This window comes from Bactrocera tryoni, chromosome 3 (genome assembly GCF_016617805.1).
Source record: "Bactrocera tryoni isolate S06 chromosome 3, CSIRO_BtryS06_freeze2, whole genome shotgun sequence".
Lineage (NCBI taxonomy): Eukaryota > Metazoa > Arthropoda > Insecta > Diptera > Tephritidae > Bactrocera > Bactrocera tryoni.
In genome coordinates, this window is record NC_052501.1 from 41,744,023 (window position 1) to 41,888,201 (window position 144,179).

General features: G+C 35.9%; 8 protein-coding genes and 1 long non-coding RNA gene across 19 annotated transcripts; 4 read left to right on the forward strand and 5 right to left on the reverse strand.

Moving 5' to 3' along the window:
• Positions 1-12,607: 12,607 nt before the first annotated feature.
• On the reverse strand, positions 12,608-38,360 carry LOC120771889 (proline-rich receptor-like protein kinase PERK1). Of its 8 annotated transcripts, none has more exons than XM_040100156.1 (5): positions 38,251-38,360; positions 37,834-38,084; positions 15,381-15,501; positions 15,202-15,261; positions 12,608-13,336 (listed from the first exon to the last, which is right to left on the reverse strand). In XM_040100156.1, the coding sequence occupies exons 2-5, from the start codon at positions 37,934-37,936 to the stop codon at positions 13,195-13,197; spliced, it is 426 nt and encodes a 141-aa protein (XP_039956090.1). In that variant the 5' UTR covers positions 37,937-38,084; positions 38,251-38,360; the 3' UTR covers positions 12,608-13,194. The 8 variants fall into 8 exon arrangements, with proteins under 8 accessions (XP_039956090.1, XP_039956091.1, XP_039956089.1 ...); XM_040100157.1 differs by lacking the exon at positions 38,251-38,360 and adding an exon at positions 38,138-38,225; XM_040100155.1 differs by lacking the exons at positions 37,834-38,084; positions 38,251-38,360 and adding an exon at positions 33,163-33,292.
• Positions 38,361-39,196: 836 nt separating this feature from the next.
• LOC120773050 (NEDD4-binding protein 1) lies at positions 39,197-45,658 on the forward strand. Its single transcript, XM_040101981.1, has 6 exons — positions 39,197-39,585; positions 42,487-42,561; positions 42,618-43,505; positions 43,589-43,788; positions 44,979-45,194; positions 45,254-45,658. The coding sequence occupies exons 1-6, from the start codon at positions 39,298-39,300 to the stop codon at positions 45,459-45,461; spliced, it is 1,875 nt and encodes a 624-aa protein (XP_039957915.1). The 5' UTR covers positions 39,197-39,297; the 3' UTR covers positions 45,462-45,658.
• Positions 39,605-41,149, forward strand: LOC120773054. Its single transcript, XM_040101988.1, has 4 exons — positions 39,605-40,495; positions 40,552-40,670; positions 40,745-40,838; positions 40,901-41,149. Exons 1-4 carry the CDS (start codon positions 40,208-40,210, stop codon positions 41,015-41,017), a joined length of 618 nt encoding a protein of 205 aa, XP_039957922.1. The 5' UTR covers positions 39,605-40,207; the 3' UTR covers positions 41,018-41,149.
• Positions 45,659-46,175: 517 nt separating the features above from the next.
• On the reverse strand, positions 46,176-64,266 carry LOC120773053. Of its 2 annotated transcripts, none has more exons than XM_040101987.1 (3): positions 63,905-64,266; positions 63,785-63,830; positions 46,176-46,695 (listed from the first exon to the last, which is right to left on the reverse strand). In XM_040101987.1, the coding sequence occupies exons 1-3, from the start codon at positions 64,067-64,069 to the stop codon at positions 46,364-46,366; spliced, it is 543 nt and encodes a 180-aa protein (XP_039957921.1). In that variant the 5' UTR covers positions 64,070-64,266; the 3' UTR covers positions 46,176-46,363. The 2 variants fall into 2 exon arrangements, with proteins under 2 accessions (XP_039957921.1, XP_039957919.1); XM_040101985.1 differs by lacking the exons at positions 63,785-63,830; positions 63,905-64,266 and adding exons at positions 59,051-59,096; positions 59,896-60,255.
• LOC120773052 (aarF domain-containing kinase 1) lies at positions 48,037-52,922 on the forward strand. Of its 3 annotated transcripts, none has more exons than XM_040101983.1 (3): positions 48,037-48,126; positions 50,901-52,193; positions 52,261-52,922. In XM_040101983.1, exons 2-3 carry the CDS (start codon positions 50,988-50,990, stop codon positions 52,600-52,602), a joined length of 1,548 nt encoding a protein of 515 aa, XP_039957917.1. In that variant the 5' UTR covers positions 48,037-48,126; positions 50,901-50,987; the 3' UTR covers positions 52,603-52,922. The 3 variants fall into 3 exon arrangements, with proteins under 3 accessions (XP_039957917.1, XP_039957916.1, XP_039957918.1); XM_040101982.1 differs by having other exon boundaries at positions 48,108-48,289; XM_040101984.1 differs by lacking the exon at positions 48,037-48,126 and adding an exon at positions 49,434-49,498.
• Positions 64,267-73,522: 9,256 nt separating the features above from the next.
• On the forward strand, positions 73,523-75,301 carry LOC120772298. Its single transcript, XM_040100807.1, has 9 exons — positions 73,523-73,655; positions 73,709-73,795; positions 73,859-73,968; positions 74,029-74,123; positions 74,182-74,310; positions 74,381-74,529; positions 74,587-74,731; positions 74,803-75,053; positions 75,118-75,301. Exons 1-9 carry the CDS (start codon positions 73,614-73,616, stop codon positions 75,271-75,273), a joined length of 1,164 nt encoding a protein of 387 aa, XP_039956741.1. The 5' UTR covers positions 73,523-73,613; the 3' UTR covers positions 75,274-75,301.
• Positions 75,302-75,303: 2 nt separating this feature from the next.
• LOC120772299 (copper chaperone for superoxide dismutase) lies at positions 75,304-76,412 on the reverse strand. The gene is made up of 3 exons (XM_040100808.1): positions 76,303-76,412; positions 75,610-76,244; positions 75,304-75,538 (listed from the first exon to the last, which is right to left on the reverse strand). The coding sequence occupies exons 1-3, from the start codon at positions 76,315-76,317 to the stop codon at positions 75,403-75,405; spliced, it is 786 nt and encodes a 261-aa protein (XP_039956742.1). The 5' UTR covers positions 76,318-76,412; the 3' UTR covers positions 75,304-75,402.
• A 1,137-nt stretch (positions 76,413-77,549) lies between these two features.
• LOC120772530 lies at positions 77,550-77,944 on the reverse strand. The gene is made up of 3 exons (XR_005705064.1): positions 77,830-77,944; positions 77,640-77,772; positions 77,550-77,565 (listed from the first exon to the last, which is right to left on the reverse strand). It is a non-coding gene; the product is annotated as an uncharacterized LOC120772530 (long non-coding RNA).
• Positions 77,945-80,192: 2,248 nt separating this feature from the next.
• Positions 80,193-118,097, reverse strand: LOC120772675. The gene is made up of 3 exons (XM_040101412.1): positions 118,053-118,097; positions 117,767-117,941; positions 80,193-81,234 (listed from the first exon to the last, which is right to left on the reverse strand). Exons 2-3 carry the CDS (start codon positions 117,927-117,929, stop codon positions 80,762-80,764), a joined length of 636 nt encoding a protein of 211 aa, XP_039957346.1. The 5' UTR covers positions 117,930-117,941; positions 118,053-118,097; the 3' UTR covers positions 80,193-80,761.
• Between the last annotated feature and the right edge of the window lie 26,082 nt (positions 118,098-144,179).

Consider the following 144,179-nt stretch of genomic DNA (forward strand, 5'->3'; position numbering starts at 1 on the left):
GTCGCCTGTTTTCAAAATAACTTATAACAATTTCCATCAGATATTGAGGAGCGTGCATGTCATACAAAGCCTTGATTATGTTTGCCCACTTTGCTGAGTTGAAGGCATTCTTCACATCCGCCTTTCCATCGCTTGCCACTTACTGCGCATTTGGTGCGTCAATTGTGGACCTCTTTTTCGTAAAGCCGTATTGTCTTTTTTTAATCCGCCGGCTTTCTGAACTTCTAACTCCAAGCGGTTTCTTCTTCACTAACTAGCAGTGGTGGCTCAACTACTTCAGTTCGAGGCTTAGCATAAGAAATAGTATGGGGTTTTGGAAACAAAGTTTCGAAGATATTTCTCATAAAGGATGTGTTTTTAGGTTGTTGGGCCTTATTTTGGAATTTAGACATATAGATTTTGTATGCTGTTCCCAGGGGTCTTCGTTTGCTTCTTCACAGAGTTTTTCAAAGCACTTCTTTTTACTGCGGCCGATGGCTGATTTTAGAAGCGCAGCTCTTTCTTCATTCCACCAATACGCTGGCTTCCGGTTGTTCTGGTGTACTGGTCTACGCATAGTTGCGTTGCAAGCTGTGAATAATCTTTTTCGCACTAGTATAATTGCTGAACTCCAGACCATGTCAAAAAGTTCCGCATCAAAATCTTTTTGTTTCCAGGTTCGTTTTTGGCATGTGCTCCTGCTGCGGGGTTCCGTCCCTCCGTGGAGAGTCGATCCGGCATTTTATGAGCCAAATTTTGATCAGCGACGAGGCCCATTTCTGTCTCAATGGGTATTTAAATAAGGGCAATTTCCGCATTTGTGACAAAGAACAACCTGAAGAGATTCAAAGGCTGCTATTTCATCCAGAAAAAAACAACGGTTTGGTGTGGTTTGTTAGTGGAATCATCGGTTCATATTTCTTTAAAAATGATGCCGGTAATAACGTAATCGTCAAATGGCGACCGTCGAGCCGTGATAACCAACTCGTGATCACGGCGACATTTGGTTTCAACAAGCCGAAGGCACTTACCATTCATCGCATCAATCAATAAATTTATTGAGAGAATACTTCGGTGAGCCGATAATTTCACTTTTCACGTCTATGTGGGCAATCCCGCTTCGATTCCGGCCTAGGAGCAAAGCATCACGCGTGTCATTCACCAGATACCAGTCGAAATGATCTAACGAGCCATCGAAAATTTGACTCAACGACTGGACCATCCGAGACGTAGCCGCGGCCAACATTTGTAAGAGATGATTTTCAAAAAATAAAGGCCAAAAAAAATTCGTCCGAATGATAATAATAGGCAACCTCGAAATAACCCTTTATAATTGCTTGGTTTCCGATCCTCTATTTGACGTTTTTCATCTTAAGGTATATCCTTGGCATTGATCCTTGCAAGTTGCAGCTGCCATGTTGTACACGCGGCTTTTGTTGGTGAGGACGAAATAAAAATTATAATTTTTATTCTAGTAATTCTAGTAAATCTATATGTGAGGCCGGGGTTTTTCGATACACCAGTTAAGCATATGCAACTCAGGATTTCTATTGAATTGGCGAATCCATTGCAAATACGTGGACTGGAAAACGATGTAAAAAGTATCACAAGTCAAGTTATTTATTATTTTAGAATTTGTATTTTCAGATTTTATTGCATCCATGTTATCAAATATTCATTGTTAAAGATCTATAGTCTTTGTACAACTTTAGGACATAGCAGAAAGTTTACTGTTATAACAGCAACAAAATAAACGAACAGACCATCAATTTTTCAGGCTAATAAAAGTTCAATAAATATAAATATGTGTATATACAAGATGTTTTCCAAAGTAAACAGGACTTAAAAAAAACAAAAAGAACAAATAGATTTTTCGGCAAAATCAATTTATTTTATTCAAAATAGTCTCCTTCTGCTTCAATATAGCTTTTTGCACGGTCCAAAACCATGTCGAACGAGTGTTTTAGCCAGTATGCCGCTGCAAGCCTTTTAAATAGCCTCTACGTCTACATAACGTTTTCCTTTCATGGGCAAATGCATTTTTCCGAAAAGAAAGAAGTCGCACGGTGCCACATCAGGTGAATGCGGGGAGTGGTTAATGGTTGAAATGTGATTTTTGGTCAAATAATCGGTCACAAGCGTCGGTCGATGAGACGGTGCATTATCGTGCAACAAACGCCAACTTTAATCTTCGCGATATTCGGGGCGAACACGTCGAATACGGCGCACCAAACGCTTCAAAACTCCAAGGTAGAATACCGCATTCACGTTTTGGCTGAGTGGAACAAATTCGTTGTGGACAATACCCCTGGAATCATCAAAACAAATCAGCATTTTCTGCACTTTTGACTTCTCCATGCGCGATTTTTGAGGTTTCGGCTCGTCCGGTGCCATACATTCAGCACTCTGGCGTTTCGTTTCGGGATCATATTGGAAATACCACGTTTCGTCACCATTCACAATATTGTAAAGGAAGTTTTTGCCCTGTTTGACCTCTTTAATGATGTCCTTCGAATGTTAGTCAGTCAATTTGTGCGGATCAAACCGTGCACACACCTTTCGTAAGCCCAAATGTTCGGTCAAAATGCGATAAATTCTGAAGACGTTCAATTCCATTTCCATGAATTTCAATGATGATTTCGGCTGATTTATGATGAATTCACGCACTGTTTCGACGAAATTTCCGGTGAACACGGATTTTGATCCACATGTTGATCGTCATTTATGTCCTCACGACCACTTTGAAAACGTTGAAACCACTCGTGCATTCTGCTACGTGATAGGCAATCATCGTCATAAACTTGTTTCATCAATTGAAATGTTTCCTTAAAATTTAATGTTGGCTCTTTGTTCGAAGTTCACCGATAACACAATCATACTGACGCTTAAAACGCAGTAACTTCACTTCTAACAGATGAAATGTCTTGAAATTCTCACTGTACAATCGATAAAGATAGCAGATTCCAACGCACCAGTCGACATATAGATGGCGTCACCAGGAAACTCTAGATTCAAAAAGTCCAGTTTACTTCGGAAAGCACCTTGTATATTTGAAATAAAATCTAGCGTAAGCTAAGCACGCATTCTCAATAAATGCAAAATCAGCAATAAAAAACTGCGGTGCACAACATTTACAAAGCAATCAAAGATGTGCTCGCAGAGTAAAAGAAAATGCGTGCGATGGAAGGTAAAAAGCTACATGTGTAAATGTGCAACAATGTTCGAATATATACGTGAGCACGAATGATGGGAACGTAGTACATACATTGTAAGAAACATGAATACGAGGAACTTCCAGTTGAGAGAACCGATACGGTTCTAAAGGTCCACCTGCGAACGGCTGATATTAAACTGTGATGAAAGAATCATAATGATTAAAAGTAGACGAAATAGGAGCACAGCCGGAGTTTCATTGGTACCATTTTAATATCCTTCTCACTCTACGATAGATACTCGTACAAATTTACAACATCAATACAACCAGCAGAATAAAAATAGTATATCTAATATGTGTCAACTCAGGTCTAAAACTGGTCGAAATTGAACAAAATATAAAGTTGAAGTTCCCAGATACCACATATGTATCTACCGTGTCTATGGTTCACTTTACAGCAAAAATATCAGTGGTTAGATGTTTCACAAAACGTAGGGGAGTTCTCTTGTTGGCAAAAATGGGTGAATATATCGGTCAAGTCTTGGTGAAATTGGGTGGACCCATTTCCTAAAGCATAGTAGAGTTTTATACTAAAGTGAAGGAAATCGCTCCAGACCTTCTAAAGCCTCAATAAAGTGTTTTTCGATCTTTATATCGTATATATCGGTAAATACAACATTGCGTCTGCCACAGACTTTGTAACGTCCAGTGAGAAATGTGGGCATATGTAGTATATAAACATATGCCTATATATACTCGTATGTGCGTACACCAATCCCGCAGTTTTTGAGATATCGCACCTTTTCTATAAAAAAATCGGCTCATTTGCCGGAATGACCGATGTTGAATGAATATAGCTTATAGCTACCAATAGTAACTGATCGATGAAAAACTATTCCTTGTATGAAAAGCCTTTATATTTGACATGATATCTTCACGAAATTTAAGACGGATCCAAAGCAATACTACAATATCGAAATAAATTATTAAAGTTTGACCTATAGAGCATATAGCTGTCATACAAATTGACCGATCAAAACTAATAAAAACATCTTTTTGTACCCTTTTATGCTAAGGGATAAGGATAAGGAGCATGCATCAACTTCTTTGTAGAATATGGTCGGACGAAGGCCGACTTTATGCCACGATGTCTGAATTTGATATCCCCGCAAAATTAATATGGCTGTGTAAACTGACGTTTAGCAATACCAATAGCTCCATTAGGATAGAAAGGTACCTCTCTGAGATGTTCAATAGCTATCAAGGTTTCAGACAAGGCGATTCCCTATCGTGCAACTTCTTCAAGGTACAATCTCGTATAAGAGTGTACAGCTGGTATTATACGCCAATGATATTGATTAGATTGGCCTCCACAACAGCGCCGTTAGTTCTGCTTTCTCTAGACTGGATAAGAAAGCGAAGCAAATGGGTATGATAGTGCACGAGGGCAACACGACATATCTCCTATTGCACTCGCGACTTGGCTTCCACATCACTGTTGACAGTCATAACTTCGAAGTCGTAGTTAATTTCGTCTATCTTGGAACCAGCATTAGTACTAACAGTACCAGCTTCGAAATCCAACACAGAATAACTTTTGATAACGGGTGCTACTTGAGAATAGGCGAGTGAGAAGTAAAGTCCTCTCACGACGAACAAACACCACATTCTACAAGACACTCCAAATACTTATATGGTGTAGAGGCATGGACGATGACAGCATCTGATGAGTCAATGTTACGAATTTTGGAGAAAAAGGTTCTGCCGTAGATGTATGGTCGTTTGGGCATTGCCAACGGTAAATACCGAAGTCGATGGAACAATGAGCTGCACGAGATATACAAAGTCATTGAAATAGTTCAGCGAATTAAAAGACAACGGTTGCGATGGATATGTTATGTCGTCCGGATGGATGAAAGCACTCCAGCTGGGAAACGTTGGAAAGTCCAGGTGGAGAAGGACCTGGCTTCGCTTTGAATCTCCAATTGGTCCCAAACAGCGAAAAGAAAGAACAACTGCAGCGCTGTTGTAAACTCGACTATAAGCGCATAAGCAACAACTACGTCAATAAAGAAGGATAACCTTTTATGCTTAGAGAATTGCAACTGTGAAGCGTATTATTAGTGTTGAATTTATAGTATAACGGCACAATGTGTTACAACACCGGAAATGTCACCAACAAGTTGTTACCCCCAACATTTGTTGCTGTCGAATTCATATTGCGTTGAAAGCAATGCATTTTCAAAGAAATCAATTTAATTATCCAATATGTGCATAACAAACTTCAGCAACAAAATATTTCAAAGACAAACAAATACAACAATTGAAGCTCATCATCTCCCGATTTATGGGCGCATTGCTCTCACGAAACTCGGGTTTAGCGGCCAATAAACACCGTGAATGAGGTGCGCGATTGTGCACACTAAAAACATGCCATTGGCTGCTGCAACAATACTGTGTTCCATGCCGCAGCATGCAACAGACTGTCCGTGCCACATACAACACAATTTGCATCGATTGCCCGCGTCAGCGTTAGTTCATTACGGTGGTTTAGCGTCGCGAACAGACATATGCCCAACAGCATATCGAAATGCAACGAAATTGTACATATGTGCAGGTTATGTGTATGTATGTGCGTGTCCTTGTACAATCACCAGAAATATTTGACGTAAGCGGCCACTGATAGACTTGCTCATGCAAAAGGCTCGCAATGCCACCGACTGTTGAACTCTGCCGCAGATTGTAAAGCTATCAAAATGATTCGCCTTCTCGCGCTCGCCAGCTATTTGCCATGGAATTCGCTTTAAAGTGCCCACTCAAAACAAAAGAGGCTATAATGCCATACTGCCTGGACCAAAACAAGCGATCTTGCACATTTGGCGGAGGGTAGGGGACGCACGAAATAGATGCGAGCCATGGCATTTACTGCCCAAGTCAATTTCGCTAAAAGCCAACGATGCAGCTATTGTTGTTGCCATACCCACGTACATACATACACACACATACATATACAATTTTTTTTGAATACTTTGTATGAATGTTGTTCCTGGCCATTACTTACACTGGACGAAGCCTGTTCTAATACTACATATGGCACAATACAGGCGAGTAAAATGCGGGCGAGGACTGCAGTGTCGCTGGTCATTTCGTGCGAAACCAGCACAGATTTGCTGCCGTTATATGACCATGCCCATATTTGCATTAGCCGCCACTCACCCTCTTGCCGCGTTATGCATTTGTAGTGCCGTGTATGTTTGTGTGTGCACGTAAATTACCAACGGTCATATCGACAGCAGCGACGAAGCATGTAACGAGCGGCAACTGTCGACCAGCTGCGTCTAGCACTGTGGACTTGTGGTGACGTTGAAGCCACAAATTCGACGTTATTTTGAACAGCTAAAAATAAAATTTGAAATTGAGTACGTCGCATCGATTTCGAAAAATCTTATAGATGCCTAAGACTATATCGTTTAATAGAACTAGCCATCAGCTAAAATTTAAAAGCTTGCTTGTACTTCATATCTGATGCTTACAAGATGAGGAAAGTCTCAAGATTTTCGAAAACGATTGTTAGCCAACGAGTTTGGAAATATATCCTTCTTCACTAAAGAACTGGCGATCATAACCGAGTTAACAACAGCGCGCCAGTCGTTTCTTCTTTTCGCTACGTGGCGTCAATTGGATATTCCAAGCGTAGCCAGATTCTTCTCCACCTGGTCCTTCCAACGGAGTGGAGGTCTTCTTCTTATTCTGCTTCCTCCGGCGGGTATTGCGCCGAATACTTTCAGAGCTGGAGTGTTTTCGTCCATTCGGACAACATGACCTAGCCAGCGTAGTCGCTCTCTTTTAATTCGCTGAACTATGTCAATGTCGTCATATATCTCGTACAGCTCATCGTTCCATCGAATGCGATATTCGCCGTGGCCAATGCGCAAAGGACCATAAATCTTTCGCAGAACCTTTCTCTCGAAAACTCGTAAAGTTGATTCTTCAGATGTTATCATCGTCTATGCCTCTGTACCATATAGCAGGGCGGAAATAATAAATGACTTGTAGAGTTAGGTTTTTGTTCGTCGTGAGAGGACTTTACTTCTGAATTGCCTACTCAAGTAGCACGAGTTGTGTTGGGTTTCAAAGCTGTCGCTGTTGGTGTTAATGCTGGTTCCAAGATAGACGAAATTAACTACGACTTCGAAGTTATGACTGATGATGATGATTATGGCAGCAGCTGTACATTCTTATAACAGATTGCACCTCCTCTATTCAGATCTGCAGCTCAAATTATTTTCTTTAGCAGCAGATTGAAGAAGACGCACGATAGGGAGTCGCCTTGTCTGAAACTTCGTTTGGTATTGAACAGCTCAGAGAGGTCCTTCCCGATCCTGACGGAGCTTTTTGTATTGCTCAACGTTAGTTTACACAGCCGTATTATTTTTGCAGTATTTAAATATTTATAATAAATTGACAGTTTGGTGTCGTTTTTGTTCTGCTGGCATCATCGGTCCATACTTCTTTCGAAATACAGCCGGTGACGCCGTTACTGTCGATGGAGAATGATGTAGATCGATGACAATCAACTTTTTATGGCCGCAATTGGAAGAAGTTGATCTTGACCACATTTGGTTCCTACAAGAGAAGGCTGTGGGCCACATAGCTCGTACAACAACCGAATTATGGCGAGAAAAGTTTCGAGATTCGATTATTTCAAGAAATTGTGACATCGAATGAACTCCAAGAAGTTGTGATTTAACATCATTAGAAAACTTCTTGTGGGGTTAATTGAAGTCAGTGGTCTTTAGCAATAAACCATACTCTGTTCGAGCTTTAGAAGTCAATATTGAACAAGCTCTTCAACACATACGACTTGATTTAGTGGAAAAAGTACTCGAAAATTGGATTCACCATAAATTTCCTTCAAATTAATTGATTATTTCGTTGATGTTCGTGGCGTCGTTTCGGAACTAAGAATATCCATATAAACATACTTCATTTCGGGTACGAAAACGTATTAATCATGGCTCTATAACGTTCCCCATTGATTGCAACATTATGACCGGTTTCCTTTCTCTGTCTGTAGAGGCTTTTTCAGGATGTCACAATGACTTGTGGATTACCATCACTACGATTGCAACAATTTTGTATGTATATTAAGTGAGCTTCTTCGCTAAACACAATTTCTTTAGAAAATCGTTGACCATCTTGTTTTGGACCCAATAATCAAACGTGGCAACCGTCCAAACGTTCCATAAAGTGTAAGCGAACAGTTCCAAATGCAGGGCGCGATGGCAGATGGGTTCATTAGGTCTTCTTCCATAGCAGCAATAGCCTCTTCAGTCGCATTGTACACCGTCTCTGAGGCTAAGCACTATTCTCTAGAGTAAACGTGGTTCAAAATGGATCCATCGTTGCTCGAATTATCGACTCGTCTATGACTCTATGTCTATATTGGACGCAAATCGAGCCAGTTTATTCGGAAGTAATCTCTCATTGCAGGCAATTTTTTAATTTTAATACTAACATTCAAGCAAATAAAAAAATGTTTCTTTAACAAAGTTTGTAAAATTTTCGCTTTTGTTCGTGCCAGACCTCACCACTGTGGCGACGAGCAATTCAACAGCTTTCAACCGGCAACGCAACACGATTAATGCCGGAAATGGAAAATGGAACGGCCGACTGTGTGGTGCGACTGTGTTGTTGTTTTGCGCAGCGCATGCGGCCATTTACCAGGCGGTTAGCGCAGCGCTTTCTTATTGCAATAGTTCGCTACCATTGTTTTGTTAGCAATTTTTGTTGTTGTCATTGTTGTAATTGCCGCACAAATTTTGTTGTTATTGCCGCCATTTTCAGCCATATGATTTGCTTGCGCTTTAAACGTTTGCGTTTTGTTCTCGACCAATGCCCTTGCTAAAATACAAAGCCAACTCAACGCATCAACAAAACACGCACTCAATCGGGGTCTACCGTGCGTATACGTAATAATTTTCATACGAGCAGCTATTTTACGCAATTGAATGCTTACTGTAGTTTAGAGTTATGTAACGAAGTGAATGCGCAATTTGTTGTTTATGGCGGATGTGCGGCATAACTGCATAAACATTGACAGATGGCAGCTCAGTGCTTGATTCCTTCCAGTGTGTGCACCGGTGCGTATGAGTAACACTATTTATCGCATTCTGAACAATAAGCAGAGCTCTGGCGTGGTAATAAATGCTTGTGTGGAACTGTTCGCTTCAAAAGATTTTGAATGAAATATGTGTTGCTGTTGTCATAAGGTCTTAATGAAAAGCCGCCCACCCCATTCAGGTTCATGAAATGGACATTTTTTTACTGCAAAGGTCTGATGTAATGACTTGAAGATCAATTTTGGAAGGCTGTCAGTCAAAATTTGTATAGCTAGAGGAAAAAAATTTGAATATATTTATATTTAGTTTAATGTTCGGAATATTAATTATGGCGTCTTTTTTATTTTTCCAGCTGCTACTACGAAATACAATGTAAATGTAATGAAAAAAGTCAGCTTTGAATCGTTTAGAGGGGTCTTTTTTGCATTTTCTGAGAAACTTGACCATAGTGATATATATACATTTATTTTTTACCACCTAAAAGTAAAGACTTCAACGAAAGTTAAGTCCTCCGACTTTTTTAAAAACGTAGTTTTTTTGTGGTAAGAATTTCCGGTTGAAATTTTCCATATATTAAGAAAATATGGAGTCTTTATGTTATGGGGCCTCTAGAAAAGACCACACTCGAAAAGAAACTCGAGAGCGTTCAACGGGCGACGCTCATCAGCATGTGTCGTGAACTACGGTCCACTCCAACCACGACACTTAACGCCATCTTGCACATAGTACCCGTAGACATCGTCGGAAGGTGTGTAGCTGCGAAAGTTGCGATCAGATTCAGAGAATCTGGGTTCCTAAAAGAACGCGTGTCTGAACACTCAGAAATCTTCACACACTTCGGCTTCATAACGGATCACTAGGACCATGGAGTCGCCAAACCGAACTCTGGCGGCTCTTTCCCATATAAAGGCGAGGGGGTTGTGGGAGGAAAAAAGCCATTGGAGAAGAGGGGCAGTGAGCTTCTTTACGGATGGATCAAAGCTTAGGGGGGGTGGAGTGGTTTACTGTCAGGAGCATTATATCAACTCCAGCTTCAGACTTCCTGAATATTGCAGTCTTCCAAGCCGAGGTTGCAGCCATTAAGGTAGCAGTAGATTTGCACCTCCGGAGTGCAGCGTCCTTCAGAGAAGTGACTATACACTCAGATAGTAGGGCGGCGATACTTGCCTTGAACTCATTTAGCGTTAGGAGTGCCTAACCTCGTTATCAATGTCATCGAGTATATTTGTGATAAGACTGGTATGGGTGCCAGGCAACAGCGGAATCACAGAAAATTGTAAAGCTGATGAGCTACCGCTATCGGTAGAATTGGAGCATGTCGGTGCTCCCGTATCATCTTATGTTCTACTACTAGATAACTGGGCTTTGCGGAAGCTTGGCCAGCGCTGGGCCACCATCGGAAAATCGTTTTAGACCAAGATCGGTCGCAAGAGATCTAGTGATTTCTTTGCCCTCAGTAACGCTAGCCTCTTCCTAGTTGTGGCGCCTTTAACAGGCCATTGCCCTATTGACATCCATGCTGTAAGGCTGGGAATCTTACCAGACGCTATCTGCAGAAGCTGTATGAAAGACGATAACACTTGGGAGCGCATACCTTCAGCCATCCCACCAAACTGGTAGGAATGAAAATTAAACTCCAGTGCAAATTTTGTATAAGATACTAAGCGTTTTGCTAATTTATAAGCTCGAACGCAGGAGTTCTTGTGTTCTATGTCTTCACAAAGGACTACATCTGCGATCTCTTTCGACCATCCATCTAACCTTACCTACCTAAAATAAAAGAGTGTTTAGGACATAAAAATGTAAATTTACACCAAATTTCTTCTTAAGGAGTTACACAGGTTTACGGATTTCAAAAAATCTAATTTTTATTGTCTTATCAAATTTTAAAAAATAAAAATTAAGAATTTCAGAACTCCTTTGTTAATAGTGTATGTTTGTAACAATAAAAAATTCTAAGAAAATATTTTATTTTTTATATGAGAAAAAATTTTGAAAAAAGTCTTTTTTACCCGAGGAACCCCCCTAAAGAAAATATTTATTTTAAAAGATAAAAACAAAAAAACACAAAAATTGGATATTTGAATTTTCACAAAAAAAAAATTTTTCGCTTTGAATTCTAATTTTGACAATTGTCATCCCTGATTATTTCTAAACCATTTGAAATCAATCGAGTCATTCAATACAAAACCAGTATTTTATTCAATAATACAAAGCAGCAATTTTATAGAACCGAACGATGATAAGTAGATAGTATAGTGGCAGATACATACTTAATTGTTTCCAACATTCAAAACTAACAAATAGTAACAGCAAGAATTTTTTTTTAGACAGTGCTGTCGTCGTAATAGAAATTCAAGCTATATATACATTAGTGTTTATCATTAATTTACGAATTAGGGTACTCACAATTTGTCATAACGCACCCGTAAAATCATAAAATTTTACGCATGTTTAATAAATTTTTTGTTGGATTCCATACAAAAATTAATTTACGCAATTACAATCTCTGTGCTATGTTATCGGATCGTTATAACTTGTGAGACTATATTAAGCCCCTAAATATGTCAAAAATGTCTAGTAAACTGCGCATAAGGCAAAGGTTCATTAAGAGCATATTTGTAGTATTTAAATTAACGGGTTACATGGGCTTACGGGTTTCAAAAAATCGAAATTTTTTATTGTCTTATTAAATTCTACAACACCTCCAGAATTATATCCTAAATTTTCAAGTTGATCTGAGTAATAGTTCCTTGAGAACTTGTGCGCTCGAGGCCAGCGCCGTGTTTAAACGCGTTTTATTTTTTTTGAACTGTGTTTTTGAATTCAGTTGGCAAGATTTCTCATTAACTACTCAAACTTATTTAAATTTTATACAGGTCTTTGAAATACAAGTCTTAAAGGCTTGGATAAAGAGATGTGGATTTGGAAAAAAAATCGCGAAATTTTCACCGAAATTTTAATCTTGTTGTAAAAATGGAACGGCGCCGCAATGACCGAGTTTCTTTCTTTGTTCATGGCGTAGTTTTTAACTTTAAAAAATACTTGTAAAATATTTAATTTTTTAAGAGAAAAAAATTTTTGAAAAAAGGCTGTTTTTTACCCGAGGAAACCCATGTAATTCCTTAAAAAAGCACACATGTATAATTTTTATCAATTGAAACTTTGAGGTTATGTTAACAAAAGCTGCGAAACTGTGACTATATAGCTGCAGTTCGCTGCCTTACCGTATATCACAACAATTACATTGTGGACTTAAAAAAATTATTGAAAAATGTTGCAAAGCGACTTTGTGCTTGCAGCGAAACAAATATTCGCATTATTCTTGTATTTTAGTTTAAACCAGAGAAGGTTATGGTTTTTTACAAAAAATAAACATTTCTTTATTGATTCGTTTGCTCGTATTTCTTTGTGTATTGCAATTTGAGTTTCACAATATTATGTTAAATGTAAATTAATATTATCATAATACTTTTCGCATTCGTTTCGGCGACATTTGGTTAAGTAAATTGTGTTCTTTTTTTAATATACAGAGAGGAAGTTTAAAAAAATACAAATTAGTTTGTACGTACAATGCTTAAACAATTCAATTATTTAAATTACTTTTTAATGCTATTATTTTCTTTTAGTTTAGTTCGCAGTTAACTTTTTAGTTTTGTTTCGGAGTACACAGTTGTGGCTACTTTCAAGTTTTCCATAACAAAAAATCGCCTCAAATTGCTTATTCTCCTCTTTCTCGTTCATTGCAAGTGCTGCAAACAAATCTTATCGCATTTTGGCAGAAACCCAGAGCTTCGTCATTATCAGCACCAGCACATGCGCGCATTATATGGCTTACTTAATAAATAAGTGTGTATATATGTATAATAGGTATTTATCAAAACTGCAACGATTTGCAGCGATTTTGAAAATGTAAAACTAACTATGGTCGGTCGCGGTCTAGTAAGCGTTATAGTTGGGATTGTAGGGCGCTTGTTTTTCGTAAGTATTGGGTTGGGCCACGCCCACACCCGCTACGGCGGCTTCATAGCTGGGCGGATTGTAATTCGCTGCAGGCACCGCTGGTGGATAAGGTTGCATGCTGCAAGTGGAAATGTTTTGCAAATTAGTTGATGACAATATTTAAAAAAAAAATAAATAAAAAAAACGATATAACATTAACTTCGTTTACAACGAAGCTGTAATACCTTCCACAAATAAAAAATTTTGCATACAAGAACTTTAAGACAATAATTTGTGCAAAATTTCTCTAATATACATATGTATCTTGGCAAATAAAAATGTTGCTGTGGGCAATAACCCATGCCAAATTTTCTGAAGATATCTCATCAAACAAAAAATTGTTCCATACAAGAACTTGATTATGATGGGTTTGATTAGGTGAGGTTAGATGGTTGATCAAAGGCCGCACGTGGACTGGTAAATGTAGCCCTTTATCAAGCCAAAGAAAAGAAGAACTCCTGTGTTCGAACTTATATCGGGTGATTTTTTAAGAGCTTGATAACTTTTTTAAAAAAAAAACGCATAAAATTTGCAAAATCTCATCGGTTCTTTATTTGAAACGTTAGATTGGTTCATGACATTTACTTTTTGAAGATAATTTCATTTAAATGTTGACCGCGGCTGCGTCTTTAGGTGGTCCATTCGGAAAGTCCAATTTGGGCAACTTTTTCGAGCATTTCGGCCGGAATAGCCCGAATTTCTTCGGAAATGTTGTCTTCCAAAGCTGGAATAGTTGCTGGCTTATTTCTGTAGACTTTAGACTTGGACGTAGCCCCAAAAAATAGTCCTAAAGGCGTTAAATCGCATGATCTTGGTGGCCAACTTACGGGTCCATTTCTTGAGATGGTGTTCTCCGAAGTTTTTCCCTCAAAATGGCCATAGAATCGCGAGCTGTGTGGCATGTAGCGCCATCTTGTTGAAACCACATGTCAACCAAGTTCAGTTCTTCCATTTTTGGCAACAAATGGAAGAACTGTTAATCTTGGTTGACATGTGGTTTCAACAAGATGGCGCTACATGCCACACAGCTCGCGATTCTATGGCCATTTTGAGGGAAAACTTCGGAGAACAATTCATCTCAAGAAATGGACCCGTAAGTTGGCCACCAAGATCATGCGATTTAACGCCTTTAGACTATTTTTTGTGGGGCTACGTCAAGTCTAAAGTCTACAGAAATAAGCCAGCAACTATTCCAGCTTTGGAAGACAACATTTCCGAAGAAATTCGGGCTATTCCGGCCGAAATGCTCGAAAAAGTTGCCCAAAATTGGACTTTCCGAATGGACCACCCAAGACGCAGCCGCGGTCAACATTTAAATGAAATTATCTTCAAAAAGTAAATGTCATGAACCAATCTAACGTTTCAAATAAAGAACCGATGAGATTTTGCAAATTTTATGCGTTTTTTTTTTTAAAAAGTTATCAAGCTCTTAAAAAATCACCCGATAAATTAGCAAAACGCTTAGTAGCCAATACAAAATTGCATAGGCGTTTAATTTCAACTCCCGCTAGTTCCAGTTAACTAGATCGCCTGCGATCAATCTTGGGCCAAAAGGCTTTTGAGACAGCGCATGAACCGATGGTGGCCCAGCGCTGGCCAAGTTTTCGCAAAGACAAGAGAATATAGTATTTATACTCTCGGTATCTGACATCGTCGTTTCAGACAAATTAGCAGCTTCTTTGTGAGAAAAGAACGTGTACAAAATTTCAGATCGATATCTCAAAGACTGAGCGGCCACTTCGGGTATATACAAACAAACAATCGGACAGACAGCCGATCATGGCTATATAAACTTTGCTCGACACACTAATCATTTATATACAAGTATCTATTTTTTAGGGCCTCCGATATTTCCTTCTAGGTGTTACAAACTTCGTGGCAAACTTATTAGTATACCCTGTTCAGTATAAAAACGACAACAATGTGTAGTGCGACCAAACTTACCCCGGCATTGGCGGTTGGGCGCTTGGCATTGGCATCGGCATAGGCATTTGGTTGGGCCCGCTGTGGAGCATGAAAAAGAATATGTTAAATTTGCTTTCAAAATGTAGCGCCATGCCTCGTGTAATTATTGTACACAGCGTATAATTAATATTATGCTGCGGGAAGCGTTAATGACTTACCTTGTTGCCGTTGGGTAGGGTGGATACATTGGCTGCTGTTGATAGGCGTTGGGGGGTGGCACTTGTGTTACCGGATAGCTGCCCGGTGCTGTGTGTGTAGTTGATGTCACCACAACGGGCGCTGCAATAAGAGTAGATAAAGACGAGTTAGGTATTGTTTGGTGCTTGCCAGGTGAAGGCATATAAATATACTTGAGGTTAGAATTTGTAACATTCGCACTTTTCAAAGAATGGCTATAAACAAAAACTACTACAGTATGACAAACAGGGCTTCAATTTCGTGGTAGCCGTCGGTCAGTGAACAGCTGAAATAAAGAAGCACTTCCTAAAAATGTATATGTTCACTCTTACCAGCTAATATGCGACCTCTATTGCGCGTTTCACGTATTTTCGGGCAAATACAAGTTACACATACTAAAATCATTATGAGAATAATGAAATTTATAATGAACACTATGATGAAATCCTCCATTTTTAATATTTAAGCTGCGTAATGCAATTCAAGAAAACAGTTTGAACAAAACCGAAATAAATAAAAGCGCTCACAGCAGCAAAGGTCACTTCGCACCAACTAATGACAATATGACGACCCGCACGGAGTTGAGATACACTTCTAAGCTTTTCGTACAAACAGGAAAACATATACCATGTACTAAATCGCACTTGATAAGAGTAGCGTTAATGCTCGTATTTTAAACGTGTTATCATATCATAACAATAACTTATCAATTGTGTAATAAATATGTCCTGATAGTTGAAATGTCTCTTCTGTTTACTGACGAACCAACCTTTATTGGGTTCTCTTTCATTTGTGCGCCGCTGGCGTCCACGCAAATAGAAAGCGCCTAAAACGGCTAAGCTGAATACAAAAAATGTTATAAACAAGGTGAAACCCAAGCCGTCAATCATTATGATTCCATAAAACAAACAAAAATAATAATTTTAAAACAACACGGTGAAGCAACTTAACGCTGAATAAGTTGAAGGTGAACTGAAGCAAATGCTGATTTTAACAAATGCTACCCAAGTTAGTTATTACGCAAAAGAAATTGATAAAGTCGTGGGCTGTCGATAAGATCTAAACATTTGGCATAATGAATAAAGTAAATACCAGTTGGTACAACCTAATTAGTATTATTAACATTAAACTTATTTGAAAATTGAGTGCGCGTCAGAAGTGGAGCTTTTTAAGTAGGAACTGAGTTGGAAAATTTTTTGAACCTACAGCACATGACACATGAGCAACAAATATGCCATTCATATAGTACCAATGTTTTAATACTGATTTTATTTTATAAATTCGTTCTAAGTGACTTTTCAAAGCGAATGGCTTCACAAAAACTGCTTCGGCAGAAATATTTCTTAAACCTGCTTGGTGTGTAATATTGTATTTGATTTATTTTACAAATTTAATCATATTAAAAAAAATAAATAAACAGTTGGCAACTTTTCAAAAAATATGTATATTCTACAAAAATATTTCTTAAAATTGGTTTTTAATATTTAATTTATTCTATAAAATTAACTGATTTAAAAAAATAAACAGGTGACGTCTCTTCACAAAAATTCAAAAACACTTAAAAAACCTGTTTAATTTAATTGAAAAAGAAATAGGTGGCAACTCTACTCAAAAATAAGTCGAGCAGAAAAATTCTTAAATTTATTTTAGTAGTAATATTTTATTTTTTATCAATTTAGAGAAAATGTATGCTGTAGAAATATTTCTTAAGATTGATTTGTAATATTTGATTAAATTTTAAATTTAATCTTCTCAAAGTTTGATCCCTCAAAAATGTTTCATAAACCAATTTGGTTTCAAGTATTCCTTTAACTGTAATTGATTTCCAAAGTAAACAGGTGGCAACTCTACGCAAATTTTGGTCAAAAAGAAAACGTTTTTAAACTTCTCTGGTTAGATGATCGTGTAGTAATATTTCATATTTTATACATTTAATTGTATTCAAAAAAATTAAAATTGTATTTCAAAAAAATTCTCAAAAACTGGTCAAACAGAAACAAATCTTAAACTTGTCTGGTTAGATATTAAAATATTTCATATTTTATCCTTATATTAAAAAAAAATAAACACTTGGCAACCTTTTACAAAAATTGCTATGACAGAAATATTTCCAAAATCTATTTAGTTTATTTTGCCAAATGGATTGTAGAACTTAAATTTTTATTCAAAATAGCCTCAAGTCTTTCTAACGAAATGCCACACCTAACACAGTGATGTCGATAATAAAACATTATCTATAATGTGAGAAAGTCAAGTGCAATGAGTAAAATTTTATGGCTATTTGTTGTTTGTGACAATTTTACTACTTTGGATAGAGATAATGAAAATGCATACATGAAATTGCAATTTCTGCTATTCTGTATCATAATATGTATATGTACTAAAGTTCGTAAATATATTTCGGAATATTTTTAAGATAAGAGCTTTATCTTCTCTGTTGAAACGTTCAGAATGTTGGAAAAGGGCTTTGGCGATAATTGTTTGCCGCGAGCAAGTGTTTTTGATTGCTACAAATTTTTCAAAGAGAGTCGAGAGCGCGTTGACGACGAACCACATCCAGGACGGCCATCAATATTAACTGATGATCAACACGTCAATAAAATAAAGCGGTTGGTGCTTGAGAATTGACGATTGGAATATCGTAAGGATCAGTGAAAACCATTTTTAAAGACCATTTGGACCTAAGAAAAGTTTCGAAAAAAAGCACTTTTTGAATTTATGTGATATTAAAAATATTTTCAAAACCACAATAGTTAAAACTATACATTTTTATACTCTGCAACGGCACAATAATAAACTGCTTCACTGTACTGTTTTAGTTCAAGTGTTTAAGATTTGGGTGTTTAAAAATAAATAATAATCGTAAAATATCAGATAATACCAAGACAAGTCATACCCTAATACAAATACCATACATATGTAAATAGTCACGAAAGATAACAGGCATATAATTAGAAACAATATAGATTCTAATTGACATAAATTGAGATATATCTGTCAATATTAACCAATTCTATATTTGTTACAGCTTGAATCAGATAAAGTTTTGTGCCGTCTGCTTGACTAACATAGCACAAAGTGTGTCAATTATCATATCGATATATCAAACTATTTTCTAGTGGGTTAGCAACGTAATATTTTTAGAATATTTGGGCTATTTATAAAATTCAATTGACAACGTCTACATGGGAATTTCGTTGTGTAACGCTCATATATTATTTAGTTGCAATACGGAAACTAAATTGATCTTGTAGATCACAGCCATGAAGTCTATTCCAACGACAACTCGAGGTTTACGGAAGAGGGAATATAATAGAATATTTTAGAAAGAGAAGAATCAGCATAAAATTGAGCTAATGAAAGTATTTGTAACTCTGGCTACCCGAAATATACAACATTTTCAAACGATCATATGAAATGACACCTCAGAAAATTACCGAATGAGATGGTAAGACTAATACAGAAATTATCGGCATGTGTAACTAAAGCTGTCTAGCCTAAATGCAGCCTAACCTGGAAATAAATTATGGAACATAGAAACAAAAGCATATGTTTTTTTATCAGGCCTGGTACTTCACTAATTTAGACTACTTGACGACAACAGAGATAAGACCAAACACCAAAAGCATATGTGTAAATAAAATGTACAAAATCCCCATTGCTTGTTTGAGACTATCGACAGACATGTTGACTATAATTAGAATTACTATTATTTTTTATATTATTAGTTAACTGATTATCGTTTGCAGAATTAATTACAGGTTTGCATAAGACTGCTATGTTGTACTTTAGAAAGTATAGTATATGGATAACTGAGGATATTATGCAGTATACAGAGATTTTCCCTAGCTGATTAGTTACTGGGATACTAATTTATTCAAAATTAATAAGACACTACAACCAATTCTTATTATCTGAACATTGATGTATTAAGACTTATTTTTTTTTTTTTAATATCAAGTTTGCAACATATTTTGTAACACTCAGAAAGATACGTCGGAGACCCTATAAAGGATATATGTACGTATAAAAGGTCAGCGTGTCGAGATGAGTCGATTTAGCCAGTACGTCTGTTTGTACAACTGTGTTCGAAATAATAGCAGTGGTCTGTGAATAATAGTAGTGGCTTGAAGAGCACCTGCACTGGTCAGTCGAAAAATGGCGCAACATATTGTGGTCCGATGAAACAAAAATTATTTTATTTGGTTCCCGGGGACGCCGACAGTATGTACGAAGGTCATTAAACGCTTTCTTTGATCCTAAATATGTTTCACGGACGGTAAAACATGGAGGTACCAAAATCAATGTATGGAGGTGCTTGTCTTGCTATGGTACAGGTCCGTTACTTTGGATTAAAGAAAACGTGGATGCCAAATTGTACGTTCAAATAATGGAGCCGACTATGCTGCCACACGCTGAATGGAAAATGCCCCCAAACATACCAGCTGGTTGGTAAAAAATTGGTTTGTTCTAAATGGAGTTGAGGTTATGGGTTGGCCGGCTCAGTCACCGAACCTTAATCCAATTGAAAATCTTTGGACAGAGGTCAAAGAAGCTGTAAGGAAAGAGAATTCGACAAATACGAAGCAATTATGGGAGCTATGAAGAAGACGTGGAAGGCCAATCCTCTCGACAAAAGCAAGCGGTTTGTGGACTTCATGCCTATGAGACGCGCAGCTGTGTTATCCAACAACGGTCATTCGACGAAATACTAATTGTTTAAACTTTATTTTATATTATTATAATGAACTAATTGATTTTTGATGTAAAATTTTCAATACTGCTATTATTAAACACAGCTGAAATTTTCATTTACAAACTTTTTTATTTATTTAAAAAAGAACTTTATCTTATTCTTTAAAGAAATCATATTTCTTTTAAGCTTGAATATGAGCAAATTAAATACAATAATAATAACCCATAATAAAAATCAATTACACGATTTTTTGCTGCATTTGAATTCTTGGTTAAGCTACTGCTGTTATTTCGAACACAGTTGTATATATGTATATACGTGAATTGGACACAGACTTTTTCAGATATCTATTTGAAAATTTTCACACTTTTCTCCGCAAGAAACTATGTACTTATTTGTTGGAACCGCCGATATCGGACCACTATAATATTGCATGTAGCTGCCATACAAACTGAACGGGACAAAATTAAGTTCTTGTATGGAAAACATTTTTATTTGACGAAATTTGGCACGAGTTTTTGTCAAAAATATCACTATTAATCGGGAATATATTTTCCAAAATCATAACACTATATCACGTATGTAGCTGCCACACAAACTGACCAACGAAAATAAAGTTCTCCTATGGCAGCTACTTTATTTATATTATTATAGCTTCGTTGCAGCCGAAGTTTACGTATTTTCTTTTTTTTATATTTTCAAACACAAAATTTACCATATTACTTTTTTTAATTGTTCACGATACTAACATTTTCGGTCACGATACATTCTTCGACATGCCAATATGGCATTAGACGCCAAGGTAACAAATAACAGTGTGCCAGTAATGAACATAATAGCAAAGAACACCATTTTTTAATTACGAGATGCGACTTTGATTGCTGAATTTAGAAAGTAAATTAACTCACTAATCGAACCGGAGGGTGTTTTTATAATTATTATACTGATTTGGGAGAAGAAACATAACATATCCGATAATTGTTATTAACATACATAGATAAGATAAATGTTGAACTACAATTACAAATTAACCGATGAGATTTTTTGGGGCTGTAGCGAACACGCATAAGAATCAGTTGACGTCTCAATAAATTCATCGAATGCAATATTTCTTAATTGAGTTGAGCTAATAAATTGTGGGGTAGAAAGAAAATTTCGTACAACTTTCATGGTATCTAAGGAAACATTTTTTTTATCCACCCTACTACTTATATTATATACATTGTGACAAAAAAGTACCCGAAAATTGTTAATAATTCGCAAAATATTTAATTATTCATCAATTTTTTTTTGTCGCCTTCAAAGTAATCCCCACGATGTAAATCACGTATGCTAACGATAACATCGAAGCACTTTTCATAAGCACTCTTTAGTATGGAGTTCAGCGAATTTTGTTTCATCTTTTCGATCGACTGAAAACGGGTTCCACGGAGCGTCAATTTCAGTTTGGGGAGCACGAAAAAATTACACGGAGCCAAATCTGGCGAATACGGTGGTCGATCGATTCAATTCATTGCGATTTTGGCTTTAAATTCGGTCACAATCGTGGCTCGATGCGATGAAGCATTACTATCGTGTAAAATCCATGAAATCTTCTACCAGAATTCCGGCCGATGTTCTCACTCAAACGCCGCCATACGGATAAATAAAACTCTTTATTGATCGTCTGTATCGCCGGAACAAATTTATGATGCACCAAACCACAAATATCGAAAAATACAATGAACACCACCTCGATTTTGGAACGGCTTTGGTGTGTTTTTTTGTTTTCGGCCCGTTTTCTCCCCTCTATTCCAATGATTGTGGACTTGTTTGCATGTCATAACGCTCTCCATGATTGTGGGATCGGAATTCGCACGATCAAGCATGTCCTGCAAGAACCTTATGTGTACCGTGCTTTTTTTTAAAAAAAAAAAGCTTTCTCGAGACGAGTCGAGCAACAACGTGTTTCATATCCAAAATATGCACCAAAATCACTCGAACGGACACGTGATAGATGTCGAGCTCTCTTTACTTTCTCTACAACTTGCTTGACGATTTCCAAGCACCATATTCGTCGTCATCGATCTCTCGACTTAATACAAATGTTTTGTTCGAAATTTTCATCCATTCTAAGAATCGCAAAATCACAGCGCACTACTGAGGTGTACCTACTTAATCAGTTGCCGTACACAAACTGGTTGGCAGATCGCGCTCATACTTGGCATAGTAATTAAGGACTGCCTTACCAACTTAGCAAAATACTCAGGGAGTTTTATTACAATTTCCGGGTGCTTTTTTGTCACAATTTATATACATATCTAGTTATATTTGTATCCTATTTGTTAAAAACTGCTGTCAAATTCAATACCAAGAACTCTTTTGTTCTCTTTATTTACGCTCATCACTCTATAACATTCAAGGCACTCTTGTAATAATTAACACTCAAAAGCTTAGCGCTAGTTTGAGGCTAGCTCCGCAGTTCTGACTTGTTATAATTTTAATAATTAATAGAATAAATGTAGAATTAATACTCACGAATTCAAAGTTTCTCTGCTCTATATATCTGCTTTTTGTTCTTTTAAAAAAATATTCATACAAATGTCAATTATTCTATTGTTTTGGCGTTGTAAAATTCCTTCCTACTCCATCTCTATTCTTTCAATATTCTCTCGAGCCATAACTTCATTATTTTTCAAAGTTAAAAAAACTATCAACCGTTTACCCTTAAAACTGAATCACACAATCTAATGACTTACGAAGTCGATATTCTAACTAAATAATCGACATTATCGATTCTAGCACAGACTGATTTGATTATTGCACTGTTTTTTAGTAATTTTCCAGCAAACTTGAACGCATGTTTTTCGACAATCGAATTACAATTCCAATTACAGATTAAGAGAAACCAATGAGTTTTAAGACGGATACTAACGTTTAGGATACCGCAGATGTTGCTGGTAGTTTCTTCTCCAATACGCTGAAATACCCAATGCAATTAAAGCGAACACAACGAGGAACAGCACAGCTAGACAAATAGCAAAGCCTACAGCGATCATCTTTACGGTGCACAATATGAAGACTGTGAACCAGACCGGAGAAATTATGCGTGTTAACTGTAGTTGTCGATATTCAAATTCACTTTTTGTACACGAATTATGTTTCGCAAAATGCTGAGATTAGATACGATACTAATCTGATAAGATAATAGTAAGTGTATGCTGCGGATACGAAACTGGGTACAAAAATAAAATTTAACTTTACAATAGGAAAGTACCCATGCGTGACTAAACAACTGACAACAATAGAAAACTATCATGTGTCAGAACGATGCCGTGATGATCCGATTTTTATCGAATATTTATGGAATAAAGACACGCTATGCTCCGAATATCTCACTTACTATCGACATTTGGAAATTGTTGGTAATTTTGATGTCTTCGTCTACGACACACCTCAAAGAAACAATACAACCATATCGCCACTATAATAAAACCGAAAATCAATTGCAATCTAGCAGCTGTCAGATCATCCATGATTGCAAGCACAATATTTATAGAAAACTAAAGAAGTGAATTTTCAAAATACACAAGAGTCATGGTTTGAACGATAAGAAAGCAGTGCATGGAATATTGGAAGTGCGTTGAGTTTAATCAGAAATAGATAGGTGTATTAGGGTGTGCACAATACGCTCTATACACAATTTCATAACGAATGACTCAGCGAGTGCAATGGCGGCAATTTTTTATTCACAACAAAACAAAAGTATAGTCAATTAAAGATATCTTTGGTTGCGCACGAAATGCATATTATTGTTTAAAATTAATTCAGTAATATCAAAAATTGTTTTTTACACAATAATTAACACTACTTATTTTGACAACTGAGTACCGTTACAGTTTTGCTAAGTCTAGGAAATCGATCAAGCTTCTTTTGATTAAGTTTACAGATAAACAACTAATTTGCTAACTAATTTTATTTGAGTGAATGTCGATTCAAAATAAGACAATAGAAACACCGGGTTTTCCCATAGGGATGATATGATTTTTAAGCGTTTTTAAGTCGTTTCGGTTATTTTTAATATGCCATGATTTGTATTTCTTTTTCTCTTTATTCAATTTTTTAACAATTAGTGTGTTTTTTGTTTTGAAGAGAAATCATTTAACTCTTATTGGAAAATCCTGTATTAGCTAGAAAATGTTAACCTAACATTATATGCATTCGAACACATAATTTTAAAAATTTTTGCGTTTTCACGGTTTATAAATAGTAAGTAAATTCGGAATCTCTTACGCCACTGCTTTATTTTGAAGAACAGCTGACAATTTGCAAACCAGTAATGCAAACCACGCAAAGGTGTTTTAGTGTTGCTTCTTTGCAAGGGTGTAGCAGGTGCATCCCTGTACATTTTGTGAGTGTAAAAACAAAAGTGTGTTCGCTAATTTGCAATTGCTAGTATGCAAGACCATTTGCACCAAATTCTGAATTGCCCTAGTATATTTTGCAAGTTTCCTACCGAAGTTTGCAAAAAGAAAACCCTAAAGCCATTCGAATGTTAATAAATTTCTTAAAATAGTACTTATTAACAATTATTATTATTTTACTTAAGACACTCAAAACATGTCATAATTCAGATTAAATAAATTATTTTACACGTTTCTTCAAGTGGAATCAATGATATATGATCATAAGAGTTTTTTTTAAGTATTTTCGGCGAGACTTTAAATAAAGAATTTCGAAAATCAATACACACAGCCTATAAAATGTTTTACGTTCTGTCAGCTTCGTTTCATGTCTTCAACTCAAGTTATCAGTTGTCAACCGTTGGACCTTATCATTTGACACTATCAGTACACGCTTCAACGCTGACTCAGTGTCAATTAATACCGTCACACACACACGCGCAAAAATATTTATGAACTAAATTTAGAAAAAACGGTTATACTAACGGCTTGGAAATGTCGTGTTGTTATGCATATTTCGACGTTTTCGCACATTATAGCAAATTCCGAGACATAAACAGGTAATTGATAATGCGACTACGAAGGAGCCCATTACAATACCAACAATCATACCGGTCCACATAATGATTTACTGTGTTTCTTTTTCACTCAGAAGAATATGTACACAATTTATCAACTATTTACCACGACGATTGAAAACAAAACCAAGTTTATTTGCACGACACGAGCTGTTGGCGGTTAATGGTTAGCCACTGAATATGCGTATGAGTTTTTAAACAATTCCTAAAGATAAGATATATTAGATAAAAATCTAAGATTAGCGTTGGACACTTGGGAGGCCAATGAAGAACGAATCTATGAGTTGGCATTGAAATCGCTCAACAGCTGGCGCTTATCAGTGCAAATAACTTACGTCATTAGCGGTAAATATTGAGTGAAATTCGATTGGAGTGAAGTTCAATTTAAGTTCCATTTGAATTATTACTTGTGAATAAATAATTTATTGCATACTTGTGGGCGGCATTAATTGATTCAGAGAAAGTACTATTTTTGACCAATTATAGACCTAGAAAGACCGTAAATAATTTCGATATAAATAATTTTTTTATGTTAAGTAGCATTTGAGCGCAAAAGAAATACTGCAGTGTAAACATGAGCAATACCAAAAGCTCCGTCACGATCGGGAAGGACCTCTCCGAGCCGTTAGATACCAAACGAGGTTTCAGACAAAGCAACTCCCTATCGAGCTGCAAATCTGAAAAGGGAAGATCTTCTTCAAGAGTGTAGAACTGCTGGCGTACACCGTTAAAATCGATATCATTGGACAACCGCGCCGTTAGTTCTGCTTTCTCCAGACTGGATAAAGAAGCGAAGCAAATGGCTCTGGCGGTGAACGAGGGCAACACGAAATATATCCTGTCATTACATCGAAGTCGGAGATAATTTCGTCTATCTTGGAACCAGCATTAACACCAACAAAAATGTTAGCCTCGAAATTCAACGCAGAATAACTCTTGCCAACAGACGCTACTTCGGATTATGTAAGCAGTTAAGAAGTTAAGTCCTCTCAACGAACAAAGACCAAATTCTATAAGTCTCTCATCATATTTGGGAATCATGGAATAATTTTTATCGACTAGCTTGAGAAAGGACGGACCATCAACAGAGATTATTACATATCATTGGACCGTTTGAAGGACGAAATTGCCAAAAAACGGACGAATTTGAAGAAAAAGAAAGTTCCGTTTAACCAAGAGAACGCACCGTGTCACAAGTCAGTGAAAACGACGACAACGGCATCCATTAATTGGGCTTTGAATTGCCTCCGCATTCACCGTTTCCTCCAGATCCACCAGCAACTATTTCCTGTTCTCAGATCTCAAAAGAATGTTCGCTGGAAAGAATTTTTCGTCGAGTGAAAAGGTGATCGGCGAAATTGAGGCCTATTTTAAAGCAAAGAACAAATCGTACAACAAAAATAGTTTCGAAAAGTTGGAGGGCCGGAAGGTGGAGGGTAATCAATGTATCACCCTTGAAGGGAATTATGTTAAATAAAAAAGCTAATTTTATCAAACGTGTTCCACTATGGTAGGCCAGGGACTTTTCAATTGACCGGTTATATATAATGTTCGATTTCGCCCGAATCTGTTTTTTTTCTTTCTTAATAAAATTTATAATAAAAAATGAGTCATAAATAAAGCCACCAACCTTTGGGAAATAGTGTTTGTAGGTCCATCTTCACGGAACGCTTCTTTAAAAATGCAAAAATCAGCACAAAAAGCAACAACGCGGCTACTACAAAAAATGAAATTGCCAAAATTATAACGACTATATTGTGGTTTTCTTCCGATGGATAGCCAAACATGTTTCACAGCACAAATTCGCATTTAATTAAATGAAGTAGTTAAATTTTTCACAACAATAACAGACAACTGGAGAAAACCGCGAACAAAGAGGAGAGATATTCAACTGAAACTCTGTGAAGAATAATAAAGCCACTAGCGCGCACAATGATATGTGTGCATCTGTTTACAGGGATGTAATACTCGTATCGCAATTTATCGATTCGAGAACTCAAGTACTTACAGATACATATTTATATTGACACTTGTTGATCTATGCGACATTAATGCGAACTAAAAAAAATTGATAAGATGGATTTATGAAAAGAACTCTTTATTTACAATAAATACTTCAGACAGTCTCGTAAGCAAATAAGTGAAAGCTTGACGATGAAACAATGTAACAACACAGTGTGCGTGATAAGAATCAGAATCGGTGGTTTCAAAACCTGCATGAAAGATTTGTGGCTGTGATTTTATCACACAGAACCGAAGTTAATTCGCCAATGAGATTGGTCACTTTCCTAAGGTACACAGACTTTTTTGCATAAGAAAACTGAGTGTTCCGTATAAGAAACGTTGTAATGCAGCTTTTTTAACGATCCTAAACGTTCCAAATGGACTATTAAAACAACTGCAAAATATTTAAAGTTATACGACGACGTTGACATAATTCAACGAATTAAGAGGCTGCGGCTACGCTGGCCAGATCATGTCGTCTGAATGGATGAAAAGGCTCTAGCTCTGAAAGTATTCGACGCAGTACCCACCGTAGGAAACAGAGGAAGACCTAAACTCCGTTGGAGAGATCAGGTGGAGAGGGAACTGGCTCCACTTGGAATCTCCAAGGAAGAAGGGGAAGGAAGAACGTTTCGAGCGCGTAAGAACGGAAGAGGAGGAATCACGTTACATCTAAAAGAGAACAAGGAATTGCAAAAGCAATTGTTCTCTTTTTGAAAAGACACAACTGCTCAGTCTAAGAGAAGCTAACAAAAGTTTGTTTAAATAAGAAAAAACGTTAACTTCGACTGCACCGAAGCTAATATACCCTTCACATGTGCATTTCTTTTAGCAACTATGTGTTTAGTTCGTATGGAAGCTATATGCGCAGGAAAATATCAACTGTGGTTGGAGTATTATGATATTTACAGATAAGCAACTTTTGTATTGTGCAACCACTTGAGGCACGTTTGGTTAACGTATAGACAAACATTTATTCAAAGGAGTGTTAAGCACACCCATGAGGTACATGCTTCTCTGCTTATGGATTTGGGGTTTTGAGGTGCTTCACAGATACCCTAAACGCCTTTGGAATGATAAAATTGTATCAAAAATATCCATGATTGCAAGAAACTCCAAGAAGACAATGCCTCGAAACATAGGAGCAGACTCTGTACTCAATGGAAACAAGACAACCATGTTGTTACTTTTGACTGACCATCACAAGCACATGACGCCAATCCAATAGAGAATGCTTACTGTGGCATATGCGCAAATTTATTAAAGCATTATTATTTCTAGAAAACGTATAGATAGGTTTTTAAAGTGGTAAGATAATTTGTTTCTTGGTAGAATTATCAAAAATGCATCATCGAAACTTTCAAGTTGAAGAAAACTTATTAGAAATCTTAGGGCTATCGACCATTTCCGAGGTTTTTTAGTTTGGAAATTTGAAGTAGTACATAAAAATACTTGTTTGAGCAATATACCATGGCAATTTTTTATATAAATGATAATTTTGTGAGTATTAAATCAATTAAAAATATGTTTCATTCTAAAATAGCTACCCACTCCCATAGGCGGACACAGACCGTCCGATAGTGAGTATCCGCGTAAGGGAAGCTTCACTGTACATATATGAATAGAAGAAATTATGTATATTTCCGCTGTAGTTATTAGAGAAGGACTCTAGCATCAATTACCAGTCATTAAAAGGCAAGGAAATATGAAAACCACAGATCTGGGATTGAAATGTCAAATAAATGAATAAATGTCGAAATTTAAGAATGAAAAAAAGTACAAAAAATTTTATTCACTGAAGCTCTTAAAGCATTTTAAGTACATACCGTGTTTTTCGACAGACAGTATAATTACCTAATTATGCAATTGGCAAGCATTAAAATTTATTGTATTATTATTATTATATATTGTATAATAATAATTTCAGTTAAGTCCTGCTTCGCTTAACAGTTGAGCGTCTTGTTCAGCTAAAGCACGTAGACGCCGACGTCTTAGGGCGCCCAACAAGGCCACCAAGAAGCTACAAAATATCACTGCACACACAATCAATACCAAACCGAGGTAGTAGGTCATTCTTACAACGGTGTTTTTTATTTATTTTAAATTAATTATTTTATCGAACATACTCTGCGCGCCAATGTCAGCGATCAACTAAACAAGAGTGGTAAATATTTTCACTACATTTACTCGTTGTCTTAAGGAAATATTTGTTATCTGCTGCACTAAACCTGAGAGGATTACATTTTGAGACAATTTGTTATGATAAAATTTGTGTTAAAATGTCAATTTTTAGTAATAGGTTCCTGGGTTAATTACTGTGTTTATATGAGGAAAATATTTATGTATTTAACCATATATGTACTGTGTATATATAGTATATATACTAGTATATAAACATGTTCATAAACCACAGTCGATGCAAAAAATTAATAACTATGCCACAACCAAATAAAATAACTGAAATATAGTAATGAAAAATGTTTTCACTGATGATATAAAATTGACAACATGCTTGGTAATCAAGCTACACTTTACTAATAATTAAGCTACTTTCTAAGAATGTAAAAATTTGCATAGCAACTTTCAAGTTTTTTGAGGTCATGCCATTTTCTAACAGATCAAATAACTTTTGTTGGATTTGGCTCGTTTTGGCTTTATCAATCCCATACAGTTGACTACTGTTTACTTTCGGGCTCATATGCGACAACAATGCATAAAATGTCACGTGTATCGAAGCACCGCTATCGTAATTTTTTGAACCTTTCTCTCGGCCAATCGACCCTAGACTTTTTTTGACTCCCGATTTAATTTAGCATACCATCGATAAACACTGGTCGTTGATGGAGTTTCATCGTTAAAAATTGATTGATTTTACTTTTTTTGCCCGAGATAGGGTTGTGAGTTGCCATATTGCAAAACTAGAGTTGCCAAGTCCCAAAATATAAATGTGTGCTAGTGAACGGTCGCGTTGTAAAAAATGAATCTTTCAGTAATTTATGGAGTGGTTATTCAACGATTTGCATCGACCAACAACTTTATCTTATCCCCATCGGATTTAAGAGGCCTTTGAGGGCGTAGTGCATCCTCAAGACTAACATTGCCGGAACGAAATTTTTCAAATCAATTTCGGCATTGGCGTTTGGTCAAACATCTGGCCGGTACACATAACAATAATTTTCGCCTTGCTTGAACTGCATATTTACCCTTTTGATAGTAAAACAGCAAAATGTGCCGAAAATGCTGTCTACGATCTACCAACTTCGATAGGTCACCAAACAAAAGCTATACCAAAAAATTTATGAAATTTTTTTACAAACCTTACTTTATTAGCTGTTCAAATATATAACAACAACACAATAAATGACTTACTATATTTCTATTAAATTGAATGCAATATTTTTACATTTTAAGCAACTTTCAATAAATCAATTTCAGCATTTATGTGAAATCAAACTTTGCGCCATTTATGTGTACATAGCTGTATAAATGTATAATTTATAACCTCAAAAAATCCCCCTAAACATGCCTATAAGTGTACAAGCTGATATGTTCTACATTTTTTAAGGTTCGTACGTACTGCCTCAGATATAATGCATTCACATACACACACACAAATGTATAATTATAAAATTTCGACTTGTTATCGTATCAATTTAAGCTGATTTTCTTATCATTTCACCTGTATTTTTGGTAAAAAATACATGAGACTCATATGACACATTTAGCGATGCAAGTCAGTGCAATGCCTCTGAGATTATTTTGATTTTTTAACAACTAAGGAAGAGTGTGAAATATTTCGAGATGGCTGCAAAAGTTGTTTTTATAAAAGAGTAAGGAATTTTTACTCGACATTGTCCAATAGGTATTATGCTGTAAGGCTAAGAATACAGTCAGACACAAATTGTCAAACGTTCGCAGGTTGTCAAAGTTGTATGAAAGAAGGTGAGGTGGAAATATTCCAACACTTTCTGCTCCAATGTCCAGTCTTTTCAAAACTGAGATTGTTATGGACATTTATCCAAGTGAGATCCCTACAAATTAACCTCAACAGGGGCTAAGTTCAGGGGATATCGAATACTTTATAGTTTCGCATTTTGAAAGATTTAAACGCGAGGATATATTGGGTTGTCAAAAAAGTCTTGCGGTATTTTTATTGATTTTTTTTTATTGAAATTGAAATGAATTTATGACTCATGCCCAGCTCTTAACCGATGCTATGGCTGCTACTATGCCGGTCTCTTTCGACCAATTCAGCGATTTTATCGCAATTTTCGACGACAGGCCTTCCGGAGCGTGGCGCATCTTCGACCACCTCTACACCAGAACGAAAACGTTGAAACCATCGTTGTGCGGTGGAAATAGAAACTGTATCGGGTCCATAAACTGCACAAATTTTATTGGCGGCTTGAGATGCATTTTTGCCTTTATCGTAGTAGTAGTACTGTAAAATATGCCGTATTTTCTCTTTATTTTGCTCCATGTTTGTGACGCTATAACTCACGAACAACTTAAAAGAAACGACAATCAATCAAACACGTCTTTTCAGCGAAAACTAGCGAAAATACCGCAAGACTTTTTTGACAACCTATTATTATCAAATTTTTTTATTCGACCAAACCGTGAATGGATGTGAAGAAGTTCAAGCAAGTGAGGAAATTCCCTGAGCGTCATTCACTTGGGAGTGCCCAGAAACCGATTCTTTTACATATGGCTCAAGCAGCTCACTTCCGGTCTTAGAGCAAGTAGCCACAAAACATCATATTTGAAGGCGAGTTAAAGTGAAAAGGCGAAACATTCCTCCCCAGAGTTGTATTTGGGACCGGCCACGTAAAATTCACCCACAATGAAAAGAACAAAACAGCCTCGGATGAGAGAACTTTTTTGAAGACGACCACAGCAAACATATTAAGGACTACGGTTTAAGGGCATGCATTTGGAATGTCCGGTCCCTTAATTGAAAAGATGCCGCTGCACAGTTGGTTGATGTCCACATGAGAATAAAGGCTGAGATCGCCGCCGTCCAAGAAGTGTGATGTACGGGACAAGGATTTAGACGGCGAGCTCCTAGTGTGGATAACCGTCTAGCCACAATCCCATCAAAACAAATTTCTTCAACATATTGCTGATTTGCGCCCACGTCCCGACGGAAGAGAAGAGCGATGTGGCCAAAGATGTCTTCTATAAGCGTTTGGAGCGCACTTATGAGAGCTACTCCACCACGATGTAAAATCGTAGTTGGCGACTTTAACGCCAGGTGGGCAGGTATCTTTGGCACTATGGTCGGTAAATTCAGCCTCCACGACGAAACATCCCCAAATGGGTTGAGTGTGATCAACTTCGCCGGGGCCAGAAATATGGTTATTTATTATTGTGCAACGAATTTGCTTCATTCAGTGAAGGTCGGAAAGTTAAAGAAACAGTGCTTGAAAGTCGTCGTGTTGCCATCTGAGCGATTGACGAGGATCTCAATATCTCTTTTGGATCGACTCAACACATTTTGATTAATGTTTTGAAGCGTTTTAATCTCAGACTTGTTCCGAAATACAATACAATTACTAATGCGTCGTCACTTCCTCGCAGAATTATAACTGACATTTTTAACAAACACGAAATGAGAGTCACTGTTCGCCAGATTTGGCTTTCGGTCACAGTAGTTGACATTTGAACATAAAAAAAAATGTTGTACCAATCTAGGGCAATTCTTTTCGATTTGTTTTTCTTGTGCAATGGTGCAAATTTGATCTTGAGTGTATACACTTTTTTCGATTATTTTATAAAGTAAACACTAAACTTTTAAATATACCACGGCATTCGATTATATATAACCTTATTTATTTCCGGCCAAGGACTGACCATTCGGACACTTTGACGACAAAAATGGCAACTAAATCCAATCGACAAGCTTTAGTTTATTTATAAGTTCTAAATTTTACTAATAAAGTATTAGTATTATAGTAATTACTAAATATTAGCAAATGTTATTATTATTTTCAATTTTTAACATTATTTTTTTGTATATCATACTTTTATGCAGGTAGCTTACCCACTGTTCGTTGTATCACGACTGTACGGCGACGTTTTATACAAATTGCAAAAAATATAAAGAAAAATACAAAAAATACGGAAATCGGAAGCCAAATAACACCGACCCAAACCATTTTGCACAATATTTATGCGAATTAAACAAAGTATAACTTCTTGGTTGCGCGCGTCTGATGTGGTGGAATCGCGAAAACAAGTGGGCCAACCATACTGCCGCTACTCAAAAGTTCAAAGTTATAAAAACACATACGAGTAATCGACGGATATTAGGGCTGCTCCCCAATAAACGCGATTTGTCTAAACGAAACATTTTCTCTTTTCTTCGTTCGAAAATTGCAGTTTTGATAAAGAATAATTCAAAACTTGATACGATTATTATCGCGGGAAAACATTCTAATTTTCACATAATATTGCTCAATTAAGGAAAAAATAATAATAAATTAAACCTTTTTCGAAAATAACATACATAAATGATCAAAGCCTTTTCTGGCAATTTTACATAAAATTCAATTTACTTCTTTTAAGAAACTAACGGTATAAATAAGCAATATATTTCAACGACAACCGGTTATTAAAATATCAACTATTTTTGGACACACTTTATATTTAACAATTCCACATTTTCGGGAATCCCATAGTGAGCGTTGAACTAGATATTGCATTTATATGTAGATTTGTATGTTCAAAAGGCACACTATTGCTATCAATTTGTTGTGAAGCAATTTATCTCTGCCTCACCATGAGGTTTACGTTTAGATAAGATATATGACAAGCTGTCTATCCACGCCTTTATTCAATTAAAAATTCAAAATTAAGCATTTTTGTTTCTTTCGAACTTCCAACATGATAAAGTTGGGCGTTTATTTGGAATTTATGGGAGCTAGCTTCATCTATAAAGCAGGTTCATGTCGTTTATTATGAAATAAATATAAATTTTACTTTTAAGGCAATATTTATTTCAAGTTCATATACACTGGTGGCAGAATTAATAGAAACGAGCCCATCGTTCCTACAACAGTCGAGTCTACGTAACCGGAACGGAACCGGATTTTTGTACGGCCAAGGACTGTCAACTCGGCAGTATTCTGCCGCTAAAACAACAACAACTTATTACAAAGCACAAAGAGATTTTATCAACATAAGTTTGAATCTCTAGTCACTATGCAACAATGCTTGATAACAGTCTGCAATGTTTATTGCGATCTCTGTCCAGTGAAACCACAAAGAATAAAGTATGATGGGAGATAGCTAACATCATGGACTGCCTTAAATAGAAGAGGGAAAATCAAAACATTAACCCGTTTCAACAAAATTTCGGTACCATACACCACACACACACAGGATAATCCACTTAAAACTTTCAACGACTTGAAGAGGGAATTGTTCAGTTCGGAACCGATGTTCTGAGAATGGTCAGATAGTTTACTGCACAATCTATTCCTTATTCAGCTGATTGACGTGACACGATATAATGAGAAGCAATCCCTTTCCATAATCGAACCACTGTCGTGCTCAACTGTGCTAATTATGTAATTATCGTTAAGCACGTGTTGTTAATGTTGATGTAACAGTTATCCAAGTCATTTCTGAATAGCAAGGTTTAAGCTAGTTGTCATTGAAATAATCTAACGGTAGGTCCGACGGTTCGACGGGGTCCAACATATGAAGAGGGCGTTAGATGAGTGGGATTCAATGGGCATGCAAAGAGGAGGTTCGAATCGTGGACGTAGGCCATATATTTGGTATATCAGGATAAATTCTGGAAAGGTAGGAGTTTAATCCCTTGCAATACTCGAGCTTTTCTCTACAATGGGTAGTGCTGAATGTGTTAATGGCTTCACTGTGAAAGGCACGCCAGTACGAATCTAAAATTAGTGGCGTTTTGCGTATTGTTCTTTGTTGTCGACGTAATCAAGGAATAAGATCTTGATGCTATTAGGAGATGGCTCCGTTTCAAGGTGACGACTGCTAGTTATGCCTTAACCGGAGGCATGTATGCCTCACTAGGCACTTAAAGGGGAGGCATCCTATTATGGTACGAAGTGTGAAGTTCTGACAAGTCGGAGGCTTTTTCCTTGCATATCACATATCCAGGCGACCATATCGGTGTTGCGTAACTAATGAACAACCGGCCGTTTTCTGTATGTTGCGAACAACGTTTCCTTGTCCTTTCCTTTCCGGCTATCGACTTGAAGACTTAATAACGGCTTTGTTCTTGGCAATAATCGCGGACGTTTGCGAATGAAGGAGCACATATCGTTGAGTTTGCTGCTAACTTTTGAACTATCAATTACATTGCCTGAGATGCAAATATTCGGAATCAGTTCATTGTCACAACCATAAACATATTTTATTAACCACCAAACTTTAGCAATTATGCTTTATGGGCGGCCTCAAAAAAAAAAGTGCAATAATTGTTTAACAAATTATAATGAATTTAACAATAGGGATAATACATCAGATTGGCATGACAAATTAAAGAATTAATAAATTCTACCTAAGGAGGAACGCTGAAATATGAAACATTTCGAACATAAACATTTGCATTTTCTTACTTGTTTACCTTATGGTGAAATTCAATACGTTAACAAAATTATGTTTATTTCAGCACTTAATGCAGTTAAAGTTCTAATACAGATGGTGAAATGTTCAATATGAGTCATAACAAAAAAAAAAATAATAATTCAAAAGATTAAAGCATCTAACTATGCAGATATGAGTAAACATACAGTGGATAAAAAAAGTTTGGGCACACCGTAAACTTAAATGCTTATCTAAAAATTACAGGTTTCCCTTTAAAGTTACGAAATTAATAATTCAGTTTCAATTCAAACTAAAAAATATGTATGTCATATTTTACATATTTTTAAGATAATGAAATTATAATAATAATATTTAAGATTCTACGTAAGAAAGTTTGGGCGCACATACGGAAATTTTTGTTTTAAATCCCATTTTTTTAATTATACATATTTTGTCAAACCCCTTTGGCCTGAATAACTGCTTCTAAATGTCGACACATACTTCCAACTAGGTTAGTTTTCGGCTCAGGAGTTACATTTACCCATTCTGTACGTATGGCCTCTTTAAGTGAATCCGTCGATGTTATATGTGAGTTTTTTTTCCAATAGAGGCAAATAAGCTCTATAGGGTTAGTGTCTGGGAAGGTGTTTTTAATTGCTTAGAATGGTAGATAAGCAATTCTTGCACAAATATGACGCATGTTTGGGGTCATTGTCTTGTTGAAGCAAGAATTATTGCCCACTTAAGCCTACTTTTTCAACGCTTGGAGCTAAAGTTTCCTTTAAGAATTTCAAATATGAATGCTTATCCATTTTATCTTCAATAAAAGAGATTTCCTACCCCACTTACCGTCGCCATGTTTCACAGTCTTAATTATATTATTTTTCTGGAGCTCTTTGTTTCGTTTTCGCCAAATTTTTTGCTCACCAGCGGAACCAAACATTAAATTTTGATTCGTCACTAAATACTTTATTCCAGGAAGGTTCCGGTTGATTAACATTAAATTTGGCGAACTCCAGGCTCTTTTATACCCTCGTATCCGAAATGAATGGCTTACGTTGTGGAACTTGCCCAATAAAATCAGCTTTGTGTAAAGTGTTACGTACAATTTTGGGGTCAAAGATTTTTTTCAAAGCTTTCTTCGGATCTAAGTCACTGCAGCTATTACAGCTCGTTCCTAACGTGGAGTACATTTTTTGGGCGTCCAGATCTGTTCTCACGCTTTAAATTTCAAGTGTTGATGTAGTGTTTTTTAATATTTCGCACACTTGAATAAGGTCTCTGCACTGTATTACCAATTTCGCGATAAGATTTGTGTTGCTGTTTTGCGGTTTTTTAAATGAATTTCGCGTTTCTTATGAAATAAAGGAATATTTATTTGCTTATTATGATATACAAGTATGTATGCAAGCTGATAATACGAATTGCGTCGAAAATTTAACAACTTTAAAATAATTATGAGTTATAAGCCGAATAGAGCAAAAAAAATTTAAAAAAACGTATGCTTCCCAAAAACTTAACTTACACACAATTTATGCACAACCTGCTTCATGAGCATATACATATTTCTTTACTTATAATGATATATGTACATATTTATATGCACATATATGTATATGTAAGCTTTTAATACGAGCTGCGTCGAAAATTTAACAATTTTAAAATTATTGAGTAATAAGCCGAAATTAATAATAAAAACTGCGGCGAAAAGTTAATTAAAAAAATTTCAATTTTGAATACTTTTCAGCAAAGACAACGCCTGTGCCAAAAATTTTTGAATTCACTTTACATACTTATGTATACGCCTTCATGTTACTACCGTAAGACGCTGATCATGGAAAAAAAAACAAACGTGATACACTATCTCCAAAAGATGTATATTCAAAGTATCTTTAATCTACAACTTACTCACATGGATATCTATGTATGAAGGTGTACATAAACAAATTATGTGCAAAGTATAATATGATAAGAAAACAATTTGCAACTACGCTTTGTTCAACTGTCAAATCAGCAAAAAAAACGAACTGTCGAAGGTGTAAATGTGTATTCAAATTGTATTAATTATACATATATTAACGCTCAAATTCCCCGAATTACTTTACATATGTATATTATGACTCAACTTGTCTGTGTTCCCGGTACTTACTTGCCAATACGGTTCCACGCTGCTTTGAGGAACAACAGTATCCACAACAGCTCATAATAAATATCGTCAATACGACAATTGTTAAAAGCGCCCAGAAGTCCATTTCTTCAATATCGAAATAATCTAAGAGATCAAACACGTCCGTGATGAAACTTTCTCCGGAAGCCCTTTACACTTACTTTTCAGTTGGAAGAGCTATTCTTATGAATGTCTACGTAGGTCGAGCACTTGTTGCAATTGTTCTGAAGAGTCTGCAATAGAGGAACCGTGCCTTAGTTGAATATAACTAATTACAATTGCATACTTCTAAAGGCTTTTACATAGCTTTTTACTACTTAAATTATTTATTTAAGTCCAAATAATATATGTATTTAAATTCTCCTAATTAAGAACTAATTCGCTAATATTAATCCGCACCTTGCCTTATGAACGTGATATTTTCGATAAAATTTTTGTTATCTTGTGCTGTTTATATACTTGTTGTTGGTTTTCGCAGTTTCCTAAAAGTAATTCTGATTGGGAGTAGTGCTGCCATACTAAACCAATTAGTACTAACCTATTGTGCTCTTGCAAGATTGGAGATTGCAAAAATCCTATTCCGAATATACAAAGGCACATTGCAGAATCTAGTGATATATGAATTTAAATAGAAATTATAAAATCTATTTAAGATTTACCTTCCCCAACAATTTAACGTCAAAATATTTATTTAAGTATTATAACAACTAGCACAGGGTTCCAATTATTTTTTACGTGTCATTGCACGAAAATAAACATGGGTTTTGGTCTGACATATTTTGCAGCCATTACAAATTTTGCGTGTGCTTCTTGTTGTGCCGTTGCACCAAGAAGAAAATTCTGCAATTCGTGCACAGTGCAAGGGTTTTGCAAAAGCAAGAGAATCCCCCTAATATATACATAAATTGTATGAAACACCAAATTTTCCTCAAACCAAAAATTTGTAAATTTATATTCAATTATAACTTATATAATATATGTACAATAAAAACTATTAAAATAAGCTTACATATTACAAAGGCTTACAAAGTTAAGGAACCTTGTTTTTCATTACATGTGGAACACAAACGCATCTAGCTGTGTTTGACAATTACATAGTCTTTTAGGGTGAAAAAGTTTTAAATGCACCGTTTTTGCTTCTATAGTAAGTTATCACTTATAAATATATATATTTCACAAAATTATAACAGTAACTCTGCTTACTGCTTCCAAATTATATTTATAAACTGATTTTTATTTATGTTTAATTTTGATGGAATCCTTAAGCCAACCGATTTTTGCGATGTTATTATTGTGAATGACACCGAAAATTAAGTTGCTTTCATCAGCTGTTGATTTTGTAAATTCAATCATATTTCGGTCATACCATAAACGTAATATTTTTTTGTATTTACACAATAAACTATTATTTCTTTTTCTAAGTTTTTTTCTACCCATAATGCTATAATGCGAATTGGTCGCAAGCAAAACCAAAAAAGGATTAGGCGAAGGGGCACCAAACGTAATAATAATAAAAGCATTGGTGCTACTGTTGTCACAGCTAACGATCCCAATGCACCTATTTTGACCAAACAGAAGCGTAAACGAAATAGAGGGAAAGCGCGCAAAAAGTTCCAGCGATTGTCAGCAAAAGAAAATCTAGCAACTCAAAAATTATTAACACAAAGATTGAACAACGGACAATCAGATTCAAAAGACAGTGGTCCCAGTAATTCACAAATAGTTAGTGCAATGGTAAGTGAGGTACAATATAATCATAACCATGGCTAGAGCTGTGCGTGTAATATTTCAAAACGTAACTTTATATCGTTTTGGTATTATGAACTATTTGCATTGACAATATCGGCGCGTGCGTAGTTAAAATAGTCACAAAAGTGTGGTTCCATGTCCTTCAGTGGTTACGGGGTTTACCCAGAATTGCCAACTTATATTTAATTTGGGCCTTTATCTGTTATGAGTTACTTTTAATGTTATGCCTATTTAATAATTCTTGTTAAAGTTATGTTTGTTAATCTTTATAGCTTTTGTAATAATCGTAGAACAACCCTACCTTTGGATTTTTTTAAATAATTTATTTTAAGACACCTGTTATTATAACATATTATAACGGTTAACAAGCCCATCCTGTTCGAAATCGCCACCCTTTTACCCAGCCTGCCCAAACCTACAAGTATGAATTGTCAAAAGTAAGACTGAAAAAAATCGTTTACTCAGGTTGAATCATCAATATTAGCGACAAGGAAAATTGTCTTCCGCGTAAATTAAAGATTAATTTCGCTTGTGATAGTGTATTCTTATAAATTAAACAAATCTTTATACGAAATTATTAAAACTGTGTGAACTTAAATAAGAGTAAATGGAAGAATTGTGGCATAAAGCGTGCAATCACTTCGCTGTCCCTGAGGATGTGGCCAAAAGCTGGTACACACGCATATATCAGCGACTTAATGAAAGTCATTCTAAACGTTACTATCATAATTGGAATGAAATGATGCAGCATAAACGCGAACACTTGCTGCATTGTAAGCCTGCCTTGGTTTTGGCCGCATTTTTCCAATATTACTCATATGATGGCATTCAGCCTTGTGCTAAAGAAAATTGTGCAGCATTTGAAGAATTTTGTTGCGATGCATCGTTGGATGATGTAAGTATTCAACTATTCCATTTGTAAACTTTAGCAGTTATTTTTCTTTCTTTTAGCAAGAGTCCAAAAACTCAATATTAAAACTTTTGGGCGACAAATCTGTGGAAAATGAACTAGAAACCACCTTTGAAGACGACGCTAACTTTCTGCAGGATTTGGATTTGGTCATATTAGCGTAAATATAATAATATTAACTATTTATAGATTAAAACATGTTTCAAATACTTATATTGTTTTTTAAATTTGTAGTGCCAGTAGTGAGAACTATAAACGTTACTGCCAATTACTTCGTAACGAATATGAGCATATGAGCGACGTGGATTATAAAAATATGCGTTTGAAGGTATTTTAAATATAATCCTAATAAATGTAATTGTAACGTCATTTTCAAATTTTGGCGTTTAGGTGCTGCAAACATTACTAAGCATACCAAATATTTTTTCAACAACGGAATTTCAAACACGCTATGAAGCTGCAGCTCGTGCTAATATGAAAGATGAAATAAGCACCCTTAAAGTATAATCGTTTATAAAATTGTCGGTTTTAGTGATTTAATTTCCGGAAAATTCGACTTTCAGATCTGTACGTAATATTTGATGAATTTCGAAATTAGAAATATGTAAACGCGTTGGCTTTATTATTTCATGATATATTAGACAGATACTATATGAAAAACATGTATAGCTAAAATCAAAAAATTTTAGAAGTTGCAACTCAATCAAATGACAGTTAACTGGAGAATTCCAAACAGTACTTACACGTACATATATATTTCAGATACATATAAGTATGTACATAGCTAGTAGTTAGGTTGCGTTCGCGGACATGATAATTTCGTATGTGTTGTTAAAATGTTGTATTATTAAACGCAGGTAAATCTCAACGGTGTCAAATCGAAAAAGTTAAGAGAAAATATTAAACCCACCTAGTATGTGTAATCCGGCTTAGTATTCAACAAACAACCGCTGCACCGCAAATGCACAAATGTTTACCAATTAAATATTTATGAAATTCTAATGTTGCCTATTTTCTCTGTATTCATTGTATGTAATATAAATGAAAATAAATTAGAAACAATGTGTTTTATTAAATTAACAGCTTGTTCTTTAGATAGATTAAAACAACAAACTTAAAATATATGAGTGAAGGTAAAAGAGATGTATAATGTTTTCTATGCATTTTATTTTTGCCTTCGCTCATAATTTTGGGACTGGCATTATTCTGTCAAAGAACACGCATATAATTATGTAACTACATGGATGGAGACCACGCAGGTAAGTATAAGAAACAACAAGCTAAGTAGTAAGCTATAAAACTGGTATAAAATATTCAAGGTCACGGGGTTGAGCTCTCTTCTATTATCAAAGTAATTGCATATGACAATAACAACGAGAAAATACGTTAATTTCGTTTGCCCGGTAGCTAGAATACCCTTCACAGGCATATTTCTTATAATATAAGAGGGTATATCTTGATTTTGATCGTCCAGTTTCTATGGCAGCTATGTGCTATATTAGTTCGTTATGAACATTTTCTTCGTATTTCGTGACAATATCCTCAAATGAAAAAGTTTCCATACATATAGTGGATTTTGATCGCTCAACTATTTCTTCGGACAAAATACCGTTGCCTCCTTCTGTGTGTTATGTGTTCTGTTATTTGTTCATGGCAAAAATAATATACATTGTGCAGGGTATAACAAAGTTATCAAGAATAATTCAATAGAAGAGAGTATACAACTACCGTCTTAAGGTGATTATACCAGTTGTTTATTCGATCCGCCACGCGCCAAATTTTGGCGAAGTGAAGAAATTTAGTATAAACTTGGAATTCATTTGGCATTGCAAATGTTAGCTTGTTGTTTTTGCAGGTAAGTCCAACTTATTAATAATTCCAGTGCACTTATTTACATTTTTCAAATTGCAAATTTGGCAACGGAACTTTTAATTTTTATTTTTTTGTTCATTTTCTATATTCATGCATTTCCAAAGACTCAAGCAGACGAGACGCCCACAACTAGCACTAAACGCAAAAGCGGTAGCTTCAACAAATTTCGCGATAATACGGTACATATAAAACAGGGAATATTTTTCTAATAAATTGTAAATTTTTTAATACACAGAAGCGCCGTTTACAGTTACGAAATAAGCGACTGAACCGAAGCACAACTAGCAGAGATTTAACGAGTGCCAGCCAGAGAGTTACCAAAAAGCTTCTGCGTACCATCAGACGACGTCAGTTACAAAATCAAAATAAATCAAAATTACAACGTAGTTTGAGAACTAAACTGAATATGGCTAATAAATGCGCGTCTCCAACATCCAACTTGCACAATTTAAGTCTGGAAGAAGGCGAAATAATCTCGGATGACGAGATTAACAATGTCAATTTAACTGCGAACACGTCCACGGATAATGATGATGACTGCATATGTGTTGAGCCACAAATCGAACAAATCATCATTGACGACGATCTGCCCAACACATCGCGTTCGAAAGCAAAAAATAACAATTCTTCCGGCTATGTTTCCATAATACAGCGTATAAATGGGCGCGGCACTCAAGACGCCGGCAAGTTACTCACTTCAACGCCTTGCGGCGGCGCAGCAGCACGAAATTCTTCACAAAAGAGTGTAGAAGATTTCACTGATTTAACTACCATGTTCTACGAAGATGTCTCTAGAATTAATACTCTAGACAGTATTAGATCGGAGGACACTTTCTCGAATTATACGCAGCAGTCGAGAGTAGTTGGGAATCCAAAGTCGAACTCGAGAAACCGTAGAAGAAATAAAAAGAAAAATCACACGGTTACATCGAAAGATGTCATAGTTCTGGATGACACCGTTAATGATTCCACGCTGAGACCTGCCTCAAATGCAGTAAATAGCAAAAATCAAGATGTGGAGATGGACGATTCTGTGATTTTCATCAGCGAAACCACCCGAAAATCAAAAAGCTCCTCGTCTGCATTAGACTTTGTGCCACTCAGTAGTGAAGATGTACCAAATGTAAGCGAAATCAATGCACAAATTTATACACCTGCACTTATTTTGAATTTTTGAAATGTTGAATTTTTATCATAATTTTGCAGCCTATTGTAGTTCCGGTGAGTCCGCCACGCACGCCGAGAAGAGCGGCTGTGAACAGTGGCCTCTTTACAACCAGCGAGAAAAAGGCATTGCTGGCCTACAATAACAACACATACAATCCAAATGCTGACGATCCAAAAGCGTCAGCGCAACAATCCCAGAAACGCTTAATACTCATCGATGGCTGTAATGTTGCATTTAAGTAAGTTTCTATCATTTATGAATTTTTATTACATACATATGTATATATACACGGATGTAATTATGAAATACTTTTAGTTTAATGATTCAGAATTAAAACTTCGGAAAATGACTTTAAAGGTAATAAGTTTCCGTCAGAAAAATCATTTACTGAAAGCTTTGTGGGTCTCTATGATAGCGTTGACCCTAACGGTATACTACAAATTTTGTAGGTTTTATTTTTTTATACCCTAAATAGGGTATATTAAATTTGCCTCAAAGTTTGTAGAAAAGGTGAAAAAACGGATACGTTTGAAATGTATATATGTATGTAACAATGTAGCCGTACCCTACTGTCTGTCTGTATATATATTTCTCTCCAAAAAACTGCTCATTGTCGGAACCGCCGATATCGAGCCACTGTAGCATGCTAAGCAAAATGATATGGGAATGCTCCAAGGAGCATCAAGAGGTCCTTCCTCAACTACGTCGACGACGTAAAACAATACGCCGACCTGACTTCGGACGCAACTAACTTCCGACATGCACTGTTCGCCATTCACAGTGGAGCCATTAACACTTTCATTGACTCCCTCTCAGTGAATAGCGTACTTGGAGTCAAACCACCTCCCATTGCAGACGAAAAGCTCGAGTTGCTGCGAGAAACGAGACTGACCCTTGCACAGCTTCGTTCTGGATAATGTAGCAGGTTAAATTCCTATTTATCCTGAATATACCCCGACATAACTAAATTATGTCCTGCATGCAATGAGTCTCCGCATGACACTGGCCACCTCTTTGCATGCTCCACTAACCCCACTCATCTGACACCCCTCTCCCTTTGGTCCGACCACGTCGAAACAGCACATTTCTTGGGCTCAACGTGGGATGACGTCGGTGACAACTTAGGTAATCCTTACTATCCTAACAGGGAATAGGTACCCTTTGCAACAACAACAACCGATCGATAGATTTCTTGTATGGAATTTTTTTAACTTGCTACTTACCGGTCCAAACGGATTTAGATCGCCAAAATGACAGCCCCTGGCCGAATAAAATCCGGGTTAATTCCGTTATCGCAAAACCAGGGAATTTATTTTACTTATCATTGTCACTTAAAACATTTTTAACACCAAATTTTTACTAACGACATATAATTATTTTTTTTTTAACTAACAAAAATAAAAAATTAATTTAAAACCTCCATTACAGCCACGCCCTTAACAGAGAATTTTCAGTAAAGGGTTTGAAAATTTGTATTGATTACTTTGAAAAAATGGGTCATGAAGTCAAGGCGGTTGTACCTCAATTTCGTATGCACAAATGTTCCGACTCCGCCGCCATGTTCGAATTGCACGGATTGGGTAAAATTGTGGTTACACCATGTAAAAATTTACCAGGGAAATTCACCATTAGTTATGACGATCGGTAAGTACAGAAAGTAGCGACGAAAAGCAAACGAAAGAGCTAATTTCTTCCGCTTGCAGTTTTGTCTTGCAGCTCGCTGCTGAAATGGATGCGGCGATTGTCTCCAATGACAACTACCGAGATCTTATAAACGAAAATGCCGCATTTAAAAAACTGATTGAGAATCGCGTTATCGGCTTTACCTGGTGCAATGACTTATTTATGGTTGCCAAAGACCCGTACGGCAAGTGGGGACCCTCATTGCAAACCATTTTGAATAGAACTTAAACCAACTACTTTAAGTGTGTAATTTTGTACTTTAGTCTTAGAAGGATTATTACTTACATATTTCTATATCTATATAATTTTTCAATTGCGGCCAAGTCGGCTTGTTGTATATATTAAACATCTCTTTTTTATATTTACTTGTATTAACTTGTAGTTTGTAAAGAGAAAACAAAAGAAGAAATGGATACAAGCATTGATTTGAATACTTCATTTATTTTTTTATATTTATTAATTAAGATTAATTTTGTTAATGAAAAATGAAATAAAAGAATTATTTATCTGCTTTCATAGACAATAAGCGTAAAGAACGTCGCCTTTTCACATCCCGTTTGCCACAACTTTTCAGTGACCCTGTAGACTTTTTGTTGACCTCTTTCGGTAATTTTGTGTTTTTGTCATCGCTTTGCTCCTTGGTAGCTTTTAGCAGTTCCTTCGAATGGTTCTCGATTAGTTCGACAACTTCGATGTATGGTTCAATAAGAACACAGTCTTCTTCGTTTTTACGATGTGGTTTTTTATTGTATTTTCGTTGTGTTGTTTCTTTGCTGTTGTCTTTTAATTGCTTAGTGCTCTTTGGTTTTGGCATATTATATGGCCCAATTATTGAATTACCGTAATTATTGATATGTATGTATGTCGTCGATTTTTCAAATTCTATTTTACATAAAGAGTACAGAAAAAAATTGATGATTTTTGACAAAGAAAAGAAAGCAGTTTCGCATCGCATATGTTTATATATGTATATATTTTGGTAAAGTGTACAGTATATAGCATTAGTTTTATATGTATATACGAATTGCTAGTGGTGGATCACTTGTGTAATAACTCCTTATTCAGTAGAATTGTACAACCATAACGTTAGTGATCCCATAGTATGTATGTATGTACATATATAATTTTTATTACTGCAGCGGCTGCTTTGGTGTTACGTTGGCTGTGTTGAGCACAACACTGCCTGTGGGTGCGGCATCGTTTGTATTGCGTCTCAAGTCGGTATGACTTTGGCCAATATCAGAGACACACGTTTCGATTGTTGTTGTGGAAGCAGTCATAGCATTAGCACCAGCTAAGGCACCTTCCTCCATCTGACGCAACTGTTGCTTTGCGTCGAGGTAATTTGCCATAGCGGACTCATATGTTGGCGGATTGTCGATACTGGGCGCTGTGTTTCCTGCGCAGTTTCCGTTGGCCGGTGGGTTGCATGGATTACCACTGCCTTGGGCACGTAGACGAGCTGCGTCGATAAATCAAAGGTAAAAAAATTAATTAATTAATTAATTAAAAATATATTTAACTGTTTTGCTGAGTTTCTTATAAGATTAAGCTTGTACAAAGTGGGACTACAATAAGAGCCGACAATTTTTTTTTTATATTTCTCAGCAATGAAATTTAAATCCACAAATATCGTGTTGAGTAATTGAAGTTTAAAAGTCTTAGCACCAGTGAAGTTTATCCATATATATTCCACATTTAAATGGAATGCTAGAGTACGTAGTTTGAAGTATCCGTACAAGCTAGTTCCACCGACCAAAGTAAGATTCGGAGGTGCTGTTCTAACGAATCTTACTCAATAAATACCAGTGGTGTGACTAACGTATACCGCTCCAGATACCAAAATGGCAAAATATTGTCTACATTTCGGCGCAAAGACAGAACGACTTGATTTATGAAAAACTACTCGTGCTTTTGGGTATGACTCACTAATGATCATTAGTTAAAAACAGCTATTTAATGGAAATGTGTTTGTTTTCGTTTAACCCAAATAACCCAGCGCATTAAAATTCATGCGGTTCAGTACCTGTTGAACTGCAGTACACAAAGCGACCTTAACAAAAAAAGAAAACAAAGCTAACTTCGGCTACATCGAAGTTATTATACCCTTTACAAATACAAAATATTGCTAACAAGAACTTTGATCGGTCGGTTTATATGGGAGTTATGTGCTATATAGACTCGACCACTACAATTCTTCGGAGATTGAATCGTTCTACTTCTTTATTAACGTAGACGCCGCCTACGCGCTTGTAACCGAGATTGTAAAGTTGCCTTGAGCAACACTTCATGACAAATTTTGGAAAGATATCTCATCAAAACGAAAAGTTCGTTCAGTTTGTATGGCAGCTATAAGCTATAGTAAACGGATATCGGCGTTTCCAACAAATAAGCAGTTTCCTGGTGAGAAAAGTACGTGTGCAAAATTTCAGTTCAATATATCAAACACTTGGGATCTAGTTCGGGTACATACAGACAGATATATATGGCTAAATCAACTCGGATCGCTGATCGTGATATGGTTTCCACCAAATTTTCCTTCTGGCTGCTACAAACTTCGTGGCAAACTTAACCCTATCCAGGGTATAAATATCTGACGAGCGTAAAGGTATTCAAATAATACATAGAAATATACGAGTAAAACAAAAATACAAAGAAAACAAATATGCAGACGGGAGTAAGAGCATAGAAAAACTCGCAATAGCGCAGCTAAAACACACACAGGGAGGTGCGGCGTCCAACCTCTCAACGAGAGCCAAACCGATAAGCATTATGAGCCAGTCAGTCGGGTGTTGTTGCTCACGGTAAACGCATGTGTTGAATGGCTGTGATAAGGTCAAAGTCGATGCTGTTGTCGTCATCGTTCTACTGCCATCGTCGTCATCAATAAACGGTATGAATTAAACCAATGTCAAAAGTCATGCAAACGACGGAGTTGTAGCATTACGCGGCGTGCTTATTCATTTATTTAACGGCGCTTCACTGCCACGGATTTTGTGTTGCAATTGATAGATTCTAACGATTTCACAAAAATTGGCAAGACTACATAATACTATGTAAGTGAAATTCGCACCGCTTCCACCAAACGTATGTGTGTATATTTGTATGTTTTTGTGCGCGAGTACTCGTCGGTTTGTGTGATTTAGAAAACGCAATCTAAATTATTTATTGTTTATGTAACCACGTCACACTGCCTCAGCAACGCATACTACTTCTACTGGCATTACCATGTCGCAGTTATTGAACGTTAAGCGATATTGCTGCTGGTTGTTATTGTTTTTACTGCCCTGGCATTGTGGCTTGGCATTGGTGGAGTGAAAGTCACGAAAAACAAACAATCAGCGGTGAGACAGCGTGCACCATTCTCTGCAGTTACTCTTTACGTTCCTCATGAGCGCTGCGTGAATATTTATTTTTTTATTTTCTATTTCTGTAATGCGCGATCAGCTGTTTGGCTCGGCGCCTAAATATATACAAACACATTCGCGCAAGCAAATACATATTTATTAACGCCAATGCTTGTGCGATTGTAATGTATTGCTACATTGTGTAAATGGGTATTTTTATGTTTCTCTAATTCTGCTTTTTTTGCCGTCCAGTTTCTTATCAGACCAGACTTGCCTGATAACACATGGCAAATGCTCAAAGTAGTAATGATGATTGATTAAAGTGACATTAAATCACAAGATTTTAACATTTGCGTCTTTCAATTGAACACATAGTTATTTATAAAGAAAGTTATTTGAGTTACGCGCACAAAGCAATCAAGAAATTATGTCAGATGCAAAATTTGTTCATACTATTTCGAAGATGAAAGAAAATAATGTAATTTACGATTATTTCAAAAAACTTGAGTGAAAAAGAGTGAGAGCGAGAGCGTAGTACAGACGAAATCAAATATTACTCAGAGCATTATAATTAGTTATTAAAGACATATAAATATTCGGTGTGTTTGCAGCAGTTTTAGATCCTTAAAAAGGCCGAGAAAGACCGAAAATCGTTTTTACCATTTTCCGCGCATAGTAATATACATAAATATGTACATATGTACAAGAAAGTATCGGAAATTTATAAATAAAACGAACATTTTTCAAAGAAACATCCATTTGAAGCGATGCACATGTGCCAACGCTTCTTCCAATCGTCAAAACATTTTTTATAGGCACTTTCCGGGATGGCCTTCAGCTCTAGCGTCGAATTAGTTTTGATGTCTTCAATTGAGTCGAAGCGGGTTCCCTGAAGTGAATATTTCAGTGTGGTGAAAGGTGAAAGTCACAGGCGGCCATATCAAGTGAATACGGTGCTTGCTCAATGATATTTATTAAATGTTTGGCCAAAATTTAACACAAATACGTTGATTTAAATTTTAAAATTCGACAAACACTACTGAGGTCGACTGACATAAACAGCTGTTGTAAACACACTGGTTACAGATCGCGCTAATTTTTGGCTCATAATTAAGGACAGTTGTACTAACTTAAGAAAATAAATTTACCTGTCTTCCATATAAGCGGGAAATGTGAGGGGAAATGAAGAATTCCCGATACTTTCTTGACAGTGTGTATATACATATGTATTTACATATTTTTATATCATCAGAAAATAGAGATTTCATTAAATATAAAAACTACGGACTATTTTTTAACTGAAATTTTTACTTAAGAATTTTTGATTCAAAATTAGGTTTTTTTTTTTTTGATTTTAAGTCGAAAGAGGGTTTCTTCCATAATATTTTAATTTAAAAATACGGTATGTTTGGGACATAAGAATGTAAGTTTCCTTCTAATTTCGTGAAAGAAAATGGTTTGTGCAAGATAAAGAAACCAAAGTCTTAGATATTTCAATGTTTCACATCATATTTGAGGTTATGTGAATATACATATCTCGGATAAAAAAGTTATACATCTTTCCATTACCCACAACATGGCCATATAACTATAGGAGTCGTAGTTTTGCTGGAAATCGAGATAAACAATGCCCTTGAAAATTGCACCACCACCCTCCTCTACCTCTTCACGACCAGAGATCGCACGTAAATTATTTTTCCTGTAATGTTTGTTATTTTAGTTTTCGTTTCCGAAGAGTTTCAATCTTCTATGAATATCTTTCTTTTTTGTCACTTTTATATCTGCACTAGTCTCTTTGTATTTTGTGAAGGATATAATAGCTTCGGTATCGAAGTTAACGTCTATTCTTGATTTTTTAGATTCTATAAAATTCCAATAAGCAAACAAAAATCCGCCAAGTTTTCAGAGTGACTTCAAATTTAATATTTATAAGTGAGCATTTTTTAGGTAAAAAATTGGTTGAACTTGTTTAATTGATTTATAAGGTTTAACTCAACCTCAAAGTCACTCTATCTACTTTTTATAGTCAGTTGATTGTCAGTGAAAGAAATATGAATTGTTATGCAGACTTTCGGCGTAATGTCTTGAAATTAGAGTAGTTAAACCGAAAATTTTTATTCGTACATTTAAACACTTGTGCATCAAAATATAAAATTCTACGAGTATCGGTGGAGAACGTATTTTTAGCATATTTAATGCCCTGTCACAACACCTTATTAAAATCACATCACAAATCTCTATGTGTGGCACTCACACCTCTTTTATCTCTGCGCAATATTTGCTGAACACATCACATTGATTATCTTCTATGTATTTGCAGCTTCCTCACTTATCTTCCCTGGTACGCTAAAAATCTGTTGCTTTTCGCCAGCTGAGTAAACAGAAACGAGTCAACAGTGTGCCATAAATGTTCCGACGTGTCCTTTCGTACAGCATAATTGGCGCCGGCGTCGTCAGCACCGGTCTCAGCCTACACACCAACGACTATGATGTCAATTCGTTGGGTATTGTGCGTCTCAGCCGTTCGGCAATCACCGTTTTCGATGTGGCGCTCACCTACAAACGTGAACTCTACTATAGGGAGTGGGACAAAAGTACGCCCGAATACAAAGCGGAAAAGAGTCGTGTACATAAGATAGCCGCAGAAAAGCTGCTCGACCTCATTTGCGTCAATAAGGGTGTTTACATAAAGACCGGTCAACATATTGGTGCACTAGAGTACTTATTACCCAAAGAATTCGTGCAAACCATGAAGGTACTACACTCGAATGCGCCACAAAATCCCGTCGAAGATCTGTATAAAGTCATACGGCAGGATTTGAAACGTAACCCTGAGGACATTTTTGCAACATTCGAGACGACACCGCTTGGTACCGCCTCACTAGCGCAGGTTCACAAAGCGACTTTAAAGACGGGCGAGGTGGTCGCTGTCAAAGTACAACATCCTTATGTGAAGGGTAACTCACGTGTGGACATGAAAACAATGGAGGTTTTAGTGAAACTTATGGCGCTGGTTTTTCCTGACTTCAAGGTGCAATGGTTGGTCGATGAGTCCAAAAAGAATCTGCCTATCGAATTGGATTTCCTAAATGAGGGCAAAAATGCCGAAAAAGTTGCCAAACAATTCCAGAAATATTCATGGTTGCGCGTACCGAAAATTTACTGGGAACTAAGCTCACCGCGTATACTAGTCATGGAGTATCTCGAAGGTGGACAAGTCAACGATCTCGATTATATTAAAAAGCATAAAATCGATCCATTCACTGTGTCCAATAAAATCGGCCAACTTTATTCGGAGATGATCTTCACAACAGGTTTCGTGCACAGTGATCCACATCCTGGCAATATACTGGTGCATAAAAGTCCAAAGGGACAAGTGGAAATCGTATTATTAGACCATGGGCTCTATGCAAATCTAACGGACAGATTTCGTTATGAGTACTCCAAACTTTGGCTTAGCATTCTGAATGTGGATCGCAAGGCGATGCGTGTTCATAGTCAGAACTTGGGCATCAAAGGTGACTTGTATGGATTGTTTGCGTGTATGGTAACGGGTCGTCCTTGGGAGACGCTTATTCAGGGCATCAACAAAGTCAAATACTCCAAAGAAGAGGTTGGTAGTTGCATTAGTTAGCTTTCTTTAAATATATAATAATTTCTATAACTTCGTTATCACACAGAAAGCTACGCTACAAAACAATACCTCACTCGTATTACCGCATATTTCCGATGTGCTGGAGCAAGTCGATCGTCAGATGTTGCTCATACTGAAAACCAACGACCTGATACGCGGCATTGAGGCTACGCTTCGCACACAAAACCGCATGACCGCCTTCTGGGTAATGTCCAAATGCTGTGTACATTCGACGTTCAACGAACAGAGGTCGCTTAACACAGCGCGCTGGACCGCTCTGCGGTTGGCGGTGCGTGAGAAATGGGAGATATTCAAATTAAACATCTACTATGTGTATTTGGGTGTCGTGAATTTCGGTTTCTTGGCGGCGTTAAAACAGATTTTATAGAGTTACGGGTAACTAAGTAACTATGGCTTAGCAAATGAAGATCAAATATTTCAAGTTTTTTCGTAATTGCTTTTGAAGTTTATATATGTATGTATAAGTAAATTATGATTGTATGCGTGTACATATGTATGAATTGTGTTGATTTATTTTTTAACTTAAAAATAGCCATTTTTCGATGTGAAACTTTTTGCAACTAAACGACAAGGTAACTGCAGCGTACAAAACAATTTAAGTTATTACATAAGCTAACATCCAGCGAGTAATCTAATAAATTATAACAACAATAAAATGTATGAATTTCTATATTGATAAATAAGCGAGTAACCGCACTTTATTTTTGGAAATTTTTTGATTATAAATAATTGCTTGATTTCCTTGTAAATACAGGTAATAATAGTTCGCCGTTATGTGGGTGGTAACGTTTTCCAGAATGTGTGAAAAGTGCTTAGTTATTGCAAAAATTACCACATATTTAATGTCTGAATATAAAATTGTTGGTGCGGATCATTTATGAATCGTCGTATAGAGGAAAATTTAATTTGTTTAAATTGCTAGATGCTCTTTTTGAGCTCGTATTTCCTATGGCTCAATAAACTGAAATTGCTAACTTACAGAAAATTTTATTGAGTTTAAGCTGGAACACTGTTTTACTATAATCTACCATTTTGTATTCTATTCCTTGGGAATATCAATCTAGCACAAATCCAAAAGGAAGCAATGCTTTGCAAACATTCAAGTATTCATTACAAAAATTGTATTTTGATCTGTTAACTTGTCCTATATATTAGCTATATACTATAGTGATCCGATCTCAACAATATGCTTAGAAGTTGAAGCGTCGCCTTAAATATTCTTGCCAATTTCGTGATAATATCTCTTTAAAAAAATTTTCCATATAAAAACTGGAATTTATTCGATTAGTTTGTATGGCAGTTATATGCTATATGCGTAGTGGAAAAATATTGGAACACGAAAGTGGAACATTGCGAAACTAAATACTTCGAAATTAATCTCCGCAATAGAGAACCAGAGAGTTGAAGAGGGATGCGAGATGCATTTGCAGGCAGAAAAAGAGAAAGGCCGAAATGTGTGAGTATGAAGAGCTTGACAAGCTGGCCGACAGGGATAACAAAAAGTTTCAAGACCGGTGCATACTCTTGTAGAACCCCCAGAGGTGATCTGGAACCGATGCTCAGAGCATACTAAAATTATTGAGGGAACATTTCTCCAGTCTGCTGAATGGCTGTGAAAGCATAACGCCAAGAGAAGGCGAACTTGATTCTCCAATCGATGACCGTGGAGCAGATGTTCCCTTGCCAGACCAAAAAGAAGTTCGAAGAGCAATCACCCGTCTGAAGAATAACAAAGGGACGGGGACCGATGGATTACCGGCCGAGCTATTCAAACACGGCGACGAAGAACTGATAAGGAGCATGCATCAACTTCTTTGTAAAATATGGTCGGACGAAAGCATGCTCCACGATTGGATTTTAAGTGTGCTCCGCCCAATCCACAAAAAAGGAGACCCCACAATCACCGCCAACTACCGTGGGATAAGTCTTTTAAATATCAGATATGTTCGATCGATCGGTATTGTGTGAAAGATTAAAGCCCACCGTCAACAAATTGATTGGACCTTATTAGTGTGGCTTTAGATTTGGGATATCAACAACTGACCAGATATTCACCATGCCCCAAATCTTGGAAAATACCCGTGAGAAGGGAATCGCCTTTATGCCGTGATGTTTGAATTTGGTATCCCCGCAAAACTAATACGTAACGTTGAGCAATACCAAGAGGTCCGTCAGGATCGGGAAAGACTTCTCCGAGCTGTTCGATACCAAATGAGGTTTCAGACAAGGCTACTCCTTTTCGTGCGACTTCTTCAATCTGCAGCTGGAGAAAATAATTCGAGCTGCAGATCTTAATCGAGCAGGTACAATCTTTTAAAAGAGTGTACAACTGCTGGCGTATGCCGATGATATTGATATCATCGGCCTCAACACCCGCGCCTTTAGTTCTGCTTTCTCCAGACTGGACAAGGAAGCAAAGCAAATGGGTCTGGCAGTGAACGAGGGCAAGACGAAATATCTCCTGTCATCAAACAAACAGTCGTCACACTCGCGACTTGGCCCTCACGTCACTGTTGACAGTCATAACTTTGAAGTTGTAGATAGTTTCGTATATTTGGGAACCTTGCCAACAGGTGCTACTTCGGACTGAGTAGGCAATTGAGAAGTAAAGCCCTCTCTCGACGAACAAAAACCAAACTCTACAAGTCACTCATAATTCCCGTCCTGCTATATTGTGCAGAGGCTTGGACGATGACAACAACTGATGAATTTACGTTGAGAGTTTTCGAGAGAAAAGTTCTACGAAAGATTTACAGTCCGCGGCGAATATCGCATTCGATGGAACGATGAGCTGTACGAGATCTACGACGACATTGACATAGTTCAGCGAATTAAAAGATAGCGGCTACACTGGCTAGGTCATGTTGTCCGAATGGACGAAAACATTCCAGCTCTGAAAGTATTCGACGCAGTACCCGCCGGGGGAAGGAAAGGAAGAGGAAGACCTCCACTCCGTTGGAAGGACCAATGGAAAAGGGCCTGGCTTCGCTTGGAATTTCCAATTGGCGACTCCTTGCGAAAAGATGAAACGACTGGCACGCTGTTGTCAGTGGCGTAGCTACAACTTCGGGCGCCCGGAGCCAAGGATGTTCTGCCGCCCCCCCTTATCTACCTACATACCTACAAGTTTCATGAGGTGGTTCGAACAAAAGTTAATTACATATTACAAAATATCTTCGATATTAAGTATATAAAATTTAGGAACTAGAAGCCACGCAAATTCTGAAGTTCCAAAATTCTCACAATATGGTTTTTGAGGAAATTGATAGTAAATTTACAATCTTATTATAAGCCATAGAAAAAACCCATTTTCGCCCTATATCTTGTACACTTTTGACACAATTTGCAAGAATTTTTGCCCGAATTGCAGTTTTAAAATACCATTTTTGTAAATTTGGAGAAATAAAAGTATTTGTTAGAAAATTATAGAACTAACCAGAGACTCATACAATGACAAACTCGTCGAAATTAAAGAAAAATGCCAGCAACTTGCCGAATCCTATCCAGATGACTTGGATAACGAAGATTTATCCAGTGACATCCAAGACGTCCTACTTTTATTAAAGAGAGCGAAGAAAAACAAAGAACAAATTGGATTTTCGCCAGAAAAAATTTTATTATACATTTCTTCAATGGGACTGGAGGCCTACAAGGCGTTAGCGACGGCTTTAAGAATACTACTTACTATACCTGTATCAGTTGCATCTTGTGAAAGATCTTTTAGCAAACTTAAATTGATCAAATCTTACTTGAGATCGACCATGAGTCAGAGTAGACTGTCCAATCTTGCGATTCTCTCAATAGAATGTGAAACTACTTCAACTTTAAATTACAATGATATGATATGTGATTTTGCAGCGATCAAAGCTAGAAAAGTGCATATTTAAGTTCTATCATTAATCTAAGCCAAAAGATATAAGACAAATTCAAAGACTGAAGAGTATTCGAGTAAAAATTAATTTGCTGATTCTACATGAGATCCAGACTCAGAGAGGTCGCATCCCGAGAAGCCAAGCAATATAAAACAGCAGAAAAGAAGCTGAAGCACGCCATCGATGATAGCAAAAAGAAAAAAATCGGGGGGACTACTCGAGAATATTAAAAAAAAGCCCCTGGGGACTTAAGTACGAAATAGTAATAAAGAAACTCGGTGCTCGAGCAAAGCCACTTGACTTAACCGTTGCCAAAATGAATCACATCATAAACGCAGTCTTCTCCACACACGAAAAAAGGGCTAGTGATCCGGAACACACTCTAAGATTTCCGCAAATCCCTCAGTTTACCCTCGTATAGCTGCAACCAGCCACTGAAAAGCTCAAGGCCAACAAATCACCCGACCCGGACGGGATCGCAACAGAAATCCTGAAAATAATAGCTGCAGAGCGACCGGCAGTACTAATGAATATTCGTATATACAACACCTGCCTGCGAAGCCCAGACCTGTGGAACATCTGCTTTGGCTATACTAATACTAAAACTCGAAATACCAGACGTAGCGTATTTAATTGACTACGCGGACAACATTGCAGAAGTAATTACAGTACGAAACACATAAGAAGCGTGAAGAAAGCTTAAAGTGATACCGACACAAGCATGTCTCGAACAACTACTAATATTCTTAGGACAAAAAAGCATAAACTACGTAGGCGTAAGACTCGAACCCAGACTATTCCTCTGGGTATATACATATATATGTATTCACACTTCCACTTCCACCATTAAGGCTGCTAACATAAGTTGCTATAATCACCAAAAGAAAGTGTGATAAACTACGAAGAAAAGTGTGGTAATGTGATCGCTTGAGAAAAAGTTATTATGATGATGATGAACCACACTAGAAGGTCTAGAAGTATTAGAAGTGCAATTCCTTATGATGGTTGATTCAATTTCTGCTGATACTTCATATTATCACCTTAAGATAGATGTAAGTAAACGCTGTTGTGGGGATTATTGAATTTTTCAGTCATGTAGACTACAGTCTAGCAATAGACGGCACCTTTTGTAGGTTTGACACATTTTCCGACACATCGTGCTGTTTCGACAAATTGGCTTCGATTTTAGTAAGGAGTGTGGAAAGAGTTAGGAGACAGTCGAACGAATGTGTTTTTAGACGTATGATTTTCGGAGTCAGTTTTTTTTGAAAACTGTTACTTATACCCAGTTTGGTTTGTCATTTCGTAACTAGCAGACTTACTCCGGAATAACGTTTGCAAATTGTTAAAATTTATTAACAAAATAATGGTTTGGTTCACATGCCGAGATGGAGCCGTGCCTACCCACTTTATGGAAGGTTTTTGGATTTTTTGTTTTGGTTTGCGGGCTTATAAATACACAACTCGTGTAAGGATTGAATTCGAAGAAAGCGCGTAAAACGTTTGGTGAATAGACCCAAAACTATATGCCCACCGATCTCGATTTTCTCAAGAAAAAAATCGAAAATTTTCAGTCTTGAAACTCACGTTTGGTTGAATGGGTTCGTTAATAAAATAATTCTTGCATTTGCAGAGATGATAATTAGCATGCCATTGTTGAGGCGTCATCACGTCCTCAAAAATTCACTGTTAGGTGTGCTCTCTGGGCAGAGGAAATCATTGACCTTCAAAAATATAGCCGGTCTTAACGTTAACGTCAATGGGGAACGCCATAGAGCCATGATTAATAAGGTTTTGGTGCTTGAATCGGAGAATGTTAATGGCGACGACCTTTGGTTCCAAAATACTAGCACTACATACCATACAACCATTGAAATAATCAATTTATTGAAAGAGACTTATACGGCCCCATTGCATGACTATTTTTTGTCGGTTTATCTGAATTTGTTTAGCTACGTAGGTAAGATCGAGTTGATTCAACGACTTATTACTTGGAAGAGAATATTCGAAAAGTTATTGCTAACATATGGCCGCAATTGCTCCAGCAAAAGCGGTGCTGGAATTTGAATTACTGGTCCCGAAACGTTCAGAATGCTGGAAAGAGCATTCGGTGATAATTATTTGTCGCGAGCAAGCGCTTTTGATTTGTACAAATGATTCAAAGAGAGAGAACGTCTGTGACACAATACTTTCCGACTAACAAGATGTCATGAAACGTATTTTTACTGGCGATAAGTTTTGGATTTATGCTTACGGCCCGGAAATAGACGATCAATTAAATATCGTGGCAAAGGTGAACCGAAGTCGAAAAAACACGTGAAAACAGGTCAAAATATTGACAGTTTTCTTCGTTAACGAGGTGTTGTGCATTCAGAACTCCTTCCGACCGGCCAAACTGTCAACAAGGCATACTATATGAGTATTATGCGTCGTTTACGCTAAGCTTTTTGTAAAAAGATCACGGAATTATGGGTCGACAACTCTTGGTTTTCGCACCACGATAATGCACCGTCGCATACTGAATTGATTCTTCGAGAGTTTTTCGCAAAATTTTCAATCAATATCGTGCTGCAATCACCGTATTCGCCAAATTTAGCTCCGTGTGACTTCTGCCTATTCTGCTCCGGGGAAACCGTTTTGAGTTAATTGAACACATTAAACGTGATTTGCTACGCGCATTAAAGGCTATTCCGGAAATTGACTTTAACAGCTATTTCGAAGATTAGAAAAACGATGGTACCATGGTACAAGTGTATTGGGACCAAGTGTATTGGGACCAAGGAAGATTATTTTGGAGAATAAATTAAAAATATAATACATAATATATTTGGCTATATCAACAGATATACGTATACTATTACAAAAGTAGGTACATAAGTAAAAAGTAATAAAAAAAAATTTAAATCTCTGCATAACATCCCTTAACGGGATATGTTCAGTTACCTCTTTGCTTTTGTGCCGCTAAACGTTTAGCACGTAGACGGGCAGCCTTCTTGGTATAACGGTATGCATATGCGTGATAAGAAAAGTAAAATAGAATTAGCACAGATCAAAGTTAATCCAAACAATACAGGGTTTGTCCGGAAAGTAATAGGACTGAGTCGATTTAAAAAAAAATTATAGAACTAATCGTTACAATTCTTTAAAAACTTTCAAAATAGACTCCTTCTGCGTCGATGCAGCACTGCCGTCGCGAATTCCAAGCATTGAAGGCGTCACAGAAGGCATTCTCTGGAAAAGCCTTGAGAGCCGAGAGGCATGCTGCTTGGATCACCTCTATCGCCTCAAAATGCTTGCATTTCATCGGCCTTTTCAGGAAAGGAAACAAAAAAAGTCCGGGGGGGACACATCTGGGATGTAGGGCGGCTGCGGAAGCGTTGGGATACCGGCCTTGGTTATGTAGCTGTTCACAACAACAGCGGTGTAAGCCGGAACGTTGTCATGGTGCAACTTCCAATCGGGTGCGAAGTCTTGGTAAGCCTGCTTGATCATACGAAACGTCTCTGTCGCGGATTTACAGAGTTTCACACAGAATTTAACCGCGTAACTCTGCTCTAACGGACGCTGTATTTTTGGCTTGCACCACTCACAGAAACATGTCGCGCGAAAATGTTTGTCCTGACTTTCCAGATGCTCGCAGACAACTGACCAGCCACTCATTCGTTAGCTAGGAGCGCCCTCTATAAAATCCAGTTGCGGCGGAAGAAAAGCAGTCCTATAACTTTCCGGACAAACCCTGTATTCCAAAAAACATACATTTTTATATATGTATGTGTGTATTTACGTACATAAACCGATCCAATGGCAAACAGAAGGAAAACCATTATATATAAATAAAATAATTCATCCCAGTACCAATAATCGCCATAGGTAATAATGGTCGGGTCGGTTGGAAATTGAATTTGGCAACACGGCATTGTAAATGAATAATTAAAGCCGGTAGTTGATGTTGAGTTGTAGAATGGTGTAGTTTGATTATTAGACGGATCGGAGCTTTTGTTCACGGTGACATTCTGTAAATGTGTGGCGATAGTCGTTGCGATGGTTGTACCGACCGTTGTACCGACCGTGGTAATGTTTGCCGACATTGCGGACTATTTTGAAGGATACAAACGTTGCGTTTCAAAGTTAATGTTCAACTAACGCTTGAATTCAATCGAAATTGTCACACAAGTAACGGTAACGGTAATTCATGTCGTTTTCGATAAATTTCGGGAAATATTTGCGAATTTTATCTAAGGTATAGGATTTTCTCCGTTGAAATAATGACAAATGACTTGATAAGATACCGTTATAAACTTGCTTACATGTATTTTTAGGTAGTTTGACACTTATTTCAATTTGTAGTAGCCAATATTTATTTTTAATAGCATTTTGTGCAGATTGAACAATAATGGCACGGAATTTTTGTTTTGCCGTATTTGTATAATTATAATTATACCCTGAACAGGATATATTAAGTTTGACACGAAGTTTATAACACTCAGAAGACCGTATAAAATATGTACATATATAAATGATAAGCATGACGAGCTGAGCCGATTTAGCCATGTCCGTCTGTATACTTATATAGCTGAGTTTTTGAGATATCAATCTGAAAATTTGCACACGTTTTTTTCTCTCCAAGAACCTGCTCACTTACCGGAACCGCCGATATCGGCTCTCTATAACATATAGTTGCCATGCAAACCGATCAAACTCAGGTCTTTGCTTTAGACAAGACAAGATCCCCGACGAAATTGCATATAGTACCTTTGTAGCTGATATACAAACTCATCGATCAAAATCAAGTACTTGTAAGGAAAGCTTGAAGCTGTAAGGGGTATCAAAGCTTCGAGGCAACCGAAGTTAACGTTTTTCTTGTTTTAAATACAAACAAGATAAATAACGGAATTCATATAATACCAAGGATCCAGACACGTGGCTAAGGTATACAATAAATATTACTGTAATAAACTATTGAATATAATTTATTAAGATGAAAAAGTTATTGTCGGTATAAGGATCCAAGGGATTAAGACTTGAACTTGAGGTCTAAATTTGAAAATGATTGATACAAATTGATGTTCATGGCAAAATAAAACTTTAAATTTAAATCGCAAATGGACATTATTTGACTTTGAAACATTTCTCCATTAAATTCCTTATTCAAGGTGTTTTTTTCGGTGAACTTTTTGTTGACCAAATGTAATTTCTAGAAAAGAGCAAAACAGCACCAGCTTTTCGTTGGCGTTTAAAGTTTACATTGTTCTGTGCAATCTTTCGTGAGAATATTGTTATATGTGAACTATCCTATAAGATATTATCCTATTTTAAGTCGGATCAAAATGTACGCTCTCTTTTACAAATTAAATACCAACATCGCCTTCCAACGACCAGAATACTTTAATGTCTCCCAAACGGAGATCACAACAACTAAATATATCCTTCTTTATCTGACAAAGAGGTGGTTTACAACAAAAAAACAAAAAAAAAAATAATATTTACACATAGTATGCACGGAGAGCCAAGCAGCATTGAATTCACTTAAGTTTCTAAAAGCTTCATCGAAGATAGTGAAGTAGTGCCCTGATTTATTAGTGGATCCAACATCCTATTTCACGATAAGCCTGCACTGGGTTCCTGACAACTGTGAAGCAGATGTTTTGGCCAGAACAAACAATCCTATATTTGGACTTCGATAAAGAGGGAATAATAATCGATTAAGATGTTATAAATATAGCTGAAACAGGTCCAGCACAAGGACACAATAAAATGAGGGGATTTTACCCCAGATGGTTCTGATAGGGGTCCGTAAAGTATGTATGCGTGTCGACAGAAATCCACCTTAGCTACCCCTACTTGATTTCAAACCGATAATGGAGTCTAAAATGTCATCAGATAATTTAAGAAGTTTCTCTTAACCTCTAAAAAAGCAAAAAACAATAGAGAATAGAATTTTTAGTCAAATATGAAAGTGTGCACAGTGTAGATCAACAACAAAAAATCAGTATGGCACTCTCGCTAGTTCCTTTTATATGCCGTAGCGGATTAAAATCCAGACTTGACCACGATATAGCCAACATATCTTATATTAGACCTATGTTTCACGTAAATCCTCTCATGACATTAACTGTCTTGCATGTTCCTACAAACCAACTCTATGTAACTTATTTTCCCAATGGTTTTTGGCTCCATCGAAACAGTTTTTAGCACATGGCTGGCAATACTTAGAACACTTTCCAAATAATAAAGATTTGATAACAGTTGCTTAGGAGTGCAGAATGAAATAACGTTCGAAATTTCAAACAATATTCCATGTTCCAGTTATACGAGTACCTAAGAACACGGAAGCAAATCTGTAAGTTATATAGTAGGTTCTGTTATGATTTATGTTTTATCGAAGTAATTTATAATTAGACCCATTGAAACTTAAAAAAAAGCATCACGAACTGCTTGAACTATCTAGATATAAAAAGAAGTTGCTCAAGTTTTATTGGAGCAATAGACAACTTGTTTGGAGGACTACGAATATATGTTGTGAACGGCTGAACAACTGCTTCCATTACCTATATTTTAGTCACCGGCGATACGACATGTCGAAATATAAAATAGCTACAGCCCCTTGATAACATGAAGAAAATATTGAAGTTTCCAAGAAACAAAAGGATCAAGCCCGAGTATATTAAAACAAGAAAAAACGTAACTTCGGTCTGTTTGTAAGGTATGTTGTAGAGATCCGATCTGAACAATTCGTTCTGATATTATGACATTGCTTTTGAGAATAATCCTATCTTTTCTAATAATCAAATAAGAAAGTTTTCCCTACAAGGTCTTGATTCTAATTGTTCAGATGGGATGGCAACTACAAGTACAGGGTGGTTCAAAACTAATCCTTCTATCAGTAGATGCTATAAATTTTGCAATTGACCTCTAATTATGTTTTGACATTTGTGTAGTAAACACATGCGAAATACACTTAAATAAACAATGGTACACTACCCTGCGTGCCAGAACCGATATGCGGAAGGATGCATTTCCCGGGCGCCTAATCTCCCTTTTTGGCGGTTTGCACTGGCCAGCAAGATCGCCTGATTTGACCGCGCCAGACTTCTTTTTGTGGGGCTTTTTGAAGTCGCGGGTTTATGTCAACAAGCCTCAGACTTTACAGCTCTTAAAGACAATATCCGTCAAGAATGTGAGGACCTATCGCCGGAAGTTCTGGCCAAAGTGATGGAATATGCCATAAAAAAAGGCTCTCAAATGGCAATCAACTGTGGCGGCGGCCATTTACAAGATATCAAATTTTCGACTTGATCTAAAAAAATTTAAAAGACCAAATAAAAAAAATCCACAAGCAGAATCAAAGTTTTTTCATTTTTTAAAAAAGTTTTTCATTTTCCAAAAAACATCGGAATGTTATTTTTGCGCCACCTGTTATATGCTATATTGGCACGATATCGGCTCTCGACAAATGAGCACCGTTTTCGTGAGAAAACGACGTGAAAAATATTTGGTCGATATCTCCATTATTTCGCGTATATACAAACGAACGAACAGACGGACATGGCTAAATCGACTCAGCTCATCATATACTTTATAGGGTCTCTGACGTTTCCTTCTACTTCGTGGGAAACTTAAGATACCCTCTCTAAAGTTTAAAAAATAACGATTTAAGTATCTAATATGAATATTTACCTGGTTGCAATAGTCTATATGCTTTTCGTTGAGCTTTAATTATCATCTTCAATAAAGTTAAAGGGATTTTTTTCATTAATAGCACAATCAATCATAACTAAACTTTTTTTAGTACAATACCTTCACGAACAGTATACATAATCCCACTAGAAGAACAAAGAGCACGACCAGATAATGATAAAGCCCAAACCAATTACAACAATGGAAGTCGGATTGAGTTTGCGTCGTTGTCGTATTGCTTAATAGATCATTTACTGGCGTGGTGCTTTCGAAATTATTCAACATCGCAAAACCGTTAAATACGATTATGAGCAAAAAGATATATGAAGACTAAACAGTATATAAGAATAGTTTTTAATTAAAAAATTTGGATGCGTTTGGACTCTAAAATTAAACAAACAATTTATAACAACTCTCTATTAGTTTATGGCTGCTCCTAGTTATTCGCCAACCGTTCGTTGTACACAAATTTCACAACTGTAATTTATTCCACGAAAACGCTACACGCTCAACGGTGTCGTAGAGTGAGGAAATTACTTTCAAATTAAATTCAATAATACTGTGAGTCAACTATTAGATATTAATTAAGCTCCTTCCTATATTGTTTTTGTTGTGTGAATTGTTTATCATTAAAATTAAGGGTAAAAGTACGAAGGAAGATAAGATACAGAACATGCTTCGAATAGGCTTTATTTAAGGGGGTGTATAAGTAAAATAATCTTTTCGTACAACAAAAAAAAAACAACAATGAAGAATGGTTTACTTCGGCTGCATTAGAGCTGTAGCTAGAATACCATTTACAAATAAAGAAGTTTTCATACAATAACTTAATATTGAACGGTCAGTTTGTATGCCATGATACAGTGCAATTCCTCATAACCGGACACCCACCGTCGCAATGTTTTTGTCCGGCTAAAGGATATATAAAAGCTCCATATATGGGGACGTGACAAAAACGAGTGTTAGAAGCTGCAATTCAGACATTTCCATGGAGCTAATAAATGCGTGCCAATGTCAGCCGGGACGCCGCTAACCAGCCGGCATCAGCGCAAGATATTTTCTTTACTGTGATCATTTTACGTTTGTTCTTTAAAAAAACTGCCTCAAAACTCGAAAAATTTATAATAATTAAAAACAAGTATAACCGAACATTTCATACTCTTGCAATTTGCAGGGATTAAACCCAGGGAAATACCTTCAGGTACATATATGTATAAGGCTTGTTAGTTATATGGGGTCTACGGCAAGTTTTCACCCGATTTTAGCACAAGGATGCACCGTTATTAGAAAAACAAGATCTCTCAATTTTATTAAGCTAACTCATATATTGTCTTTTTCATTGGTACTGATTTTTACGTGGCGGGTCCCAAACCCTATGTAGGGGATGTTTCGCCTTCTCACTTTAGCTCGCCTTCGAACGGGTGTTCTTAAGCTACCCAGAGGATACTTGGTCTAAGACCGGAAGTAGTGAGCTGCTTGAGCCATGTGTAAAAGAATCGTTTCTGGCCTTTCCCAAGTGAATGGCGATCAGAGAACTTTCCTCACTTGCGTGAACTTCTACACATTACTCCATTCTTGGAATATCCAATTGGCGCCACGTAGCGAAAAGAAGAAACGACTGGCGCGCTGTTGTTAACTCGGCTATAATCGCGTAAGCGGTGTCTACGCCAATTAAGAAGAAGAAGAACTCATATATTGACCGACTGGGTCCACATATTCATTTCCTAGGAGCTTGAACAGTTTTTCTTGCATTTAACAAATTCTTAGTAATAAGGTGGTACACATTAAAGGCAAAATTCGAGCAAAGTTGTTTCCTAATATATTAATTCACTAGCCGACCTGGCAGCCGTTGTCCTGCCTGAAATTGTGTGTTTTGAAATGAAAAGAAAGTTGAATTTATATTGTGTTGAAAATCATTTATTTTCGATTTTTCCAAATTTTTTTAATGTAACGAAGCTTGATAAACAATATTTTTTGGTTTCTGTTTCGGTGCGAAAATGTAAAAGGAAGATGGTTTTCCAACTCGTGAGCACGCCACGTATATCCGGCCGTGTGAAAAACATAGCATTTCCAAATTTATGCCACACACTTCTAGCAACTATGCTTGTGTCCTATTGATTCTCATCTCAAATGCAATTTTCACTGGAAACGGAATACGTTGGAACTGATAGGGAAAATTGTAGAACTCTTTGAAAACTGAAAAGGTTTGAACTGAAATGACAAATCGTTGGAGCTCAGAGAAATTCGTAGAGTCAAGCATTCTGCCCCATTCTATAAGATAGCTACGTTACAATCAGTCGGGTTGCATTACACAGTTTCGGTGCTTGAAGATTGCAAAACATAATAACGCATAGACGCAAATAATGCGGTGTCATACTAAGCCTCTCCAAAGCACTTATAAATTCCACTTGATAATTCGCGGCTTCGTCTCATTGTCAAGACGATCGATCGATTTGTTTGAGCTCAAGTCCCCCGGAATATGACTTCAAATCTTCCAGTTTAAGTCAACAACATCGGTTTTTTTGGCAGCTAAAATTGTGCGTGCACTCAAGAAATCGTAGTTACGATAATTTGGCCAATGTCCGAATACTCTTTATGAGTTCATCTTTCATGAATTGATAAACGGCAGATGGAATTGGTATTAAACCACCGAAAGTATCAACCAGAATTGACACATTTCCAATTCTTAGCGAATACGATGTAAAATGTCTTCGACAATGTAATTTTTGTTCGTATACCATAATTGAACCGGATTTGAAGGTTGATATGTCGAAATGATCTTCCCGAAAAGTGTGCGAACTTCATTTGTACCGCATCGTACATATTTTGCTGGCTTGCTTCTAAAAAAATTGTACACACCGTACCATTTACAGCACGCAATGACTCAAATGAAGTTGAAATGCGTACATTATCCAATAGGACCCGAAGGTCGTTTTTCCGGTGGATTGTGTAAATTCATCGAAATGCATTAATGGAACAGACCTGGATGTCAATCTACTGGTTGGCCTTCCTTTCTGCCTAATTTTGTTGCTGGCGGTGTTTCCACTGGCTGCACTATATTCTCTGGGTTGAAGTTCACTCTTTGGCCATTCTCCAAATTAAGTGCGAGACGCACAACAGTCGGAAAACGTTCATGAATTGCAAAAGTAAATATCTTACAAAGCTCTTTATTGCAGTTCGACCGTATCGTTCAAGACCAATAACCGCCATGTTGCATCCTTTGGTGACTTACTTGCAAACATATTTGATCGGTTTCACCAAACTACAATATCAAACATTGACACGAGATTTGAATGTGAATTAGACAACAGGAGCGAATATAGTACGATCCATATGTTGTCAACAGCGATATTCACTACTCTAAGGTCTACGTGGTCGTCTGATGAGCTACGACGATAGAGTGGATATCCATCATTTCCAGTTTGCGATTCCGAAAGAAAAGCAAGTGGATAGTGTTTCGTGCATTTATTGTTAGACATACAAACCGAAGTGGGATTGTGGTGTCCGCAAGGTCCATGAACCATATTGGTTTTCATCACTTCGTTTAATACTGGATCTTTCTCTGCATCATGAATTTCCGCAGAAATGATTTCATCAATTTGATCTGGTGGAACCACTATCCATCATCCAAAGACGTATCGTAACTGTTGTTTGAAAAGTCGTGACGATCGCTTGCTGATTGACCCCGATCCATAATTCCACAGGTATGTCATCGCATCCTGGGAGTACTCGTTCATGTGCCTTGGCGTTTATGGCAAAAAGAACACCGACCGATATTAGCGGGACCTCTTCGTGGCTTCGTAACAAATTTCAATCTGTAATTGATCACTTCGTTTGAAACACACATAAAGTTTTCGCTGAATAATTTTCAAAATTTCTTTTTTTTTAAATAGCCGGAATAAAAGAGCAAGCGACCGAAATTGAACGGTTCAAATAATTTACAAATCAAAATATTGAAAAACAAAAGAAAAAAGAATTGTATGAAAAAAGTCAATTTTTGAAAATTTCCAATTTTTCGACTTTTTCTTATGAAAAGTTTTTTCTTTATTTCTGAACCTTTCCAGATCCACAGCAAACAACTTCTGAAAATTTCATACATACATATGTATGTATGTATATACAAAATAAAACGTTTATATGGGAAAAAGAAAAGGACTGTTTTTAGGCGTTTTCCGGCAACTCTCGTAATTTTTTTTTTACATAAGAACCTTCTCCTAATAATAACAAAAAAAGAATTAGTGAAATCGGTCCAGCCATTCACGCGTGATGCCGTGACAATGGAAAACGGGTTTCATTTTTATATACATATGTACATATATGTATGTATATGTATACATAGACATAGATTCTAGATTTGTATACTGGAAAGTTTCAAATGGAATTTAAAATTGATCGATTTCGCTCATTTTCACGATGTAACATAAAAATATCAGAGAAATATCTCTGCCCAAAATTGGTTAAAATCGGTGGAGCAGGTGTCGAGTAATGTGATTTCACCTAAAAGTAGGCGGTCCCGCCCCCATCGTCTAATTTTCACACCGGCTACCATAAAGCCCTCTCATACAAACCCATGTCTAGCGCACTTACTCACTTGTAAACCATACTCACGTCCTAGCTATGCTACTGCCTCATTAAAACAACAACACAGAAATAGACTTTAAAGATCATTGACCGTGATTTAACATTGGCCCAGTACAAGAAGCGTTTGCTTAACATCACTGGTCTGTTTGAAATACCATTCCATGTTGAATTGTCAACCAGAACCTCTGTCGTCGGCGTTCACCTTTTCAAACCGACACAAACAGTTCACCCACCCGTTTATTTTCTTCTTCATATATGATATGCGTAATTAAATGAGATTTCCTTAAATATTGAAATAAATTGCACACATACCTTCATACTTCAGTTGCCGCAATAAAATTAAATTTCGAATTGATAAGGAGAGTATCTGCAAACAAAAACAAAGTATGAATTGTTAAAGAATTGAAAGAATGCTATCGGTGAGTACATCTGCATGTTGTACATATGTACATATGTTAAATATTTATGATTATTTTTGTTTATTGTTATATATTTAAAATTATATTTAAAATTCTTTAATTTGAGCCAGTAGATGTTTAAATTGTAAAGCCCATAGTATGATAATTGGTGTTGGAATTTTCTCGATATGGTATGGAGATGGATATGACTTAAACGTTCTTTAAATTTTTTTTTCATGTTATGATCATGCAACCAAATTTCTCGAATCTTCGCAATGCATTCTGCTGTTAATGCCTATTGTGTTCTTCTCTAATGGAGTGCGTCAGTGCTGCAGCTAAACCAACATAGCCAACTTACAGTGGGACGGATGTGAAAAACATAAACTTATTATTTATGTTACTGAATTTTATTTTGACGTTTCTTGTTCAATTACTTGACACATCTATATTAAGAGATCTAATTTCAAATACATACATTGGAAATCTAAAAAACAAAACACCTAAACTAATTGAGATAGATAAATAGTTACATATACATACAGCTGTTGACAGCTAATTAGAAACGCTCCCTTTTTTGTAGGTGGCTGGTGGGTATAATGATAAACACTTTTAACATACCGTTATTTATATTGCTAAAAGTCTTGCATTGTTCATGTTACTCTATTTCCTACCAAATTCACTCTGTTTTGTAGTTGTCAAGATAAAGTTATTTTTTCCCCAAATAGTAAATGCGTTACTTTATAGAAGGTGAATTAAGTGCGACAGCTAATTAGAAACAGATTTTTATTAATAATATTATTGATTTCTGGTAAGGGTGTGTTTCAAAGTTGTAGTTTAAAATATATTAAAATGTATTCTTCAAGTTTTTTAATGAGTACAAGCTGCAGCTGTACACCCGCCCTTACGTAGTTAGATTTTTGACCTTCGTTAGTCCGGAAAGACGTACAAACAAATTTCGAATCAGGTCAAATGCTGATAAAGCATATACATAATTTTAAAACTATTTCCAACGCTGCACGCAAAGAAAAAACCCGAAAAACTTCAACAGAAATATACCGCAGAATTGCTACCATCTTCCGAGGAGACCCAAAAATCGAGTTCCATTGACATTCGACATAAAATTCAAGACGACGACGAGACGTCCAAACATCCAAGAAAACAATTGCCCGTTTAGTCGAATTTGGATTTCAGGGCAGGGCAGCACGCAGGAAACAACTTCTGACTAAAATTCATAGCAAACAACGCGTATAAATATATAGTCTAATGTATAAATAATCATGATGACAAGACGAGTTAAAATCCGGTTGACTGTCTGTCCGGCGGCCTTTGGTAAATTTAAAATACATTGATGAAACTATGTACCATAATTCTTTAGTAAAAAGGTAAGGATGAGTTCGCAGAAGGGCGCAACCGGACCACTGCCGCGCTCAAAAAACGCCATTATTCGAAAACGTAAAAAGTGCCACATGCAAGCCGTAAATTAAGATAAAGGACTCAAATTTGGCACAACGAATCACACCAAAGAGATATATTTGTGTTTTGAAATCTTTAAAAAGTGGATTTGGTATCGCGCCCTAATAAGTTATGTTATTGGTTAGAAATAGTATCAGGCATTAGAAGTGCTAGATATATAAACTTTTTTAAAGTTAAAAAAAAAGTTTTTTTTATGCAAAACTATTTCATAACATCTTTGATACAAATTATCATCAATTGCTTATAAGAAAATATAAAATAATTAATATATTAAGCTATTAAAAAAAATAGCACCATCATATTTCAGAAATTATGGCAACCAAACAATTTGAACCAACTTCGTCACCAAACATACATACATACATATGTACATATGAGTTGTTGTAACCCTGTATTTTATGAACGATGAAAAGTAGCGTTACTTTCAAACCAATAACTTGAGATCATTGAATGAAATGGCATGGAACTTGCACAATATTCCTGTTAAGCTTAGTACTTTACAAAATAAACAGCAATTGACTGTTTGTAGCACGATCTCTCTGTCTAGACAATAACTTTTCAATCCATGTAGCACCAGATACAAATATTTTCGGCAGCATAAGTTTATAGCTAAAGAACAACTGATCGAAAATAGCTAATTTAAATAATGAAAATGATTAAGCTTGAAGTAAATAATACAAACTAAGTAATGCCAGAAGTAATTATTTGGAATTAAAGCAATTATAATGTGATACAATCAAATGTTCATTAAAAAAAATGAATGAACGTATTTAGGCTATTTTGTTCTTTGCGAGATGAACTGAGTTTTGGATATTTCAAAATAAACTGTTTAAAAAATTGTTAAGAGAAATCTTGAGCTTTTTTTAGGTTTTCTGAACATTTATATAATCAATTTTTTGATAAATCTTACTCAGAAAGTTCTTTTTTCATCCTTATGTTTTATTCTTCTTTTAAACACTTTCATTTTAATATTTTTCGTTGTGATCTTTGTGTAAGACACCTGCAATAATTAAAAATATGTAATTTTTGGGTGAATTTAAAGGGTTTCTCTCATCTTGCATCATTTGACTAACGGTACCTTTGCTTAGTAGTAGCAACACAGATTGAAGCTTTACAGTTATTTTTATTTATGCTGTTGTTTATCGCAGTCTTGTCTCTATCGTTCTCTAGAATATGTAGAGTATACTATCAAAACTTTATTTCTTTCACTTAAATTTATATAATTGTATGTTCATACATACATACATACATACATATTACTCACCCGAATTATGAACAGTATGAATACTATTATTACTAAAGATATGGTGCAAATATTAAGATCTTCCATGCTCATCCAAACTGTATACTAAATGGTGCAGTCTTCGTAGTTTTTAAGTAAACAGAATCAAATACTGATTTGTACTTTTTTATTGTGTGTTATTATTATTACTGTTATCTGTTGTTTACTGTGAAGTAATTGAGAATAAATAGAATACCATATTTATTGTAAAATCATTTAGTATTTACTTCTTGAAATCCACATATATGTATATACATATGTAGATATGTATGTACAAACATTAGTATGTATATGTAAGAACATACAAACAAACAATGTCAATACAGCAACACGCAGAAGTACATAACAGATTATAAATAAATTATTTTCACAATCTATCAATGTGAAATGCTTTTTATCACTTTCGAAGTGTGAAGATTTGCTTACTTCTTTCGCACAAATACGAGTATCACTCAAATTATCTACATTTCTTACAAACAATCGTACATACATATGTATACTAAATGTTGGTTGATTGTTTTTGCCACTATCTGCCACTTGCATTTGCGATTGTTTATGTGTAGATCACAGACATGTGTAAAATTATATTATAATTTTATCTTTTATTTTCAAAATTCACAAATGCGTTGTTATTAAAATAATTAACATTATTTGAAATTTTAACAGGAAAAATTACGAGAATTCAAATGAACGTATAAAAAAGACCGATATTATTTCGTTATAATGCGGCATTTCCATAAAATACCATTACTTCACTGCGGTTGCAACAGCAATGAGCTTGTATATTAATGATTCAAGCTGATTTAAAAGAAAAGTTAAATCTAGTGTGATTTGTACTCGTACATTAGGGTGTGCGACTGGTTTACGTATCATGCATTTTTTTTTGCTTGGCACCTGGGAGCAGATTTTTGTCGTGATCACCGATAATACACTGGCAGCCAACGCCTAAAAGAAAAATAATGAAAAATCTTTAGTTAATTCATATTGAAATACATACATATATGTATGTAGATTAAGATTGAAACTTGTATACACACTTGTCACTTGCCCAATTTAAGACGGTTACTTTCTTTTCCAGCAAATATATAAATCTGGTGCTATTAACAAACTTTACTAAGAGCCGGAAATTGTATTCCCTAATACATATACATACATACAAATGGCAAAAATAATCATCGTTGTGCGTAGAAATGACGTAAGTATGTACTATTCCAGCAATCGGGCTTATCGGCAGCTGAGTTATCTACATTTCAACACAAACGCGTTTGTTCAATATCGACGCACAAATCTGCAAAACTAGATCACTTGCTCATTGCTATATAGTACATAAATGCATTATTTATATACATATGTATGTATATATTGATAGGTAAATATGTAAATATTTCAAATTATCTTCAATATTACAGCGCCATCTTGAAAGTTGTATGTAGTAGATACAAAAATATTACGCTATGGATGTACAAAAAAGCTTACTATAGTTTCTCATTTCAATGGACACAAATTTGTTAATCTAACGGTTATTTGCAAAAGTATAAAAGCACGCCTACGGTTTCCCTAAGTTTTACTTCGAGCAAAATGTCGATATTCTCGATATTGATAAGTCAGCTGTTGAGGAGATTGCAGTTACTCTGTAATAAAACAATAGAAAAATCGTTGAGATTTAAGGTTACTACAATTATCAGTGTTAACTCGCATTTTTAATTAAAGAAGAGTAATTGGGAATGATAACGCTGTGCTCAAAATCGATTGTGTAGCTATTATCGTTATACTCGATTACTTGAATTATCCATACTCACAGCGGTCTATGCAACCAGAATAGATACTTACATACATATATATTTGTTCAATAACTGTCAGTACGGCAACATATCCAAAAGTTGTGGTTACAACAACACAACATCATAATTTATATATGTGTGTTTACCGAAAAATTATTTGCTGCACCCGAACAGACCTACACAGTAACAGCTGTTATTCTTTGGCGCCACTTTGAATCAAATGGGCGATTTGTTGTTAAGTAGTCGCTTTCAATTCATACTTCGGAAGTTGAAACAATTTACTTGTTTTTGTAATGTAATAGCAAAAGGGTGAAATGGCTTATGAAGTAAATGAGAGTTTACGGATTGTATTTCAGGTATAAATTTGAAGTGTACAATATGAGACATTTTATTTATACATAATTTATAGGCTATAAAAGAAAGATGCAGTAGACCAGTTCTCTTGGACAAGTTTGAGCTGAAAATGTTGTTTCAAAGCTTAAGCCCGTTGGAGCAGGTATACATTTGTTTACCTTCTTACAACTACAAAAATTTAAAAAAAAAAAAACGTCTGTTCTAGTTGCTAGCTGCACGGTATTTCTGCAAATTGCCATGGAATATAGGAAGTTTGCGAGTTTTGGCTGTTCTGCAATCGGCGAATGTGCTTACTGCAAGTAATTATATATTAAGGTTCGTAAGAGTAATCGAAATTCATTGTAGATTCGTTAAATATAATATTTGCATTTGCAGCCTGGAGAACGATGAGGAAATGCAGTTGATTCTGAATGATTTTCTCGAAGCAGAATTTGAATTATTAAAAGAATTGTATACCGTGGCGCATTATGGTAACATTTTATGATATTATTTATAGTGACAGTTATTAATTTACTTTATGAATATTAGATAGCAACAATGCAATAAGACTAAATGACGCGCTTGATGAGTGTCTTTCCAGGCTGTATACAGATTTAATAGAGAACCCGCAACTAAATGATTTAACTTACATAAACGGCATTACGAAAAATATGCCAAGTAAGTTTTCTCACTTTCCGTTTGCAATGATTCGTTTTAAGGGGTAAATCCTTGATATTCTTAAATTTAGCTGATTTTACAGTAAGTTTGATGCAGAGGCACATTGGTACTGTCTTGGATTTACATAAGAGCAATGCCAAAACAGCTTTTGGCAATTTTTCAAACTGGATCAATGAGGGCGTAGATGAAATTCAATTCACTAAGGGATTGTATGAAAAAGTATGTATCTTCGAAGTCTACTCAATTTGTGATTTACAAATGGCTTTGCAATTTCAGTTACTTCGGCATTCTGAGCAGGAAGCGATTTCTTACCTTTTTAAGTTGTCTTCTCTGGAGCACTTCAGTCAATGGAAATTTTATTTGATTCTTTTACAAACAATTTCAAGTAAATGCAGTGAGGAAAATTCGGCATTTATACGAAGTTAGTTCATTTTTTCATTTAAGTAGGATTTTACATATGAGGAAAGTTTAATTTTTGTATATATTTCATAGAATACTTAAGAACAAGACTAAGTCAAATAGTGGTACTTCCTAAACTCGAGTGTATGCTTCATTTGCTGCTTACGGTACGAGCCGCAACCGCAATAACGATGGATATTGACAAAAATATAACGGCATATGCTGATTGGTACAAACGAAATATTTCTGATATGAAATTCGTTTTACAAGTAGAGGAATTCAAAACTGTGATTGATCTTTTGGAACAATGCATACCTTATGAATCATTAGAGGATTATTTAGAGGTAATTTATTTTTAATTACATTATTTTTGATTTTGTAGTTTTGTATGTTACAATTAACTTTTAGATTCACGCTACTTTCTCCATATCTCCACCTATACATTGTGGCAAAATAGTACAAAGTTACAAAAGTAAATGCAAAGCGCAGTTGGCCAAAATAAAGTTAAAAGCCAAACAGAGCAATGAACCCGAAGAGAGCAAAGCTATAGATGATTGTATTTAAATAAACTTATTTTTTAAATGCAAGTACATATTTATTATAATCATTCATATCACCTGTTTTATTACACCCTAAGCGTACCTCTTATTATATAGACATAACTATATGCTTAACACTACCGAAATCCTTCCTTTATAATTTTTGTGTGCGATTTCCACCAGCTATAGGTTTATTTCTTTCATCCCATAGCGTCACGCCATCACAAGCACAAATCTTTTTGAAATTTTCCATAATTCCTGCTGAACGCGCAATTATACCGCAAGCAATGCTAGAAAATATTCAAATTTTTTTTATTTACCTCAGAAACCTATGGAAATACCGTAATATCGTAATTCTTACCGTTCACCAGCGTTGCCATCGATGCGGCTCTGTTCATTGCCACCTCTCCCCATATCGTCAGCATTCGCTGTTATCGCCACTGAGCGCCCAATGATATCCCACACAGCTAATACAGGGTCGACAAAACGAAAGGTAGCACGACCACTTTCATCAGCGCGTATATTGCCCAAATCACCCGCATGCCGTGAATCAGGTGCATTGTCCGGACTGCCGTGTGGTGAGCCGCGTGGATTGTAATGTTCTCCGATGGAAGCACAACCACTTGATACGTCCCCTGACTCGTGAACATGCAAACCATGTAATCCAGGCGTCAAACCATCTACAACACCATCCACCACCACGCCTGGATTATCTTTTGTTAACGCACAAAAACGCAAAATTCCTTGTATCGGTGTACGGTCAACGTCACTGCCGGTAGTATTTATAATCGCAACCGCCGACTGTCCACCAAATCCAACTAGTACAGCCTTTCGTCCAGTGCTCTCGATTTTATCCTTAATAACATACCACGGTTCTTTTGTTTCGATTGTGACTCGTCCTTCAGACGAATCAATGTCAACTTTACTAGTACCATGAAGGGCATTGCGCACTCTTTCAGCACAATGCTCACCTCCTATTTGTACGGCAAATTCAACCTGTCATAAGAAATATGTATTAATTTAATGAAGTATGATAGCGAGATATGAGTCTTACTTTGATATCTCCCATTTTTTCAGCTTCTACAGAATGATAACATATTACCTTAGTAGGTGCTCGAATTTTCTATTTGGAATTGAAATGCCGAAATAAATGATATGCCAATATATTCAACAGCTGTTGATTCTTTTGACGTTTCTTACCGTATCTGTAGCATTGCCAATGTAGTTTAAGTTGGACAATAATTATTCTTTAGAAGAAAATAAAAACACAACTGCACAGTTAATAATTTGTGATGTCGAAACATTAGGGGGATTCTCTTGTAAGAGTTGCGAATTTTTAAATAAAAAATTAGATTTGAACATTTTAATCCCAACATTGGAATTAAAAAATGAGAATTTAATATTTTGGCACGATTCCGATTACTTTTATTTTTTAAAATATTCACGATTAAAAGTTCAAAAATTTGCACTAATAACACATGGTATTTCTCCAAGAATGATAGAAACAAGATTGCGCAATGAGGTGTTCAAATTTTGTTCGTTCTGCGCATCTACGTCACGGTTGACCAACGTACAATCAGCTGATTTTCTGTTACTTGTTTTTCTTTGCAATAAGAATCAATTTTGTATTGCAGGCATACAAAATCATGAATATCATCAAATTTAACATCAATATAAGTGAATATTAATAAAAGATATCAATATAAGTGAATATTTAATAGTGAACATTTACCTACATATTCATTTAATTGTGTTTTCATTGTATTATTTAAGTTTGTCTCTTTGCTGTGTTTGTTTCAACCATATACTATGTACATTTATGCAAATAAAAAGATTGAATATTTTGTGACCGAGTATCAATTTATTGTCTTATTTAATTTTCTTTCTTTGCTATACATGTCTTCGATAAAGTTTTTATTTAAGGAACGAATCCTAAAATACATTCTTGCTCTGAAAAACAATTATTTTTTTACTTTCGGGCTACAATTTACAAAATTACTTGTTTCTGGTGGTAATTTGTACATATATGCAAATCAGTACCATTTACATCGTCAAATACTGCTTGCAAGGCTCTCATATGCTCCATCAACATATCTGTTGGTTTTGAGAGTCCTCCTTCAGAAAGGTGATCCACCCAGGTATAAGACGAACAATTTTCTGAATTGGCACAAATTTCGGGGTTGTCTTTACTAAGTTGTGGGTAAGATGTACCCTGCCAAATTTTCAAGCCCGTCGTTGTTGAGAATCTTCAAGTCATCATTTTTTTCAATTGGGTCAGTGGAATTTAGATCAACTGACACACGTTGAAAAATATTGCCTGCAAAAATATAATAAACATACATACATGCTTATAAATAAAGGGAATAAATTGTTAGTTAAGATTATTATTACAATTAGGATAAGAAACAGTGGTTTAAACGAGACTCCATCCTTTTCTGCCGTTCATTAGCCTCTGCAGGAGTTAATCTGGTTAACGTGAGAAAAGCGCTAGGTAGCAACTTTGTTAGACTCCGCGAACTTAAACCTGTAAGAGTGTTTGGTTATAAAAGTAAAATTATTGTAATCAAAATCCTATAATTACCCATTTCAAACTGCAAATTTCTTTCACATTCAAAGGCGCGCGCGAATAATAAGTCAACCGTGACGTCACCAAGAACAGCTGACTGAAAGCAAACATGCGCATTGCGCAATCTTATTTCTATCATTCTTGGTATTTCTCTATGTTTCACTAAATTTTTTGACGTTTTTCACTCTGTATATTTAAATATACACTCTAAACATTGATATTTCACTTTTATTTTGCTATATTTTACCTAAATGTATTAATTTAAAAATCACTTAGCACACTCATCGTTGAAAAGGTTAGATTGTTTACAATTATGAGGAAAACGAGCCTTGCCACATCTTAAACAGTAAATATATAGGATCTTTAACAATTTTTCTCTGTTTGTTTTATCGCGTGATTCTTTTTTCTATATTAACTATAAAAAAAAACTTTCTACATATGTATGTGTAATATATGATTTATGTGACTGAAGTACTTTCGCGTAGTACTCCTTTCTGCGTTGGCGGCCTTCAGCCGCGCTCTAAAAAAATAACTCTGGCCGAGCGAATACCCGGGGTGACTGAAGTACTTTTGCGTAGTACTCCTTTCTGCGTTAAAAATAAAAAAAAATGTATTGACTTTTTGTTATAAAGTGGTGAAAGTGGTTATATTCTTTGGTTATTATGCACTCATATTCAAACAAAATTTAAGTTTTCGTTATAAAATTGATAAATTTTGATTATTATTCCTGTCAGCGATTTCCATTTAGTTTTTATAATACATTGGTTTGTATATTAGGTGACGATATATATATATATGTATATATTATATAATAAGATGCTCCTGCTGCAGAAAGGCAGCGTGCACGATTCATATTGCCCGCTAAGGATCACGCTCAGTTAGTATTATATAACTTTACTGGACTTGCGGAACAGTACGCCTACGTACTACATCCTTAACCCCGGCTGCTTTAGCTTTTATTTGGACCTGCGGCACCGCCGTTGGGCATTACTTCGCAGGACCAAGCTGGGAAAGAATGCATCTTCTCAAACTCCCTGCGGAATTATTTAGCTGGTTTTAAGTTTTTCTCTCTTATCCTGATCTCCCGCTCTTTCATTTTCATCCATACTAGCTTTGATTGCAGCATATGACTTATAACGTCGTCGGGCGTTATCCTTTGGTTTATTCGTTTGATGGTAGTTGTCTCCGTTACCTATCTCGAGAAAGAGAAAGAGATATGCTCGGCGTTTTCATCGACACGGCTGCAGAACATTTAGTGTCATCATCGTGGCCGAATCTGTGGAGGTACTTCCTGAAAAAGCCTTGGCCTGTCAAGAATTGCGTCAGATAAAAGTGTCTCCCCGTAATGTCTCTCAATCCAGGCTGTTATGTCTATTTTCCTTTCTCAGCCGCATCTCATTGTGTTTGACACTCTTCGAGTCTCGACAGACTCGATAGACTTGATTTTTGATAGACTTGACTTTGAGCTAGATATGATACTAGCCGGTTCTTGTGACACCGTTATAAACGTATAGGCCACTCTAATGGCGCATAACCAGACACTGCCTTTGCCTTATTAGCATTTATTTTTTGCCCAGTGCTGTCCCCATCATCTCCTCTATGGTATGAGGACCAAGCGCAATAAAAGGTTCTGGTCCTACTAGTTGGTGGATGCTGTAGAATGGGCTCGTCAGCCAGTTCATTCCCAGCTAAAGCTTTGTGACCCGGTACTCAGGCACACCAGTAGCGATTTAACCTCCTAGGCAGAGATCGCTTTAAGTTCCGCTTGACTGTCGCTGAGAAAAACGATACGTTCGTTGCGATATTTATAGGGTTTATCTCTACGCACCGACTTATGGCAAATCCCACTAAATTTGGTGCGTGGTCCTGCGATTCCTGCACAAATTTCCTCCGACGTCTCCGAGCCGTCAGTGTACCACTTGATTGTACTGCAAAACATCCAAAGGGCGCGGGAGTCGCATAACACCCTAAATTAGGAGGTGACAACTCTTGGTTGCCGCATGCATGCGGCTTCTGACAACCCGCTTGATCAGTGTTATGCAGGACCACTCACACCGGTTGAGAGGTGCGGAGTATGCCTTGTGACTTACGCCCCAGCACCACGACAAGGTGCCTGACATTCACACCCAGGATAATTCAAAGCCCTCTTGAATTATAGAAACCGGTGGCAAAATTGGACGATGAAATCACATATCTCCGGACCTATTCGACAAATTTCAACCAAATTCGGTATATAGCAATATCCTGATGATCCGATGTTACATTGTGAAAATGGGTGCAGCCGGACTATTCCAATTGATTATTTCACTTTTCATTTTCGATTTCACGGCCGTACCTAGGAGCTTCAAAATCAAAAAACAAAAAACACACACAACAACTTTCAGTTTTTTTATAAAGGTATATATTTTTAAAGCTTTCGATTTACAACAACTTATGCTACAATTTTATATTATCTATCATTATGAATACTCGTTCATTTACAATAAAAGATCACCTGTGCTCGATTTAAATGTGGAAGAGTACCCGTATTTGTACTCTCTATAAATAACCGGCTCTCTATAAATTACGGCGCCTGTTGTAAAGCTATTTTAATTACTCACACTTTTTTAATAAGTTTTCTTATAAAATAAAGGGTAAATTTACACAAAATGGAAACTATATAAATAGGTACAGGACATTCCTGTGGATGCACTGGTAAAAACATAACAGTCTCTAAAATGTCGGAATGTGTCTATATACATATGAAAGGACATTTAAATGCGTACTCTTAATGAAATCACTAGCACATGGCAATATTGACTATCAAGCCAAGCCTACAAATATTTATATATGTTTATGTAATGCTTAGCAGGTTGGATTTGTAAGTTCAGAAGGCACTATATTGCTCGTACACCACGCCATCCTTATGCAGACAGATACTACTGACTGTTGAATGCAAGTGGGTGGATCACACGCTCGTATTTGACACCGAATTGGCAATGGTGACGACAGTTGCTGTAGTCGCTGTACTTGTGGCGGCGGCGGCGGCAGCACGGGACGTTGACGCTGCTACTGCTTCCGCAGCTGGTGCTGTTACGTTTCCTGTTGGTCTCGCAGTTGCACCCATTTCCAAGTTTAGTGGAGCTGCCCGAGTCCCGTTCCGATCGACTTCTGAGTATGGCGGCACTGTCGTATCCGTTGTGGCAACGGAGGTTGTCGAGGTTGTAGGCGGTGGCGATAAAGTGCCGGCCGCCGTCTGAGCGGCACTCATAGCCATCACCTCTTCGTAGGTGGGTAAATCCTTTTCATCCTTCTCCAGTTGTGCGCGAATGCGGGCTGCATCTTCGGCGCTCGGTTCAACATAGAAGAAATCTGAAAAACGATGCGGTAACGGGTTGTTGGCGCTCTCATTTGCGATTGTGAAAATGTTGCCTTGGCGATCTGGAAAGAGAGGAAGGTGAATGTAAAAATTATTCAAAGATTTAGGATGTTTTTATTAATAAAACACTAAGAAAAGGAAAAAAAAACCAGTGACACAGGTGGTTACTAAGTGGTCCCCCGGTATTTTTCGTAGTTTATTTGATTACTTTTTCAGCAGCTGTAGAGCAAAAGATGGCTTGTCGCGATTTGTGAACTCATCTCTTATGGTCAAGTGTGCGTAACTGTCTACTAATACAATTGAAATCTACAATTATAGAAAAGCATTTTTGGAATAACGGACACATATTCGTAAGCGTATCAACTAACAACTGATTCTAGTTGATTACACTGTTATCTGATATATTGCTATTGATATTGCTGCTTGCCTGAACGAAAATAAAGCTAAAATGGTGAAATAAGAGCTAAGGTTAATATTTAATTTTTGAGAGCTGCTGCTAATTTCCACTTGAAATATTTTGCTAACTAAAAAACTAATGTTTCCGCAAATTTTTCCTTACACTTCGGATGTACTTCAACTACAAGTACAAGTAAGGTTCTGTCATATCGAGACAGAATAATCTAACTGGGACATTTCAACGAAAGTCTGGCACTGGAAAAAAGAAGAAGACCAATCACCACCAGGATCGTATTATGAAGCGCCTAGGCATGTCAAATCGGACACTCGGATGGAGTTGAAATGAGCTCTCGGAATATGAGAAAAGGTTTTAAAGGGGCTGCATTGAATAGATGCCGGCTAACAAAAAATCGTTTTGATCTTTAAAATCCATCAAAAAAGGCTACAATGGTACACGAATATTTTACCTTAAGCATTTGAAGAAATGTTATATTTTCTAATGATCCAAAATAAACCTTTTCGGTTCGGATGGTATGCCCTACGTACCGACGCACGTTCACAGTGGATTCAAAAATTAGAACTTAAGACGGACCGTCAAACAAGACGGATCCGGAATGATCTGTAAACGCGGGCACGTAACAACTAATTTTATACAAAAAATTTATACCATCTATTGAACAGTATTTTGACATAATTGACCAGTCAATAGCTTCGTTTTGAATCCAATAGAGGACGTTAAGCTCACTTTCAAAGTTAAAGTAACTAAGAACAATGAAGAAAGAGCTAAGTTCGGGTGCAACCGCACATTTTATACTCTTGCAACTTACAAGAGTCAAAGCCAGGGAAATACTTTATGGGTTAAACGTCAACCTGAGAATCGAAATCCAAGCAATTATATATATATATACTATACATAACTCCTATACTGACAGACACATAAGGTTATGGTTATACTGTTATGCGTAAAACACGCCAGCTCCTTTTCATTGAGATAACTCACATATTGGCCGATATATTCGGTACAAAGTTACCCGGAAGTTCGATTATCTTTACATTAGGTATATGGGGGCTAAGGAAAGTATTGGTCCGCTTCAACCCATTTTCGACATACAGGCATATTATTGTCCGAGAAATACTATCGCTGAATTTCAATTATATATTTCAGATATTGACCGATATTTTCGAACGAAAGTCAACTATAGATACTGGGGTCCAAATATTCGGTACCTACGGGCTTAAGTTGGATTTTTGTTGGATTTCAACAATTTTTGGTCATGAGGTGACATACACTAAAGGCATTATTCGTGTAAAGTTTATTCCCGTTATATTAATGGCTTCATGATTTGTGTACTGGAAACTGAACGAATCAAGAGGAATTTAAAATAGTGCTATATGGGAAGTAGGCGTGGTTATTGTCCGATTTCGTTTATTTTCACACTGTGAAATGAAAACAATGACACGTACCAAATTTTGTCGAAATCGGTCAGTCGGGTCCCAAGATATGAGATTTCACAAAAAAGTGGGCGGTGCTACGCCCATTGTTCAGGCCTCTATAAAGCTTTGTCATACCATCCTGACGGCAAAATTTTACGTTTCTGGCGCATTTAGTTATTGATTTATCGCGCTTTTAGTAGTTTGGAACAGTACCGTTATATGGGAAGTGAACGGAGTTTTCATCCGTTTTCACACTATCGGTTAGAGCTTTAATTGGCTTAGGAGATGTATACATTAAACATATTAGAGGATGGTGCCACGCCCACTTTTTTTACCCTTGGCTACTGCGATACCCTGTGCCAAATTAGAGTTTTATATCTTATTTTAGTGTTTAGTTATGGAACTTTATATGATTTCGGTGAATGGTGTTTTATGGGCGTGGCAGTGCTCCGTTGACGCCCATTTACAAACACGTAATTTTGTTTGACCTAGGGAACCCGCAATATGCATATCTCAATTTTTACCCAAGTTATAGCTTACACGGACTGACATACAGTCACGCGGATTTCAACTTTTCTCGTCATCCTGATTTATATATGCATATACTATATGTATAACCCTTTATCTATCTCGCTTAGTTTTAGATGATACATAGAACCGTTAGGCGAATAATATTATTGTACTATAATATGTAGCAAGATGTTGCAAGAGTATAAAAATTGTTTATGTTCCTTCGTTTCTTAAATTATCGCAATTTTTAATATTTATTTTTAAGACAGAAAAAAGGAACTAATAGTTATCAAGTTATTATTTCGGTTAGCTAATATAATTATTTGATAAGTTTAATAACATTTTTCGCCAAACAATAAACACTTTCTAAAAAATGAGCAAAATTTTAATTTTTACAGCTGTCTGAATATCATTGATTATTTTTTCGTCAACAAATTGCATATCAGCGAGACCTATGCATGTTTGACTGAACTGAACCCACTTTTTGTCACACTTTATTACCACTGTTCAGTCCAAAAATATTACGACACTTCATTAATTAAATTACTGTTGTTCAAAATTAAATTATAGGTAAGGTTTAAATTTTCAAACAAGTGCTTAAGTGATGTGGATTGTAGTCACTTTATAAGTCTTAAAAATTATCTACTTTAGAACTTGCTATTGGAACAATTTGATGTCCGAATATTTTGGAGGGCTACTTTATATGATTAGTTCATCACTTCTACAAATTCTTCGCTAGACTGACCAGAGAAAATATTCTTTCCATATTTGTTTTCAGTGATATAACTAGCGCAACATCACTTAATCTATTCTTGGAACACACGGTGTGCGAAAATAATTTGGGAAAATGTATTTTTCAATTTTATTTTTTTTTTGCATACGTTTGAAAAGCGAGGCTAATAACTATTGAGGGATATTCGAGTTTCTTCAAAACTGTGTTGCAAAAAAAGCAGCAAAGCCTCTCAAATATCATTGAAAAGTTTTAAATTAGTGATTACAGACTATACATGTACACAAGTTAGTATATTTTGAAATATTTGAAGACTACGTCTTCCAAAGTTTAAATAATACTATGATATTTTGTAAAATTTCAAATGAATAATATTCATACCACGCTCAAGACGATTTTGCGCACGCATTACGGTAAACATGCGTAGAGTTACCTTCATTTTGGATTAAAAGAAAAATTTATTAGATTTTCGTTAGTTTAAAATCAGTTCTTATTTTTTTTACGAACCACGAAAAATTGATAAATCAAAACTATTATTATGACAATAACAAAGTAAGTTATGAACATCATTCTATGATTTCGTAGTTAACTATTTTGACTAATTTGAAAGCTAAATTTACACAGTTCAGCCGCAAATAACTGTGCTTATTGGCGAAACAATTGAAGAAAACTACCGCAATCCGATCAAAAACAAATAAAAATTCTTCAAGTTCGCTACTCAGTGCGATAAGTAAGGCAATTTTAAACATACGATAATTGAAACGTTAATTGATAAGCGCATTTGCAGTGCAAAATTTGTAAATATTGAATGCATGTTATACCTTTCTTGAATATTTTATGCCTTGTATATGGGCACTCAAGTGCGATATAGCCCCTATAATGCTGATAAGATTATTTTCTTTATGAGCGTTTATAAATGTTACGACAGGTGCTCAAATTGCTTTGCCTATCATTTATGCAATGACTTTGTACAAATTTATTACTTCTTGTAATAATAAAAATTGAATAATACATATTTTAAATAGACTTGGACTTTTTGAAATTTGAATTGCGTGCGATAATTGCAGTAGCTGATTAAAATTTGTCCCGAGAAGTCGACAGAGTCGAAAACATCGAGTTCTGAAATTCGTAATAATTCGGATGACGCGATTTTGACAGCGTATGTGTTAATCTATTTTATTTGATGGCTGCTCTATATATAATTATCAGAACGACTTATTAATCTATATCGATAATGTGAAAGTAGATCAACTTATCATTTCTATGTCAATCAACTACCAGGTTATTATACCCTGAACAGAGTACACTAAAAATTATCGTTTTGTTTTTATTGCCGTATTAAATTCTACCACACCTCTAGAACTAGGCTAAGTGTGCCGTCTTTAAACGCGTTTTTCTCGAAACTGTGTTTTTGAAGTCGGTTGGCAAGATTTCTCGAGAACTACTCAACCGATCTTCATGAAATCTTACACAGGTCTTTGAAGTACAGTTCTTAAAGACGAAGGAGTTTTTTCTGTATTTAACCCGAGGAAATTTTTCAAATTTGGCAACGATACAATCCGATCTGAATATACTATACTATACAAGTATATCTGCCATACAAACTCGCTGATTAAGTTCATGTATCTTCACTTTTGTTTTCGTTTTTGTGAAGGGTATAATAACTTCGGTGCAAACGAATTTAAGGTTTCTTGTTTTCATGTCAATCAATCCATTAAGACTTTTCTTAAGCTTTTTATAGCGGAAATGCAATATTTTTTCCATAGTCTACAAATAGTGTTGTGTTTTTAACTGTGTGTTTATAATTTTATTTCTAGAATACTTCGTATGAGGTTACATTTCACTGGCTGGATAGTTTTTGATTGAAGTTTTTTTTATTAAAAAAATACATGAGTACAAATATGCTCAAATTTTTGTCCTAAACTTAATTAGGACTATACACATGTCTTAGATAAGTCTTAACTGTCTAGAGACTTAGCCACGTATTTCATTTTCTTCTCTTTCTTATGTTACTCTATTTTTTAAATATTTTTCATTCCCCGAAATCCATAAATTGTTAATTCGAAACAGCAAGAATATCGTTAGGAATGCACTTAGGCCTTTCAATTCACTAAAATGTTATACACACCATTATAACCACGTCGCATGCCTGCTTGTTGCCACACGCCCCGCTGCCGGAAGCGATTGCGATTACAAATTCTATATCCTTGTGGACATAATCTCGCCAATGGTTTGCTTTCAATTCGTGTATAATAGCAAAAAATGGGTAATACCACAAATGTAAAGAGAAATATGACTACGATCAAAGTAAAAATACTCATTTTCCACACACTCTCGACACACGCGAGAGCCTTTTTGGCTCCAATTTCTTACGTGTTACGTCAATAATATAAAAATAAGCACCGGTCCCTTCAATATCTATATATGTACTTAAGAATAAATAATTGTCGAAGTATCTTTACATCACGACGCTCGTTTTACAGTTCGTCTACGAGTATATCATACTTATATAATAGGTATGTTAGTGCTTTGCGACTACGACTACAATGCGCTGACACTTACGAAACACTGGCCAACCACATATGCTATTTCAGTATTTCGTTTCAGTATTTAAAACCATTAACTACCTTTTTGTTTAGCTTTCATGCTATCCGCACTGCACTCGTATTATTTTGTACAACTTCAGTTGAGTTGTGTGCGTTTTTCATCGTTTCTTGCACAAGTGGCGTAATGATAATCAAATCCATAGACCCAACGGCACTTGTTATACTCGTACCAACTCGCTGATAAGATTAAATGTTTTGCACACTCTGTAGTCCCTCTGTATGGGTTTAGTTGATTTAGTTACGAGTTTGTTTTGTTTGCTAAACAGGGACAGGAAGTGCCGTGCTCTTCTCACATTTATAACAATACGGATGTATCTGTCTTATTCTGATCGAATCTTAAGCTTAATGAAAAGCCCAATTAATTAACTTTGGCATTTTATGATAACCAGTTAAATAATTTCTTACGAAACACATGTGTATTTGGACTCGTGACAGAATCTGACAGGATTTCGATTGTTTTTGTTAACTAGCCACACGTTGTTGCATTATCTCTTGCCACTCTTCTTTAAACAAATATATCAAGGGGGTCTTGAACAATCTATTTATTAGATATTTGAAAAACAAAATGTGTACGATAAGATGTCGTATTCATGAGAAAACTTATTCGATTTATGTATATTTCTAACGGGTGATCCAAGTAGAGGTAATTTGTTATTGTTATTTTTGTTCAGTATTGTTTGGCATTTCATCATGGAAAGACTTACGCCTGAACAACGTTTACAAACCGTTCAACGAAAGCTTACGTTCTGTAAACAATGTGTTCGCCCGCTTTGCTCAACTTGGTCAACATAATCGGCTACTGAGCGTACTATTCGCAACACCATCACCCATCTTAAGACCCCGCATTCAATATTGAATAATATTTAACCGAATAGATCACGTCCAGCACGCAGTGAAGAAAATATAGCAGCCGCAGTTGAGAGTGTACACGAAAACCGTGAACATATGGAACGACTTGGCGCCTTTATGTCGAGTTCTAAAATTGAAAGCTTACAAAATACAGCTTGTGCAAGAACTGAAGCCGCTCGACCTTACTAGCCAATATCACTTCGCTCTACTGCGAAAGACACAGCACATCAGTCAATGGAGTTATTAACAGAATACTTCGGTGAGCAGATAATTTTACGTTTTGGGCCGGACGTTTGTCCACCAAGATCGTGTGATATCACACCGTTAAACTTTTTCCTGTGGAGATATGTAAAGTCTTAAGCCTATACGGACAATTCCGCTTCGATTCAAGCCTTGGAGAAAAACATAACGTGTGTCATTACCAGTTACCAGTCGAACGAGTCATCGAAAATTGGACTAAGACGTAGCCGCTGCCAACATTTGAAAGAGATAATCTCCAAAATATAAATGCCAAAAAATGTTTTTTCGAATGAAAATTCCCGATTAGATTTAAAGTTTCTGTGTTTTTTTCTTTTTTTTTATCATCCTTTATATAAATTTTGTTTTTTTTTTTTCATTTGGTTTGGTTGTGACCGTTGGTGTGACAGGTATGTATATACAGTAGTGATCCGATATCGGCGGCTCCGTCAAATGTCCAGTTTTTTGGGGAGAAAAGGAAAAAAATTCCTGCGTTTCCTATTGGGTGTTACAAACTTCGTGGTAAATTTAATATACTCTGTTCAAGGTATAATTACTATTCCTGGAGCTACCAAACAAGGGCTAAGAAGACCTTGACTTGATAGGGAGCGCACTACAAACAACAAATATATTGCTATTCTCACATTAAAGACACTGCGTTCTAATGAGTGCAGTAAATGCAATAGTTCTAAGTTCAGTAAAATGTGGACGTTCAAAAAAAGCAAATTTTGAAGACCTAAAAGCTTCACACTATCGTCTGGTAATGAAATGTTGAAAGACCGTTACAATAAATGCATTACTCTAGAGGGAGATTAAATCAAAGGATAAAATGATTTTCATTCACAAAACCATTCTCTCATTGTTAATAGGAAATCTTTTCAACTTTATCCTATAAAAAGGCTATTTGCATGCAAACAGTTACACATATAGACCTTTAAGAGAACCAAAGTTTAAAACAGGTAGGTTGCCTTTTATATTTCGGGATTAGAGAACAAAAACACATTTTGATAATCGAAAATCGCTTTATTGTTTTTCAAAATATTTAATGGAGAATATCTAGATCTATACACTTTAGCAGAAGATTTTTTGCAACTCGTTGGCCACGGCGAATATCGCATTCGATGGAACGATGAGATGTACGAGATATATGACGACATTGACATAGTTCAGCGAATTAAAAGACAGCTGCTACGCTGGCTAGGTCATGTTGTCCGAATGGACGAAAACACTCCAGCTCTGAAAGTATTCGACGCTGTACCCGCCGGGGGAAGCAGAGGAAGAGGAAGACCTCCACTCCGTTGGAAGGACCAAGTGGAGAAGGACCTGGCTACGCTTGGAATATCCAATTGGCGCCACGTAGCGAAAAGGAGAAACGATTGGCGCGCTGTTGTTAACTCGGCTATAATCGCGTAAGCGGTGTCTACGCCAATTAAGAAGAAGAAGGTTGCGATATCTTCAAAACATGTTTTCTGAACATGCCTCTTCAGGTGTCGAAAAACGTTGACCTATTATTTATTACACTAAAATGTCCTTTTAATATTGAATGTATGCCGGTCCCACTAATACCTATAGTTTTTATCTCATGATAGGTCACAAAACGATCTTGCAATATCACTTTGCTCACGGCATCAATAGTTTGCGGAATAACAACTGATTTTGGACGACCTTCACGAAATCTCTCTTGGAGTGTTCTGCGACCTAGATTGAATTCATCATGTCATCGATAAACTATGGTTTTTGATGAAGCTTCATCGCCAAAAGCTCAATTAAGTTCATCAATGCAATGGGGCTGAGATAATCCACTTCGAAATTTGTAAACAAAAATAATCGCGCAAAAATGTTCGATTATTAATTCAATTTTTTGGCCGCGATGAATATTTTAAGTTACTGTAAGCAACACAAATAGCGCACGTATGTCAAAACATTCCAAATAATAAAAAAAATGTCAAATTTTACGATAAAATTGTGAGTACCATAAAACACAACTTACGTAACTTTAGTTTTCATTTGTTAAATTTATAATTTTTTGATATTTTAATAAAATCAAATGAACTCGCTCTTATTTTGAAATAAAAATTTAAAATTTGAAACGTATATTTGTTTAAACAACTCCAAATTTTAAGCTAATTTATAAAAAACCGTACAACAACATACCAGTGTTACATTCCATCTGTCTCCGTCTATATCGAATATCTGCTCGTCGAGTCTGCCGTTCGTACCTCTTATCAACCCAAATAGTCATTTGCATACAAAAAGCGATCGCAAGACAGCCGAAGAAAAAGGCTATAGCTGAAGAAATCAGCAATAAAATGCCACCCATGTTGTTGACAAAATATTGTAATTTTTAGTCGACTGCCGATGTGATGTTAGCCACACAGTATTGGCACTAAAAAAGCTCGTGCTCAGTTTGACGTTTGTTTCGTTTATTTAACGACGATAGTCTGGAATTCTAGAGTGCTCGGCTCTTTTTTTCTGGCGCACAAAAAATATTGTATTTTGCTTGAACAGGTGAACTTTAAGAATAAGCATGTAGCATTCTATGAATACCAACTAAATTACTTTCGCACTGTTATCTGGTAAAATGTCGTCTACTATCGTCTAATTTCAGTGGGCGAAGCGGGGATCGAATGGGCACTGACACATTAGGTGGGTGCATAATTTGGTGAAAACATTTTTAAAGGAAACTCAAGTATTTTCTTAGCGAATGGCGCCAAAATGAGAGGTGAAAAATTAAGCTCACCAAAGCATTATATTTAGTTCTATCTAGATCCATGTATACCAGTTTTAAACAACTAGAATAGTGCCTAAACAATTTCGATAGATTTCTTTTATCAAAAATAATGTACCACCCTATCACTTATATACATATATATATATATTTATATACCTTTGGCTTTAGCCACTCTAAAAAGTTTATTCCAAAACGCAAAAATGACTAAGCAATAAATTGACGAACAACTTTAACTACTGCATAAACATTTAATAATACATATACGAGTACAGTATGGCATATGTTTAAGCGAGATTTTAAGAAATTTAAAAGGAAGAAATGGGAGTGAAATTGTTAAGTACATATGTACATATTTATACATATTTTTATTTTTTAGTTAGGGGATTATGTTCCGGGGATGGCGTTAGTTGTAAATTCCGTTATGAGATGTCTATCTAATTACACGGTAATTCTTGAAATTTCAGCTGTGAAAATATACATAAGTGAACATTAAAGGAAAATAAAATCTATTCCAAACAAACTTTCTTTGTCGCTGTTAAAATAAGCGGGTCTGAGTTAATAGACATCAACGACGAAGCTAGTCAGGATGACGGTGTGTACCTGTAGAGAGTTTCTAGAAGATCATATTCGAGCTTCGTCAGAGATCTTACTGGCATCGTTTAAATATCGGAAGGATCATTGAAAATCATTTTAAAAGTTTATTTGGGCCTAAGAAAAGTGAAAGCACGATTGGTTCCAAAATCATTAAATTTTTTGGAAAAACAGCGTCGCGTTAACGTCTGTGAAACCATGTTTTCCGACTACCGTGATGTCATCAAATGTATGATTATTGGCGATGAGTCTTGGTTCTATGCTTTCGACCCGGAAACAGACGATCAATTGGCCGAATATCGTAGCAAAGGTGAGCTGAAGCCGAAAACAACACTACAATTAATAATAAAGGTTATGTTGATAGTTTTCTTCGATTATTGAGGTGTAGTGCACTTCGATTTTTTTCCGTCCGGTCAAACTGTCAACAAGGTATACTATTTCAGTGTTATGCGGCGTTTGCGCGAAGCTATTTGTAAAAAGAGAATTTATGGGCCGACAACTCTTGATTTTGCACCGTCCCATACTGCATTTGATTTTTCGTAAGTTTTGGCCAAATTTTCAAACAATATCGTTCCACAACCACCGTATTCGTCTGATTTAGCTCTTTGTGACTTCGGGCTATTCAGAAACTCAAACGACCGTTGCGGGAACCCGTTTCCGGGGTCCGATTTTGACAATTTTTAGATTTAAGATGGCATATCTTACAGAAACTTTTTGTGCAAAGTTTTATATCGATTTATTAATTGATGCTTCATTTGTATCAAATGAAAATTGAAACGAGTAAAAACGAGCAAGGAAGGGCTAAGTTCGGGTGCAACCGAACATATTATACTCTTGCAACTTACAAGAATTAAAGTCAGGGAATTAATTTATGATGTAAAAAGTTTATAGATACTATAGTGTATGTAACTTCTATATTGATAGATACATAAGGTTTGTTAGGAAAACGATAACCATTATATTATATTGACCAGATTTTATCTATTTTTCCCAATACCACATAAATATTAACATGTCACATACTAAAAAACTCATTATATAGAGTAAATTCAGCCGGGTGTTCGAAATCCTGATATTAGTTGAATGGGAGGTAAGTCAAGTTTTCGCTCAAATTTAGCTATTTCAGGCATAAAGACGCACTTTTATGAGTAAAACACGCTCTGTAATTTTTATTGAGACAACTCAAATATTGCTCGTTATATGCGGTATAAAGTCACCTGGAAGTTCGAAAATATTTATATTAGGAATATAGCGGCTCAGCGAAATATTGACCTGAATCAATCCATTTTTAGCATACAGATATACCATTGTCAGAGAAATACTATCCCTGAATTTTTATTATATATATCAGACATTGACCGATATTTTCTATCAAAAGTCAACTATAAGTACCGGGATTCACATATTCGGTACCTAGGGTCTTGAACAGTTTTGGTTGGATTTCAACAATTTTTTGTCACAAGGTGGCATACACTAAAGGCGTTATTCATGCAAAGTTAAAACCCGTTATATTAATTGCTTCTTGAATTGTGTACTGGTAGGCGGTGCCACGCCCATCGTCCAATTTTTACCCCGGTCCCGATAAAGTCTTCTCATACCATCTCCAAGGTAAAATTTAATGTCTCTGTCATAATTAGGTTTGGATTTATTGCGCTTTTAGTAGTTTTGAGCAATACTGTTATATGGGGAGTGAACGGGGTTATTTTTTGATTCCATCTATTTTCACTCTATAGGTAGGAGTTCTTGTAATATTCGCGTTAACCGAATTTAGTTGTTGTAGCTTTATTGGTTTAGGAGATATGTACAATTAACTTATTAGAGGGCGGGGCCGCGCCAACTTTTTCTAAATTTTTTTTCCAACAGGAGCTCCTGGCTACTGAAATCTCCTGTACTAAATAACAGGTTTGTATCTTAATTTTCTGCTTAATTATGACATTTTATAGGTTTCGCTTACTAACTGTTTATGGGCATTCCCCCTGCGGGTACGGGGGGACCCCCTCAGGGTTCGGGGGGGAAACCGAATACACCCGCGGTAAGGCATGCCTGTCGTAAGAGGCGACTAAGATCCTGGCCACCAGTCCAGGGCTGTATGGAAGCTCAACTGGTTGTAGCTTCGGCTACAAGGTCATACCAAAGACTTTAACCTGGTACCATGGGGAGCAGTAGCCCCTGGAGTTCGCTCCAGTCTGCTCATTGGGTTTGGCCCTTTGTGGGGATTCGTGGTGGCTGTGGTTAAAACCCAAATCGCGGGAAGAACTGACTTTGTCAGTCGAATGTGGAGTTGCATTGCAACCGGGTGCCGGACCCAAAGTACGGCAGAGGTTTTAGATGGGCCTCGAGCCCTACCAAGGTGGTTAGTGTGTTCATGCCACACTGCCAATTAGTACTGAAAATGTTTTCCCAGTTTTCAGGGCGCTGATCGACACGTTGTATTGATCCGTTGTGTTTTTGAGCACCGTGGAGTTAAGCTGTCGACAGCAGGATCCCACGTTAAACACAATCAGACGTTGTTTATGGGCATGGCAGTGGTCCGTTACGCAAATCTTCGAACTTGTCAGCCCGATTTCACTAACGAACACGTGTACAAGATGAACCTCAAATTTTACTCAAGTTACAGCATGCACAGGCAGGAAGACGGATGGACGATCGAACGGACATTTGCTCACCTAGCTTTCAATTCGTCTTATCATAATCATTTATATATATACTTGTATATATAACTCTATATCTAAGTGTATTAGTTTGGTGGTACGTACAACCGTTAAGTGAACAAAACTATTATACACTGTAGCAACGTATCGCAAGAGTAGACATGTTGGCTTTGGTTAAGTAGTTTAGCAAAATGTTTTTTTTCTCAAATTTCGAAAACAAAATATGTAATTTAAAGTTGACAAAAATTAAAATTATAAGGTAATTGTGGGCAAACTAAATAAGTGAAGAGCCATTACTTCGATTTTATGCTTCGATGTAGCTGATTGCATAACAATTAATCTAGAGTGTTCGAAACCCAGATGGGTAAAAATTTATATGGTATATTTTTATAAAACCACACAGATAACATCAAAAGATACCTGAAAATTTTGAGCATAAACTCGGTGAAATCTGACAAAGCTGTAAGCATTGGTTTAGTGAGTTTTGTCAACATTTTTAATATCATAAATCTGTTTCCCCTAAACCTGCAGTACCCGTTGTTTTCGTTCCCTACAAACCACTTGAGGAATTTACTCAACATCTACAGAGTGTACATATGTATATACTTAGATACATATAAATGTATAATCATTATAATTATATTTACGTTATAACGTCAGTGTTTCTTTTCTTTATGAAACGACTAAGTAAAAACTCATGACGTTGTAAATAAGTATGTATTATTCGTCACGAGTGCGCTCTGCTCATAAAAATCTTTATCTAGAATAAAATATTATTTTGTGAAGGTTATAAGCAAATACAAAAAGTTGTAATGGTTTTTAGAACTAAATATATCTCATACGTCAGTGTGGTGTCTAGTCTAAAGCGTGAAACATTTTACTATTGTTTCATTTTTCGAGTTTCGATATTAAAGAGTTGCGGTTCTTGTAAGTGATGAGAGACTTATGATGAACTTCGTCCATTTTATTTTATTAGGTTAAGAAGTCGATAAATAAGAATTGTTATATGGGAATTACAACTGATTGACTCAGCGAGAGACTTGTCTTTGCTCAGAGAAATTGAAGTTAAATGGATCGCAGTAAAAGTTTTTTTGAATACATATCAACAAGAAGAAAACTGCTCCATAATATGAAAAAGTATGGCTGTCGTTAACAAAGCTATTAATAAACCTAAAGAAGAAAGGGGTGTACAATTATTTGATCGATTTGGAACAAAGAATTAGAATTGGTAAACCATCATTGGTGTTTTGCAGCATAGAATGTTCTAGAAGTTGTTAAGGATCTAGCATTGTCTCGAGTCCATTTATTAAATCTACATATACCTAAAAACTTTTAAATATTAGAACAACACAAAACACTCTATCCTTAACTGTCACTTTAATGCCACTGCACCGTTATTAATGACCGACAAGAATAAACAGACTTATAAACATACCATATATATGCCCGATAGTTAACCGCCGACCTTGTCGATCACGTCGATTTTCACTATACGACTTGTTGCAGCCGCAATAATCCAACACAAACCACAGCACGAACTGAGAGTAATGTAGATATGATTAATAGATATTTCGACTAATATGAATAGAAAAAGAGTTACCCGTAGTATGAAGTATGTAATTGGCATTATGATGAATATGAGAAAAAATGTGAAGATATAAGCCAGAAATATATCCATTTTCGTTGGCGGGAAATTATGTTCGAATTAGTAACTTTTTTATTTTCGAAAAATCGTTTTGTTTCTTAACTTTTTTGAATATTACAAGTGTGTATTTTCGATGCGCGCGCGATATCTGCAAACACTTACGACTTGAAGTGTGAAAATATACAAAAAAATTTATTTTTCGCCTTAAAGTATTTATTATTGCCTCGTTTTCATATCTGTCAAGATTGTGACTTTCCTGATATCGGCCACCTTGCTGGCATTATAATGCCTATCGTTAATATTTTTAACCCGCTCGTTGTATTGTTTATCCGTACTGATTGAGGTTTCCGAATGAAAACGCTTTCAGGTGCAACCGCCGAACTTGTCTTGTTAGCCAATTGATAAGTCTGTGTACAAGCATATACACAATGAAGGCTGAAGGCCGTGTAGCCCACAACGTTTAGGCAGGAAGACAACGCCGACAAAGATCTGAGCGACTAAGCCTTATCATTTCTTATTAGCTGTGTGCTTAACTTGATAAGATTGGCGTGAGGTGTGTGGCTAGGAGCGGTACAATGAATGGGGGGTGCTGAACTGATAAGCAGGTGAGGCAATAAGGCGCTTAGTTGTGGCAAATTGAACCTTATTTATACACAAAAGTTTATATGTATACATACATATATATGTATTTTTCGCTTATACCCTGAACAAAATGAAAACTATCAGCGTTACTAGCTGAGTCGGTTTAGCCATGCCCGACCATCCGTGTTTCCACAAGCTAGTCCGTCAGTTTATGAGATACCGATTTCAATTTTTACAACGAAATTTTCTCCACATTTGTCCAAATCGGCGATATCGGACCACTAGAGTATGTCGCCGCCATACAAACTGATCGACAAAAATAAGGTTATTGTAATTAAAACTTTCTTATTTGTCAAGATATCTTCATCTTTAGTGTAGATTACGGCAATGCAACAATAACCGAACAAATTCTTCTCTTGCTATAATAAAACCATATGTGAAGGGTATTATATCTTCAGTATATCCGAAGTCAACTTTTTTTGTTTTTGCTTTTGTATGTGTTTTCGCAAATATTTAAGATAGTGTAGGACTTTGGGCATAGGAGCATTCGTCACCATGATGCGCAAAAGTGTCGAAATAAAATGGGCATACTAGACATACAGTTATGTTCACATTAATAGCAGCGCGAGTTAGGCTATGCAAAAAACGGTTCTATTTCTCTTACAGTTTTCAAATACGGTATATAAATGAGTATTAATTCACTGTTATTTGTGGTAAAAAATCAACCGAAATTGAAAACTTATGGTCCGGTTTCAACTTTTTTAGTCGTAAGAAGGCATAGTTCCGAGGCAGTAATTGTGAAAAGTTTTATTTCGATATTTTTGTTAGTGCTTGATTTGTATACTGTGAAGTGATAGAATCAGATGGAATCGGATTTTCACGCTATAAGCTGCAGATGTCAAAATTATTTTCCATACCGAAATTGTTGGTCCTGAGACATAGTTTTAAACTATGGGTGGGCGGTGCCACGGTCATTGCCCATTTTCTACGCTGATACCATTAAAGACCGTTGCGTACTGAAGCTGCAAAACAATCGATGGTAATGTCGATAGTTTTATTTTCGTCTCACTATCGATAGATTATTTTGACTATCGATGGTTTATGCCTTAACTATATTTACGAACAGTTTTCATAAAATCGAAAAGTTTATAATGATATAATCTGGTAGTACCAAATATGAAATCTAATTTTGGATAATATCGTTGTAGGAATTGGCGCAGAAACTAACACGTACACGCCATGCAACTCGTAACCTCAATGTGTAAAAAAGAGATAAACGATCACACGTACACAAAAGTTTCTGTTAGAATAGAAGTTTCATAGAAACTTTATCAGAAATCTCGGATAACGCTATTAGGTAATTAGACGGTAATTTGACCCATAGGTAGCTTGCAGGGAAATTAAAATCATCTTTTCATTTTTGGCTTGCTTGGTTTCAAATTCGCATGTACAGACCATATTTAAAATTATATCTTCGTCTTCTTTACTGGCGTAGACACAGCTTACGCGATTATAGCCGAGTTAACAACAGCGCGTCAGTCGTTTCTTCTTTTCGCTACGTGGCGCCAATTAAATATTCCAAGCGAAACCAGGTCCTTCTCCGGTAGGTACGAATTTCTAATGTTCTGAAATGGCGGCTGCATATATTCATGCAAGCAGCCGCAATTCAGAATTTTTGACGCCATCGTCTTCAAGTATTTTATAAAGAATTAAGAACCGTGACAAAATGAAAATTGAACAAAACCTACATTTTTTTAGTAGTCCTGATTTTGGCCAGAAACTATTCTTTTACATATGGCTCAAACAACTCACGACTTCCGGTCTTATACCAAATATTCTCTGAGTAGCCAAAGAACATCCGTTTGAAGGTGACCTAAAGTGAGAAGGCGAACCATTGTGAACTGAAGGTTGTGCGCTGGGCTTGGGAACCGCCACATAAAAAACGCCCGCAATGAAGAGTAAACAACAGCCTCGGAAGAGAATTATGGCTATAACCGCGTAAACGGTGTCTACGCCAGTAAAGAAGAAGGTTTGAACATTCTGTCGTAATTGAATTTCACAATATATATTGTATATGGTACGTACTTATATATACACCCAGAGGGCATTAGCCTGAGAGAGTCTTTAGCCAGGTTGGATTACTAATATCTGATAGAAGAGCTGCACTAAAGGCTAAAAACGTCAACAAATTACTATTTGTAAGTAAAAACAAATGGTTTATGGAGGAAAAAAGTACTCTACCGAAGCGTTCCGCCATTGTTCATGTTTTGTTTTATAAACAAATCCAATAATTATTAAAAACAAATGAAGTGTACACAGCCATGTCTCTTAAGGGGTCATAAACAGTTAGAATGAAAAAAAAATCGATTTTTTTTATTTTATTTTCTTACATACGTAAGCATATTTAAGAAAACAACAGAAGAATTCATATCATTCTGGTGAATATTTTTTTCTCAAAATGATGTTTTCAAAATCAGTGATCAACATTACTCGAAAACGGCTAAACCGATTAGCCTCAAATTTCAACACGAGCTTCTTAAATATATTTTTTAGTAATTAATCGGAGACTTTTTCTCACCGATAAAATTTTTTATAAACAATTTAAGACCGAAATTTTGGTCAAAAACTGATTTTTTTTTTTGGAGAAGCCGCCATTTTTTCAAAAAAATTTTATTTTGCTTATTTCTTCGATTTGCTTTAACAGATTTAACATTACTTTAACGAAATCTGCTTGGATTTTTAATTTCAGAGGATCCAGTTCAGAGATATAGTGGTCACCGCAAAAAGTATTTTATGAGAGGAACTCCCGGAGATCAGCTGTAGTTCCATTCCAAATAATTTTAAAAGTAGTCTCAGAAAAAATCTGAAAAAATCGCTTTCTTCGGTCTACTAACTGTATATAACTCCTTAATAAAGACCAGCGAAAAGTAAGTTGATTTAAAGGGGAAAGTACTATCGATAGTATTTTTTAAATTTTTTAAACTATCGACACTATCGACTGGTCCGACTGGCGATAGTTTTTCAGCTCTATTCCCTACCATCTCAGTCATGAAATTTAATGCGTGGTTATCAAATGATTTCATCCATTTTAACATCGACGAGGAGATATCGAAAAATAGACTGAACAAATTTGGTGGATGTAGTTTTAGTGGCTTGAGAGAAATTTAAACTTCGTAGATGGCGACACCACGCCCACTTTTTAAAAGTTTGCAACCCATCGATGATCTTCTTTACTGTGATCCCTAGTAACAAATTACAGTTCTATATCTTAATTTGCGGCTTTTTGTGTTTTGTGGACCTGCTCCGCTCCTATATAATACCGAGTACACGAAAGTGCAAAGGAACACGTGACCAAGTTTCATCGATATAATTTTTACTGAAGTCATCGTTTGTCTTATTAATGTATACGTACATATGTAGCGGATCTTTATGTACATATATATTAATGACTGCGCTCTTTTTTCATTGGGAAAAGAAGAATAATGAACGCGCTCTCATGAAATTAAGAAATTCCTAGACATTTGGGGAATTATATTTTTGCTTGATAAAAGATAACAGATAATTTTGATAACGCTTTTGCATATGTTATTAAATTACATCAGGGCTTTGTGCTTTTAAGCTCCAACTTTTTACGAAGTACATACATATATACACAAGCCTATAACTTGTATTTATTTAAGAGAGGAAATTCTCGGTTTGGAAAGCTCTCTTCTTATCATAACTGAGGTAAATACTTGATGAGGCACGACAGCGTTTTTGTTTACTCTTTTGTTCAGTTAGCTATGCGGCACATGTTGTGTTAAAACAAAGCGTAGATAACATTTGCCGTTGATCGTTTACTAAACAAACAGCCGCCAGGCATTGCAGGGCCTGGTCACGTCACGAAATTTGAAGTTTTTTTAACAAGAAATTACACACCTTTAAATTAAGGCGTTTTCGGAAACAACATAACTACTTCTCTACCTTTAAACATACCACTTTCTGAGCGCATGGAACAGCGTCGGCCATTCCTTTCACTGTTGTCTGCATGCAAGTCCCTGAGTGGCCGTTGGGTGTATTGCATATAGATCCAAAGTAATACACGTAAACACAAACTGAACACCACAAACGAGAGGAAGACCATAAAGAATGCTGATAAGTAGAGTAAAACACTCTGTAAATCTGCCGATAAATTCGTCATATTCGTTTTAATGCGTCTTCCAAGCTGCCAGCAGGATACTTCTGTTCGACTAATTTACCAACTCGAATAAGAAAAAAATGCCGAAATTCTATTATTATTGTTTTTCAGTTTCTGTTTTTGAAAATATTTCGTGTTTGACAGTTTGTCTCAAATAAAAAAAAAATCGATAAGTTTTTTTGTGTTCTCGAGTTGCACAAATCGCATGAAATTTAACTAAATTGCACTTCACAGTACATCCACCCAAGTACGCGTACAGCTCAAATAACTTTTCACAACAAATTCAGTACGTTGACGCAGATGATATATCGCAGTGAAAACTAAAAAATTTCCAATTTGCTTATCTGTTTTGAACAGAGCACGAGCGCTACACCTACAAAAGTGTATATACCATATATACTTATGTACTCGTATATATTTATATACATATATGTAGATACATATATATATGCATATACACAAAATCTTAAGCAGACACATATGCTTTACTAGAAGAGTGAGCCAAATATGACTTTCGTACCAAAAGCTTTATGAACATTTTAATTTTTCTGAAAATACTAGGGCAGCCATTCATGCTTACAGAGAAGACAACTAATTGGCATTGCTGGTTTGTGAAATATACTTAGGTACTCGAAAAATTTATATACAATTGTTAAGGTAGTGAACATTAATTATCATCGATTCGGCATTGCTCTGCTCGCTATCTGTCCCTGCTGCTCTCTTGTTAAACAAGAAAAAACGGTAACATCGGATGCACTGAAGCTATAATATCCTTCAGTGGTGCGTTTTTTATTGCATAAAGGGGTATAAAAAAATCGTTATCATGTTTTTGATCGGTCAGTTTGTATAACAGTTATAAGCTATAGTGATCTCATCTGAACAATTTTTTCGTATATTGCATTATCGTCTTAAATAATAATCCATGCGAACTCTCTCGAAGATATCTCGTCAAATGAAAAAGCTTTCCATACAAGTACATAATTTTGATCGTTCGGAGTCATATGCTATAGTGGTCCGATATCGACGATTCCGACAAATGAGCAGCGTCTTGCTGAGAAAAAGGCGTGTGAAAAATTTCGATATCTTAAAAACTGAGGGACCAGTTTGCATATATACCGACGAACAGACGGCGGGACAAATATTACAAATTTCGTGGAAATGTAACAGCAGCAAAAAAGTTAGCAAATTGAAGGTTAGTTATAAGAGTAGGCTCATTAAAGTGTTATAAATGATATCTTAAATGCTTCGAAGTATTGTTTTGTAAGTTTTACTATTGTGAATGATACAAATGTGAAATAACTGTTCAAATTGACAATGCATACATTCTTTTTTTGACAAAAAAATGGTTTTTAATGATTTTCGTAACTTAGGGTTTGAATTAATTTAAAATTTTATATGAAAGACGTAAGATATAGACGCCGCTCACTTATAAAGCAAGATAAATTTATTAACCAAAAAATGAAGCGACACGTATGTATGTATATGAGTATGCCTAAGAGACATTTTAGCAAGAGGTCGCATCGGAAGTGCTACCAGTTTGTTTGAACAGCTGGCACGTTTTGTTCGATTCGCTACTCTCTAGCACTTTGGTAATCAAAGAAAGAGGCACTTACTTTCGGTATCTCTTGTTAATATATTCTAAAATGACTAATTTTGTAAAATAATGAATTTTTCTTATAAGGCTTGCCGTAGCTTCGATTTCAAAACCCTCTTGCACTAAATAAAATATGTATTGGCTTCAATGGGCTATGACGTTATGAACTAGTAAGTAAAACGCTTTATAATCATTCAGAAAATTCGTAAGTTTTCATAGTTTACTCATATCATATTTGCCAGTTTTGAGAATCTGAAAACATTTTAACCAACTTATAGATATAACTTAAAAATAAGCTTCACAGATGATAGCAATTAGTATATATTATAAATATATATATAGGCAAACGTGATGATCGTTTTCCGATATCTGAAGTAGCCGTTGGGTCAATCAGGCAGTGGAGTACCATACAGGTCGCACTTTCATTTTGAAAAGTTAGATATGTTTTGGAGTTATACGGGTCTTTTTGTAAAGACTATACAGCATAAACCTTCACTTTAATGTTTACCATATTTGCAGTGACGTAGCTACAACTTCGGGCGCTGGGGGCCAAAGATGTTTTGCCGCCCCCCTTCATATACCTACCTTTTCAAGTTTCATGAGGTGGTTCGAACAAAAGTGAATTTTTACAAAATATTTTGGATATTAAGGACATAAAATTTAGGAACTAGAAGCCACGCAAATTCTGAGGTTCCAAATTTCTCACAATACGGAAAATTGATAGTAAATTTACAAGACATCTTATTAAAACCCATAGAAAAAAACAATTTTCGCCCTATATCTTGTACTTCTTCTTCTTCTAAATTGGCGTAGTCACCGCTTACGCGATTATAGCCGAGTTAACAACCGCGCGCCAGTCATTTCTTCTTTTCGCTACGTGGCGCCAATTGGATATTCCAAGCGAAGCCAGGTCCTTCGCCGTGGCCAATGCGCAAAGGACCATAAATCTTTCGCAGAATTTTTCTCTCGAAAACTCGTAACGTCGACTCATCAGTTGCTGTCATCGTCCAAGCCCCTGTACCATATAGCAGGACGGGAATTATGAGGGACTTATAGAGTTTAGCTTTTGTTCGTCGAGAGTGGACTTTACTTTTCAATTGCCTACTCAGTCCGAAGTAGCACCTGTTGGCAAGAGCAATCCTGCGTTGGATTTCCAGGCTGACATTATTGGTGGTGTTAATGCTGGTTCCTAAATAGACGAAATTATCTACAACTTCAAAGTTATGACTGTCAACAGTGACGTGAGAGCCAAGTCGCGAGTGCGACGACTGTTTGTTTGATGACAGGAGATATTTCGTTTTGCCCTCGTTCACTACCAGACCCATTTTCTGTCACTTGTCCAGCCTAGAGAAAGCAGAACTAACGGCGCGGATGTTGAGGCCGATGATATCAATATCGTCGGCATACGCCAACAGCTGTACACTCTTATAGAAGATGGTACCTTCTCTGTTTAGTTCTGCAGCTCGAACTATTTTCTCCAGGAGCAGGTTGAAGAAGTCGCACGATAGGGAGTCGCCTTGTCTGAAACCTCGTTCAGGTCTTTGACCAAGTATCCTCTGGGTAGCCTAAGAACATCCGTTCGAAGGCGAGCTAATGTGAGAAGGCGAATTATTCCCTACATAGGGTTGTGCGCTGGGCTTGGGACCCGCCACGTAAAAAACAATACCAATGAAATGTTTAAACAGCCTCGGATATCTTGTACACTTTTGACAATATTTGCAGAAAAGTGCATCTTTAAGTTCTATCACTATTTTTAAGAAAATACATATAAGCCAAAAGATATAAGACAAATTCAAAGACTGAAGAGTATTCGAGTAAAAATTGATATTTTTCATTGCTATTCAGATTATTATATTGTGAGTGTACAACTCTTTATCTTTTATAATAAATTTTGTAAAAAAAATTGCTGAAGTATTCTTCAAAGATTAAAAATTAGCGAAGATCGTTTTGCCGCCCCCAAGACGTTGCGCTCGGGGCGACGGCCCCCTTCGCACAGCAAAAAAGTGCTTGGTTAAGTGAAAGAGTTAATAAATCTCCCTGTAACCCTCAAATGATGATGTGTTATTTTTTGAATATTTAATAATCTTTATCTACTTATCTACGTAGTTAGATAATGAAATATGAATATCACATGCAGTAAAACTTTATCTAATTACTTCTCATTGTCGAGGTTGGATTTGCTTTCATTTGTTAATTTTTGCAATTGCCCAACCCTGATCACCTCGATCCCTTCGCCAACCACAAATGGCAGATTAGAATATTTATAATATTAATTACCTAGAACTTAGCAATGTCGGCGTATAAATTGCGCATGAGTTTGCACTGGACCATATAACTTCAACGATTATACATCAAGTCGAGTAATGAGACGACTTTTTGCAAAACTCAGATTACTCATACGTTACGTTGGCCTCTTTGCGGAGAGATTTTATTGTAACGTCTGCTTAGTTGGAAGTGATTAGTTTGGAGTCAATCATACGGCAGATGACTTAAGTGTGACTCTTAGGGAAATCTATATTATCTAAGACTATTATCTTCTTTTTTATTGACGTATATCCCGTTTACGCGGTTATAGCCGAGTTACTACAGCGCGCCAGGAGGATGGACCCATGTGTAGAATTTCACGCAAGTGAAACGAAATGCCAGAAACGATTTTTTACATATTACTCAAGCTGCTCATGGCCTTAGTAGTCAAAAAACATCCCTCCCCAGGGTTGTGCTCTGGATTTGGGACCGGACATGTAAAAAAGCACGACAGTCTCGAATGAGAGAACTCCTAAAATTATTATAGTCAAGCTAAATTCTAAGCTCTTACATACCATACATAAACATATTTTTTAATAACAGACGTCTCACGAAAGGTGATGAACAACCTCAAAGTTTATATACTATATATAGTACGACTTAAGAAACCTTCTCATAACATTAGTACCGTTAAGTTTAAAAATCCTTGCCCTGTTGAAAAGCACACGAATGAATATATAGTGATATACCCCGACTCTCGTTAATTCGAAACTCGTGGGACTCTTAAAATATTACGAATTATCGAGTGTTTGAGATATCAAATGGTTTCAAAATTTGTGAGAAAAAATTAACAAAACTTCGAGTTATTAAGTATTGATCACTTATTATTTATTAACTGCTGTTCTATAACAATGTCAAAAGTTTAGAGGTACATTTGTGTACTGGTTTGCTTCAAAGCGATTGCTGCTGCTCAGACTGCTCTAAGACTTTTTTAAGAGAAAAAGTGCCTGAAATGCTTTTTCATCACTTCCGTTTTGTAGACAGAAGCTTTGTAAGGTAACGAATGAAGATCTTGCTTCCCTAACTGACACCTCTGACAGGGGTTCTGATTCATCGTCCTTATCTTCATCGTTACTTTTTTCATTCGTATCTGTCGCAGATAAAATTTCGCCATCGGTTAGTGAATCTGAGAGTGCAACATCTTCATCCACTTGAACAAAGTTAGAAAAACTCCCACCGCTGATATCAACTAACTGATTCTTTAATATCCATAAGATCTTGTAAGAAACCGGACTTTTTCAATCAGTTGAGAATTGTTAAAGGTGTTGGAACTGTGATATTTGCAGTTAGCTGCTGGTCGAGTGATTCTAAAATGAGCTTAACAATTATCCCCTAAACATATGAAAAATAGGCCAGTTTCGTCAGTATTAGAAATGTACCGGGCATCATATTTTTAATCAAGGTCTTTAACTTACTGTGCCAATCTAAGCTAACTTCACCATCAACACTTCCACTTTCTCAACAAACTTTTTAAAACACAACTCCATTTCTCTCTTTGAACTTTGCAAGCCTCCCTTCACTTGCCGCAAAGTTGTTGATGCTTAGAGTAGACGCAAACTCTTTTGTGTGTGTCAAATAGTCAAACTAATCATAACAAAAACAAAGGCTCGTTTGAACTTGTCGCAACATGCACTTACAATCGTTCCGCCTCTTTCTCTCGGCAACTTTGAATTGGAGAGTGTTGTACGCCTATGAGTTCGAATTAATGCGTCGTTTTGTAATACAGTAATGATTATTTCATTTGAATTGCCAAGTGCATAAAAATGTATTGATTTAGTTCGAAATATAAAGATATTCTGTAGGGAACTCGTGATAATTTTGAATTATAGCAAGGTTCGAATTATCGCAGATTTGAATTAAGGTGAGTCGATTGTATATACAAATCAAAATGAAAACGTTAACTTCGGTTGCACTGCAATACCACTCAAAAATACAAAATATTCCTTATAAGCACGTGGTTCCGATTGTCCAGCTTGTATGGCTGCTATATGCTAAAGTAGTTCGATATCGGCAGTTTCGACAAATGAACAGCTTCTTGGGGGGAAATGGGCGTCGTATGCAAAGTTTCAGATCAATATCTCAAAAATTAAAGGACTAGTTTACGTACATATATACAAACAGATAGACAGACAGACGTGGGTAAATCGATTCAGTTTGTCAAATATGTATAATAGGGTCTCCGACGTTTAGTTCTGCTTTTTACAAACTTCGTGGTATAATCTGTTTAGTGTATAAAAATGACAAGACAAAGCTATTTCCGAATGAACCTCTGTACATACACCTAGTCCTCGGTTTATAAGTGCAAGCTATAGAAATAAAACCGGCATATCTTTATGGACTTTGACTCACGCAAAGCACATAAAATACGTTGTAACTAATTGTAATAATAAAGAAGGCACGGTGAGGCATAGAGTCCCAATCAGTATGTCTTTACGTTTTATAGTCTAATGTTTCAACATGAAGATGTGGAAATGTAGTCACAAAAACTGTAAAAATTATATCCGAATAAATAACTTCGTGTGTTACTATAGGATATCGCTGTATAGTGTATACTACGAGGAGAATGAGATCGGAATTTTCGAAATTTTGATAACCTTTTCAAAAAGTAGCATTAACTCTTTTGTGATCATTTGATATGACAAGCTATCAGCATTTATGTGGTGTAAGTTCGCTTAAGTATGATTTATTAAAATCCTTCTAATTAAGAAAAGAAAGTTACGACGGAAATGGCAACAAACCCGCTCACCTCTCGATAAAACACACCTTAATAAGGCAACAGCAGAATTAAAACGAGAAATTGCTCATATTAAGAATGAGTCAATTAATTACTATTTATCTCAACTATCCGCTGACAAAAAAGATGATTACTCACTTTGGAAAAGTACAAAGTATCTGAAACGTCCAACAAGTCACGTTGCACCACTAAAAGTTGCTTCCAATACATGGGCTAGAAGTGATTGTGATAAAGCTAACGCATTTGCAAAACACCTAGCTGAAACCTTTCGTCCAAACGAGGATAGTGAAATCGCGTTCCTCAGTAGTATTCAACAAGATCATGCAACAACCCCAGCAATCACCATTTGTGAACTTAAAAGTGAAATTAAAAAGCTTTAAGTTAAGAAAGCAGCTGGCTTCGATTTAATTACAGCCGAAGTGTTAAAGGAGTTACCATACAAATGTTTACGGAAGCTCACCTATCTTTACAATACATCAATCCGTCTGACACATTTTCCAAGCCTTTGGAAAGTTGCCGAAGTTGTTATGGTTCCTAAACCAGGAAAGGATCTCAAAACTTTTTGAAAAATTAATTTATCTAAGATTAAAATCTATAATCGACGAAAAGCAGTTAATCCCATCGCATCAGTTCGGTTTTAGAAATAAGCATTCAACAATAGAACAAATTCACAGAATAACATCAGAAATAGAAAAATCTCTGGAGGGAGGGAACGTATGCTCAGCTGTATTCCTTGACGTTGCGCAAGCGTTTGACAAGGTATGGCACGAAGGCCTTGTACAATTACTAAAATCATGTCTTCCGGTTGCGTATTGTGCTCTTTTAGAATCGTATATCACCATAAGATTTTTCCGTGTAAAACAAGGAAATGAATTCTCTAAACTAAAAGAAATTGAAGCAGGAGTTTCTCAGGGAAGTATCTTAGGTCCACTTTTATATATTTTGTATACAAGAGACTTACCGTTAGCACCAAACAGTATGACTGCCACTTTTGCTGATGACACCGCAAAACTATGCGTCGAAAAAACAGCAGAAAAAGCTGCGCTAAAACTGCAACATGCAATCAACTCTGTAGTAGGTTGGACTAAAGAATGGGGAATAAAACTAACCGGTGGCAAATCGGTTCATGTAAATTTTACAAACAAAAGAATCACTTATCAACCTACAAGTATTCTAGATGTCTGCATACCATACGCAAATACAGCTAAATATCTTGGCATCACGCTCGATGCTAGATTACGTTGGAAAGAGCATATTGAAATAAAAAGGATTGAACTTAATCTGAAATTGTCGAAAATGAAAGTTGTCGATTGGACGAAGGTCAAACCTGTCCATATACAACAAATTACTTCTTTATAAACAAATAATCAAGCCGGTATGGTCATATGGTGCGCAACTGTGGGGATGTGCCAATGATGGCAGTATTAATATTATACGACGTTTTCAAAACAAGGTGTTAAGAGGCATTGTAAATGCTCCCTGGTACTGCAGATATGCTGCTATTCATCGAGACCTAGGAGTGAATACAGTCGTCGAAGAAATAAGGAGTCAGGCAGATGCCCACTACAAAAGGCTTAATACACATGTAAACGAGGAGGCGAGAAATCTTCTTTTCGACACATGCCGCCCTAGTCGATTATGTCGGAAAAAACCATATACTAGCTTAGTTGGAAGCTAAAATATAAAGAAATTAATTATTTACCATATACACTCAGTCCTTTTTTTACGCGATCTCTTTTTACGCTATTTCACTTTAACGCGGTTATTTTTGCAGCGCAAATTCCTTTTTTTACGCGAATTTCTCACTTTAACGCGATTGCTTTTTTTCGTTTTTTGCTTGGTCTTAAACTTGCAGCAGAATTGGAAAACAATTTTGTAGCAAATGATACTGATGCCGAACGTGCACGATTTTTTCAAAAAGAATTGAGTCTCTGCATGTTAAGATATAAAGAACTACATCAGAGTTTATTGGGCCCAAAAAGAAGCATTCAAACAAAATTAACTGAATTTATGGTGCAAACTCAGTCAGAGATGCTAAGTCAATCAGAACATCAATCCATAGTTCTTACTATTGATTCTAATACAAATTCTAGTGATATCAGTGCCGGCCATCAAAATAAGCGGCTACGAGTAATTTCCACCACGGATAATGACATTGATTAAACAGCATTCAACGGTTTTTTCAATAAATCTACCTATTTTCTATTTTCTTCTCTTTTATATATGGTTTTTGTTTCATATTTTTTATTTTGTTATGAATGAATAAATCATAAGTCTGAAATTTGAAACTTATTGTGTTGTTTTTGAATATTTTTTTGCGCGTATATTTTGTTATACGAGATACTTTTTATATTCGGAACCAATTCGTCAGTTAATATTGGAAAACTAACCATTTTTACGCGATTAGTGGCAGAACCAAAAATCGCGTAAAAAAAGGACTGACTGTATGTATGTATGAATATTACTATTAACTAATTTGTAATTTGTTTTTAAGTTATTCAAATCAAACTGCTTGTTAGTTTTGAAACTAGTTGTAGTGATATCAAACATTGTTACAGTTTTAAAAATGTTTGTAATTAAAAAAAAAAAAAAAATTATTTTCGTGAAAAAATTTTGAATCACAAAAACGGCTCTCTCCAAGTCAAATATGACCGTACTTTTACTTTCATACAATTTACCGGAGTCAATTCTAATTGACTTCAGCCATTCATTATTTAATTATAACTTTTAGCCTACTTAAAAAAAAATTTATAAAGAAACGTATTCACTTTGCCGATTACTTTTTAAGCAACTTTATCATTATGCTTAAGGTATTGCCGAGTTAAGTACCAACTGTTTATGTATTTAAATTTGTCATCATCAATCATTTGAATTTCTTTGTTTACAGAATTCAATTTTTCCAAAATTCATTCATATATTTGGTTTTATTTAGTTAAAATCACGAAGATATGGAAATATAGTAAAAAGTTAATTTCTCCGTTAGCCACATCACTTCTCTGTGAGAATTTTGTGTGTGGCTTATGGAAGACTAATTTCGCATATTTATTTACTAAATATAACTATGACCCAATAAAATGTACATAAACAGTTAAGTTAACCCAAAGGCATTTCGCCGAGGCTCATACCATTTTGTGTGGCGTTTCTAACTTTTCTTTAACTTGTGCGGCTTACATATATTGGAATATTATTCGGAGGTATGCAACTTTAGTTACCAATTAAAGCTGTGTCTTTTCCTAGCCCTAACTGTTTAAACTTATAAAATCATCGGAAACTCATGTTGAACTAAACGATTCTGTCGCCTTTGCCAGGATTTTAATTCTTATTCAATTACATTTCAGCATTAAAAAAACTTATACCATCTTCTCTAAAGTAAAATCCCAAAACAAACTTCCTTATAACTTTCTTATCTTAGTTATTTACAACAAGAAAAAACGATTTCGGTTACTCCGTAACTTTAAGGGTTATATACAGTTAGAATAAAAAAACTTTGTTTTTATTTAATTTTCTTATGTATGTACGTATATATGTATATACAAACAGAAAATTTCATGTCGTTCCGGTGATTAATTTGAAGAGACGTTTCAGAGTACTTGGAAGTACAAGGCTAAGCTTTAACAGCGTTTTTCTCAAAATGATGTTTTCAAAGTCGGTGACCAACATTTCTCCAAAACGGCTAAACCGGTTAGTCTCAAATTATAACACGAGCTCCTTAAATATATTTTCAGTAATTAATCGAATATTTTTTCTCACCGATAAATATTTTTCTATACAATTTAACACCGAAATTTTGGTCAAAAATCGATTTTTTTTTTTGAGAAACCGACATTTTGTAAAAAAAATTTATTTTACTTACTTTTTCGATTTGTTTTAATATACTTAACAATACTTTAACGAAATCTGTTTGGTTTTTAATTTCAGAGCATCCAGTTCAGAGGTATAGTGGTACCCCCTAAACGACTGCTTGAGAGGGGCTCCCGGAGATCAGTTATAGTTCTTTTCTAAATAAATAGTCTTAAAATGCAGTTAGAAGATACCACAACATGTGTACAAATTTTTGGATCAATAAATGCATATAACCCCGTTATACTCTTCACAAATATACACGATTTATTACAAGAACTTGATTCCGATCGTTCAGATTTATGACAGCTGTATGCTATATGTATTCGCTCAGAATAGTTCCTTCGGATTTACCATTATTGCCAAAGATAATAAACCGTATCAAATTTCGTGAAAATATTTCGTCACATGAAACAGTTTTCATCGTTACGATAGCTATTTGCAATGATGATTTCAGATGTCTCACAAACTGAGGAACTAGTTCGGATAGGCAGACTAACATCGCTAAATCGACTTAGCTCGTCACACTGATCATTTAGATATGTATATATTTTTTAGGGTAAACAAGTTCTAACGGATACTTGTTTAAACGAAACGGCGCACAACACAACGTATTAAATTATTAAGATTCGGATAACCCATATATTCAATTTGGCTCCCTCTGAAATATCTTTCTTTAGGGTTATTTGCATGACAAATTGTCTAACAATCCCCAGTTCACTGACAAGCTCTTTATTACACCGCTTGAAATGCTCTTTTACCCCCTGTATATCTAAGCCATAAGTTTACCACGCAGTTTTTAAAACCAAGAAAGACACGTCGGAACACCTATAAAATGTATATATAAATGATCACCATGAAGAGCTCAGTCTGTTTACCAGCCTGTACGAGTATCACTGCCCCTCAGTCTGTATATACACGAACTAGCCCCTCATTTTTTGAGATATTGATTTGAAATTTCGCATAGCTGCCTGATCGATCAATGACAAGTTCTTGCATGCAAAACTTATGTCTTCGCGAAATTTGGCATGGATTATTGTCCAAGGCAACGGTACAATGTCCGATCAAATTATTCAGATCGCATGTTATATAGTTTACATACAAATTGGCCGGTCAAAATCAAGTTCGTGTATGCAAAATTTTGTATTTGTAAAGGGTGTTATAGATTCGCTTCAATAAATTTTGCCGTTTTTTCTTTCTTTTTCGAAAATTGGGTTCTACCAAAGCCTCTCCTGCTCGCTGGTTTTCAGCACGTCGGTTAGGCGCTTACCTAAAACGACAGTTTTTTACATATCAATATATTATTCTTATTTAAAAGAATAGTAATACTTTTAAGCAAAAAACAAGAGCAAACCTTGGTAATGAAATAATCTGTGAGATTGACTTGGATTATCTCACCAACTCATTGCCCTTGAAAGCTTCCTCACCCACGTCAGACGGGAAAAAATGTAAATCACGAAAAATACTCTGGCAATTAGCTATGTTTACCGCTCGTGCTAGTCGGATAACACTGTGTAAGTTAATACAATTAACAAACAGTTAATTTAAGCACCGTTGCGGCACTAGGAAATACTTGGCATAAACTTAACACGCTGGTGAGAACACGCCACTAATAAAACATAACAAACAAACTGTAATTCTTTATGAGTAAATGCCAAGAGCAAAATTAAAATGCTCAAATTAAATTGATTAAATTTGCTACATGAAGCACTTTGAAAGAACTGGTAGAAACTAAGAACTGGCGTGTGTGTTCTATTGTTCGCATTTTTATTTAATTTATTCATTTTTTTATTAAATTAAATTCTATTAACGGCAAGTTTAATAATTCTAAATTTCGCTATGCGTTTAAAGTAAAACAAAAGCAACACTACAATGGTTGTTTGCTCAGAGTTCTGTGAGATCTGTGGCACGTTACTTTGATGACCGATTTTGGCCACTTGGCGTGGCGGTAATTTGCACACAGCTTGAAAACTGCGCATTGTTTTTGTGTTTAATGCGAATTAGCTGAGTGATTTGACAGCTCTTTGTTTCCGCAACTCATTGCCGGCGCGGCTAATGATGGACGTTTTATAAAAGTAAATTATGCTTGTAAGAATGTTTGTTCATACGAGTATGTATTCGTGTGTAGAATGTGTAGTATCAAATTTCCAAAATAACCAAGTTAGTCTGCTCGTCGATCACATCACGCGCTACAGCCATTTTTTACCAGTAACTGGACAAATAATAACACTTTTGAGTTAGCATAATTAAAATATTATTAATTGCGGCGTAAATGATTCGCCGAATGTGTTCATAAAAAAGAATACTCGCATTAATTGAACAATAACATTATTATTTGTGTTCGTTGCCGCCATTAGAATCTTATGGTGTACTTTCGAAAATTACTGGTGCTTTATTACTGTTGGTCAGCAGGTGTTGGTAAAAGCAAAACAAAGGTGACCACTTGTCATTAATGCATAAATCAAGACACCACAGTATTAATGTCTGCGTTAAAATAATGCGAAGTTTAATTTGGGATAATTTTGAATTTGATATGTGCGAGGGACGGGCACGTTTCCTTTCTAATTTTGGTTTAAGTTTTAGGCAAAAAATTATCGAGCTTAATTAAAAAAAATATCGTAAATGTAAGCTCACTAGATCACAGTTATTCTCATGAAGTTCAGGTGCATGTGATCTATTAGGTCTAGAACCGTATTCGTGCGGTTTGTCAACAGATAGCGGAACTTGGTTATTATTCCAATCCGTATTCCGAACATGCGTTGAAAACCTTCTGTATTTTATAAAATTTGAATATTACTCCATGAAAATTGTTGCCAAATGCAAAACAAGCTCACAAAATCTTTAATAGTGACTCAAGAAGGATTTAAAAGTTTAAAAGCAGCATAATTTATTCAGAAGCACGTAAATTGGGTGCCATATGAATTTAAGCCAGGAGACGTTGAAGGGCGATTTTACATGTCAAAAATGTTTGAAAGCTACAAAAATAAGTCGTTTTTGTATCGTATTATTATAATAATGTATTCATTACGACATCTTTAAATGCGAAAAACTATATATGGGACACAACAACCAGCTAAATCAAATGAAAAGCCAACTATCCGTAGCACCAAGATAATGCTCTACATTTGGGGAGATGAGAAGATCGGATAAAAGCATTAATGAGGAACGTTATTCACAACAACTCATTAAATTGAAGCAAGTGATTTCCGAAAAATGCCCGAAATTCACTGCTAGACCCGAGGCAATGATTTTCCCTCATGGGTAGTTTTGCCTCACCATGCTTATAGCTCAGACATTTACCTACAATTTGTTCCGGTCGATGCAGACCGCTCTCACCGTAAGATGGTCCACAACAAAAAAGGGTATATAACATTGACTTTAATCATTCATTGCATCCAGTCCGGCGTAATCCCTTTGGGATTAAGTCCACGTGATTGCCGGCCGAGCTATTCAAATGCGAAGGTCTTTGTAGAATATGGTCGGACGAAAGCATGCCAGACGATTGGAACTTAAGTGTGATCTGCCCAATCTAAAAAAAACTGAGCCAATCACCGTGGGGTAAGCCTACTCAACATCACATACATGGTTCTACCGAGCGTACAACTGACCAAATATTCACCATGTGCCAAATCTTGCAAAAAACCGTGAAAAGAGAATCGACACACACTACCTCTTCGTCGATTTTAAGGCTGCTTTTGACAGCACGAAAAGAAGCTATCTTTATGTCTCTATATCTGAATTTGGTATTCCCGCAAAACTAATACGGCTGTGTAAACTGACGATGAGCAAAACCAGCTCCAGCTAGCTCCATCTGGATCGGAAAAGACTTGTCCGTGTCGTTTTAAGCGACTCCCTATCGTACGACTTCTTCAATCTACACCTGGAGAAAATAATTTGAGCTGCAGCGCTGAATAGAGAAGGTACAATCTTCTACAAGAGTGTACAACTGCTGGCGTACGCCGATGACATCGATATCATTGGCCTCAACAACCGCGCTGTTATTTTTGCTTTCTGCAGGTTGTACAAAGAAGCAAAGCAACAGGGTCTGGTAGTGTACGAGGGCAAGACGAAATATCTCCTGACATCAAACAAACAGTCGTCGCATTCGCAACTTGGCTCCCATGTAACTGTTGACAGTCATAACTGCGAAGTTGTAGATAACTTCCTCTATCTTGCAACCAGCATTAACACCAATACCAATGTCAGCCTCGAAAACCAACTCAGAATAATTCTTGATAACAGGTGCTACTTCGGACTGAATAGGTAAAGTCCTCACGAATACCGCAGTCGATGGAACGAAGAGCTGTACGAGATATACGACGACATTGACATAGTTCAGCGAATTAAAAGACAGCGGCTACACTGGCTAGGTCATGTTGTCCGAATGGACGAAAACACTCCAGCGCTAAAAGTATTCGACGCAGTACCCGCCGGGGGAAGCAGAGGAAGAGGAAGATCTTTACTCCGTTGGAAAGACCAGGTGAAGAAAGACCTGGCTACGCTTGGAATATCCAATTGACGCCAGGTAGCGAAAAGAAGAAACGACTGGCGCGCAGTTGTGAATTCAGCTATAACCACGTGAGCGGTGTCTTCGTCAATGAAGAAGCAGAAGAGCATCTACGCATGCTATATAAAATAAAAAAATCCTGCTCCTTGCTCCATTTTCCTTTTATTAAAATCAAACTTAAATAATCGACACTTTTATGTTCCAATTGCAGGGGAACTGCCAAACTGTACTGTATATTTGCAGATTTCCCACAAGGACCAGAACCTATCCTTTATACAATATTCACTGCTAATATAGCTGTTGTCAGTGATGTTCAAGTTGCTATCTATGCTGTTGATGCAGCTAAAGGACTGCAGCTATAATTGCAGAGTTTCCAGTTATATAAATGAAATACTTGTAGTGGAAGTAGAGCGATGGCTTAAAAAGTGGAAAATAAAGGTTAATACTCAGAAGTCAAAAATGTCACATTTGCCTCAAGAAGAGTAGATTGTCCGGCAGTATTTTCAAATATTATACAAATTCTTCTTGGTAAATTCGCAAGATATCTTGAACTTGATATAAAGCGAAGATTAATTTGGAAATTCATATTGAAAGCGGGACAAAAAATATATAAAATATATTTAATTATTATATATAAAAACAAAAAATGTATTGGGTGTTTGGGAGCAAATCACAGCTTAGTTTGGAGAACAAAGTTAGGCTTTACAGGGATAATTTAAAGCAAACCGGTCAAACAGTCCACAAGGAATATTATTTGAAAGTTATGCGTCGTTTGCGTAACGCTATCCGCCTAAAAAGGCCGGAATTGTGGAAAGGCAAATCTTGGTTTTTACACCACGATAATGCACCATCCCATACTGCCCTCGTAATTCGTGATCATTTCGCCAAAAACTCAACCCATATCGTTCCGCAACCACCGTTTCACCAGATCTGGCGCCGTGCGACTTCTGGCTGTTCACCAAGCTCAAAAGACCGCTTTTATACGATAGAGGAGATTCAAGCCGCAGCGAAGACCGAACTGAAAGCCATCCCGGAAAGTGACTACAACCAGTGTTTCGAAGATTGGAAAATCCGTTGGCATAAGTGGATTGCATCGGGAGGGGATTACTTTGAAGAGGATGAAATTGATTTGGAAGAATAAATAAAGAATTTTCAAAATAAATACAGTGTCTCCTTATTTTTTGGGCACAGTATTACGTATAGACATATGCTAATTGTAGAGTACCGCAAGACAATCGAACATAGAAATTTTTCAACGATATCAGTTCAAAACGGCTGGACTTATTATTTATGCGCCAAAGACCAAATTTATAAAGGTCTAAACATTCTTTACGTTAAAGATGAAATTCGCAAAATAAGCACAAAATATGTTGAAGGACTAATTGATCATACAAATGTTCAGGCAATAGCCCTACTAAATAATAACGATACGACCCGAATACTTAAAAGAAAACATGTGTTACATATACCTTTTAGAAATTAAATTTTTGTATATTAAAAAAATATTATTTATAAAATTTAGAGTATAAAAACTGTTCTAACTATTTCTGTTATAATATTAAGATGTTTAAAAAATTTACTTAATGTCTTTTATTTTTTTATTACTCAAGTGTGTAGGATCCTCTCTAAAATTATGTCAAATAATTTGGTAAGTTAAGCACATTAAGCCCGAAAGTTATGATTGCTTTATGGACTTGCAACTATTTCGATTTTATAGAATATTTCTTAAAATTTTATAGCAAATTAAATCAAGACATCGAAACTTTAAACCAAGTACACCCTTCATTTGCATTTCGAATTACAACAAATTTCGCTTAAAATTTTGTTAATGTTGCCAACTGTTATTACGAAAATGTATGGACTTTTTCGACAATTTTAGATGTTACCGACAACTGCACTGCACACAGGGTTGTAATAACACAAAAAAAGTGGAAAAGTAAATCAAAACTCCACCTCACTCCTTTGATAAAACATATTTTCATTTGAAGTGGAATTGAGTACAAACAACTACAAGAAAAATATGGTAATACACACCTAAACCCCTCCTTTCAAAAACAATGTAATAATTTCAGGCTTAAATTTGAAAATTGTCTAACCTTTATCACTTAAGTTTTGAAAATCTTATTTATTTAAATTTAAAAATGTAATAATTATTAGTCATTGCGGCAGTTTTCCAGTGATAATAAATTATCCGTAAGTAAATAAGAATACGTTATTCGAAACAAATGTATATGTATGTACGTAGTATATGTATGTATGGAATGTACATCAAGCTTCATTCCTTGTGCTCAAATGTACATGAGGTGCACTGCACGTATAGCTCACATAACCTAAAAAAAGCAGGTGTCGTTATGACAACGTAGCAACTGTTTCTAGAAAGTTTAAAGACAATTTTTTATAGGGATCTCGTCGGATTTAAAAATGAAAGATGCAAAATTCTTCAATCAATAATAGACACTAATGGGTTAACTCGTACCTTCCGTTGCTGTGCTAGCACTAGCTTCAGTTATTGTATTTGTTGTCGTTGTGCTGCCTCCGTTTTCAGCAGCATTCGCCGGCTCGATACGTATACGTCGTATTACACGTCTACGCACACCGCGCTCATTACTGTTATTTTCTTTAACTGGACCACAACACATTACTGCACAGACCTAAAATATATGAACGACCCATGTTAACAAAGAAGAAACAGAACCCGAGTGTCTCTAAATGCAAGCTGCAAGGTACCATAAGCGCTTACGAAGTGACAGGTCAACACTTACTCTTATTATGAGATAGATGACGCCGAAAACTATAATTATTATAAATATAGCAGCGACATCATCCATTTTCAAGACGCCGAGTTGAAGCTATGCAATATTGTCGTTTTATTATAACACAGTTATCGCGGATTGTGTAATTATAATTGGAGAATTATAATTAGAATCGGGAAGGGTGGAAAATAATGCTATTCTTTAAACAAAGAACTAATACTGTTATAATATAATATTTCTGTTTTCGGTTGTTTCAATTTGTGTTTTATTATTATATCAACTTTTTTTTGGCTTTTTGCTTTTTTTTTGGTAGGCACTAACTAAATAACGGAACACTTCACAGAGCCTGGTTATCACGACACAACTAAAACAACATATATCGCTGACATTTGACTTCACTTGTAGTCTTTTATAAAGAAATTGATAAAGCCCAAGCCCAATAAACCACAAGAGACCATGAAAAATGCGTTTGCATATACATACATACATATATATTGTGTTGGTTCTTTGATTGCCAAACCCTGCCAAAAACTGTGCGAGTATAATTTTAAACAGAGCAGCCAGTATTATGCTCTTCAGGGTACAATTTGGAATGAGTTACAGTTGGTTAAAATAACAAATTAAAATGTGACTAGTCTCATTTTGCATCCGTTGGGGTAAAAAGGATGACTAGTCTGTAAAAGCTTGAAAAAAATTACTTTTTGGGGATTCAAAAGGGTACTAATAGTCTCTTCATAGGATACGCTCAAACAAAAGTGCACTATACGTTGGAAATAACAACATTTCTGAAGGCAAGATTAATACTTATCCATGGATATGGAATAAATAGAATGAAAATTCTGACATATTTGAAGTCTTTTGATGGAAAGATTTAGGGCAGAATAGTGCTCTTAGATGTTCAATAAACTGCTGAATATATTAAAATTCAGTTCGAGATTATAGTTTACTCAGTTTAATTCGCATTCATACACACTTACATACGTATAAATACTAGAAATGCTGAAATAAAATCTTAATTGAACTAACCTTTAATGAAGATATATAAGTAAATCATATTCTTTTTAAGAATCTGACCATCTAGTTATTTTGGAAAATCAATCTTAAAATTATTTTCACCCATTCCTTGTGAGATACCTCCTCATTATTATAATTAGTTACTTTCAAAATAGGAGATGGTTATTCGACACGGATGAGGGCACTCAAAACTACACTATCTCCCACGACAATCGAACCTGATATACGACGGAGTGCTAAGAATACCGTAACCAAAAAATCTGAAAACAATCACATATGGTGATGGTCTCATAGTGGTAGCAGTGGCTAAGCATCTGAATGATCTCCGGATCAAATGTAATGACTGCATAAATGGTTTGCGCCGATGTTTGCTACAAATAAACCTAGAGCTGACTGTATAGAAAACAGAAGTCTTGCTAATGAGCTCCAGGAAAATTGATTATTTCATAGGCACAGTTGAAGTACCTCGGTGTAATAGTAGACTTAAGACTCAAATTCAAAGGACACTTAGAAAATACGAAATATGAAACAAATAAAATCTATGGCAAATAAAGTCTGCGCGCGTTCCAGCCGACGATTTTTAATAGCTACAGTAATAAGATCAGTTATATATATGTATATCCAATATGGATAAAGCCGCTAGAAATAAAATCATATGTTAGACCAATTAACACAGGGTATAGATTTTCTGTAATACGCGTGATAAGTGCTTTTCGAACCATATCAAACGAATCTGCTGAGGTATTAGCCAGTATGGCGCCGATTGATATCCAGAGATACAAATTCGCGGGAATATATAACTTATCAAAGATGTCTACCGCAGAAAAAAGGGAGAAGAGAATCAAATGCATCGCAATGTGGCAGCAACGGTGGCAAACGTGAAGGACGGTAAACCCAAAGACTGATTCCGGACATACATTCGTGAATAGATAAACAACATGGGGACCGGGATTTTCAACTGACTCAAATACTCAGTGACCATGGATGCTATAGAAGCTACCTATTCAAATATCGTCATGACGTAAGTCCATATTGTCGGACGTGTAGTCTAAGTGTACTCTGAACACATACTCTATCAATGGTCTTGTTTTTTTTAAGTATAAGGGATAAGCTGAAAACCATACTTGGTTATCGCTCTTATGTGCGAGTAATACTTTGTCCAGTGAATAGGAGAGACATGCGATGGGAATAGGTTAGGTTTAGCGGATTAAAGTCAATCCGGCTTTCGATGCTTCCTCCTACTACAAAAAGAGAGAGAGGGAGAACTGGTTGCGGTAATCAATATGTAAAATTAAAGTTCAAATTTTTGGTATTTACAACAACTTTCGCAAAAATTTCGAATTTTTTTATAAGAATTTGGAAAGTTATCGTTTTTTCAACATGTCGGTTTATTGTTCGATTCTTGGTTCTCTTTTTTTAATCTTTGTAACATTCAGCATTTTAAGTGCCTAAAAAGTTCGAATTAATTCGATTTGATTGTTTTAAGTGATTTTAAGTCTTGTTTCAGGTCAGAACCTAACCACATATTTTATATATTTTCCGAGTAGCACGTTTTGTTCACTGGGTTGTAAAAATAAATTTTATAGACACATTTATTTATTTTCGTGAACCCCAGCACCTTATCTATCTATAATGATTTGCAATAATTTGCCGAATCACAACTACAACAAAATTTTGCTTTAGACTTGTGCTAGCTTATTTCACAATTTAGATATACTCGTTACTATGTTTGCCCGCATGCACATAATACATATGTATATGTGTACTCGCATACACACATATAATGGTTAATGCGTAAAGCAGTAGCATAGTAAATATGCAATAATTCATGTCAACTGATAAACTGATAAAACAAAAGTAAGGGTACATATGTATGTGCTTACAATGTACTCTAATTGTGTTTCCGAAAAAATACCTATTTAAATATAATTTTGTTATAACAAATTCAAAAGGACATCATAAATAATCTCTCTAACTAAAACAAATGGTTGTTCGTATGCTTGTGTATGTATTTCGCTGTAAAGTGGTCATGACGACGCAGCGCTAATTTTAAATATTGAAGAATCACTAATCTCTTAAGCAGTCACATGAATGTTGTTCAATAAAATGTGTCACTTCGCTGAGAGATTAACTAAGCACTCGAACTCAAGTGTCGTCTAATGCTCTTTCACGTGAGAATAAGACATTTAAAAGCTTCTTTTTATAAACTAAAATTAATTGCTTAGTTTTAATTTACAACCCAAACATGGACTACTTAGGCATTACGCTGTATATTTTCGACAAACTTTCTGTTCAAAAGTACGGTGTAATATTGCATAAGACAGTGGAGAATACTGAGCTACAACTATAAACGAAAACACCACTGGAAAAGGTTAGGAAGCCAAATTCAACCTGTTTATTTCTACACCCACTAGTTGCCCTTTCCAATAATGCACTCACTACCACTTTATTAAAAACAGAATGCGAATGTAATTTAGATTTAAAATGGTTTCAATCAATCACAAAATATGAGATAAATGTACAATATGAATTATGCGAGGCGATGTTCAGATGAAGCAACGAGAGATGGTGTAGACTCGAATGTAGCTCGGCGGCTGCGAATGTATCGACCCTGATGCAGCGCTCTGGATTTGTGATGACTCGAATTAGCGCACTCAGGATAATCGTTAACGCGGCGAGTGTGTAAGCGAAAAACTTGCAGATGAAAGTTGATGAGCGAACAGAGTTTGACGAATTGTGTGAACGAATGTTGATGGAAGGTGTCGACGCGGCGCAGTGTGTAAAAAAAAAGTAGATGTGCGAGGTGTATCTGGCGAAATGCGTAAACCAATGTATCTGCTTTTCCGTTGTCCATCCTTTTTGATGAGTAGGTGCATGGGTATGGTGAGTTGTGTTGGTGTCATAAACTGTGGTGAATTAAGCTGCCTTATTAGTGTGCGCCAGTTTTCACGGGTAGAGTGGGGGAATGCTTAACTCATTTAAACAAACCAAAAGAAAAAAATACATGCTTATTGTATTTCCTTAGCTAATTATTGACAATAAATTCAAGATTGATAATGTATTGTTGATATTCATCGAATATTATAAGACTTAGCAATTAGCTTACTAAAATATAACACTAAATGTGAGAGAGTAGAGTACTGATGTAAACTGACGAAGAAATCTTTGCAAAGGAAGTAATTAGTTAATAAAGTCACAGCTGCTCACAATTCAATTAAAATATATAAAATATAAATTCAGTTATGTTCTGCATTTTACTTTCACATGCCTGTTCTAGAAACCTAATAATTTTTTGATGTTAAAAAACAAAAAAAAATTTTTGATGTTAAGATGTCAATTATAATCGCTTAAGCGGTGTCTTCGCCAATTAAGAAGAAGAAAATGTCAACAAGAGATATGCGGGCAGAGGAAGGTTCGAGGAGGAAGAGTTTTCTGCTAAGAGCTTTCCGTTAAGTTTAGCCTCAGCATACTGGACCACTTGAGTATTTCTCAAGCAAAAGTGACTGTAGAAATACTGCTTCGAAGTGCAACTTCATTAAAGGAGTGCATTCAATCCGACAGCGCGCTCAAGGTTGGGCAAAAAGTATCTGAACTCACTAGCAATAGCATAAAGTTTTTTCGATGTCAGACTGGTTTGGGCGCCTGGTCATAGCTGAATTGCACAAAACTGCGAAACTGAAGGGAACACTTACCTAATCTATTCAGACTGGGTCGGTGTCACGATAACAACGAATATACACACATATGAAGATAGATATAATTTCAATTTTTGCAAATTGGTTTGATGACAAAAAGAAAGACTTCGAATTAAATGAAATTCATTTGGTTTGCAGAACTTCCAGTCGTTTCTTCTTTTCGGTACGTGGCGCCAATTGGATATTCCAAACGAAGCCAGGTCCTTCTCCACTTGGTCCTTCCAACGGAGTAGAGGTCTTCCTCTTCCTCTGCTTCCCCCGGCGGGTTTGCAGAACACCGTAACTAAAATTATTTGGTTTACAAAAACGAAACCACATAAATTTCTCGGTTTCTGGCACAAGCCTGGTTATTGTAAAATATTAGGGTTAAAAAATAATGTGGTTCTTTCGCAGCCTTTTAAACGTTAAGTGGTATGGGTACGTCTAACCTACTCCACTCAATCAACTGCCAAAGTTGGTTAGCTGACTTGTGGCTGATTCACATGCAACTTTTGTTTCGCTTTACGAAAGACATTTGCTTTGACAGATGAGCTCGATATATGTTTTTTATGAGTTCATTCACATCGAAGTGAATTAAAACAAAGCAAAGCAAAATTTCGGGTAACCAAGTCGCCATTTTTATTAGCAAAGGAATGTCCGGAAAAAAGGAATCAGACATTTTATTCTTCATCTTTGTTTCAAAGTATATGTAAGGATAAGTTAGAGAATTGGGTATGGAATCACCTTTGGCAAAACAGATGGAGCTCACGTCAAAATTATGCACTGAAGTGCTGACTGGTTCCAGGAAGACAAATCAATAATATATGCAGCGTGTTAAATCATTAGGAACCATTGTTGGTAAGCGATTTATATCGAGAAATAGTCATTTGGATTGACAAATTTGGTTATATGATCATCAAATCAACAGTCCATGCTAACAAATAAGTTACGAATAAATAGTTGGAAAACAACATTCGGCGCGTTATTGGCAAAATACTCATAAAGCCAGTTGTTAGGAAATTAAAAAAAAACAAAATTTAACGGAAATAATTTATAAAACCCAATCGTCCGGCTCTTATGTCCGAAATTCTATTCAAACACAAAAAGTAGTACAAATTTAATGTTTCTATATCTTTGTCTGTCCTTTATTCAATGCAAAAGTTCGACACTTTAGGAGAAATACCTTTTAATGCAGGTCCAATAAAAAATTAACCATTTTTTAAAGCATGAAAGCTTTCCAATTTCAGTAATGTCGAAGCTAGCCCGCTTAAATGGCAGTGAAGCTAGAAACAGCAATTAGTTCAAAATACAACCTCAAAGTTTTGGTGAACGCATTCGCTAAAAAATATTTTTTATTAAAGAAGAATTAAGAAAAGAATGTGCGGATGGGTAATATTCTATTTCATGATCTTGACTTTAATTGTCGTTTTATTTTTAAGCACTGTACAAGTAAGTTTTCTAAAACCTTACATTTTTTTCTGGCCTAAATTTTAACGCGTGATCCACTGAAGGATGGCTATGCCCTCAAGCACTCGTATAGTTGATGCAATCCTTTCTTATCACTCACATGTGCGTACATAAATACAAATGCCAATTGAACGAGCTTTTAAAGGTGTGATGGAAGCTACCGATAAAAAGCATTATGAAATTTTCGCAACTATTTGATTAAATTTTTATTATTTCGTGCATTATTGAACTCTCGCATAATAAGAGACGTCACACGCACTCCCTATCAGTCGCACCCACAATTATTGTATTTGTAAATGACTTGAATGACTTTTATCACTGACCTGCATGCCGTACATAACGTGGAACGCGGTGTATGTGGGTACGCCGACGCATCTGATAGTATAAATGCCTCTCCATTGTACAAAAGAGCTTTATCATCCACTAAGAGAGAAGTGAACACCCTTAATATTCGTTTATTTATTGTAACTTATGCAATATTTTATTTGAGTGTTGCTGCTATCACTGCCATTACAAAACATGGCGCTTACGTACTTACTTTTAGTAAAAGTGCGATAGCGAAAAGCCCCAACATGCAATAAATATAGGTGAGTTCATCCATGTTGTAGAGGCTTAGATTTCGAGTGTGCCAAAACAGTTTGGTTAAAGTTGTTTAAATTACGATTTTTACACGTTATAAATTTTGTAATGATTTTGTTTTGATAACTAATTTGCGCCATAATTGAAATACCAATGACGTTTGAATAAAACATTTTTGGTTTTGGAATTTTCAAACATTTTAGAACAAACATAAAAAGTGACACAAGAATTAATAAGCACAGAGGAGTGTGGAAAATGTAATGCAAGATTCATATGATTCAAAATAGCGTTATTTTTTCTTCGATTTTTTCTTAATAAATTCTAGTTCTTAATAATTTTTTTAATGTTTCTTGAGGGGTAGTTAGAATTTTCAAAAATTTGCATTTTCTTAAAGTTTACTATCGTAGAAATATTCGCTAAATTATGCAGTAAGTCCGACTAATACTTTTCGAGTTAATCGATAACAAGAAAAAGGTTATTTAGGGCTGTTGTTGTAGCGGCAAAAAACATTCTTGAAGTAATTTCGATGAATGGTGCCGAGTTGACAATCCTTGGCTGTATAAAAATCCAGGTCCGTTCCGATTACTTATATCCAGTTGTCGTGAAAACAGTGCTCTGGAGCGTTACTGTAAAGCTTTAAATGCATTCTTCTCAAAACTATGTTTTTTAAACTAGTAACCACTGTAGCTCCAAATAGATTTCAATGAAATTTATACAGCTCTTTCAAAACTAATAAAAAATGAATGCTTTTTTCCGACTAATTTTAGATGAACTTCCAAGGATTATTGATGATAACCACAAGGAGCTTTGGCTGGAAGTGGGTCAATTCAAACCGCCATCACTTTTAAGTTTTTTTCCAAATTTCTGTCAAGACAAGTCGAAATCTTAAGTATTTAATGATGCCGTGTTTTTACTTTTATAAAATAAAATAATTTAATGACAAACAAAAATTAATTGCTAATTTGTAAAAATCGTAAACCATGATCCGAATGCAAGCCTCACCGACAATAATTTTCTCTAAACTGTAAGTATTCATTTGGAAATAAATACTTACTAATTTTGATAGCAAAAATAAAGTGGATATAAAAATTGCATATTGATAATATTAAAATCATTTCGGTTATAGAAAACGATCTGTTATAATACCCTAAACAGGGCATAATAAATTTGGTACGAATTTTCTAAAACCTAGCAGGAAACTAATCGCTCAGTTTATCGGATCACTGTAGCAAATAGCTGGCATACAAACAGAATGATCAAGATTATGTTCTCTATAGAAAACTTTTTCATTTGAAAAAATAACTTCACGACATTTAGCCTGGATTGTAGTTTAAGGCAACGGAGTAATTCCCGAAGAAATTGTTCTGATCGGACTGCTATAGTATATAGCTGCCCTACAAACTGACCCACCAAAATCAGGTGCTTGTAGGGAAAAACATTTTTATTTGACGAGATATCTTTATGAAATTATTGCTCAAAGCAACGAGGCAGTATAGGTATATTACAAGTATGTCATATGACACTCATACCAACTGAAGTTGTATGGAAACTGCTTCATTTGTGTAGAGTATTACAGTTTCGATGCATCCGAAGTTAACGTTCTTTCGTGTTCTATTAAAATAGATTTAAAATTATCAATTGCTTTCGACAAATGAAATAAAGAAAGCTCTTCAAACGTAGAGAACGCGTTCTTAAGAAGCACTCAATAAAATTGTGTAACTTTACAGCGTAACAAAAAGATTTTAGAACTTGTAAGATGAGTGCCGAATTAACCTCATTCAGTATATTTAAACGACATAAATAATTAGATATGGTTCTTTAATTATAACCTTCTTAAGGATTAAAATAATATATTGTCCTCCGACAATAAAATAGGGGTACGTTAAAAGTTACTGGGTACATACAAATTTCTCAAAAAAAAACATAATCGTACATAATATTAAATATTTATATAAGGAGTTACATGGGTTTACGGGTTTAAAAAAGTCGAATTTTTATTATCTTATTAAATTCTACAACACATCTAGAACATTGTTCTAAAGGTTATTCGAGTAATAATTTTGGAGATATAGCCTTGAGAACTTGTGCGATCGAGGATAATTTGGCTAAGTGCGTCGTCTTTAAACGCGTTTTTCTCGAAACTAGGTTTTTGAAATCGGTTGAAAAGATTTCTGGAGAACTACTCAACCGATCTTCACGAAATTTTCACAGGTCTTTGAGATACAATTCTTAAAAACTTTTATGAAGGATTTTTTATTTCGAGTACAACCATTTGAAAAAAAAATATTGCAAAATTTTCAGTTTTTTTGTAAAAATGAATCCAATTTCAGTTTCTTTTTCTTCAACCAAGTTCTAAGTTAAGGTTTTAACTAAAACACGCATTTTTTCACTTTATACTATATGTTTAAAATATTCCATTATGTCAAATTCAATGTCAAAAACGTCAGCTAAATTGACAATAGTACAATTAGAATTTCAATGCGTTTATCATCAAGAAAACTGAATCAAACAGCATCATGGTAATAATTTCAATGACGATAACATTTCACAACAATTCTATTAAACGTTTCGATTATAAAGTTTTCAGCTGTTGTCAATTTGGCACAAATAATCGTCATTGTCGTTGAATTTAGGGTAATCAAAATTAAATAGATAAGTCAATTACTTATGTCTAAATTCTTTTTTAAATTATTAGTCGACACCACTTTTGTATACATAAATTTGTCAATGAATGAATGAATGCAAAATGCCAGTAATTTCACCGATAATTTTGGGCAACAAAAATTAATGACTGTCAGAATGGAACAGTAAATAACACAACTGTCAACACGTTTTCGGCACGTTCATTTGGATTGAAAAAAAATCTGTCCGACAACCAGGAAATTGTGTGATGGAATCCATAAATTTTGGTTTTTCTACTAACCTGCGATTTCAACAGGTCGTCGTGGCCTTCTAGGTTCAGGTGTTTGATAATAGGTACGCACATGGTTGTCCGCTTGATGTTTGAAGCCTTTATAGAGTATCTTAATAAACAATGAAAGTGAAATTTAGCACACATATGCACACGTTTACCGTAGCAATTTATTGCCGAAACCAGCTGTTTACTTACGATAAACAATAAAATCATTAAAAATGACAAATAGATGACGTCTGAGAAATACATTTTGCTGTTTTCTGCAAGTTGGCTATTTAAAATCTGACTTTTGTTGCTTTAATAAACTATAATTATTTTCCTCTAATACGTTAGACACTTGTTTAATTGTAGCGCGTCTTTCAGTAAATTAGCATTCAAAGTATTTACTAATTAAGCACTCGTTCAGCAATAATCGCGACGATATGTGTGTCTTATCAATATGCTAAGTAAAAGCTTCGAAGCTTTTGGAGCGCACCTGCGACAAGATAACGAAGAGTGAGCATGCGCTGAGCGTTTCGATAAAATTTATTTTGCTCTGAATGTATAATATGTGTGGTACATACATACATTTATGAGCATGATAAATTCAAATGAAGATAGGTTGTGTTTGGATTGCTCTTAGTAAAGCCGTACCTGTCAGCAGATGTCGTAAAAAGTGAGTAATAGATAAGTCACAGGGAGTATGGGCGAGGAGAAGGGCGTAAAGTATGTACGCAAATGAAATTTTGGATGAAAAGCTGTATGAATTGTTGTGATAAACAGTCTACAATGCTGACAAGTAGGCGGTTAAACGCTGTAAACAAATTCTTTAAATGTTATCTAAAAACAAGAAAAACATTAATTTCGGCTGCGGTTAAGCTATAATACCCCACACAGGTGCATTCCTTATAGCAACTTTATGTATTTATATACGTAAATATGAAAATTTAACCAAGTAAGCTGTTTGCATCCAATGGAAAACCTTTTGCTAAGACATTCTAACCACGTCGCCTGATATAAATAACCTCTATGCTACAATGGTCGGAACTAAACAATATGCTGGGAGATTTTAAAGCTGACTTTAATCTTGAATAATTTTTGTCGAATTTTTTGAAAATCTCATGTCAAATAAATATAAAAGAACTTGATGTTGATCGATCGCTTTGTATGGGAGCTATATTCTATAGTAATCCGGTATCGATGGTTCCGACAAATGAGCACCTTCTTGAGGCGAAACTTTCTGTAACTGAGAGAGGAGTTCGTGTAAGAATACAAGTATATATTATAGAGCGACGTTTTCTTCTGGCTGTTACAAACATCATGCCAAACTCAGTGTACTCTGTTCAGGGTATAAAGACTGCGAATGTTTGTTGCTCACGAGAATGCGATGGAAAATAACGAAAATATAAATACATAAATATAGTCGCTAGCCTTTGTGAGAAAAATATGTAAACAAGTTAAAATAAATTTCAAATTTAATACCAAAATTTAGTTTAAAACAAGAAAACCCGGTAACTTTGGTTGAACCGAATCTACAATACCCTTGACAAATACAAAAGATTTGTTAGTTGAAGTTAATTCCGAACTGAAATTCTCTAGATATTATATTATTTCCAAAGGTAACCCTGGTCTACAGTGATTTCGTTGCCCTGGATATGGTATAAGATCGGTGTTGGATACTCTTGCAACATGTTGCTACAGAGTATAATAGCTTAGTTCACTTAACTGTTGTACGTATCAAGTAAAACTACTCGAGATAGATATAGGGTTATGTATGTATAACTGATCAGGATTACGATGCGAGTTGAAATCCGGATGTCTGTCGTTCGTCCGTCCGTCTGTTTGTGTAAGCTGTAAATTGAGTACAAAATAGTGATATCTTAATGAAACTGCGAGCTAAAAATCTTAAAAACATGGGTGTGTATCCGCCCTCTAATAGGTTTAATGTTCATATTTTCCAAACCATTCAAGCTGTAATAACAAAATTTACTAAGGACAAATCCCTTAAACCCGCCCCCTCCCCATATAACAGAACTGTTTAAAACTACTAAAAACGCGATAAGTCAATTCTTCTGACATTCGTATTTTACAGTGTAAAAATGAGCGAAATCGGGCTACAAAAACGCCTACTTTCACATTCTAGGGTACAAATCAAGAAACAATATAATAACGAGGTAAAACTTGGCATCAATAGTGCCTTTGAAGTATATGACCAAGTATATTAAAAGTTGTCCCAATCGAATCAAAACTGTTCAAGCCCCTAGGTACTGAATATGTGGACCCAATGCTTATACTTAACGTGTTATCGAAAATATCGGTCAATGTGTGAGGTATACAATTGAAATGCAAAGAGAATCTTTTCCTGATAACGGAAAACTAAGTTGAATCGGGTCAATATTTTCCTTACCCCCATATACATAATGTGATATCTTGAAAAAAAAATGAGACCCTTTCTTTTTCTATTAACGGTGCATATTTGTGCTTAGAATCAACACCATATAACCAACAAGACTTACATATGTACCCCGCCTTTTGTCGTTGCAAGTTGAAAGGACACGGAATTGTTCATCAATACCCGAACTTAGCCCTTCGTCACTTGTTAAATTTTACATTACAAAAAAAAAAACATCAAGCAAATTAATTTATAGTTACTCGTATATCTAAATTAGAATGCATTGATGTAAACGGCTTATTAAAAATCTTTTATGATTTTTTCCTTTATAATTTTCTAGCTAACAATATGTTTTTAAAAATCAGTAGTAATCTGTCAGACGACGATCCAAACAACCTTGGTACCTTCACTCACTAGTTTTAGATCCTAGTGGAAACGCTTTCAATGTTTCTCACCATAATTATGTGTCTAAGTTATCCGAAAATGTATCCAAGTAATTGCGAATATAGTCTTACTTGATACATATTTGTTCTTAAAATCTTAGAGTTTGTCAACATATTTTGGATAACTTCTTTATAATTCGAGGATTAATGGTTATCTAGGTAAATTTCCACTATCAGTCACAACTTTGATAAAATCTATGTCTTTGAGGACCAATAAATGTCAGCCTTTCTGCGACTTGCTACATCATTTCTAAATTGATCATGTCTGAAATCGTAGACAATTTCCAAGTGTTATACCAAAGTGAAACTTCCCTATTGGTAGACGCTATAGACTGTACAGACATCGATAAATTATTTATTGACGAATGAAGTTTAATTCCGATATCTTTCTCGAACTGAAACACAAAGCTTAACTACATTGACACCATATTCTTGTTCTATCCTCTAAAATACATATGTTACTAGATAATTTTCCTCGTATTTGCGATGTGGGCAAAGCCTTCGTTTCGCTGGTGAATAATCTATTATTCATCAGGTTGTGATAGAAGAATATCTTCTCAAGTAAAATGGCTTAGGAAATTTAAACTGCGTTCTTGTTCAATTTCTAAACTTTTCTTAAAGTTTAACTAGTAAGGAAGAGCTTTTGTGCGATTCAGCAGCATTCCGCAGATAAAAATTTGTTCTTGAGGTATTTTGCATTAACTTATGTGGCCAAACACTTCGATTTATTTTTATATCCAGCATTATTTAAATTGTTCCCAACGGTTTTTTGTGTAATATTTAACTCCTGAGCAATCGAAACTATGCTTAAATGATGGTCGGACTAGGTGATTTCCATTATCATATTGTTGCAATTGGTCTTCCAAAACGTTCTGCATCAAAGTTTTCGGAATGGAATCGACGAAGCCAGAAAAATTCTATAAGTCACTCATTATTCCCGTCCTGCTATATGGTGCAGAGGCATGGACGATGACAACATCTGATGAGTCAACGTTACGAGTTTTCGAGAGAAAAGTTTAGCGGAAGATTTATGGTCCTTTGTGCGTTGGCAACGGCAAATACCGAACGATGAGCTGTACGAGATATACGACGACATTGTTCAGAGAATTAATAGACAGCGGCTATGCTGGTACTCCTGCTATGAGAGTATTCAACGCAGTATCCGCCGGGGGAAGCAGAGGTAGAGAAGGACCTCCACTCCGTTGGAAAGACCAGGTGGAGAAGGGCCTGGCTTCGCTTGAAATCTAAAATTGGCGCCACATTGCAAAAAGTAGAAACGACTGGCGCGCTCTTGTTAACTCGGCTATAATCACGTGAGCGATTTCTACGTCAGTAAAGAAAGAGAAGAATATAATATACATTAGAGTGGCTCAAAAAACGGTAGTTTTTTTCGATTGGTCTTCTGAAAAATAGGTTCTTAAACACCTCCAAAAATCTCTGCACATATGACCTCATTATTGGCACGAAGAGGTCCTCCGCCTTACAGCTCTTCATTTTTCTTTTTATCAGATTGAAACATTCTTAACTTGCTTCCAACCACTTAAAAAATATCTCTATCTAGAGTTTGTAGGAATTTGAATGCTCCTGCTGAACGCAGCCGTTTAAAGATGTTAAGGGTTGAAGTTTGATTATTTTAAGGCAAATTTTTTCTTATGAATTTTAGCTTTTTTTTATTTTTGTTTTGAAGTCCACATATTCTTAGAAACTATTCACTTGATATACAAATAAAAAGATGATCTGCTCAATTCACTTAAAATTAACTATAGCCTCACAGTAACAATATCGAGTAAACTATGTAATTTTTGTTATATTTTATGTTCTACAGACTATTTGCCTTCAAAAATTGTACCATTTTAGAGAAGTCTAATACTTTGCGAAGGTTTAAAGCTCTTTTACGACGACGTATCGTTCTAAAGTTTGATGTAATATGCGGTATTTTTAATCAAAAGATCAATATGTTAAGTAGCAATTCACCCTAAAAATATATGCTTAATAAAGCTTGAGAAAAGAAAAAAAAAGAAAGAAAAAACCTTACCCTTAAAAGAACAAATATTCAAGTATAAAACTCGGGTTTATCGAACCAAGTTCACTATAAATTCTGAGAGTACATATTCGCCAACATATGTTAGAATTCGCCAACAATATTCAACCACATGTTTACGGACAAGCGTAGATAAAACAACTATCTTATTGATACTATGTACACTGCGTATACGCACTTACCTTCTAGTACAATGTTATTTCGACGCATTGTTGAAGCACGTGGTGTGGGTGATAGGGCGAATGCCTTAATGAGCAACTAAAATTAAAATAAAAAAATGGTCCATTCTAGAATACAAACTATAAAAATACAACAAAGAATGCAAATGAATTAGTTACAGACATATGTGTCTTCTTTTTTGTTGGCGTAGACCCCACTTACGCGGTTATAACAGAGTTGACGTATATTATATTAAGTTGGAAAATATCTCCCTTCCGCTTTTTTGCTCTTTATTCAATGCTTTATAAAAAGTGTTACAGTGATCGGATTTAGTTCAAATATGCGTCGTTTCTTTCAAAAATCTGTTTCCATCTACGACAACTTCATAATACCCCCCTCTAGCAGATTTGCCTTTAACGAAGGAAAACTTTAAAATAGCGCGAATTTCGGCGTTAGTGAACTCCATGTTTACAGGTCTATAACTGTTGAATGCAATATTCAAACTTATCATGCATAGCGTCGTTTTTTAGGTTATGTCAAAACCTTTCAAAGATGTATAGTATTGCCAGATATGAGCTCTGTAGCGCTTTATACTCGTACATAGCCGCGAAATTCAAGAGACAAGGAAGCGGGAGGGAGATATTTTCCAGCCTAATATTTACGCATATGATATACCTTATATAGACGTACAAGTATACGATACTTGTACAGTGGCCTGCCCATCATTACAAATTTGTTCTCTACTTACTCTAAAAAGCACCAGCATGGAGGCAAGCAAAATTAAATAATAAACAAAATCAATGCCTGCCATTCTTTTCACTATTTTTTTGTTACAACAATGCAATTGAACTGCTGTGTTTGTACTAAATTAGAACATTTGAAATGAGTTTTAAATAGCTTTAACATAACAGTTGCGAATATAGTCGGTATGCCTTCGTGACAAGGCAGTGCGACTATAAAATGTATTTCAAATTCGCAGGGAGCACTTGAGTATAATCTTATCACGCCCAGAAATGTACGGAACAATTCATAACAACTTTACTCTTTATCAAATTATTGTTTATGACTTTATTAGAAATGCTAAGTGTACACATGAATAATTTCAGCAATTTTTAAACTTTCTACACTCTTTGCACTATAGTTGAACCAAAGGGTGGCATTATTGTATTTGTAGATAAGGTGAGCTCTGCACGAAATCGACAGAAGGAAATCACAGTTCGGCAATAAACAAGTACCCGTAGAGCTTCTGAAATATTTTCTCATACGTACGATTATTAAACTTGATCGGTCTCTTAGTGGCTTTTATCTGGGGAAACTATTCAATTAAGGATCACATTTCATATTTCAATCGCTTTGTATTCAACTAACAAATGCTATATTTATATTTTGGATTATGTTTCCTCACCTAGAGGTGGATTATATCACCTAAAACTAATCGAGATAGATATGAGATTATATATATTTTTATAAATTATCAGGATGATCTCTTAGGACCACGAGAAAGGAGGAATCGAATAATAGCTCCGTCCGCCTTCTATATAACGTTTTGATTAAAAATTACTAAATTCTATTCATTTTTATAAGGTTTCAAGGACAACAGATGTGATCTAGTGACTAATGCACAGAGCATACTAAAGTTATGGAAGAAATACTTTTCTGACAATCAATAAGTTCAAATAGCAATTACCCGTCTTAAGAATAACGAGCGGCGAGGCCGATGGATTGCTGGCCGAGCTAATTAAATACGGCGGTGAAGTACTGATAAGGCCAATGCACCAGCTTCTTTGCAGAATATGGTCGAACGAAAGCATGAACCACGATTGGAATTTAAGTGTGCTCTGCCAAATCTACAAACGGGAGACCCAACAATCTCCCATTATCGTGGGATAAGCCGCCTCAACATCGCATATAAGGTTCAATCGAGCGTATTGTGTGAAAGATTAAAGACCACCGTCAACAAACTGTACGGACCTTATGAAGTGCGGCTTTAGGCCTGGAAAATCGACAACTGACCAGTTATTTATTATACGCCAAACCTTGGAAAAGACCCGTGAAAGAAGGATCGCCACACATCATCTCTTCGCCGATTTTAAAGCTACTTTTGACAGCACGAAAAGGAGCTGCCTTTATGCCGCTATGTCTGAAATTGGTATCCCCGCAAAATTATAACGACCAAAAGTTCTGCTAGGATCGAGAGGGACATAACTTCGAAGTCGTAGATAATTTCGTATATTTTGGAACCAGTATTAACACCAACAACAACGTCAGCCTCGAAATCCAACGCAGAATATAATTTGCCAACAGGTGCAATTTCGGACTAAAAGCTCTCTGGCTCTGAGAGTATTCTGCCGTGGGAAGCAAAAAAAAAGGACGACCTCAAATCAAAGTTGTATACCTAACGATTTTTGTACGCTAAGTTCTTAGAAAACTAAGTGAATAGAGTGCGCTGCCGCGAAAACAGCAATGAAGTAATTTTTAAACAATTTGTTCAGATTGAACTATGTACTATAGCACATAGTTGTCATACAAACTGGCCGATTAATATCGAATTATTATATGGAATCTTTTTTTATTTGTGAAGGTATAGCTTTTTCTTATTTATGTTTATTTTTTCAGGTAATTTCTCCATGGAAAGCAGTCAAACAAAGATCTGAACAGTATATGCTAGATATGTATTCTATAGTATACTAAAATTAATATTTCTTTGTTAGTCAGAACTTGGATTATAGTAAAATATTGGTGGTAACTCTCACCCCTAGAACGTAGCAGTACATGCTTTTACTTGACAAACCACTATATTTTAGTCCCAATTACCTTTCGGTACTAAAAATAAATAAAATTAAATGCAAAACACGTAAGTGCTCACGAGTTCATTTGAGTCGTTTTCGAGCTAAACTCTCCGCTTTGGCACTCAGTAACAAACAATGGCACAAAATATGCAAACTGTTGCATAGATCCGAGTATGTGTATCTTTGATCTAGCTCTTCATTTAAAGCATTTAAGGTGTGTGTATGTGCTACCGTTTATTTTAGTTTTCAACCTCAATGATATTTATTGTATTGTCTGATACTACAGCTGCCAGAGCATGCAATGCCAGCGCCAGCAGCCAAACCCAACGCTACAGCGGTCAGGCACCTAACCGTTAGCGTGTGCGCATAAGTCGTTACGGCGGACAACTAACACATTGGCCAAAAAGCGCTAGCCCATTAACGCAGCTGTCAGTGGAGCCGGTAAGTAGTTAACAGAAATCCGTTCAATTTGCCGCGGCACGCAGCATTTTGGGGTGCGCTCACGCAAATGCGTCACTTGGTCCATTAATTTCAATTCAAGGCTACTACATTTCATTGTACCTAGGCTATATATATATATACGTACATACGAGGATGGTCCGATAATTACATAGTTCCACAGTCCCCTTGGCGCAGCGCAACCGTGAGACTACATCAGTGTTTGACGCTATTTAAGCTCAATTCTAAGAAGTTTTTGCGTTGTTTCGTGACCGTCAAATTGACCACTAATAAACATCTGGGACTAAGAAAAAGTCAATCCGCGGTTTTTATCCAACATCCCAAATACGAAGTACCGGAACGATATCGGCCAAGAGCTGTTTCGAAAATTTCGAAATTCTAACGGTGTTGGGATCGATAAGTAAAAAGACTAAGAAAGAGGACTCTCGTATTGGCCGCTGGGATTCACAGGATAAAATCCAGATAACTTCTCCATAGAACTGCAAACAGAGCTCTGATTTATTCTCAAGCCGACCCGACTCCGAAATGTAAAAAAAACCCGCCTGTATTTGGGGAAAAACAACTTTGTAAGAGTGCACCGACTTACACCTTCAACGTATCCATAGTCAAATTGGTCGAATTAGACCCGCACTGCTATTCCATCCTCCACAGATTTGTCCTAGTGAGGCTTTTTTTGTTTCAAAATAGGCTAGCTATCACCGCTACGGAGTTCTAATTTTCAGACCAGCAAACGCCAGACGGAGTAAAGAAGTTGGAACATCTCCGGATCTAGTATGTTTAATAACAAGTAAGAACTTAGCCCTTTCTTCGGATATTTTATATTATTGCTACTTGCAAGAATCAACGCCAGTGAAATACCTTAAGACGTAAAACGTCAACCAGAGGATCGGAATCTAAGCTATTTTTTGTAGTTGGAATAGTATCGACGCGATTCTATCTATTAACTAATTATCATGCCAAATTTGAACAAAATGTTCCCTGGATTTTCTTAAGGTACCTCACATACAATCACCAATCATATGGAGCAAAGTCAGCCAGATGTTGAAAAATCTTGATAATATTTATATGAGGAGTAGGTCAATTCTTCGTCCAATTACATCTATTCTTGGCACAAGGATATACTGTTATGAGTAAAAACTGATCTCTCATATTCATTAAGATATCACAAATAATGGCCGATATATCAAGCATAAAGTCACCTGGAAGTTCGAAAATCTTTATATTGGGTATTCGGGCGCTCAAGGAAGTATTGACCCGATTCAAACTATTTTTGATACACAGAATTACTATTGGCAGAAAAGTTTTATGTCTGAATTCCAATTGTGTAATTCACACATTGACCGATATTTTCGGCCGAAAGTCAACTGTAGGTACTGGGGTGCACATATGCAATACCTAGGGTCTTGAACTGGATTTGGATTTTTGATGTGGACAATCTTTGGTCATAAGGTGGCATACTTTGAAGAAATTTTAGTGCAAATTTTTAGCCCGAAATATAACAATTGCTTTCTAATTTGTGTATTACAAAGTGAAAGAATGAAATGGAATTTGAAATTGTGTTATATGGAAAGTAGGCATGGTTGGCATCCGATTTCGCCCATATTCAGAGAGTGATATAGAAATATAAGAATACTGTCACACACTAAATTTCGGTAATGGTAGGAGTTCTTATAATATTTGTGCTCATCAAATTTGGTGGTTTAGGAGATATGTACATTAAAGTTATTAGAAGGCAGGGCCAAGCCCACTTTTTCAAAAATGTTTGCCCATTGCTGCTGCGATCTCCTCCACCAAATTACAATTTTTATACTCTCGCAACAATGTTGCTAACGAGAGTATTATAGTTTTGTTCACATAACGGTTGTTTGTAAGTCCTAAAACTAAAAGAGTCAGATATAGGGTTATATATACCAAAGTGATCAGGGCGACGAGTAGAGTCGAAATCCGGATGTCTGTCTGTCCGTCCGTCTGTCCGTCCGTCCGTGCAAGCTGTAACTTGAGTAAAAATTGAGATATCATGATGAAACTTGGTACACGTATTCCTTGGCTCCATAAGAAGGTTAAGTTCGAAGATGGGCAAAATCGGCCAACTGCAACGCCCACAAAATGGCGGAAACCGAAAACCTATAAAGTGTCATAACTAGGCCATAAATATATTAAAGTGAAATTTGGCACAAAGGATCGCATTAAGGAGGTGCATATTTGGACGCAATTGTTTTGGAAAAGTGGGCGTGGCCCCGCCCCTACTAAGTTTTTTGTACATATCTCGGAAACTACTATAGCTATGTCAACCAAACTCTACAGAGTCGTTTCCTTCAGGCATTTCCATGTACAGTTCAAAAATGGAAGAAATCGGATAATAACCACGCCCACCTCCCATACAAAGGTTATGTTCAAAATCACTAAAAGTGCGATAACCGACTAACAAAAAACGTCAGGAACACTAAATTTTACGGAAGAAGTGGCAGAAGGAAGCTGCACCCAGGCTTTTTTTCAAAATTGAAAATGGGCGTGGCGCCGCCCACTTATGGACCAAGAACCATATCTCAGGAGCTACTAGACCGATTTCAATGAAATTCGGTATATAATATTTTCTTAACACCCTGATGACATGTACGAAATATGGGTGAAATCGGTTCGCAACCACGCCTTCTTCCAATATAAAGCTATTTTGAATTCCATCTGATGCCTTCTCTGTATAATACGAGTATAAACATTAGGAACCAATGATGATAGCGGAATAAAACTTTACAAAAATACGGTATTTGAAAAATATGTAAATGACGTATTATGAAATCTCGATTATCACTTTACCATGCGAGAGTATAAAATGTTCGGTGACACCCAAACTTAGCCCCTCCTTACTTGTATATCTTATATTACTGCTTAGTGGTGATTTATAGGTTTTTGGATAATGGCGATTTGTGGGTGGGTGGTCCGATTACGTCCACGTACGAGCTCGTAATTTTTTTATACTAAGAAACACTCATTCGAAGTTTCATCAAGATATCTACATTTTTACTCATGTGCACATTTCTACTTTTCTTGTCATCCTGAGCATCTTTTGAATCCATGTTTCCAATTATGAATCACATCGCCTCAAAAGCAGCTTGCATAGCATTGGAATTTATCAATATGCTTAGCTCTACCATCGTTGTGACTTAGGAATACTCATTAATTTATCTAATCTAAAAAAAACGCCATTTGAAAATATTCGTTTTTGCATTATAGGCGAAGTACTTATCGGACCGCCCTCACACTTGCTTTGTTTTTATTTGAACTGCGTCTGTATTCATTGTAACTAACTGCATTTACACGTTACGTTTACGTTTTTAGTCGCGTTGTGTGTGTGAAAATGTATTATTGTTGTGTTATTTGTTTCTTCCACCGACGGGCTCCACATGCTGTACCCGTCTATGTTGGGCTAAGTTCATTGTGTCTCATTGTTGTATTTGCTCGCGAGTAATTTTTCAACGCAACTGCATAACAATGAAGTCAAATTTGTTGAGTTTTTATTAGCTACATTTTAACTAAATATGTATGTATCTCTCTATGTATGTATGCATTTCGCACTTGTCAGTCAGTTGGCTTCATCTGCTTTTTCCAAGCTGATAATTTGCACCCGTTAATTACTTTGCTTAACAACATTTTTATGTGGATATTTCAGTTTCACTTTTGTCTTTGGATTTCAAGTTGAAGTTGAAACACGCCGAAAAACTAAGCATTTAGTACCGTTATGGACGTGTAACGGTAATTGTTTACATTCAATAATTGGGTCAATTACGTACACGCAGACGCACTATAAGATGCAATAATACCTGCACTAAGTCTAAAATTACCCCGAAAAGACTTGTGCGGGCAATCTTTAAAGAGACTAATAGCCCTGACAGACGAGAAAAATTAATGCGCCTTAAGCAACGCTAATGCGCATTGAAATTTTATGGTGACAGACGGCAAACTTGTGCATTTAGACAGCTGCTAGTGAAATTCGTTTATTTATTAAAAAAAGTGAAATAAAAATGAATAAAATAAATTATTAATAGAAATTTTGGTATTTTTGGAAAATCAATATAAAAGTGTGCGAAAAAGTTAAGAATATTGGAAAAATTGATAGCAAACCGTGCGTTGTTTATTTTCTGCCATCTAAAAATATTAAAATTTGTTTTTGTTAATATACTTGCAAATAATTTAATTAGCAATATAAAACTGCTTACCTCTGATGCTGCAAACGCAAAGGAGGCGGCAGACTTCAAACGACATCTGTCAGAAAATAGCAAATATCGGTCAGTTTTGAGCAGTGTTGCCTACTCAAATTTGGCAAATTCAGCTAAATGCACGAAATTCTTGTGCATTACAAACTTGCATTAACATGGATCAAATGCGCAAGTAAATGGAAGTTAAGCCCGATAAGGCATATTAGCGCTCTCGTCTGTCAGGGCTATAAACCCGAGTGCATTAGTCTTCCACCCATAACTTTTGGGTAAAATTAGGTACTAATTAGTAACACGTGAATAAATTTAAGGTATTATTGGAAAATAATTAGATAGAATAGATGCAATAGGAATCCGATCAGAAAAGTCTATTCGGAGATTCTACGGTTGCCTGGGATAATAATTTATGCCAAATTTCGTGAAGATATTTCGTCAAATACCAAAGTTTTCCATACAAAGACTTAATTTTCATTGTTCGGTTTGTATGGCAGCTTTATGCTCCATCGTCCGATATTGGCGGTTCCGACAAACGAGCAGCTTTTTCGGTAGAAAAGAACGTTTGCAAAATTGTAGATCGATATCTCAAAAACTGAGGGGCAAGTTCGCGCATATACAGACAGACAGACATAACTAAATCAAGTCAAGTTTCCCTCGAGGTGTTACAAATTTCGTGACAAACTTTAAATACACTATTCCGGTTATAATTAATTTAAACACATATGTATATTAAAACAAGACTAGTCCGATTTCAAGCCTGTTTGGTTAGAAATGAAGACGATAGGTCTCATTTTTTGAGCTTTCGGATATAAAAGAGTAGAATTCGATCTTTATGATTCACGGTTGAGCAAAAGGACACCTGACATCTTTATATATAAAAATTACGTATCACGTTGTTTGACCGCGATGGGCTCCAGAACAACTGAACCGATTTTAGCAAAACTTAGCACAGTAGCAGCCATTCGTCAGTTAAGTTCTGGTAAACTTAACCAATGTTCGTTCTATCGGTAAAAAACCTTTTTTAACTAGAACTGACAGATGATGTTAACCTAACTGAGGAAATAGCCTTAAATTCGTTATTTTTTCCATTGACATTTGTTTGTATGAACATATTCAAAATTAAATCGCCTGGATTCTTATACCGTCAAAAACGTTTTCACCTTTATTCGTAAATGAAAATTTCACTGTATTGAATAGTTTATTATATGAATAATAATATTAAATGTATGCCATAGCAACGCGTGGCCGGATCCACTAGTATCTATTTATATTAAAGTTGGGTGCCACGTTGTTTGTCCGGGTTAAACTTGTAAACTACTGAACCGATTTTAGTAAAACATATCACCCTGTGTGCAGTTTGACCCAACTTAAAATATAGAATAGTCTATAATTACGATTAAGTTAAAAATCAAAACAACTCATAAATAAACAAATTTTATTATAAGCACGTGCTTTTAAAATGTCAGAATTATTTTAATAAAATAAATTAAACTGAATTGATGTTTTATAACAATAAATATATATACATTAATAATGGAACCGGTTAAACTCCAAAGTCAATTCCTTAGATTTTTATACTGGCAATACCGTAGTGTTGTTGTTTGTAAATAATATTCTCATTATATTAAGGAGTTTATTATAATAATATATCACTGCAACGCCCTGGCGAATCTTCTAGTGCATAGTTATATGATGAAATATGGCATTTATCACATATTTCTTTCGGACTAGTCGCATTTCTTGCAGGGCATTTGTTTTTATTATATACTTATTAAATTAATATTTACATTCTGGATATCTTATGATTTAATTTACACATACAAATGTACAGATGTAGGTTATCTCACTTTATTAGACTCTTTAGAGGCACTTTTAATTATTGTTTACTTTTTATAGACCATTTGCTCGGCTTTTGCCTGTTAATTTTTGAGGCGTTGTTGCACATTTTGCAATCTGCCTACCCACTTGTCCGCTTGTCCGCTTGTTTGCTTGTCAGTCTTCCATGTCTAACAGTCTGCTTGCCAAGTTTTGCTAGCCAAGATCGTGGCTGACCTCACTTGCTTCCCAACTGCGCGCTGGTAATACTATTATTATTTTACCAAAATAATGCACGTTCAAAGAATTTCAATGTTTATTGAAGGTTTGATAATAATAAGACGAAGCTTAAAAAATATGCGACTCAAAATTGTATGGCTGAAATGGGCGGATCTACGTGGGTGGCCTTGAACGAATAGAAATGAATGTGCAGAGTCATATAACTTAAATTTTTGGGACAAAGATTTTGTTATGGGTAGCTCAAGTTTTAGAAAAGGATGAACAACGTAAGGGTGCAACATGCCGTTATACATTTAGTTACTAATTAACTGATTTCATTTCATTATCAGTTTGATACAGACTTTATGTTTTTGGAAAATTATTAAAAGTGTTGATCAATATTCACAACATAGAGCAGAGAAAACCCAAAACGTGTGGACAGCCCCAAAAAACACCACTTTTGTCCACTTAATTACTTTATGTTGGTGTGGATAGTAGGTAGACACCAAAGCATATTCTTCGAGATAAGGTAAGATAAGATAATCAATACTGCAGAGTTGTACTTATAGCGTATTTATCCTACAGAACTCACCTAACGATGCTAGGTAAGTTATAACCGCCACTAGTGGGCTGCTGCGTGGTGTATGATTGGTACACACTGTCTATAATAATTAGTCTGGGGAACTTATTACGGCCGCTTAGGGTTCCTTCCAGCCTTTGATCAAATAGGTAAATGTATTTAAGCTTTAAAGCAACAATTGGGTGTTGACCGAAGTGAAGAGAAAATATTAAGTTATGAAAACTTAATTGTAATATGCTTCTTCTTCTTTCCCGCTGCAACCGTGGGTCGGTCTGGACCGACGACACAAACATTCGACAATTTTCACGCCAGTTATACACCACAAATACAGACCGGTTAATATGCTCTTTACTTCCATTTACCATCCATGAGTATCAAATCGAAGGGCTTTTCGCAGGAGCCTGAACTTTCATGCGTACGACATGGGCTAACCAGCGCATTGGTTGGATTTTTATGCTCTTAACTATATCCATATCGACGTAGAGCAGTTCGTGATTTCCTCTTCTGCAGTACTCAGTACCCACGAAGACTGCCCCAACGTGTTAGCAGAAAACAGTTAAGCGCTTCAAGTGCTTTCTGTTACTCTTGTTTAGATCTACCATGTCAATATCATCTGTGTACCCGAGTAGCATTTTACTTTAAGAGCAAACAGTGCAAACAGTATAACTTTTTCTAACATTATATTAAAGAGAATGGCTGAAAGGAAATACCACTGTCTAAATCGAACAACTCGAACTTTATGTGCTTCGCAGATATACTAAATGTAGACATGGCTAATAGATAGCTTTTATCTGCACTATCGAAAGAATATTTGAGATGGAAAACAAGGGGATGAGTGTTGACCAGTTTATCAAACGAGTTTATGGTGGATTTGGGAGATCCAAAGCAAGGTTCAATCAATTTATTTAGATGTCCGGAATAATTACCGAAGACTTCGGGGTATAATTTCTTGATATTCCAACCGTTTAGCATGTATTCAACCAACTAAATCATGTTTAGCAGCAGAACCGTTGACTTCACAGCTCTATCTATAGCGTATTTATCCACTGCTGGCTTTTAAGAGCTCATGCTTAGTAATCTTTTGTCGCCTAATTGTTGATCTTAAGCCGTCTTAGAGAAAAATAAATTGTTCACTCTAAATTTCGAGTATACTCTGAGTGTCTACAAGTATTATCTGACGGGAATTTCTCTTCGTTTGTTACAAGCGGCATTATTGCACTCTATCATTCCATGTTTTATTAGGTAGTTTGTAATATTTTCAAACCTCTATCTTCTTCATAATTGGCGAATACACCGCTTAAGCGGTTTTAGCCAAGTTTACACTAGCGTGCCAGTCGTGTTTCCTTTTTGCTGGTTACCGCCAATTGGCGACACAAAGTGAAGCCAGGTCCTTCTCCAACTGAT

Excerpts from the sequence above, each read along its gene's own strand:
- LOC120773053 (XM_040101985.1), bottom strand. The coding sequence starts at position 60,195 with ATGTCGGCAAACATTACCACGGTCGGTACAACGGTCGGTACAACCATC. Across the intron at positions 59,097-59,895 it reads TTGCCATTGGATCGGTTTAT|GCTGCCCGTCTACGTGCTAA; the intron begins GTACGTAAATAC and ends TATACCAAGAAG. Across the intron at positions 46,696-59,050 it reads AGCGGCACAAAAGCAAAGAG|CTCGTCTACGTGCCCAAGGC; the intron begins GTAACTGAACAT and ends TTATCGACGCAG.
- LOC120773050 (XM_040101981.1), top strand. The coding sequence starts at position 39,298 with ATGCGAATTGGTCGCAAGCAAAACCAAAAAAGGATTAGGCGAAGGGGC. Across the intron at positions 42,562-42,617 it reads ACAAATTTCGCGATAATACG|AAGCGCCGTTTACAGTTACG; the intron begins GTACATATAAAA and ends TTTAATACACAG. Across the intron at positions 43,506-43,588 it reads GTAGTGAAGATGTACCAAAT|CCTATTGTAGTTCCGGTGAG; the intron begins GTAAGCGAAATC and ends ATAATTTTGCAG.
- LOC120773054 (XM_040101988.1), top strand. The coding sequence starts at position 40,208 with ATGGAAGAATTGTGGCATAAAGCGTGCAATCACTTCGCTGTCCCTGAG. Across the intron at positions 40,496-40,551 it reads GCGATGCATCGTTGGATGAT|CAAGAGTCCAAAAACTCAAT; the intron begins GTAAGTATTCAA and ends TCTTTCTTTTAG. Across the intron at positions 40,839-40,900 it reads ATAAAAATATGCGTTTGAAG|GTGCTGCAAACATTACTAAG; the intron begins GTATTTTAAATA and ends TTTGGCGTTTAG.
- LOC120772675 (XM_040101412.1), bottom strand. The coding sequence starts at position 117,929 with ATGTGTTGTGGTCCAGTTAAAGAAAATAACAGTAATGAGCGCGGTGTG. Across the intron at positions 81,235-117,766 it reads TGCTAGCACAGCAACGGAAG|ATCGCCAAGGCAACATTTTC; the intron begins GTACGAGTTAAC and ends CTCTCTTTCCAG.
- LOC120771889 (XM_040100150.1), bottom strand. The coding sequence starts at position 25,159 with ATGTGGACCGGTATGATTGTTGGTATTGTAATGGGCTCCTTCGTAGTC. Across the intron at positions 15,502-25,023 it reads CAACACGACATTTCCAAGCC|CGCCCGTTGTGGTGACATCA; the intron begins GTTAGTATAACC and ends CTCTTATTGCAG. Across the intron at positions 15,262-15,380 it reads CCCTACCCAACGGCAACAAG|CGGGCCCAACCAAATGCCTA; the intron begins GTAAGTCATTAA and ends CATGCTCCACAG.
- LOC120772299 (XM_040100808.1), bottom strand. Across the intron at positions 75,539-75,609 it reads GATGGCAACGCTGGTGAACG|CATTGCTTGCGGTATAATTG; the intron begins GTAAGAATTACG and ends AATATTTTCTAG.
- LOC120772298 (XM_040100807.1), top strand. The coding sequence starts at position 73,614 with ATGGCTTATGAAGTAAATGAGAGTTTACGGATTGTATTTCAG. Across the intron at positions 74,124-74,181 it reads GTATACCGTGGCGCATTATG|ATAGCAACAATGCAATAAGA; the intron begins GTAACATTTTAT and ends TATGAATATTAG. Across the intron at positions 74,530-74,586 it reads CTAAGGGATTGTATGAAAAA|TTACTTCGGCATTCTGAGCA; the intron begins GTATGTATCTTC and ends TTGCAATTTCAG.
- LOC120773052 (XM_040101983.1), top strand. The coding sequence starts at position 50,988 with ATGTTCCGACGTGTCCTTTCGTACAGCATAATTGGCGCCGGCGTCGTC. Across the intron at positions 52,194-52,260 it reads TCAAATACTCCAAAGAAGAG|AAAGCTACGCTACAAAACAA; the intron begins GTTGGTAGTTGC and ends GTTATCACACAG.